We start from the raw sequence: 144,179 nt of genomic DNA, 5'->3' as shown, positions 1-144,179 counted from the left end.
CTCTCCAATCCTCCTTTGCTGCTTCTAAGCAACTCGAATCTAGATTTATTTGGTGAGAAATATGCCAAGACAGTGACTCCCTCTATCTCAAATTTGTCTCCTCAAAAACTATTATGCACCAACAATAATAACATCCCACCAGCTCCTCAGATCGAATATGCATTGCTCCTCCAACCCTGAAAACTGACTGAGCCTCTTAGGCTTTGTGCTAGCCCAGAGAGCTGGCATAGTCACTGCATGAGCTCCTCTTGGGTACTTCGTCACCCTCTACAGGCTCAAAATGCTGAGGCAGGCATTGCGTGAGCTTCTACATCACTCCTTCAGCTGCTCCTCTGCCTCAGAAACAACACTATCACTCAAGACAATTGCTTCTCTGTAACAAATTCATTGGATCTCCTTGCTGATTTCTTCTGTGTCCTATGATCTCCAATCCTTTGATACCATGTGAAAATTTCTGAATCTACACATAGAAATCCTACTGCAATCATTGATTTATCATCTCCTACTTATTACATTCAACAAGTTATTTAATTTATAAACAGTGATGAAAAAAACTACTACAGAATACATTGACATACATATCATAAACTAAAAATATATGAGACAAACATACAAGGGACACTGTTATTTTTGGACAACACGTCCTAAAAAAACCCAATGCATGAAAAACGATGCAACAAATAGAGGGTTTGTATTATTAAGAAAGCAAAATCTGAGTACAACAGGTTGCCTCTCACATTGGATAACCTTGCAGAGAAATCAAGGCAACAAGAAATACATATGAGGGGTTACCTTGTTCTCTAAGTCACAACTGATCCACTGAGTGGCCTGACTCTGGCAAACATTGTGAAATCCTAGCGCAATCACTGCTTGGGCCAACGTCTTACCTCTAGGAGACTGCGTCACCCATTATGCTAGATCGATTTGCTAGAAGAAGGTTGTTGTTCAACCCTCTCAGCTCAGAACCTCGCTTCTCCAGCAAAATCTTGAAATTTTGATGAATATCCTGCATTGCCACTGCAAGAGAACCTCTTGGCCCGCATGAGCCCCTTCCTGGGCTCCGTAGGCCTTTGCGCTACCTCTCTGATGACAATGTTGCCTCTTTGCTCGATACTCTTTGGATTAGAATTATTTCTGATCGAAATCTCTTCTTTTGCCCCTCTCATTGCAACTCAGATCACTAGTTCGATTTTCTCAGCAAACCACGCCCTAGAAAAATCGAACTGATTTGATCACTCAGTGTATCTCCAACTGACCCTCAACCTTCCTCTTATACTTTTCCTATTGATGAATCAACATCCAATATTAAGTCCCTAATCAATGACTAAGATTAAAACAGACTTGATCCTCACCTCTTAGAAGCTTCTCACCCATATTTTTATTAATACCCATTAATATTTTTATTTTCCTAAGTTTAGACTTAGGAACCCATTAAAAATATTAATTATTTTAATAACTCACAATTTGGAAGGAATTTCTCCAAACTATTTCTGGGTCTTGGATATCTTATGTATTCTAGCCCCTCCACAAAATTTCGAAGCTAGAGCACATCGAATGCTACCCAAAATCAACATATACAAGAGAATCTTCCAATTCAAAGGAAGAAATCAATGTTTATCATGAAGAAAATCCTAGAAGTTTTGTTGATGTCCTTAAAGGACCTCATCATTCTAACATTGTAGGAAACAATGTTCATCTAAGGAATGAGAAGCAATCCATTACTGAAATGAATATCTCATTAAGTTAAGTTTATCATAACAGATATCAAACTATTTTCCTTAGTCATTATTTCTTTTGTAAAAATTGGTCATCAGGCAAAACATTGCAAGGCTTCTGGGTGTAGTCATCAGAATAATATTGTAGAACTATTGACGGTGTCAGACACGACCAATAGTAGGGGGTCTCCATGGTATGAAGTCCCAATTAGACCTCACACCATTTGGAATAGGAGCCCCATCCAAAACAAAGGTCTGACTACCATTTATCCTCAGAGATTTTCCTTGGCTGCAATGTACAACATAAGAGAGTGTTAAAATTGGAAACTAGGGCTCAATTCCACTTTGGACAACTCATTTGATGGAGATAATTATTGTATTGAATTTCTCTTTTCGAGACTACGAAAATCGACTAAATATCACTAAATTTGAACAATGAAAAATATGTTTTTGAGGTGAAGCCCACATGTGTAAATTGTGAAGGTCGACCACACCATCATGTAGGCTCATAAAGCCCAAGAGACATGCCTTTTGACCCACACAGATTCATATACATAAGAGAGACCTCCATCCTCATTTGGCATCATCACAACTCAACATACCTCTCTCTATCTCTCTCTCCTCATTTAATTGGTTCGTACAACTCAAAGATTGTAGGCTTCTCTCACGCATGCAAAGGAGAAGGATGATGAAAATTACATGGCCAAAAATCTGAACCTATCTACAACTTTGACCAATGTTGAATTTGACTTTTTGGGCAGTTTTTGACCTCAATTTTTTGGGAAAATTTCTAATTGGGTAGGCCGATTTTTTGGGCACCAAAATTGAGCCAAAAGGAGAATTTTGACTTGCATTGACTGCAAGTCTGTTCAACTGCATAGTTGACTTTAGGTTGACCGAGTTTGACTGCTGTTTGGATGACTGTTTTGGGCTGATTTTGAATAGAAAGAGAGGTCGAGTTCCTCTCTCCTTTTTACCGAAATGTTTTGAAGAAGTTTGACCAGACTTTGACTGTTGGTGACTTTATGGTTAGGGCGGATTTGTGTGTTGTTGACTGAGGGCTGAATTGTAGATTTGACTAGGCTATTTTGGGACAATGTTTTTGATCATCTATTGGAAATTCAATTATGACTTTATTATATTCTTTCTCTCTATTGAAAGTTTGATATAATAATAAGAATAATTGATCCAAGGGTTTTCCCCATCTTGGGGTTTTTCCCTAGCATTAGCCAAATTATGGTGTTCTCTTATCTTGGCTTGTCTTATGCATTTATTGTTTATTTTCTATATACAATTACTTTCAATGTGATTAATGGTTAATGTGATTGCTATTGAAAATTAAGTGGAATGTGTCACTCGGTTGAGAAAAGGACATTGAAGTAATTGTTGTAAGCATAGAACATACCATTGTTATCTAAAATTAATAGAGAGCATGTATACACTTTTGAGATAAACAATTAAGTTAGCTTTGTGAAACACACAATTGTAATTTGTATAAAGTACTTTCACGGGAGGGAAAAGAAAGAGTGAGCCTTTAGAAGAACAATAATAATAAAGACACACATATATGCTTAGAAATAATCGTTAATTAATCCCATGATCATGAAAACAAGTAAGACACACCATTCAACAAGACATGTACTAAATATAACAAAATAGTTCATTGTTGTTAATACATGCGAACACAAATAGATACTGTAAACATTAAAATAATAGTCTTACAACATCCACAATACATGCATGAAAGTGCGCCAGCTCTGAGAGCTTCAAGATATTAAGTGAATTTTCCAAGATACATAATTACAATGATGCAACACTAGCCCCAATAGTGGAACATGAATCCACCACTTGCTTCTCCAAAGAATGATCTTCTGTTAGGTCCCTATACTACTAGTGTAATCCCTTATTGTTATTAGTGCAACCCCCTTATTATATCATTGTGCCCATGTAGTTTCCATATTGTTATTATTGTGCCCCATAGAAGCCCACTATTGTTATTATTGTGCCCTTACATTATTATTGTTATGTCAGTTCAGATTATATTATGACCCCTTAGACTACTATATATAGAAAGGAGGTCTTGCCATTTGTATCATCCAAGAATTGTTCATTTGTGTAATGTAAAGGAGGTTTCCCCCTCGAAGAGGCTGAATTCTAAGGCGTTGATCTATCTTTTCTATCTTTTTGTGAGCTCGTTTCATAACATTTGGTATCAGAGCTTTGGATTCTAGGGTTTTGCTGCTCCAAAATGGTCATTGTGGCATTTTCGCTATAAATTTTTTCTGCGACGTTTCAGAAGCTAACAAAAAAAATCCATTTGAGACGAAACCGCACTGAACCTCGGGTCCGAATTTCAGATATTGTATCGCTATATTTTTTGGAGATATGATATGAGGAAGTTAGGGTTTTTGCAAGCTCTATAATTTCATCTAAAACAGGTCATCGTGGAAGTTTTGCTATAACTTGTTCGCTACAAAGTTTTAGAAGCTACAAAAAAACCCATTTGAGAAGAAAGCGGTCTGAACCTTGGGTCCAAATTTCAGATCTTGTCTCACTATATTTTCGGATATATGATCTGAGGAAGTTAGGGTTTTTGAAGACTCTCGAATTACATCTTAAACAAGTGACCTTGGGAAAATCGTCATAACTTTCTCTATGAGCATCATATTGAAATTTCGTAAGAAGTTACAGAAAGAGAACGAACTATAGTTTCCTGTTTATATTTTCAGATCCAAAGGTCAAAACAGTGACATGTGGCATGTCATACAAGTTTTCTCTTCTGAAAAGGTATATAATTAGGTCATCTTGGGAGATTGTGCATAAGTCTTTCTTGGAGAATCCAATTTCGATCAGACTGGCATTGGAAAGAGGATGCATAGGGCTACTACAGGTCATGATTTCAGAATAGGAAAATCCGAAATTACAAAGTTACAATTGTTCCAAGATCAAGCTCCTAAAATCAAGAAAAGCCAATATGAGGAAGTTTGATGGCAATGATCTAGTAAATGGATATTATAGATGGAGCAATATTTTGATCTACATGAGGTGCAACTATTACAAAAGGTACGTATTGCATATTCATATTTAGAACTAGATCAATTTTTATGGTATAAAGGGCTATGTTCTCGTAAATCACTTATCACTTGGTCAATTTTCACGGAAGAAATGATAGCACATTATGAGGATACAAAAAGGAACACCTTCTTTAGCCAATTGATAAATCTCAAACAAAATGGTTCAATGGCAGAGAACATTGAGGATTTCAAAAAATTGAATATAAGGGTAAATTATATTCCAGAGAAGAAAAGGATTGATGTCTTCATAGGGACTTTAAAGGATAACATTCAACATGAGGTTCGTCTTTGGGAAATTGATTCATTGGAGAAGGCATTCAGGCTGGCAAGAAAAATTGAAAGCGGAATTATGGAAACAAGGAATCCTTCCACTCACAACTATAAATATGGAAGTGTTTTTTCTTCTAGCTTTCCATAACCTACAAGGTTTACACGACAACAATTGGAAGAAAAAAGAGAAAAAGGACTTTGTTACATTTGTGATAGAGAATACACTAAAGGTCATAAGTGTGCTGATAAGAAATTATTTTACATAGATTGTGAAGAGGAGGAAGAAAAGGATCAAGAAACATCAAAAGAAGAGTATATACACCAGGAACCAACCCCAGAGAAAGAAGAAATGAATCCGAACATATATTGTAAAGCATTGGAAAGAATTGCCACTCCTCAAACTCTTAAGATAGAAGGACATATCAAGAAGAAAAAGGTTCAAGAAGTGAAAGATCACATTGAGAAAGAAGAAATGAATCTGAACATATCTTGTAATGCATTGGCTAGAATTACCACTTCTTAAACTATCAATATAGAAGGACATATCAAGAAGAAAAAGGTAATAGTGTTGATTGATTCGGGTAGTACACATAATTTTATTCATTGTAAGATAGCCAATGAATTTAATTGCTTCTTATATCCAGCACCAGAGTGTCAAGTGATGGTTGCAAGTGGAGGAACCATAAATTTCTCTAGAAAGTGCCATAATATCAAGTTATCCATGGGAGAATATGTATTGAATAGCCCAATGCTTTCCATTCCAATGGGTGGTGTTGATGTTGTACTAGGAGTCCAATGGCTACAATCCCTCGCTACAATAGCTTTTAATTTTCAAGAACTTTTCATGAAATTTTCTTCGGAAGGAAAGGAAGTTGAATTAAGGGGTATCACCGGGAAACTGGGAAATATAATTATCTCTAACGCATTGACACAGCTTCTAAAGAAAGAAAAATGAAGCGTAATTGCACAGTTATGTTCGCTAGAGGTTCCCACATCGAAATCATATATTTCTCCAGATCTCCAAAAAGTCTTAGAAAATCATTCCAAGGTATTGGAGACTCCCAAAGGCCTCCCACCTATTTGTGATCATGATCATTCTATTCATTTCATTCCAGGAAGTGTTCCTCCAAACATCAAACCTTATAGATATCCCAATGCTCAAAGGAGTGAAATTGAACGTATGGTTGCAGAAATGCTAGAGGCTGGTATAATTCAACCTAATCAAAGTTCTTTCTTTGCTCTAGTAGTATTGATGCACAAGAAGGATGGGTCATGGCACATGTGTCCGAATTATAGGGTGCTCAACAAGCTCAATATTAAAGATAAATTTTCCATTCCTATCGTTGATGAATTATTGGATCAATTGCATGGATCAATTTACTTCAGCAAGTTGGATCTTCGTTTAGGATATCATCAAATCAGAATCAATACTGAAGACATTTTGAAAACAACATTTAGAACCCATGAGCATCATTATGAATTTTTGGTCATGCCTTTTGGCCTTACCAATGCACCTTCTACATTTCAAGGTTTGATGAATTCCATTTTCAAACCCTTCCTTAGAAAATTTGTGCTAGTATTTTTTGATGATATTAATCTACAACAAGTCTTGGAAGGATCATGTTCAACATGTTGACATGGTGCTCAAACTATTGGAGGAGAAACAATTATATGCAAAAAGCTCCAAATGTTTCTTTGGAGTAGAAGAGGTGGAATATCTGGGTCATATTGTATCTCATGAAGGTGTTAAGGTAGACCCTAGCAAAATTAAAGCCATTAAGGAATGGAAAATCCCCACATCCATAAAGCATCTGTGAGGATTTCTCAGGTTGACAAGGTATTATCGCAAATTTGTTAAGAATTATGGGAGAATAGCAACACATCTAACAACATTATTGAAGAAAGATGCATTTTCATGGACTTCGGAAGCAACAAAGGCCTTCGAACATCTTAAAGAGGCAATGTGCCAAGCACCGGTCTTAGCTACGTCGGACTTCACAAAAACCTTTATTGTGGAATGTGATGCTTCAGGAACTGGAATTGGTGTTGTTTTAATGCAAGATGAAAGACCCATTGCTTTCAAAAGTCATTTAATCAAAGGAAAGTATTTACACAAAGCTATTTATTAGAAGGAAAAGTTGGCAATACTACATGCACTTAAGAAATGGCAACCCTACCTAATGGGAAGACACTTCAAGGTAAAAACGATCATGATATTCTTAAATACTTTTTAGAAAAAAGATTATCCTTTGAAGAGAAACAAAAATGGGTCACAAAGATGTTGGATTATGACTTTGAAATCATCTACAAAAAAGGGAAGCAAAATGTTGTGGCAGATGCACTCTCAAGAAAGGATGAGGATGTGGAAGCATTGTTTTGTGCTATTTCTATTATCCAACCAGATTGGATAAATGAAGAAAGGGATGAATGAAAGAAGGAATAAGAAGTGTGGCCACTCATTCAAAAGTTGCAGAAGATCCCAGTTCAAACAATATTGCTAGAACTTGACCAGGAAGGAAAAATCATATTGGAGCCTGGAGCAGTCACAGAAACAAGAACCCGACAGCTACAAAATCGATCAATTTTCGAGTATCTCATCAAGTGGAAGAACTTACCCGCTGAAGATTCCACATGGGAGGACAAGAATTTATACAAAAGCATCAAGAACTACTCAAGCTTTGAGGACAACACTTTTGAAGGAGATAAGCATGTTAGGTCCCTGTACTACTAGTGTAACCCCTTATTGTTATTAGTACAACCCCCTTATTATATCGTTTTGCCCATGTAGTTCCCATATTGTTATTATTGTGCCCCATATAAGCCCACTATTGTTATTATTGTGCCCTTACATTATTATTGTTATGTCAGTTCTGATTATATTATAACCCCTTAGACTCCTATATATAGAAAGGAGGTCTTGTCATTTGTATCATCCAAGAATTGTTCATTTGTGTATTGTAAAGGAGGTTGCCCCCTCGAAGAGGCTGAATTCTAAGGTGTTGATATATATTTTCTATCTTTTTGTGAGCTGGTTTCATAACATCTTCTCTCCTATGCTATGCTCAAGAACAAGACTAAAATTCCTTTACTTGAGGCATGAGGGCCTATTTATAACAAGTGGGGTGACCTTTCACCCCCCATGTGACTCTTGACCTCCCTCATGACTCTTGAGTTTCCAATGAATTTTGGGCTCCTACATAACCTTTGGACTTCCTAGTGACTTTTCATATTCCATGTGTGACCCTTGGGCTTCCACACATTTTACATTTTCCAATTTTCGAAATTACATAATTACATTCCACCAATAATGTGGTGAAAATACATAGAACAAAATAACACTCTTGTGTTCACACTTTGAGAAGCTACAATTTGGCGACTGTGACATGAGACTTCATTGTAATGTATCGATGCCAAGTTCTTCTCTTTGCTGCTATGTCTTCAACTCTTCATGATTGATTTGAGATATGATTCATCTTCACCCTCCAAAGGGTCTGGATAAGTATTGGAACCTTCTAAGTCAACATGAGTTTCCATCTCTCTATCATGGTCCAAGATTCCTTTACTCCTGCATGATAGAATCTTTGTGTCTTATCTCCACAAGTGTCCTTTTGAAACCCCTTCTTGATGAATTCCTTGAACATCATCCGCCATGTTAAGATGATAGTACATATAAATGAAGTTCACTTATGGTTAGAAAATAGCAGTCCCAAAATCACCTATTCTATCTTTGTTTGCTCATGCAAGATGCCAGGTGTGATGGGACAGTGCGCTAGGATTAAGTGAGAGACCTTCGTAGGTGCATAGTGCAGTTCCAAGAGGTAAGAGGTGGAGGTATGGGCACTGGAAGTGTGCACTGCAAGCAAACAAGAGAGAGGGACAAGCTTGGGTGCGGAGAGCATGTATAAGACGGAAGCGTGATAGGCTTTCTCACTAGGAATGCACATTGTGCTTATGAAGGTAAGGCTTCCTGAGCCTTGAGCAGGGCACAGTTGTAGGAGGTAAGGGATGATGAATGTGACTTGGAGACGTATAATGCACTCATGAAGAGAGATGGTTTAAAGTTGAGCATAGTTTCAGGAGACAAGTGTCGAGGATTGTGCCTTAGGGATGCACAATGCACTTGTGAGGGGAAGGAGGCTTTGTGATGGGTGCATGGCGCAGGTGTAGGCTGCAAGATAGTGATGACTAGGTGATGGAAGTGTGTAATTCACTCATGAATTAAGATCAAGGTTAATCATGTTAAAATCTTGTGCAAGATGATCCAAAATTAAGCAGGAATGCAACAAATTACATATATAATCATAAACACAGAGATGCAACAAAAAAACACTTCATTTCATTAATAGAAAAATACTAAACTATGCTCAGAAACATAATGGAAATAAGATAACTCAGGCGATGGTAGCTTATCTTTGAGAAGAGATGTGGTGGCTACATGCCTCTCAACTATGTTACAATGAGGTTCAAGGGCCTATTTATTATTGGAAAACATGAGAAAACCCTAAACAACCAAAACCCTAATCCTAGGAGATGTAACACCAAGAGTTTGTGGGGTTAGTTCGGTAGCCAAGTTCCCAGCGTCGTAACTTGGTCATATTATCTCTGTTTGGCATGTACAATACCTTGTTGGAAAGGTCTCTTTGAGTACTATAGGTTTCACCACAGGCCACTATCTACTACAACGAGCTTGCTGCGGACCCTAAAAAAATGCCGTTTGGGGGTCAAAACTGTTTCTGAAGTTCAGGACTCGAAAAACTGCTAAAAATAGTAAATGCTGAAATGAACAAGGAAACATATGAAACTGACTGGGGGGTCTAGGTGGAAGAGGCGGGTGGCCACCAATATCCACCTGGATCACAAGATGTGAATACAAGGAAGAATCCCAGAATTGACTAAGTGTGAGATTAGTGGAACAAAGAAGAGAGAAAGATAATGTGTGACAGATCTCAAACATGATCACACAATATACAATCACTTCGATGACAAGAATATGCATAGTACCCAAAACCAACATGTATACACAGAAATGAAAACAAAATAAAACTTATCTCGAAGTGTAACAATTACGGCGTGAGTCTTTGCAACAAAAGTGTCAACTGCAATTACAAAGTGCGTTATGCCATGGAAGTGTGCTTAGTGCACGTTCTTGTGATAGGGAGGATTGACTAGTGTAGGAAAATGTGTTGGAGATACCTCTAGAAGGTGTGCCAAAGTACCTTTAACAAGACAAGAGGCATATGTGAGAGAAAAAGTGACACATACAAGAGTGAAGTGACACCTGCAAGAGTGAAGGAACACATGCAAGTTCCAAAACAAGCAAAAGCAACACATGAGAAAGCAAAAGGGAGGAAAAGTGATAGTTGTGAAACTTACCCAAAATATGGCACACTTGCAACCAAGAATAATAGAGTGATCCTTATGCTCCAAAAGTGCGCATAGCTCAAAAGGAAAAGATGATTGTGAGATGAGCTCTAGGATGGTCTCTTTACGTAGGGAGAGAAGACATGCAATTATGGTTAGGGTTTTTTAGTGCACTCAGTGCATGTTGGGAAACTACGAGTCAAGAGTGAGTTGAATGCCACTAAGAAGTGTGACAACATTGACTTGAAGAAGTGCGCTCTCATTGTCAACATGAAGTGCACATTGACTGTCAATAAGGAGTGTGCAGTCACTATCTCTAGGAACTGCATAATGATTGTCTCTAGGAGTTGCGTTGTGTCTATCAACAAGAAGTGTGCTTGCTTGAGTTCCAAGAGTGCGCACTGAATTTCAACAAGGAGTGTCCTAGGCTTGCTTAGAAGAAGTGCACTATGAAGGCATCATGAGCTAAGCATGTGAAATCAAGTAGCTTCGACACTTAGATTTACTAGGGGAAGACTTGAACACTTAGAAAACATGATTGAGCATGACATTAATGACTTGAAATGAAAGATGATATGATCATAAGGGGGCTCCAAAATTTGAATGTAGGAAAATTTTTGGAGGGTATTTTAGAAGCTACAACATGAACCAAAGAGGCAAGGCCGAATCAGGAATTATAACTCCTTTTCTCCTCTTTCAAAGTATATTTTGGAATGTTACAAATGCAATAATCCAGGTCATACATCAAAAAATTGTCCTCTAGAGCAAAGAGAGAAAGTTTGGATAAAAAAATTTGGAGTGTCTACCTTTGATAATTGTAGTCTAGCTTTATTTGCTTAGAAAAAGGAAAATCAACAGTTTGTAGATAGTGGATGTTGTAGGAATGATAGGTTACTAGAAAAAAATCATCTCAATAAGTAAAGAAAAGGATGGAACGTTAGAGAAATTTTGGAGGTAAAAAATGGGCCTCAAAACCAAAATCAACTTTATAAGAACCAAAAGGATGCAATATGATGATGTCAACCATGGGTGATTATTCACCATTTTTGGAGTAAAAAGGTAAAAAGATAAAAAAAAAAACTTTTAAAACTTGTATTTTCAACTTATCTCCCTACGATTTTACTCAAATTTTGAGTAGGAGCACTCGTTGGATGCAAAATTTAATTTTGCATCCAAGGAGTACCCATGTTGCATAGTTTCGATGGACCCTACTACAAAACAAATGTGAAATACATGAAAAATGTGATTTCAATCACGTTTTTAATGTATTTAACATTTTTGTGTCATAAAGTCCATCAAAAGTACGCAACTTGGGTACTCGGATGAAAATTAAATTCCGCATCCAACGAGTGCTCCTGCTTAAATTTGAATAAAATTGTAGGCAGATAAGTCGAAAATACGAGTTGAAAAAGTAGTTTTTTCTTTTTTTCCCTCTAAAACTTGATGAGGTAATCTAATCTCATTTTATTATTTCCACTATTATTTTATAATATTCCTTAGGAGGCCCATTTTAGATCTCAAAATTTCTCGAATGATGTGATCTTTGGAGATAATGGATTTGCTAAAATTCTTGTTAAAGTCACAATGAGTCTCATCAATGGCAAGGGAAAATCCCACAATGCACTATATGTTGAAGGACTCAAGAATAATATTCTAAGTGTCACCCAAATATGCGATCAAGGACATGATCTCATCTTCTGTTCCAAAGATTGTGAGATAAGGAGATCATCTTCAAGAAAGCTGGTAGGAAGAGGAGCAAGAACAACAAATAATGTATACATTCTCAGTGAAATTCAAGAAGAGATATGTTACATGAGTCAAGCAAATGAAAGCTAGTTGTGGCAAGGGATTTTGGGACATCTGAGATTTGATAACTTGGTGAATATCAAAAGAACTCAAGCAGTAAGATATATCCCCAAAATTTCAAAACCAACAAATGCTATTTATGCACCATGTCAACATGGAAATAAAACCAAGACCAACTTCAAATCAAAAGAATGTTCAACATCAAAGCCTCTGGAAACCATTCATGTCGATCTGTGCAGTCCAACCATAAATCCAACTATACAAGGAGAAAGATACTTTATTATATTTAAATATGATTATAATAGAATGATGTGGCCATTTCGTAAGATATAAGTCAAAAGCAGTAGATTATTTTAAAATTTTCAAAGCAATGATTGAAAATGAAAGTGATTTGAAGATAAAATGCTTAAGAATAGATAGAGGTGGGTAATTTACCTCAATAGAATTCAATGAATCCTGTGAAAAAATATGGAATCAAGAGGAAGTTTTTTGTTGCTAGGACTCCACAAAAAAATGAAGTAGTAGAAAGAAAGAAAATATATGTACAAGAGATTGTAAGAACGATGTTGCTGGAATTTGATTTATAGGAAATATTTTGGAGGGAGGTAGTTAGGGTAGCAGTCTATATCATGAACAAAGCTCAAATCCAGATAAATAGTGATAAAAAGTGATATGAACTATGGAAAGGAAGGCATGCCTCAGTGAAATAGTTAAAAATATTTGGAAGTAATTACTATATAAATATTAATGATGGCTCACTAGGAAAATTTGATTCACGTGTTGACGAAGGATTTTTTCTTGGATACTCATTAAGAAGCAAGGCATACAAATGCTACAACAATCAGTTGTGGAAGATAGTTGAAAGCATTGATGTAAAGATAGATGAAGATCTTCCTAAAAAAGGAATATTTCAAACTAATAAAGAAGACCCTATCCTTGTAGATCTAGAGAAAGGTGGTGCAAAGGAAAATGAGTCATACTATAAAAAGGAGGAACCATCTCAAACACCATCAAAGTTAAAGTTGGTACAAAAACATCACACATAAGATCAAATCATTGGAGATGTGGATGGAGGAGTAAAAACTCGAACAAATATGAAAAAAACACTAAGAAGGATTGGGATTTCCCTTCTATCCACAATAGAACAAGAAAATTTCACTTAAGCAAGAAAGGAACCTCATTGGATAAAAGCAATGGAAGGAGAGATGAACCAAAATGAAAAGAATGGAACATGGGAGCTAGTACCTCGTCCAAAATATAAGAAAGTCATACAAACCAAGTGGGAATATAAAAACAAAATGAATGAAGATGGACAAATCATCAGAAATAAGGGAAGATTGGTGTGCAAGGGATACACTCAAATTGAAGGAATTGACTTTGAAGTGACTTTCACTACTATTTCTAGACTAGAGGCCATAAGGATGTTTTTATAATTTTCTTCTTCAAAAGGCTTTAAAGTTTATAAAATGGATGTGAAGTCATCCTTGCTAAACAAAGATATAAAATAGGAAGTATACATGGAACAACTAGAAGGGTTTGACTTGTCTGAAAATAAAGACTTTGTATGCAAATTAAAAAAGGCCTTGTATGGATTAAAGCAAGCTCGAAGAGCTTGTTATGCTAGAATTGATCATTATATTCAATGACGAGATTCCAGAAAGGATTTTCACAAAAAAACATGAAGATGGAAAAAGAAAATATTCTATTCACATTAGTTGATCGAGGTGGCTCCAGAAAGGCTCAAAAATCAAAATTTTTGGATTTCCTTGAAGCTAAGACTAGAACATAGAGCTCATTCTCCTGATTCCATTGATGCAAATGACACTCAAATCTGAATTCATATGCTTTAGATATTCACAGTCAAGGGTTTGGTCAACTTGGCCCCACTAGCTAAATTTAGTAGGTTGCTAACTAAATTTGGAGCTCAGCTAAATGTAGCAGAACCGCCAAATTTGATGACCACTAACGAAGTGACAATTTTACACTACACGGTGGTTGGAACTAACAAAATTGTCACCTCTTTAATTTTCCAATGACCCTAAAAAATGTGGCGAGTGACTCTGCAACTTGGTTTATTTAAAAAAAAATAAAAAATAAGAAAATAATAATTATGGGTTGGTGGGCCACCAACCATATACGTATAGTTTGTTTGTTTGTTGTTCCTAAATTAAATCCAACCATATTTTTACATTCAAATTAAATATTTTAGAAAAAAATGGAGGCGTGCGAGTTTAATCCTAGGACCTCAACCTTATGCCAATGACTTAAGACAATCAATCCAACCAAGTTGGCTAACTAATTCATTGTAAATTCCAGCTAGGCATAATTTATATAAACTTACATTTCCCATTCACATGGAGAGAGAAAAACAACTCATGGCTTGTGGCAGAAACATGACATAGGAGCGGAATAAGGAGCAGGACTTTGCCTGGGCACAGATCCCGAGGCATGATTATTCTGCAATATATTCTTAGGGATAATTCCAGAAAGATTCTATGGCATCTTGAAGGTTCTCGAGAGGCCCAAATTTTGACAGTGTTAGAATTATGCCAAGATTATACTCAGATTAACCATAATTTTTCCAGGAGTTTGATGGCATGATCGGTTTTGTGATATGAGCAATAGATTTTCCAGAATTAGAATGTTGAGGGTGGAACCATGAAGGTGGAACCTTGACGCAAGAATCTAAAATATTCCCTAGAGGCCCAAAATTGACAGTTTCAGAACCAGGCTACCTTTATACTCATCTGAATCGATTTTTTGCAAGAAACGCGATGGCATGATCAATTTCTTCATATGAGAATATGAATTTTAGTCAACCCATAGAAGATAATATTAAGGAATCTTTAAGATTCCCAGGGAGCCTAGATTTGACCAAGATTGAAAGGGCTCAAGTTTAAAGTTAGATTTCATGGTGTGCAGCAAGGAACATGATGACTTAGGAAGTTCCTTCATCTGAGTAGCCAATTTTTAGGCTGTCCTCGGACTTGGACGTATAATATGCATTGTTGCCATGTATTAATTTGATTTTGTTGAGATGATGTTTTGATTCTATGATCCCTGTATGCCACTTTGTGAGAGGATACTTGTATTCCACTTTATGTGAGAGATTAAAGGAGAGATTTTAGGAGTGAGAGTTCTTATAGAAGAACATCTCATGCAGATACATGCCACTCTAGTAAAAGGGGTTAATCCTTGACAAAATAATACATCATGTACTCATCATCTTCTTGCAACACCTAATGAAGTGGCCTCCCCACTCTTGACACCGTGCCCAGAGACGTAGTCCACACTGGACGAACTTTGTTATATGGGTGTTCTTGATTATGGCTACTTATTGGTTTCCTATTTCCTGTTCAGTAAAAGAACCTGATGGGGATTTTTGTTTGAAATCACTCACAAAAATTTCCTGGATCAAGTGGTATCAAAGTGGTCTAACCTTTTTTCCAGGGGTTGTGAATTGAGCATGCAACAAGAAGGAAAATGGAGGATCACAAAGATCTCTACGAGGCCTTCTACAAGATGGCAAGCATGGTATATATAATGTATGCAAATTATGAGGAGAAAAATGTAAAAGAGGAACAAGATAAAGAGAGAGAAAAGGATGATGCTCCATCTCTATCTTCGAGTGAATATACTTCTTCATTTTCTTCCATCATTCAAATGAAGAGATCAACAAAAGACTTTAAGAGAAGAATGCTGAATTAAAAATACTTCTACAATAAGCAAAAGAGGAGAAGAAGTATTGCAGCTTCAATTACGAGCCAGGAAAGAGAACTTTGAAAATTTAAAGTGCAATGAAGGCTTAGCGAAATCATCATCACTTGCTTCAGAATCAACAATTGAGGTAAACAATGTTGACAGTTATTCAGTTTCATTTTCACATGATGTTATTTCTGTTGGAAGCATTAAAGTACCCATTTCAAGAACGACATGAGACTCCTTACCAAGATGGGGTATAGAAGAGGACTTGGTGTTAGTGGCCAAGGAATGACTCATCCATTGGAGGTTGTTTGGAGACCTTGATTTGCAAGATTGGGGTACATTAAAGGAGAGTGTTCAAAGGAAATAGAAGAAAGGGGTTATTCACACAAAGAATCCAAGCCATTGTTGAAACCATCAAGAAAAGAGGATGCTAAAAGCAAATAAAAACCTTCTTGTGACAATGAGCATTGCAGAAGAAGATCCAAGGCAAGTTCTGCTAATCAGGATTTCACTAGAGACAACCAAGCAAGGTATAAGAGGTCTCATTATGCTAATGTTCCTTTTGATTACAAGAAGAGTGTTAATGAAGAACGAAATTTATGACATAGAAGACAATGTAATTTTTGTGGCTTATATAACAATGTTATTTCCAAGTTTTGGAAAAGAAGGGTAACATGGAAGAGGAAAAGACATGAAAATCCTTCTCCACATCAGGGAAGGAAAAAGGTCAAGCAAGCCTGAAGGAAGAATAATTTTTGTAGTATTTGCAACAGGTGTGGACATCAGAGAGCCACATGTTGGAAGCTCCATCTAGAGAAACGATTGAAGGACCAAAAATAACCTAAAAAGGAACCAGTCAGTGAAGTAAATCAATGAGAAAACCAACTACAAGAAGATATACCGTCAACTTGGTTGGGTAAGATATGGGTATAATTTTTAAGTAATTGAGTTTGACCACATTTGTAAATCATATGTTGTGAAATGATTGTAAAAGTGATGAATCATTTTCCATCACTTATGAAAGAAACATGATGATGTTTTGGCCTTTTTATTGATAATTGGGGTATTGGTTTCTATTATGATTCTAATGTAAACTTGACAAAAGAGTGTGTTATAAACTCTTGGAAAATATGGGGTTTTCTTGGGTCATGTTAGGGAACATGTACTTTTCAGGATTGTGCTACAGGTTTGTATAGAATGCAAGTGTTGGTTCATCACTTATGGCTCTGAAGTACAAAGGTGAAGGAGAAGGAAGTGTGGCTTGTTAGGGAACTTATTGTGCAGATGAGGGATTGCAACATATTACAGATTGTGTTCATGCTTTTGGAAGACCAAACGCTGTTTAGTGGGGAGTAATGACCAAGGTGGTTCTAGAAAGTCTCACAAATCAAATTTTTGTATTTTGTCAAAACCAAGACTAGAACAGAGAGTTCTTCGTCCTAATTCCAACGACACAAATGACACTCAAATCTGACTTCATATGCTCAAGATATTTAGAGTCAAAGTTTTGGTCAACTTGGCCCCACTTGATAAATTTAGTAGATCGTTAACTAAACTTGGAGCCCATCTAAATCTGGTGGAACTGCCAAATTTTATGACCACTAATGGAGCAACAATTTTCCATTGCACGGTGGTTGGAACTGACCAAATTGTCACCTCTTTAATTTTTGAATGATCCTTAAAAATCTATTGGGTAACTCTGCAACTTGGTTTATTTAAAAAAATAAAAAATAAAAAAATAATAATTATGGATTGGAAAACCACCAACCATATACATATAGTTTTTTTGGTTACTGTTCCTAAATTAAATCCAACCATATTGTTACATTCAAAAGAAATATTTTACAAAAAAATGGAGGCCTACAAGTTTGACCCCGGGACCTCCACCTTATGCCAATGACTTCATACATTCATGCTAACCGGGTTGGCTAACTAATTCATTGTAAAGTCCACCTAGGAATAATTTATATAAGCTGACCTTTCCAATTTGTATGGAGAGAGCAGAGCAACACATGGCTTGTGGATAAACTAGGACACAGGTGCAAAATTAGGAGCAAGACTCTACCTGGGCATAGATACCGAGGCATAAATATTCTATAATATATTCTTAGGGAATATTTCAGAAAGATTCCATGATATGTTAAATATCTCTGGGAGGCCCAAATTTTGACGCTGTCATAATTATGGCAAATTTATACTCAGATTAACTAGAATTTTGCTAGGAGCCTAATGGTGTGATCGGTTTTCTGATACAAGTAGCATATTTTCTAGAAGAAGAATGTTGAGGGCAAAACCATTAAGGTGAAACCTTGTTGGAAGAATTTGCATGGAATCTGAAAGATTCCCTAGAGGCCCAAAATTAACAGTTTCAGAACCAGGCCAACTTTATACTCATTTGACTTGATATTTTGCAAGGAATGCGACAACATGATCAATTTCTTCATCTGAGCAGTTGGATTTTAGCCAACCAGCAGAAGATAATATTTGAGGAATCTTTAAGATTCCCAGGGAGCCTAGATTTAACCGAGACAGAAAGGGGTCGAGTTTACAGTCAAATTTCACGATTTTGTGCAAGGAATGCAATGACTCCTTCCTTCATTCGAGTAGCCAATTTTCAGGTCGTCCAGAGACTTGGAGGCATAATATGCATTGTTTCCATGTCTTCATTTTATTTTGTTGAGATGATGCTTTGATTGTGTGATCCATGTATGCCACTTTGTGAGAGGATACTTGTATGCCACTTTATGTGAGAGACTAAAGGAGAGATTTTATGAGAGGGAGTTCTTATAGAAGAATGTCTCATGGAGAGACATGCCACTCTAGTAAAAGGGGTTCATCCTTGTATTGAAAAAATAATACATCATGTACTCATCATCTTCTTGCAACACCTAATGAAGTGACCTCCCCACTCTTGACAAACTCCGTTATCATATCATCGAGTTATGGTTGTTTATGATTATAAGTTCTTATTGGTTTCTTGCTTCCTGTTGAAGATTTGCTAAAGTGTTGTTAGAATATGAATTACTCATGATTTCCAAAAGCAAGTGTAAGTGTCAGTAAAAGGTCCTGTATGATGGGGATTTTTGTTTGAAAGCACTCATGAAAATTTCCTGGATCATTAGTATATGTGGATGATCTAATTTTTGGGAGTAACAATGATGAAACGAGTCACAAATTTTCCCAAGATATGTCAAAATAATTTGAAATGTCAATGATTGGAGAGTTGTCTTACTTTTGGACTTCAAGTAACTCAAACCAAAGAATATATGTTCATATCACAAGAAAAATATCTTAGGATATGCTTAAGTGATTTGGGATGGAAGAATGTGCTAGTGTGAGCACACCTATGACTACAAGTTGCAAGCTAAGTAAGGACAATGAATCTCCTATGGTGGATGCAACCCTTTATAGATCAATTATATGAGGTCTTTTATATCTAAAAATTTCACGACCAAATATCATGCTGGTAGTAGGAATGGTGGAAAGGTTCCAATCATCCCCTAAGGAAGCTCATATGCTAGATATAAAGAGAATACTCAGATACCTAAAAGGCACTCATGATTTTGGAATATTGTACCTTAAGAGAAAAAATCTTACCTTGAGAACATATGTTGATGTAGATTGGGTAAGAGGCGTTGATGATCGAAAGAGTACCAATGGGAGTGCATTCTTCTTAGGAGATTGTCTTGTATCTTGGTTAAGCAAGAAACAATAACCTGTATCTCTCTCCACAATTGAAGCTGAGTACATAGCGACAACAGATTGTTGTACGCAATTCCTATGGATGAAGGAAGCCTTGCAGGATGTCAATATAGAAAAAATCAAGCTATCACCATATACTGTAACAATATTAGTGTAGTAAACCTCTCAAAGAATCTAGTCATGCATTCAAAGGCAAAACATATCCCAATCAAGTACCACTTTCTTCGAGAATAGGTTGTAGAGAAGAACATTAAAAATGAGTATGTCAACAATAAGGAAAAAATTGTAGATTTCTTCAAAAAATCCCTACCTTGAGAAGCATTTGAATATCTTCATCAAAATATGGGGGTCATCTCTTGCATCCAATTGGAGCTTCTCTTTGTTATTGATTTCAAAGGGGGAGAATGTGGCAGGGGGTGCAACAAAATGATAGGGGGAGAAACACGATGACATGGGGAGTAACATATGAGGATATTGTTGCCATCAATAACAAAGGGGGATATTGTTGAAGAAACAAATTGTTATTGATGTCAAAGGGTGTCTTGATGGAGAAAAAAATCTCATAGGATTAAAGAGACTTTAATCCATTTCCAACGAGTATTTACATGCCTCCTAACTCCTTCTCATTGAAGAGAAATTGATTTTTTTTTTTTTAAATCCACATATTTCACTCTTTGTCAAGTTGGCCTACAAAAGAATCAAGTTGCTCACTCCTCCAAAAGACATTTTAGTTCAATATAGGTTTGAACTAGTATAAATAGAAGCTATGCATCCTCCATTTCGGCCAAAAAATCAAATCAAGGAAGAGCATAAGAGATTCAAACCTATGGAGAAGGTTCATATCTCATGAATCATAGATCTGATTGAAGGAAGAAAACATGGTTTCTATTATGTTTTGGTTAAGGATTTCTTGGAAGTTTGACTGATCTATCTTTGGATCATTTTTGGAGAAAACTCTTGATCAAAACTTAGCCCTCAATCTCTATGAATTTTGACCTACATCAGTGGAATATCTCAGACATGAGGCAAGAGAATACTCAACTCTATAAAATTTATTTTCATACCCGTAGAAGGAATTGATCCAGATACTAACTTAGAGTGTGATTTCAATGCTCTATAAACTGTAACTTTGGCTCTCCTTGTGGTCTGTAATCTCAGCCTTGAGGTCAGAATTTTGGCCCTTCTTCTCTCAACCTGAGCTAAGAAGTTTGGATCTTTTTGAAGGAAAATATAGGTGTTGTTTGAAGACAAACCTTGGTTGTAATTAAAAAGAAGATTTATGCACTATTTAGGGCTTCCCTTATTGGACCTGAATTTTGAGCAGACTTTGATGAGTTTTGGATTAGTCTCTTGAGGAGACATTGATGAGTTTTGGATCAATATTTTGAGCATACATTGATGAGCGTTAGATCAGACCTTGAGTAGACTTTAATAAGCCTTGGAGCAAGCTTGTTGAAGCAAAATTGGATGCACCCCGTGAAGAAGACTTATAACATATATTTTGTGTAGACTTAAAGATGCATTTGAGTAGACCTTTGAGGACCTTATGAAACGTTTTGGAGCAGTTTGTGGAAATATTATTGTAGCAGGTTTGAATTTTTTTTAATGATGTTTTGAAGCAGTTGAATGTTGGAGTCTTGTAAAAAATCAGGTTGGAGCCTATATTTGTTGTGAGGATTGGATTCCTTATTCAAGGTTGGAACCTTTAAGAAGTTAAAGATATTTTTGTATAGGTTGGAGCCTGAATTTTGTTGTAAAAGAGGATTGGAGTCCTCATTATCTTATTAATAAAATAATCTTTTGTTCTAGTTTAATTTGTGATAAAAATATTAACTGGTATAATTTAACAATTGAAAGAAATATTGATTAACTCCCCCCTAGTATTTCCAACACAAAGTAGTTTTGGTGGCTGATATGAAAGCCTCAAATTCAGATGTAGGTTCTAACTTCGAATTAAATCTAGACAAGGGGAAGATGATCATTGACACCGAACCTAGTGCAACCATTGTTACCACCAAGGTCTATCCAAGTGAACTCAAAGAACTGGAGGAATTTGAGCACCTTCTTCACTCACAAATGTCGGTGAAGGGTTCTTCGTTGCACTTCATTGTTGATAGTGGAATTTAAAATATCCTCATCTTAGAAGAGGTTGTCAAGTGGTTGGACTTGTCGACAACACCAAACTTGCAGCGATACCCCATCTGGTGGCTATGATAAGGGTGAGATCTCCATGTCAACCAATAATGTCACCCGCCATATGGAATCAATCCTTACAAGGACGAGTTATTGTGTGATGTTTCCCCCCTTGTAGCTTGTGATGTTATTTTAGGCCAACCATACTTGTGAAAGTGTTATGTTGTATATGAGTCTATACGTAGCAATGTTATTATTACTTTGAGAAGACAACTATATAGGATATCAAAGGTAGCTCAACCTACCACCATTTCTTTGATCTTCACTAAACAATTTAAGAAGGTCATCTCCCAGACTAGGAAATTTATCCTCATCCTTATTCATTCTCAAAGTGAGAGAATTTCATGATCACATCCATGGAATCCACACAGGGCCACTTCACGCAGTAGAATCAAGTGGAAAAGGTCATGGAAGAATACAAAGACATCTTCTCCTCACTCATTAGGGTGCCTTTGCACTGTTAGTTCAAACATTCAATCGATCTAGCCCCTAAGGCACTTCTACCCATTGCGCAAATCTATCAACGCTCTCTTGAAATATCCCTTTTAATCAATTTATAATTTTCCTACCAAAAATTACTTCATAAATTGCCAAAAAATGTCATCAATTCGAAAAACAATTTGGGGAACCATAAATTAAAAAAACAATTGTAGAAAATTCCAAAGCCAAAATCCCAACTAAATTTTATTAAAAAAATTGAGGAATATTTACATGAATTTATTTTGGAAAAACCTGGTAGATTGGCCATTGGAAAATAATCTGGCCCACTCCTGGAATATTTTCTAGCTTGAAATCCTGCCACAATTTCTGATCCAGGTCCGAGTGTGAAGAAGGACCCTTCCAAGACCTTTTACTTTCGTGATGTGTTAAAATTACTTTTTAAAAGAACATAAAGGAATACATCTGCATGCAGAAAAAGAAGAGGAACATAATAATCATTAGCACATGTAAACATAAGCCATTGTTAACGGAGTTCGTCCACGAGGGACTACATCTCCGGGCCCTAATCAAGGTGGTGTAGGCCGCTGCATTATGTGCTGTCAATAAAAGTGATGTACACAGAGATGATGTCTCGATCATACAAGGAAGAATTCCCTCACATAGGAGTGGCTCTAAGAGATGTTCCACAACTAGAACTCTCAATAAAAACTCTTATCAATATGACACAAAACATGCATGGTGCGCATCCCGCCAACATGGCACAAAAAGGATGTCAAAACAAAACACATGCATGAAGACATGTAATAAACAAGAGTATCCCAGCAACATATAATAAGGGATCTCCAAAGCATAACATGAAGAGTTATGACAACAAGATTCCACATATGAAAGATTCCGCATAACACGAAGCAAGGAATCATGACAACAAGAAATAAAGAAGATATTGGATTTGAGACTTCTGCGATCTGCATTATGTGTGGTTATATCTTCCGGATCCATCGCATTTTGTTATTTTATGCATCGACGTTTCGAACCATCCTCTGTGGTTCATCATCAGGATAAAGAAGATCCTGCATCAAGATCAGTCAAGGATCTGTGCAGCATAATGCATAAAGAAGAAGTACATGAATACATCATATACCTCACAACCAAGGGCCATCTGAAGAAGTGAATGAATAAGTGGATAAAACAATCCACCGTGAACATTTGTTCACATTATCAATGTGCAGGCACATTCCGTTACCAATTTGTCATGGCCTCATTATGAATGGCCATATGAAGAAGTGGGGCATCTGAAGTAGCTGTTAATGAGTTGAATCTCACTGAAACATCGACCTCACAGCATTGATCATACAAGAAGAATCGATCAAGAGATGAATTGATCAAAAGAAACAACCAAAGAAGCATTAATTAAAAGATGAATCGATCATAAAGAGGAATTGATCACAGAAGAATAATCGATCATGAAGAGAAGAACTGCTTTGGCTCTCGGCTTTTATAGCTCTCAGCTATCTAGCTTCATAGTGTACTGGCTATGTAGTTGCCACCCTCTGCGGCTCTGCGACGCTCTAGCTATCTCTGTCTCTGCCTGGTCCTCTCGTTCTGCGGCTCTCCATCGGGCGCAACCTCCTCAATGAGGTCTCTGTCAGTTAGCACAGGCTCTCGGTCTCTCTCTCTCCATCTGGTACTCAGACTCTCTCTTTGGCATTTTTCTTCCTTTGGCATGCAGATTCCCGGGATTTTTGTCATACCACTGCTACATAGCCTTCCGTGCTCCCCCCCTTCCGGCTCTGTATCACCCATCGTGTTTTATACACATTTGGGACAAGGCCGCATACAAATCGGGGTCATTTTTGTTTATAATGGAAGCCGTTTGCAAAGAAGCATCGACTGTTGCAACAAAACCGTGAAAATAACCTTCGTTCTGTTTAAACAGAAAATACTCTAAAAACTAATAAATCCGACAAAACGCCTTTAAAGCCAGACTTCAAAACAGTTTAAATCGGCCCGACAAACCTTATCGGTCCACTTTAATCGCTTATCACATCGCATAACGGATTTGGTCAAAACTGGGAATACACTAAAAAGTCTGAATTCCTGGATCTCAAATTTTATAAAATCAGATCTATTATTCCGTCGGGTCTATGCCTAATCACAAGTCGGGATCACAGAGCGCTGATCACCAAGGCTGATCGTTCTGATCGCCAATTTAATCGTGGCCATTGATCTGCTTCCTGATCCGATGGCTGAGATTAAATCACATATCACTGTCACTGCGGCCCGGGTTCCTTCACTGATACATTGGCATATGCCGACGCTGATCGCCGATCGTCGACGCCAATTGTCGACTTGATCGCTGATCGTTGTTTTTTAATCTCTCCGACATCGCCGATTGCCTGCCCCCGACTCCGATATCAGAGATTGCTAATCGGGGGTCCTAAAGGCCCGCCTTAAGTCCACCCTTTGGACTATTCTGATTGCGATTTGCCTTTAGGGTCAAAAAACCCATTTTAATGAGAAAATGCCTCATTTTCTTAAGGAACAGAGCCACCTTCTTTTCGCGATAACTTCATCATCCGAATTCGGATTGACGAACCGTTCACACCTACACGATCTGGAAGATGAGCTCTTCGATCTAGTCCTAGTTCGACATCATTCTGATCACTTTTATTTTTGAGCATTCCCATGCCATGGCGTCTAAAGAAGATCCACCTAGATCAATTTCACTAGCAAACTCGAGTTGCTCATAATTAACTTTCTTGGATCAATGCTTGAATTTCCAGGTGCAATTTTGGTCTCCTTGATTCTTGAACTCCTTTGGTTGATTATAATACAATCAATCCTCCTTAATTCAACTTCCTCCAACCCAAAACAATTTAGCCTCTATTCAGAATAATTCGGCCCTCCTCAAAGATGTGGCTTATCCTGTAGAATTCAACCCTTCCTAGTGATGCAAGTTGTTGCAAATTTATTTCTCTGGACTCCTAGAAAGTACTACGATTTGATCCTCCTTTCTCCATTAAATGTCAATAGAGAACCTGAAATTATTCCCCGTTTAGACTAGCTAGGGTAGATGTTTCACCCTAAAAAATAATCGCCACCAACTAGGGTAGATAACTGCACCATTGAAACTGGGATCCGTACACAAGGGTTTCCCCTCATCAAGTGCTACTTGAACTCTAAATTCAATTTTCAAATCATCAACTCATATTTTCCTTGAGCTCCCTTATTTCTTTTTGAAATCATTTTCTCCTCTCAAAATACCACGGGTGGTTGGAAATACCATGGGTCACTTTATTTTTACCATCCTCCTATTTAATTATTTAGTATTATTAAAATAGTACTTTTAATTATAATTGCATGAAGAAATTAAACCAGTTGATCTCCTCCTCACTGACTATAGCCTACGAGAATAAAAATAGGATGCTAAGTTGCTCCCTTAAGCTATTATGGTTTGGGAAGGGATATTATAGTCCTCCTTTCCCAAAATTTCCTATCCTCAAGCAATTACAAGTTGTGATGTTGCTATACCTATTCTCCTTCCCAAGAAACATATTTTATTGGAAAGCCTTTCCAATGGACTATGTACTCATTGATGATTACACTCCTTAGTCTCTTTTCCCTAGTATCCAAAATTTACTCGATAGTTAAAATCAATTTCTCTTCCTCATCCAGTGGAAGTAATTCCGTGGAATTTGTGACCTGTTTCCCTAGCACCTTATTTAGGAACGATACATGAAACACATTGTGTATATTTCTCTCCTTAGGTAGTTCTACCCCATAAGCACCTCTCTAATCTTTTGTTTGACTCTATAGGGTCCATAAAAGAGAGGATTCAAATTTTCTACTCTGAGATAACTACCTATATGGCTACAAGCGCAGGTAAAATAAATTGTCATCCTAGAAACTACACCCAGTTCTATTTTTGTTTGTGTACATATTCTATCAATTTTGTGCATTTTGTAATTTTTATTTGGGGACTTTAAGAATGTCTTGGTTCTTCTGTAACCACTATTTTACCTTTGGTGCCCTGTTGTCCCCAATATCCATCTCAATGAATGAAGGAACATAATGCCCATATAGTTCCTGGAATGGTGTCATGCCAATGGACATGTTCTGAGTAGTGTTGTAGCAGTACTCCCCCAAGTGGAGCCACCATAAACTACCCCACCACATAATTATGCAAATAAAGTTCCACCCATTTGTTTACAATTTCTGTCTAGCCATTTGTGTGTGGATGATAAGTAGTTCTCTGGGTCAACTCTATCCTTGCCATTCTAAACAATCCTTGCTAGGAGGTGCTAAGAAATTGACTATCCCTATCACTAACAATATGTTTGGGCACTCCATGTAGCCTATATCTCCCCGAAAAAACAATTCTACTACTTGCCCCGATGTGTTTTACGATGGAATGGACATGAAGTGCACAAATGTAGTTAATCTGTCAACTACCACCAGGATGCATTCTTTGCCTTGTACCCTTGGAATCCCTATAAGGGATTCCATGGAAATACTCTACCATTTTTTTTTATTATCTAGGGTGGGGAATGGATGTAAAAATCCTGCCGAATGAGTATGCTTTGCCTTGTTTTGCTGGTAGGTAGTACACTTCTTCACATGCCTCTATACATCGTCTTTGATGTCCTTCTAAGAGAAATTTTACCTAACTTGTAGATATGTTTTGAAATATCCCTTATGACCTACTAGAGGTGAATCGTTGGTAGCCTTCATGATTTTTTCTTTGAGCCTTGATTCAAAGACTAAATAAATTCTACCATTTTAGAGAATGGTGTCATTTACTACCCTGTACCTATCATCCTAGATCATTCCATCCATCAAATTGCATGCAAATGTGATTTTGGAGTACCCTACTAGGAACAATTCCTTCCAATCGGTAGCAATCTCCATGTGTGAACAAGTTGTTGGTTTCCTCAAAAGGGAATCCTCTACCACATAATTTTCCCCATTGAAATATTCATTGTAAAACTCATAAGCTTGTATCTTATTAACGCATTTACGTTTCCTCTTTTTCATCTATTTTTTCTCTAAGTACCTAAAACTATTGTGGTCAGTTTTGAACATAAACTTTCCACCCACTAAATACTCTCTGAATTTGGCCAATGCATGCATGATGGCAAGCATTTCCTTATCATAAATGAAATAAAGTCTCTCTATCTCCCTTAGCTTCCAACTCTTGAAAACTATTGGGTTCTTATCTCACATTAACACACCTCCTATGTCTTCCCATGACGCATCACATTCTAGTACAAAGGGGTGAGAGAATTCAAGAAGAGCGAGGATTGGGCAAGTTCTCATCACCTCCTTGCACCTCTCAAAAGTCTGTTGTGCTTCCTTAGTCCATCTGAAAACTCCCTTTTTGGTTAAATTTGTTAGGGCTGCCACCATTTGTGAATATCCTCTAACAAATCTTCTATAGTAGTTGCATATACCTATAAATACCCATAGCTCTATGAGGGTTCTGAGAAATTTCCAATCAAATATACCCTAAATCTTTTCCTATTGCACCTGTACTCCTTGCACATTGATAATATGCCATAAATACATAATATAATTCATTCTAAACTCACATGTGCACTAAAAAAAAGCGATTGTTCCTACAATATGCTCAACATTTCATCTAAGTGTCCAAGGTTCTCCTCCCAAGTCTTGCTATATATGAGGAGATCATAGAAAAATACTAATACAAATTTCTTCAGCTGCTTTTTAAAAATATGGTTCATGCATGAAAGGAAGGTTGTAGGTGTGTTGGTTAAACCAAATGGCATGACTAGGAATTCATAATGCCCATAATGATATCTAAAAGCTGTCTTATTCCCATCCTACTTACGTACCTTGATATGGTTATATCTTGATCATAAATCAATCTTGGAGAAATAAATTTCCCTATGTATTTCATCTAATAGCTCATCAATTAGGGGTATTGGTGATTCAGGTGGATGTTGGTGGCCACCAATCTATCCCACTTGGACCCCCACAACTGTCTCTTTCAGTTTTTCAGTTTCGGTAATTGTAGCACAATTTACTATTTTAGCAATTTTTCGGGTCCTGAACTTTTGGAGCCGTTTTGAGGCCCTAAACGACGTTTTTTGGGAAATTGGGAGTAGCATGCGTCCATGGACTAATGTTTCTCTTCCCAAAGTTGTAGTGCTAGGATATATCTTTCTAACAAGCTATTGTACGAGTCAAACGAAGATCGGGTGCCAAAGTTATGACCCCGGGAAGTTGATGTACCAACTTACCCAAAACGGGGCCCACAATTTGGCATTTCACCTTCTAGGGTTATGTTTTGGGATGTTAAAGGTTTTCCATTGTTTCTCAACAATAAATAGGCATTCGAGCCTAATTGTAATATATTTCAGAGGCATGTAGCCGCCACATATCTTCTCAGAGATAAGCTACCATCGCCCTAGTTGGTTTATTTCCATTGCTATTTGTAAGCATATTTCAGTATTTTACATTAATGAAATGAAGTATTATTTCTGTTGCATCTCTGTGTTTATGGTTATCTCTGTAATTTATTGCGTTCCTGTTTAAATCTGGATCAATGGTATCAGAGTGGTATACTTTTTCTCTGTTTTTTTTTGCATGTCCCCAATGAGGTCGGGATATAAGGAGTTAGGGCTTGAACTGGTCGAACCTTTGCAAGACCAGCCCCGCAAATCCTGATAGCCTCCCATGGTTGATGAAAAGAAAGATGAGGGGGCAGGAGATCCTATCAAAATCTTGCTCGAAGAAGCCCTTGAGCGAGAAAGGAATGCGATGATGGACAACTTTTCCCAGATCCTTCAGCGACTACCCAGAGGCGATTCATCGGCTTCCAACAACTACTCTGGAAACGCCACACCCTTTAAGGTAAAAGTTAATTTTGAAATCCCCATCTTCGAGGGTTAGATAGACGCAGATGCTGTAGATAAATGATTAAATCTGCTAGAAGGGTATTTTTTTGTTCATGAATTTTCGAGTCGGGGAACGTTTGTTTTCGCTCTTCTCAAAGCAGCACCCCACATCAAGGACTGGTGGGAAACCTACTGCGAGTAGAAGGATGAAAGCACGGGCTCACTATTTTCAACCACACCCTCTTGGAGTTCATTTCGGGATGCCATCAACGAGTAATACTACCCTGTCAAAAGCTACGAGGACAAATACATAAAGTGGACCACGCTGCGGCAGGGAAGGGACCAAGATGTGCTAGAGTTCACAAAAATTTTTCATACCCTTCGCACACAGTTGGGTATCAAGGATTCTAAGCTACATTTGGTACTCAAATACCACGGCTACCTACACAGGTACATCCAGGAAGAGATGGAGTTCCTGAACATCTCCTTGCTCGGCACGACGTACCGATACACTGTCAAAATCGAGCAAAAGTTTAAACAGAAGAAGTGAGACTTTGGATCTGCGAATCCGAAGACCAAAGGACAAAGCCAAGGCGCGGTGACCCAAGGCAACCCGTCGAAGCCACAAGAAAAGAACAACACCACGAAGTTGAAGAAGGACACAGAAAAGTGTTGTGAGTTCCATAAGAGCCCCACTCATAACACAAGTGAGTGTTAGACCAAGCGGTTGCTGGTGGCCGAGTTGAAAGCTTCAGAATCAGATGCATGTTCTGACCCTGAGTCAGAACCAGACAAGGGAATGGCAAAGGGAAGCATATCATTGATGTAGAGCCTAGTACCACTGTTGCCACTTGCCAAGATCCATAAGAATGAACCCGAAGATCTAGAGGCGGGGGAGCATATTTTCCACTCATAGATGTGGGTGAAGGGCTCGCCGTTGCAATTCATTGTCGACAGTGGCAACCAAAAGAACCTCATTTCAGTAGAGGTCGTGAAGTGGTTGGGCCTATCGACTACACCACACCCACAAGCGTACAATATCAAGTGGCTTCACCAAGGACGAGATCTCCGAATTCACCAGTAGTGCTGCCTACCCTATAGCATCAAACCCTCCACAGACGAGGTATTGTGTGATGTTACACCTCTAGATGTTTTTGATGTATTATTAGCCCAACCATACTTGTGGAGGCGACATGCTGTGTATGAGTCAAGGCCTCGTACTGTCATTATTTCTTTGTGTAATTCATTATACAGGATACCGGAGGTAGCCCCACCTACCGCCACCTCTTTGATCACTACTAAGAAAGGCAACAAACTCATCTATAGACTAGGAAACTTATTTTCTGTTTGGTTCGCTCCCAAAGTAAGGGGAAGATCATCACCACATCCATGACCCCCGGGAAGGGTTCCTCCATGCAGCAACAACAAAAAAGGGATACGGTCATGACAAAAAATAGGAACAACTTCTCCTCACCCATAGGGGTACCACACAAGCTTCAGGTGGGCAACAAAGTTTGGTTGCATCTGCAGAAAGAATGCCTTACAAGAGCCCATCAAAAGCTCCGACCGCGCCGACATGGTCCTTACACCATTACCAAGGTTGTGGGAAATAATGCTTTGGAGCACAAAATTCTACCATTCCTTCGCTTGCACCAAGCGTTCAATGTGTACCGCCCTCAACCATACTTCCCACCATTACTGAACACATCCGAGATTGCAGAACAGCTCACCAGGGACCAAGTTCAACAGATGGAGGAAATCAACACAATGGGGACCATTGCTTCCTAATGGGGGAGGAATGATCCAAGTGGATGTTGGTGGCCACCCACCTATCCCACTTGGATCCCCACAACTATCTCTTTCAGTTTTTCAGTTTCCGTAATTGTAGCACAATTTACTATTTTTAGCAGTTTTTTGGGTCCTGAACTTCTGGAGCCGTTTTGAGGCCCTAAACGATGTTTTTTGGGAAATATGGGAGCAACATGGGTCCATGGACTAATGTCTTGTTCCCAAAGTTGTAGTGCTTGGATAGATTTTTCTAACGAGCTATTATACGCGTCAAACGAAGATTGGGTGCCAAAGTTACGACCCCAGGAAGTTGATGTACCAACTTACCCAAAATGGGGCCCACAGTTTGGCGTTTCATCTTCTAGGGTTAGGTTTTGGGATGTTAAGGGTTTTCCATTATTTCTCAACAATAAATAGGCCTTCGAGCCTCATTGTAATACAGTTCAGAGGCATGTTGCCACCACATCTCTTCTCAAAGATAAGCTACCATCGCCCCAACTGGTTTATTTCTGTTGCTGTTTGTAAGCACAATTTAGTATTTTACATTAATGAAATGAAGTATTATTTCTACTGCATCTCTGTGTTTATGGTTATCTCTGTAATTTGTTGCATCCCTGTTTAAATCTGGATCAATGGTATCAGAGCGGTCTGTTTTTTCTCTGTTTTTCTTTGCATGTCCCCAACGAGGTCAGGATATAAGGAGTTAGGGCTTGAACTAGTCGAACCTTTGCAAGACCAGCCTTGCAAATCCTGACGACCTCCCATGGCGGATGAAAATAAATATGAGGGGGCAGGAGATTCTATCAAAATCTTGCTCGAGGAAGCCCTCGAGCAAGAAAGGAATGCGATGATGGACAACTTTACCCAAATCCTCCAGTGACTACCCAGAGGCGATGCATCGGCTTCCAACAGCTACTCTAGAAATGCCATGCCCTTTAAGGTACACACGTTAATTTTGAAATCCCCATCTTCGAGGGTTAGATAGACGCAGATGCCGTAGATAAATGGTTAAATCTGCTAGAAGGGTGTTTTTCTGTTCATGAATTTTCGAGTCGGGAAAAGATTGTTTTCGCTCTTCTCAAAGTAGCCCCCCACGTCAAGGACTGGGGGAAACCTACTACGACCAGAAGGATGAAAGCACGACTCACTATTTTCAGCCACACCCACTTGGAATTCATTTCGGGATTCCATCAAGGAGCAATATTACGCTGTCAAAAGCTATGAGGACAAATACATAAAGTGGACCATGCTGCGGCAGGTAAGGGAGCAAGATGTGCCAGAGTTCACAAACATTTTTCATATCCTTCGCACAGAGTTGGGTATCAAGGATTCTGAGCTACATTTGGTACTCAAATACCGCGGCTACCTACATAGGTACATCTAGGAAGAGATGGAGTTCCTAAACATCTCTTTGCTCAGCATGACGTACCGATACGCTGTCAAAATCAAGAAAAAGTTCAAACAGAAGAAGCGAGACTTTGGATCTGCGAATCCGAAGACCAAAGGACAAAGCCAAGGCAAGGTGACCCAAGACAACTCATCGAAGCCATAAGAAAAGAACAACACCAAGAAGTCGAAGAAGGACACGAGAAGGTGGTGTGAGTTCCATAAGAGCCCCACTCATAACACAACTGAGTTTTGGACCAAGCAGTCGCTGGTGGTCGAGTTGAAAGCTTCAAAATCAAATGCATGTTCTGACCATGAGTCAGAACCCGACAAGGGGAATGGCAAAGGGAAGTAGATCATTGATGCGGAGCCCAATGCCACTGTTGCCACCGCCAAGATCCATGAGAATGAGCCCGAAGATCTAGAGGAGGGGGAGTGCCTTTTCCACTCACAGATGTGGGTGAAGGGCTCGCTGCTACAATTCATTGTCAAAAGTGGCAGCCAAAAGAACCTCATTTCAGCAGAGGCCATGAAGCGGTTGGGCCTACCGACTACACCACACTCGAAACTATACAATATCGGGTGGCCTCACCAAGGACGAGATCTCTAAGTTCACCAGCAGTTCTGCTTGCCCTACAACACCAAATCCTTCACAGACAAGGTATTGTGTGATGTTACACCTCTGGATGTTTGTGATGTATTATTAGGCCAGCCATACTTGTGGAGGCGACATACTGTGTATGATTCAAGGCCTCGTGATGTCATTATTTCTTTGTGTAATTCATTATACAGGATACCGAAGGTAGCCCCACCTACCGCCACCTCTTTGATCATTACTAAGAAAGGCAACAAACTCATCTCACAGACTAGGAAATTTATTTTCTGTCTGGTTTGATCCCAAAGTAAGGGGAAGATCGTCACCACATCCATGACCCCCGTGAAGGGTTCCTCCACACAGCAGCAGCAGCAAAGGGATACGGTCATGACAGAACACAGGAACAACTTCTCCTCACCCACAGGGGTACCACACAAGCTTCAGGTGGGTAACAAATTCTAGTAGCATCTGCAGAAAGAACGCCTTACAAGAGCCCATCAGAAGCTCCGACCACGTGGACATGGTCCTTACACCATTACTAAGGCTGTGGGAAATAATGCTTTGGAGCACATCATTCCTCCATTCCTTCACCTGCACCAAATGTCCAATGTGTACCGCCCTCAACCATACTTCCCTCCATTACTGGACACATCCGAGATTGCAGAACAGCTCACCAGGGACCAGGTTCAGCAGATGGAGGAACTCAACGCAATGGGGACCATTGCTTCCTAAGGGGGGAGGTATTATCCTGGTGGATGTTAGTGTCCACCCACCTATCCCACTTGGACCCCCACAACTATCTCTTTTAGTTTTTTAGTTTCCATAATTGTAGCACAATTTACTATTTTCAGCAGTTTCTCGGGTCCTGAACTTCCGGAGCCGTTTTGAGGACCTAAACAACGTTTTTTGGGAAATCTAGGAGCAACATAGGTCCATGGACAGATGTTGTTCTTCCAAAAATTGTAGTGCTCAGATAGATCTTTCTAACGAGCTATTGTACATGTCAAACGAAAATCGGGTGCCAAAGTTAGACCCCGGGATATTGATGTACCAACTTACCCAAAACAGGGCCCAAAATTTGGTGTTTCATCTTCTAGGGTTAGGTTTTGGGATGTTAAGGGTTTTCCATTATTTCTCAACAATAAATAGGCCTCCGAGCCTCATTGTAATATGGTTCAGAGGCATGTAGCCGTCACATCACTTCTCAGAGATAAACTACCATCGCACTAGCTGGTTTATTTCCATTGTTGTTTGTAAGCATATTTCAGTGTTTTACATTAATGAAATGAAGTATTATTTCCGCTGCATCTCTGTGTTTATGGCTATCTCTGTAATTTGTTGCATTCCTGTTTAAATCAGGATCAGTGGTATCAGAGCGGTCTACTTTTTCTCTGTTTTTCTTTGCATGTCCCCAACGAGGTCGGGATATAAGGAGTTAGGGCTTAAACTGGTCGAACCTTTGCAAGACCAGCCTTGCAAATCTCGACGACCTCTCATGGCAGATGAAAAGAAAGACAAGGGGGCAGGAGATCCTATCAAAATCTTGCTCGAAGAAGCCCTTGAGCGACAAAGGAACGCGATGATGGATAGCTTTGCCTAGATCCTTCATCGACTACCCAGAGGCGACACATCGTCTTCCAACAGCTACTCTGGAAATGCCACACCCTTTAAGGCACAAGTTAATTTTGAAATCCCCATATTCGAGGGTCAGATAGACGCATATGTTGTAGATAAATGGTTAAATCTGCTAGAAGGGTATTTTTTTTTGTTCATGAATTTTCGAGTTGAGAAAAGATTATCTTCGCTCTTCTCAAAGTAGGCCCCCACGTCAAGGACTGGTGCGAAATCTACTGCGAGTAGAAGGATGAAAGCACAGGCTCACTATTTTCAGCCGCACCCACTTGGAATTCATTCCGGGATGCCATCAAGGAGCAATAGTACCCTGTCAAAAGCTACGAGGACAAATACATAAAGTGGACCATGCTGCAGCAGGGAAGGGACCAAGATGTGCCAGAGTTCACAAATATTTTTCATACCCTTCGCACATAGTTGGGTATCAAGGATTCTGGGCTACATTTGGTACTCAAATACAGCGGCTTCCTACACATGTACATCCAGGAAGAGATGGAGTTCCTAAACATCTCCTCGCTCAGCATGGCGTACCGATACGCTATCAAAATAGAGCAAAAGTTCAAACAGAAGAAGCAAGACTTTGGATCTGCGAATTCGAAAACCAAAGGACAAAGCCAAGGCAGGGTGACCCAAGATAACTTGTCGAAGCCACAAGAAAAGAACAACACCACGAAGTCGAAGAAGGACATGGGAAAGTGGTGTGAGTTCCATAAGAGCCCCACTCATAACACAAGTGAGTGTCGGGCCAAGAAGTCACTGGTGGCTGAGTTGAAAGCTTCAGAATCAAATGCATGTTCCGACCCTGAGTCAGAACCCGACAAGGGGAATGGCAAAGGGAAGCAGATCATTGATGCAGAGCCTAGCGCAACTGTTGCCACTGCCAAGATCCATACGAATGAGCCCGAAGATCCAAAGGAGTCAGAGCATATTTTCCACTAACAGATGTGGGTGAAGGGTTCGCCGCTGCAATTCATTGTCAACATTGGTAGGCAAAAGAACCTCATTTCAGCAAAGGCCGTGAAGCGGTTGGGCCTAATGACTACACCACACCCGAAACTGTACAGTATCAAGTTTTTTCACCAAGAACGATATTTCTGAGTGTGCCAGTAGTGCCTCTTGCCCTACAACATCAAACCCTTCACAGATGAGGTAGTGTGTGATGTTACACCTCTGGATGTTTATGATGTATTATTAGGCTAGCCATACTTGTGGAGGCAACATGCTATGTATAAGTCAAGGCATCGTGCTGCCATTATTTGTTTGTGTAATTCATTATATAAGATACCGGAGGTAGCCCCACCTACCGCCACCTCTTTGATCACTGCTAAGAAAGGCAGCAAGCTCATCTCACAGACTAGAAATTTATTTTCTATTTGGTTCGCTCCCAAAGTAAGGGGAAGATCGTCGCCACATCCATGAACCCCATGAAGGGTTCCTCTACGCAGCAACAATAGCAAAGGGGTACCACACAAGCTTCAGGTGGGCAACAAAGTCTGGTTGCATCTGCAGAAAGAACGCCTTACAAGAGCCCATTAGAAGCTCCGACTGTGCCGACATGGTCCTTACACCATTACCAAGGTTGTGGGAAATAATGATTTGGAGCACAACATTCCGCCATTGCTTTTCCTACACCAATTTTTCAATGTGTACTGCCCTCAACCATAATTCCCACCATTACTGGACACATCCGTGATTGTAGAACAGCTCACCAGGGACCAAGTTCAGCAGATGGAGGAACTCAACGCAATGGGGAACATTGCTTCCTAAGGGGGAAGGAATGATCCAGGTGGATGTTGGAGGCCACCCACCTATCCCACTTGGACTCCCACAACAGTCTCTTTCAGTTTTTTAGTTTCTATAATTGTAGCACAATTTACTATTTTTAGTAGTTTTTTAGGTCCTCAACTTCCAGAGTCGTTTTGAGGCCCTAAAAAACGTTTTTTTGGGAAATCTGGGAGCAACATGGGTCCATGTACCGACTTTTCTCATCCCAAAGTTGTAGTGCTCGGATAGATCTTTCTAATGAGCTATTGTACGCATCAAACAAAGATCGGGTGCCAAAGTTACGACCCCGGGAAGTTGATGTACCAACTTACCCAAAACGGGGCCCACAATTTGGTGTTTCATCTTCTAGGGTTAGGTTTTGGGATGTTAAGGGTTTTCCATTGTTTCTCAACAATAAATAGGCCTTCGAGCCTCATTTTAATATTGTTCAGAGGCATGTAGCCACCACATCTCTTCTCAGAGATAAGCTACCATCGCCCTAGCTGGTTTATTTCCATTGCTGTTTGTAAGCATATTTCAGTATTTTACATTAATGAAATGAAGTATTATTTCCACTGCATCTCTGTGTTTATGGTTATCTCTGTAATTTTTTTCATTCCTGTTTAAATCCGAATTAGTGGTATCAGAGCAGTCTATTTTTTCTCTGTTTTTATTTGCATGTCCCCAACGAGGTTGGGATATAAGGAGTTAGGGCTTGAATTGGTCGAACCTTTGCAAGACCAGCCTCATAAATCCAGACGACCTCCCATGGAGGATGAAAAGAAAGACGAGGGGGTAGGAGATCATATCAAAATCTTGCTCGAAGAAACCCTTGAGCGAGAAAGGAACGCAATGATGGACAACTTTGCCCAGATCCTTCATGGTTACCCAGAGGTGACGCATCGGCTTCCAAAAGCTAGTCTGGAAACGCCGCACCATTTACGGTACAAGTTAATTTTGAAATCCCCATCTTCGAGGGTCAAATAGATGCAGATGCTGTAGATAAATGGTTAAATTTTCTAGAAGGGTATTTTTTTGTTCATGAATTTTCAAGTTGGGAAAAGATTGTTTTTGCTCTTCTCAATGCAGCCCCCCATGTCAAGGACTGGTGGGAAAACTACTGCGAGCAGAAGGATGAAAGCACGGGCTCACTATTTTTAGCCGCACCCACTTGGAATTCATTTTGGGATGCCATTAAGGAGAAATACTGTGTTGTCAAAATCTATGAGGACAAATACATAAAGTGGACCACGCTGCGGCAGGGAAGGGACCAAGATGTGCCAGAGTTCACAAACAATTTTCATACCCTTTGCACACAGTTGGGTATCAAGGATTCTGAGCTACATTTAGTACTCAAATACCATGGCTACCTACATAGTACATCCAAGAAGAGATGGATTTCCTGAACATCTCCTCGCTCGGCACGACGTACCGATACGTTGTCAAAATTGAGCAAAAGTTCAAACAGAAGAAGTGAGACTTTGGATCTACGAATCTGAAGACCAAAGGACAAAGCTAAGGCGGGGTGACCCAAGAAAACCCGTTGAAGCCACAAGAAAAGAACAACACCATGAAGTCGAAGAAGGACACAAGAAAGTGGTGTGAGTTCCATAAGAGCCCCACTCATAACACAAGTGAGTGTCGGACCAAGCATTCGCTGCTCGCTGAGTTGAAAGCTTCAAAATCAGATGCATGTTCCGACCCTAAGTCAGAACTCGATAAGGGGAATGGCAAAGGGAAGCAGATCATTGATGCGGAGCCCAGTGCCACCGTTTCCACCGCTAGGATCTATAAGAATGAGCCCGAAGATATAGTGGAGGGGGAGCGTCTTTTCCACTCAAAGATGTGGGTGAAGAGTTCACCACTGCGATTCATTGTCGACAGTGGTAGCCAAAAGAACCTCATTTCAGCAGAGGTCGTGAAGCGGTTGGGCCTACTGACTAGACCACACCTGCAACCGTAGAGTATCGGGTGGCTTCACCAAGGACGAGATCTTTGAGTTTTCCATCAGTGCCGCCTGCCCTACACCTTTGGATGTTTGTGATGTATTATTAGGCCAGCCATACTTGTGGAGGCGACATGCTATGTATGAGTCAAGGCCTCATGCTGTCATTATTTATTTGTGTAATTCATTATACAAGATATCGGAGGTAGCCCCACCTACCACCACCTCTATGATTGCTGCTAAGAAAGGCAAAAAATTCATCTCACAGACTAGGAAATTTATTTTCTGTTTGATTCGCTCCCAAAGTAAGGGGAAGATGGTCACCACATTCATGACCCCCATGATGGGTTCCTCCACACAGCAACAACAGCAAAGGGATATGGTCATGACAGAACACAGGAACAACTTCTCCTCACCCACAGGGGTACCACAAAAGCTTCAGGTGGGCAACAAAGTCTGGTTGCATCTGAAGAAAGAACGCCTTATAAAAGCCCATCAGAAGCTCCGACATAGTCCTTACACCATTACCAAGGCTGTGGGAAATAATTATTTGGAGCACAGCATTCCACCATTCCTTCGCCTGCACCAAGTGTTCAATGTGTATCGCCCTCAACCATACTTCCCACCATTACTAGACACATCCGAGATTGCAGTACAACTCACTAGGGACCAAGTTCAACAGATGGAGGAACTCAACGCAATGGGAACCATTGCTTCCTAAGGGGGGAGGAATGATCCAGGTGGATGTTGGTGGCCACACACCTATCCCACTTGGACCCCCACAACTATCTCTTTCAGTTTTTCAGTTTTTGTAATTGTGGCACTATTTACTATTTTTAGCAGTTTTTCGGGTCTTGAACTTTTGGAGCCATTTTGAGGCCCTAAACGATGTTTTTTGGGAAATCTGGGAGCAACATGAGTCCATAGACTGATGTTGCTCTTCCCAAATTTGTAGTGCTTGGATAGATATTTGTACGTGTCAAACGAAGATCAGGTGCCAAAGTTACGACCCCGGGAAGTTGATGTACCAACTTACCCAAAACGGGGCCTACAATTTGGCGTTTCATCTTCTAGGGTTAGGTTTTGGATGTTAAGGGTTTTCCATTGTTTCTCAACAATAAATAGGCCTTCGAGCCTCATTGTAATACAGTTCAGAGGCATGTAGCCACCACATCTCTTCTTAGAGATAAGCTACCATCACCCTAGCTGGTTTATTTCAATTGCTATTTGTAAGCATATTTCAGTATTTTACATTAATGAAATGAAGTATTATTTCTGTTGCGTCTCTGTGTTTATGGTTATCTCTATAATTTTTTGTGTTCTTGTTTAAATCCGGATCAATTGGGTACCTATTCTTGATTGTCCTCTTATTTAGGGCCCTGTAGTCGATGCACATCCTTAGGGACCCACCTTCTTGTTTACCAACATGACTGAAGAGGGAAATGGGCTCGAGATAGGTCTCATGTGATCGATATCCACTAGCTCCTTTATATTCTTTTAAATATCTTCCTTAAATCTCTTGGGATGCTTGTAAGGATTTGTTATAACCAACTTTACCCCTTCCTTTAGTTATATAGTGTTATAAAATTCCATGTCTGGAGGTATTCTTGGTTCAGTCTCTCCAAATACCTTCTAATGCTTTCTCAATAATGTAGAAAATATGTGATAGGTTAACCCGATAATGCAATATAAATCAAAACAAAATACTATAACCTACTTCTACTATCAATTTGCAGAAGCTTAAAGATCGAGCTGAACAATATAACCAGAAGAAGAAGAATCGATGGCACAATACACATGAAAATACTTTGGGGGAAGCCTCAGCTAAAAACCCCACACTATTGTATTATCATACATGGTGGAAATACATAGGAATTATACAAAGCCTTAGCTCTCACAGCTAGCTATCTCTCAGTACAATCTTCACAGACACTCACAACAAATCTTAGCTTCTCTCCAGCCTTCCTCTCTGCCCTCCATGCTCCTATTTCCTTGCGTTGTTCCTTGTGGATGATTCACCCATTACCAAGTGGAAAACCTCCAAAACTGCGCAATCCTCAAGGATAAATCCTTGACTTCATGCATTAGTTTTCTCCATGAGAAAACACATGCAACTGATAGTGCACCGTCCTTGAACATTTATCTCAACTGGGTCTTTCTCAGAATAGACATGCATGAGTTTCTGATGAGGGAATCCTCAGTTAACTGGAGTAGCACTAGTTGAGTGCATTAATGCATCAACTGACTGTTAACTCACTATTAGTTCTGTAAACAGTTTGGAACTAATTTAACTGGACTTAACTCAGTAAACAGAGTTAACCAATTACAACTCAAATATAACTCAATCTTATCTCCTTAATTTAAGGGATAACTCTTGCATGAATTTAGAAAGACTTCTAACTTGAATTTCTCCAACTAATTAATTTAAAATAAATAAATAAATTATTTCCAAGTAGCTGTTAAGACTAAATTCGATTTTAATTCACAATTTAATTCAAGGACAAATTAAATTGGAATATTATTGTAGCCATATTTCAACACTCCCTCTCAACAAGAAAGGGATTATCTGCCACACCGATCCTGTCTCTATGGAACTCGAATTTACACTTTGACTATGCCTTTATCAAAATGTCAGCATCTTTCTCCTCTGTCGAAATATACTGCAGCAACATGATCCTCTCGACCTGTGAAAATCCATGGGCAACAAATCTTGCCTTATGCTTCTCCACACTACCATCAATAGCTTGCTTTACCTTTTAAAACCAACGGGAATTAACAACTGCCTTGTTCTCCGGTCTCGGAACCACGTCCCAAACACTGTTACGAACTATGGAGTCATACTCCTCCACCATAGCATCACCCCAAATCGGCTGTTGCACTGCTTCCTCAAAGGAAGATGGCTCGTTCTCAACACATTCCCTAGCAAGGGCCATGTATCTAGTGTACCTCTCAGGTGATCTCCTCTGTCTACGATGAGAAGATGGTGCTCCCACATTCTCTCTCGCATCCTCCAATAATCTGTTAGCTTCTCTGGTGCATTTCTATCCATCTCTGGAAGACTCTGCTTGAGTGGATGTCTCCACTCCTAGAACCTCTGCATACATCTACTTCGCATCAGTCTGAGGCTCCTCCTCCTTAGGAACCAACAATTCCTCCACAGCCTGCAGTTGGAGCTCCCTCTCAAGGGAAACTTGCATGCCCTTCTGCTCATCAAAATTGAGATCTCTACAAATCACTGTCCTTCGAATGGTAGGCAAGTACACCCAATAGTTTTGAGGTGTATCAATGTACCCCACAAATATCCCCAACTCTACTGTCGGCTCAAGCTTCTTCTGTGCATCCTTTGTCACATGGAAATATACTGATGAGCCAAAGATCTTGAAGTGACCCACATCTGGTCTCTTACTGGAGAAGGCTTCCTCTGGTGTCTTCATCCCAAGTATATGATGCGGGCTTCTATTATGCAAATAGACCGTTGTGTTTCATGCCTCAGCCCACAAGTGAAGTGGTAGGCCTTGGTCATGTGGCATTGCCCGTGCTGCCCCTACAATAGTTATGTTCTTCCTCTCGGCAGGTGCCGTCAACTCTCGTTTAATTCCTTCCACTGCACAAAAGTCCTTAAACTCTTGAGAGACATATTCTCTGCCATTGTTGCTTCTCAAGGCCTTGATCTGCTTCCCTGACTCTTTCTCGACCAAATATTTGAACTCACAAAACTTTGTGAAGGTTTGGTCCTTCTTCTGCATGAAATAAATCCAACATTTATGAGAATAGTCATCAATGAAAATCACATAATACCTTTGCTTCGCTGTGGATGCTGTTGAGAATGGTCCACACAAATCAGTATGAACTCACTCTAAGATAGCCTCTGCTCGATTGTCTCGATCATGAAAAGAAGACTTGGTGTACTTTCCCAAGGTACAACCTTTGCATGTGTCAACTTGCTCAAGTTTACCTTTGGGAAGTTCTATAGATATCTGCTACATTATCTTCAAAGCCCCATGATGCAAATGGCCCAACTGCTTGTGCCACAACTCGCCAATGTCTTGGATTTGCACCAGTTCTGCTTTCGTACTCAATGCTTCACAATCATCTACCTATAGTTTATAGAGATTCTTCACTTGAATCCCTATCCTCTTGGTCTAACTCGTGTCTATGTGTCTTAGGAATGTCTTTTCTTTACTGAAGACAACATCGTAGCCTTTATCCTCCAACATCGCAACCGATACCAAGTTCTTCTTCAGTCCAGGCACATACATCACATCTGTCAAGGTGAGAGGAGCTCCATGCTCCCTCTGAAAATCAACCGTGCCCACTCCTGAAACACTACACCTTCCGTCGTCACCCATCTCTATGCACATCTTGAGGTCTTTCTCCTCCAAGGCACTAAATAAATTTTATCACCGTCATGTGGAATGAGGCTCCACTATCAAGATACCAAACACAACCCATCATCGATGACACCATGCATGTGATGAGGGTAAAGTTCATTTTGAACTGAGAGGCTAATGCCTCACCTTCAAATCCTTCTGAGGATCCCTTCTTGGACTTCTTCGATGGGAAATTAGTCACAATGTCCCATCTTGTGACAATTAAAGCATATTACTTTAGACATTTCACCCTTCTTCCCTCCATGAGAAGAATTTGATTTGAAATGGGAAGCCTTCCCCTTCCCTTTCCTTGCCTTACTTGCTAAGGCTAGATTTTCTTCATCATCATTCTTGGATGAAGAACCTTCTCATGTGCTCCTCCTGATCTCCTCTTGCATAATATCCAACCATAGTCGTTCCCAATCCGACAGTTTCTCCCTTTCATTCACAGAGTCCTGGTAGTTATTACAACTCTTTAGAAGGCCACGAAGAGTGAGGCTCACCATATAATCATTGGCAGTAGTTATTCCCACACTGCCAAGCTCATCTCTGCAGGTGGTGAGCTTGTTCAGATACATGGAAATAATATCGCCCTTCTCCATCTTGATTCTTTGAAGCTTATCCTTGAGCGCCAATTTCCTCTGGATGCTATTGTTCTGGTAGAGGTCCTTCAATGTCTTCCACATTGAAAATGGAGTATCCTTCCCATGGAGACTCGAGACAATATGGTCTTGAACTCCCTCAAGGATGATCTGTCTCGCCTTCGCCACACACTTCTTCCACTCATCCAACTCTTGTGCATTAGTTGAAGTTGGCTTTGGGATTTCTTGATCAATGAATTCCTTCAAGCCATTGTCTTCTAATACAACCTCCATTCTATCTTTCCATGCTATGTAATTCAAGCTACCTTCCAAGGCATACTTGAGTCTCAAGCCATAGAACGCCATTGGCCAACCTTGAAGTCTGATATGAATTCTATTTGCACCTGCAACCCCTAACTTCAAACTTCGAATTCTCTTCTCATTATAGTGTTCACAACTTTGATACCATGTAGAAAATCTATGATAGGTTAACCCGATAATGCAATATAAATCAAAGCAGAATACTATAACCTACTTCTACTATCAATTTGTGGAAGCTTAAAGATCGATCTGAACAATATAACCAGAAGAAGAAGAATCAATGGCACAATACACATGAAAAATTTGGGGAAAGCCTTAGCTAAAAACCCCACACTATTGTATTATCATACATGGTGGAAATACATAGGAATTATACAAAGCCTTAGCTCTCATAGCTAGCCAGCTCTCAGTACAATCCTCACAGATACTCACAAGAAATATTGGCTTCTCTCTAGCCTTCCTCTCTGCCCTCCAAGCTCCTATTTCCTTGCATTGTTCCTTGTGGATGATTCACCTATTACCAAGTGGAAAACCTCCTTCAAAACTACACAATCCTCAAGGATAAATCCTTGACTGCATGCATGAATTTTCTCCATGAGAAAACACATGCAACTGATAGTACATTGTCCTTGAACATTTATATCAACTGGTTCTTTCTCAAAATATACATGCATGAGTTTCTGATGAAATTTGGCTTTTTGGACTGTGTGCCTAGGTATTTTAGGGTTCCGTCAAGAATTCGTTGGTTTTGGGTTGCTTGTCCTTTCAAGTTTTTGAACTACATCCACAATAGCCTTGTTGATTTGTTTGAATTTGTTCTCTTGCTACTTGCCCATTTTCTTGGTTGATTCGTAGTGATTGGTCATCAAACTAGCTTGTTGTGTTGATTTGATTTCCATTCGTTATTGAAGTATAGATTACATTTGCCTTTTGATCAGTCAAGCTGTGCATTAGCTTGTTTGTTATTTATTCCAAAAATAAAAAATAATTGCACTCATATAGTATACGAAAATTAAAGCATGTTTGCATTAGTAGATTCTCTATGATTAGGAATTGAAAAGAGAAATTCAAATCTTTCATTTTTTGTTATAGTAGTTGCGAGATAAGTGGAAATCAATGCATTGTGTTTCCTATTGATTGGATTATTTGCTTGCACTGTTGTTCTTGCATTTGCTTGTTATTGTCTTTGTTCACTTGGAAATGAACTCCTTACCCTCATTTAGGTAGTCGTTCATCGAAAGGAATGGTTTTTTGCTCATCTATCTGCATTCTAGGAGTGTTTAAGATACATTCGATAAGGCCTTGAAATCGAGACTTAATTCAAGATTAACTATTAAAATATATTGAATGAACTTAAAAACACATTGGAACCTAACACTCACATATCTAGAGGTCTAGGCTAGAGACGTGTTCTGAAGTCGTTAAAACTAGTTCCTATTGTTCTCAGTAAGGTTGGGTGATTCCTCCTTTTGTGATGCAATAGATGCTAGTATGGATTTGTGCTCCTTGTACCATCGCGTATATATTGGGAGACCCCACTAGGTTATAATCCTATTATCCATAGGAAGTCGAGTCTACCGCCTTATGAGTCGTAATGCACTAGACATAGCATTCAGGAAGATTGACTGCCGTATGGAAAGTCCTTGGTCATTTCTCTTTCATTTTATTACCAAGGTGTATATGCAGTTTTACGATTTATCAGGTAAACCTCTTGCCTAGAATTCTAGAGCAGTCACTTTCGTTCCTTTTCGACTCTTTAAAAGTAAAAAGATCATTTGAGCACTTGTCCTTTCAGGCTCATTAAACTTCGAAGGCGACTAGAGTCATATTTAGCCTTTTTGTCGACTCTTTAAACATGAAAAGCCAAATTTTCGTTCCAGCGTCATAAAATTTATTTGTCATGATAACTTTTACCTATTAATCTTGGCCACATTGCAATAACATCTTGAAAGATTTTCTGCAACCTTATTGATTATATCTTTTCTCCTAGACCTTTGAGCTAGGCCATCCGGCCAGACTCACCGATCCCATCCTCTTTACCAAGCGACGGAGACCCTGCATCTCTTGTCTCTTCTGAGGTATCGACTGTTGGTGGTACCCTTCCTATTGTTCCAAGTGTTTAGCCTCTTGACTCTCGAGCTCCGGGAGAGGAGCCTTTTGATATCAATTGGAATCCTCTCTGGGAGTATTTAGATGAGGACCTCCCATCTACTCCTCCTGGTGTTTCGATTGCAATGTCTTCTTCCGACATGGATGAGATGAGTCCCATTAGTGGTGAAGAGAACCTTGTGTCAAGCGGAGAACTTCCTTTTCCTTGGAAGGTTTCCCTTTTAACACTACTCTTGGTGTGTCATTACCATTGCGCTATCGTGCCTTGTCTAACATCATTGGTTCCACATCTCTAAATCGGAGCTCTGTGTGGTCTCGTACTGCAACCCTAACTTCAGGGCCTTTCATGGCTTTGACTTCCACACCTCAGACTCAGGTCACATCAGTCACATCTGTTCCATCAATGCCCATTGTTTGTGTGGCCTCTACAGCTCCTTCCATTAGTGCAGTTACTACGTCCTCGGTGGTTACTACTGTTACTGGGCCCTCTTTTCAACCCGCTAATGGTGGTCCTTCATCCTTGACATTCAGAGTTATTCACCCTACAGGTAATATACTACTTTCTTCCGGTTCCATTCTGACGGGATGGTCATATGAGCAATACATGTTTGCTCTTAAAAACCCGAATCATAACCCTCTGGGCTCCCAACCGCCTTCCTATCCGCATAACCCGTTGCACTATTATGATCCTCGAGGGGCTCATATTTATCACACTGGGTCCCTCCCTCCAGAGCCCACAGTTGAAATTTCTGTTCCGCTGTCAGTTGCCTGGAATCACACCACTTATCATGGCCCGCAAGGCCAACCTTTACAAGGGTAGCCTTCTAGTTTGCAAGGGAAACTGTTTCAAGGGCAACCTTCAGGCCTACAAGGACAACCCTTTCAGGGACAACCTTTGGCCTCCATAGGTGCCTCTTTTGTTTATTTAGGGCAACCTTCTGGTCAACCAGGTCAGCCTCAATTCCAGCCAGGCCAACCTGTTGCCCAGCAAGGTCAGCCTTCTGGGCAGCTAGGTCAGCCTTTGTTTCAACCAGGCCAACCTGTTGCCCAACAAGGTCAACCCTCTAGTCAAGTAGGACAACCTCAGTTCCAGCAAGGCCAACCTGCTATCTAGCCAGGTCAACCCTCTAGTCAAATGGGCCAACCTCAATTTCAGCAAGGTTAACCTATTACCCAGTAAGCTCAACCTTTTGGACAAATAGGTCAACCTTAGTACCAACAAGGCTAGCCTTCTAGCCAGTTGAGTCAACTGCAGTTTCAACAAGGACATCAGTTCAGTCAAATCAATCCACCTCTTAGTCAACCAGGCATTCAGAAGCTAGCTGGTTCTCAAGCCCCACCTGGTTTCCAAACTCAGACTGTACTCCAAGCTCAACCCGGTCTCCAAACCCAAGTTGGATTTCAAGCCCAACCTATTTATCAAATGCAGCCTGGGCCTCAGGCACAATTCGGACCTCAGCCACAATACAATCTCCAAGTACCTCAACAACCCCAAGGGCAACCTCAGGGTGCTTTGTATCAAAATTATTAGCAACCACAAGTCAATCCTTATCAAAATTTTCAACAGCCATATGCTGCCCCTGTTGGTCAAGCTGGTAACCAATGGTTTTCTGGCGGTCAAAATCCGGGACAACAACTAGGTTATGGCATTAACCCACCCAACTATAACCCTTATGGACAAAATCCTTATGGAAAAAATCCATGGGGGCAACAAGGCTCTGGTTGGAACCCTAATGCTGGCCCTTATCAGAGGCCTATGATGTCCTTTAACCCTCAATTACCTTTTCTTGCAACTTTGGAACTGCCCGATGTGTCCAAGCTGATGAACGACCCTATCCTTCATAATCTGTATTGGCCACCAGTGCTGACCAAAATTCCTGGTGCTTGCCCTAAATTCAACAGTAAATCTGGAGAGGATCCCTGAGCACATGTTATGACCTATCACCTCTGGTGCTTATCTAACTCATGGCTTGATGATTCTATCTACCTCCGTATTTTTCAAAGGACTCTTACTGGTTCCACTGCAAAATGGTATATTGACCTTACCCGTGGAACTTTCCAAGACTTCAATTCGCTCGCGATGGAATTTATTACCCATTTTCAGTTACCAATTTGTTATGAAATGGGAACACATCTCCTTCTCCGAAACAAGACACAGCTACCCACATCTCCGATAATATTGATGAATGGAGAAGGCGACGCCATTTGATTAAGTTCTGGATCCCTGATCAGCTTTTGACTGACTAGTTTACTACCCCTTTTGTCAGTCCAATAACCCGAGATATTGCTATGGGGGCATGTGTTACTGAAGAGCAAGTTATCTTGTGTGCTCAGTATCTCGATTTGGTTTATTCCCAATCTGGAACGCTTTATGATGTCTTGCCTGATGCTCTGCGACCTGGAACTTCTAAAGCTTTGTTGATACCTTCTGTTGACGGTGTTATTGGTTCTGTTGCTTCATCTTCCTAAAAGTCTTCCACGACTCCTGCGAAGCAAAAAATGATCACTCCTAGTGAAAATTGTTCTCAGTCCACATCTAATACTAGCAAAACCTCCGAAGTCAATGCCGTTTAGTCCACCGTGGCAGATAAAAATTTGAAAGGTAATAAGAAGGGGAAAGGTAAAAATAAAATCGATCCACCGAAGCAAGATCCTCCTAAGCCTCTGGCCGATGATGGTTCTAAACGTAAACCTAAGTATCCTTGTCTTATCTATGACGAGGATCACTACACTAAAGACTGTCCTAGATTGCCTAAATTTAGTCGTTTGCTTAAGGGGACTTCAGGAACTCCTGTTGTACTTAAAGAGCCTTTTCCCTCCCAGCAAACTCAAATGGTGGTTGATCAACCTCAGTCCTCTTTTACTTTTGGCTCCCAAGTTTTTATGGCTGGGACTATCCCTATTCATGTGAATACTCGAGCGAAAGAATATCCTCTATCTGCTGGCAAGGAACCTGAAGTCCCTTCGAACGTTCCTTTGTCTAGTTTTGGCCTTTTCATATTGAACGACCCTGTGCCGATCTGTCATTCAACCTCCTAGTAAGGGATTTCTCTGGAAATTTTCTTATAACCCCAACGCTTGTGCCGCGCATCACTATAGTATTGTTGAAGACTTAGCCCAAGCTTCTTCGGCTATGTCTGCCTTGAAAGTTCTCTAGAGTTGTCCCCCCCCAACGAAGTCTCTACTATCAGCCATTGGTGGCATTGAATCGGTCGATTTGGAATTAATTACATTTGATCTTGAGAACCATGTACCACGATTGCCTCATCAAATTTCTTTTCTCATTCAAGTCATTATTAACTTGAAGAATATTCATCGTATTGTTATTGATGAGGGCACCACCACTTGCATCATGTCTGTTGCTTGTTGGAAGGCCATCAGCTCCCTATCTTTGAGTCAATCTCCTAATACTTTGGAAGCCTTTGATGGAAGAGATTCTCATCCATTTGGTATTCTCCCACGCTTGCCTATCAGCCTAGAAGGGAAGATAGTTGATTTCAAAGTCAAATTTGTTGACACTAATTTGACTTACAACCTTTTGTTGGGGCGAAGCTGGATGTATGCTATGCGTGCCGTGGCTTTGTTGTTATTTTGTGTACTTAATTTTCCTCATCAGGGGAAATTGTCACGGTCGATCAGTTGTCTTTCTTTGCTTCCTCTTCCTCGGATGACAATGTTCCATTTGTGGAGCATACCAGTATTCCATATGAGAGTGTGGGTGCTGGACTTTTTAAAGATCCTACCCTTATGGGTTTTTTTTTCACTCCCACCTCCCAATGTCGCCTCTATTAATATGATTTCTCTCAATCGATTCCCCTGTCGATCAAGTAGATTCATGGGGTGAAGTTATGTCATTGAGCCTTGCTGAGCTCAACTACGTTGAAATCCTTTTAGCTTCGGTTTCATCTTCTGACTCTGCTCCTTTGAGAAGATCTCTCAACACATATGTGCAATCCCCTTGGCTTGGAGACACTGTTTCTCCGGATCCATTACAAGAGACATTTCCTTTCAATGAAGCAATTCTTGAGACTATGTCTTTTGAGGATCCTCCTTGGTTCGATCATCACCATCGTTCCTCGTTTCTCCCAAGCCATGGGGCCATGACTGCCTGTCTAGGTAAGTTTGCTTCCTGTATTCCTTCTCAGCTGCTTCAGATGCCTATCCTGACTCATGAGGTTTTCTCTGAAGGAAATATGGGGAATATTACGCAAACCATGCCCATTGACATCTCTGTTAAACTAGGGATTGTTGAAAATATTCACATTGGAGTTACTTGTTCTCCAGAGGAGATCTAGCTTTACACTGACCTTTTCTGCGAGTTCCGTGACGTGTTCACATGGTCATATGAAGAAATGCCTAGTATTGATCCAAGTATTATGGTACACGAGATACCTACGTACCCTGGTGCAAAGCCAGTTCGACAATGTTTACGCCCCGTGCACTTGAGAAAAGCCGTGACCATTAAAGGAGAAGTTGAAAAACTTCTCAAGGCATGGTTTCTTTATCCTATCCCACTGATAGACTGGGGATCTAACATTGTCCCTGTGACCAAAAATCAGGGCACTATTAGGGTTTGTGTTGATTATCGCGACATCAATCGTGCATGTCCAAAAGATAACTATCCTACTCCCTTCATTGACCAACTTATTGACGATTGTGCTGGGAGTGAGATATTCTCTTTTATGGATGGCTTTTTTGGTTACAACCAGATCAACATTTCACCTGCTGATCAACACAAAACCACCTTCATTTGCTCGTGGGGTACTTTTGCTTACAAAAAGCTCCCTTTCGGCCTGAAAAATGCCAGTGCCACTTTCCAGTGAGCAGTGTCCTATGATTTTCATGACATCCGTCACATTGTTCAGTCGCATCTGGATTATGTTCCGGTTCATTCAGCTAAACACTCTGACCATTTGAACCACCTCTGCCAGATTTTTCTTCACTGTAGACATTACCGTATTTGTCTCAATCCACATAATTGTGTCTTCTGCATCGAATCCGGCAGACTCCTTGGGTTTGTTGTTTCTAAAGAGGGCATTCATCTCGATCCCCTCAAGGTCGAAGCTATACTGAATCTCCTGCCTCTTGCTTCTTTGCATCAGTTGCAGAGTCTGCAGGGAAAGGCAAATTTCCTACGTTGTTTTATCCCTAACTATGTCGAGATTGTTAAAGGTTACACGCGTCTCCTTAAGAGTGACACTCCCTGTATCTGGGATGACATCGCCCAAAGGTCATTCGAGCAACTCAAGACACTTCTTGTTTCTTCTCCTTTGTTACGTCCACCAAACTATCATCGTGACTATTCACTTTATCTAGTTGCCATTGATAGCACTATTCGTATGGTTTTGATTCAAGATGACGACGATGGTTCCGAGCACGTTATCTATTATCTTAGCCACAACCTTCTTGACACCGAGACTCATTATGCGAAAAGCTCACCTTGGAAGCTATCCAAACTGTCCAATGCTTTCGTCATTATATTTTGTTGCATACAACGACCGTGATTTCAGATTGCAACCCGATGACATACATTTTGTCACATCAATTGTTGGGGGGCAAGTACTTGAAATTGATTGCTATCCTTCAAGAGTTCAATTTGGAGTTTACTACTACCAAGTCTAAAAAGTCACTGGTCTTCGCTAAGTTGATTTTCTCATTACCGTCTTCTTCCGCTCCCTCTCGGATAGAGGACCACATTTCAGATGACACACTTTTCTTGATCAGTACCCTCGATCCCTAGTATGGTGACATTGTTGTCTACCTACAGATGTCTTCCTTCCATCCTTATTTGTCTAAGGATGCTCAGCGACGCATTTGTCACCATTCTCAGCCTTATTGTATTGTGGGAGACACTTTATACCGTCTCGGTGTTTATTCAGTTCTCTGTCATTGTCTGACTTTCGAGGAAGCTAAAAGAGTCTTGAATGACTACCACTCTAGTGCGTGTGGCAGTCATATGTCTGGTTATGCTACTACCCAAAAAATCCTTCGTGGTGGTTACTTTTTTCCCTCCATTTTTAAGGATTGAATTCTTGCTATTCGTTCCTGTCACGCATGCCAAATTTACCAGTGGAAGCTGCGCGCGCCACCTTCTCTTTTGCATCCTGTCATTACCGTAGGCCCTTTTGTTAAATGGGGCATTGATTTTATGACCTGTAATCCTCGCTTGGTCAGGCGGCATGGGTATATCATCATTTCTATCGATTATTTTATGAAATGAGCCGAAGCGATGCCTACATTGTCTAACAACGGTAAGACAACTGTGTAATTCCTATTAAATCATGTGATTACCCAGTTCGGAGTCCCTCAGGCTATAGTCACTGATCATGGTTCCCATTTCCGTGGTTATATGATGACTGAGTTGACAACCCAGTTAGGCTTGTGTCACGATAGTTCGACGCCTTATTACCCTCAGGCCAATGGCCGAGTCGAAGCCGTCAACATGGTGTTGGTTACTATGCTTCAACATACCATTGGAATGCACAAGTCCAACTGGCATTTAATGTTGTTTTCCATCCTATGGGCCTACCATACCTCAGTTAAGGATGCAACCAGATTCACACCATTTCAACTTGTTTATGGTTTGGAAGCTACCCTTCCGATTGAATGCGAAATCCCTTCTCTCAAATTAGCTGTCGAATTTCTCTCGAATACTACTCCGGTGGAAGAACGCCTTCTTTATCTAGAATGGCTTGACGAGACTCATCGACTTGCTTCTTTAGTTATTGAAGCACAAAAGAAGAGAGTCAAAACTCACTTTGATCAGACAGTCAACCCACATTCCTTCACAGAGGGAGATTTAGTCCTACTGTATGATCAAGCTAATGACAAGCTGGGGGCAGGAAAATTCGAACCCATGTGGCATGGGCCCTATATCGTCAAACGAGTGTTGCAAAAAGGGGCTTATGAGCTAGTTGATTACGAAGGTAACCCTTTAGATAAGCCCCGGAATGGGCTTTATCTTAAGAAATACTATGCATGAGTCTTTCGTGCATTGCTGTGTACATAAGTGTGTTTTTCATTTTGTACATGTTTGGCTTGGTGTGTAAGCATTTTCCGCTTATTGTGTCCTTTTTACTTCTTATGCAGATGTCTATCACACCTTATATCGGTTTCGCTGATGGTGCCTGTCGCAGTACCCGGAATCTTTCCTCCGTGGCATGGGTTATCTACGATCCTCACAATATATTCAAGGTGTTTTTCTAAGGTGCACCACAAACAATGTCTCTGAATATAGCACCGTCATCAAATTACTGGCTGAGGCTGTTGTCATCAATATTCGCGCATTGATTGTGAGTCTAGACTCCCAACTTATTGTTCTTCAACTTAACGGGTGTTATTCCATTAGAAATCCCCAAATTTTAAGGTTGTATTATTGTGTTTGCTTACTGGAAAGGAATTTTGATTATATCACATGTCGACACATTCCTAGAAGGCTAAATACACTAACTGATGCATTAGTGAACCAAGTATTAGATAGGCATTTGCGTAATTTATAAAAATCATAAGCAAGCATTCAGACACAATAAGTAGATACAATAAAACATAGATAGGTATATATCATGTGTTGCATACCGTGGTGCCCAAAAAATATATATATGTCCAAAAATAATTGTGTGTTAAGTTACATGGTGAGACACATGTCTCTCAAACCTTGCGCAAAAAGAAACCTATAAGTCTATTATGCATTATGCTCTCTGTAGCATACTACTACCTGGACCATGCGTCTAAGTAGCTGATGCATCCTATTCGACACCCTCGTGGTATGTCATTGGTACTGCTTGGGAATCTCCTTGAATCCTGCATAGTCTGGGATTCCCTCAGTTAAGCCCTCTAGGTTACAGGCTATCTCGTCCTCGGCCTCCCCACTCGGAGGCGGTAAGTCAATCTACCTATCAACCCTCTAGGCAATAGGAGATAGACCTATAGGTCTTTCACGTCCAACATCTACAAAGATTGAACATAATAATTAGGACATATATATTTAAAAACCCAAAAAATTACAAAATCTTTGTCGGTAAAACTGAGTATCTTACCTCTCTTGTCCCACTATTCGCCAGGAGGAATAAACATGTCTGGATCGCCCCTGAAGTCCTTCCTAGCATATGGCCAATCCTCAACTATAACTTTTTGGCGGTTCATCCACTCAACAAATTCTGGAACCCATGATACAGGCTGGCCGCTGCCTCCTCGCAGCATCACGAGAGTCTAATGAGTAATCCATGTCTATCGTGGTCCTAGCCATCCTACTGTTACGTCCTGTCTCTATAGGATTGGTACTCGTTCCAGCATGAACGGTACTAAGATTGACCCGTAGCCGAACTGTTTCATCTCAACCCGATGGTACTTGGTCAGTTATCTCTTCATATTGAGAGACACAACCTCTATCCAACTAAACATTGTAGGATTCAAATAGTCTTGGGCTAACCATAATTGAGTCTTGGTCGCCTCATGTTAGGCTTGGGAGCCAGTTGCTCTCGTAATGTTGAACAACAATACCCGTAGTGACAAATCATTAATAGTGGCAATCTGTAGCTTTCCACTTGTTGATGACTTCTATGCTCCTGGGGGGCACATTCTTGAAATAAGTGTGTCCATAGAGTCTCCAGTAACCCGAGTTCCCACCATGCGAGGCATCTCCCCTCTCCTTGACAACCTAGTCAAAAAGTAGATATCCGTGGCATCAAACTCAATTTCTTGCCCGCGGATTATGAATTTGCCTTTTGTTAAATTCCATGCTCGGATCAAGTACTCTAAGAGATCCAATTGTGCTCTCAGAAGTGGTGTTAGGAAGAATTTTAACAACCCACAGTTTCATAGGATGTTCAAACAATGAGGATCTGCCATTCCCATTACGTCATCATTTTCATGAGTACAATCTTGCCATGTGAAAGCCATTTCTTGTCCCTGCATGCACAAACATACCTTTTTCAGATGCCATTCATCCATTTTCATCCTTTGAAACTGCTTATAAATGATTTTTTTTTTGGTTCTGACGCTCGTCGTAGCTATTTTGAAAACAGTTGCGACGAGATGATTTTCACAGTGTAAAAAAATTCGGGTCGTCGTAGGTGTACATTAATCTCTTGTGACGATCCCGTTTTTGCACAGTGTAAATTTCTTGGTCGTCACAATCCCGAGAGGGAAACTTGCGATGACTGAGGCGTATTTTTAATCCAAAAAATTGCTCTAAACCATGGTTCAAAACATGAAATTTCATCCTATTTTGGCATGAAAACACAAGAAAGGCTATGGAATTTACCTGGAAGTAGTGTGAAGAGAAATGGATCCCTGAGTCTGCTGGAATCGATTGCCAAATTTCGCAAGGTATGTAATAGTAGAAGTTTTTACCATAGTAAAAACACAAGTAAATATATTTTTCACCCAAGTGTTCCTTTTATAACCTTTTTTTCAAACTTATGGTTTTCATTGGGGTTTTGAATTAGGTTTTTTATCTATATTTGCATATTTTTGTGAGACAGATCTTATGATTGAGTTTTCTTGTGCAGCGACAGGTGTTTCGAGCACTGGTGATGATCTATATATGAATTATGTACTCAGTAAATACCAAAAAGTCCTTTCCAAGTCAAATTTAAGCTCTTTTCTGACTCTTGAAATGTGAAAATATTGTTGAGCCCTTCTCGTTTCCAGCTCTTTAATGGTTGTGAAACTTCGTGTATCCAGTAAGTTTTTTGCTTTTTCGGACTGGAGGCACTATTTGCGAAAGGTACTCCTTGAATGAAATAGTCAAGCGGTTCTCTCAAGTATCATTTTCTACCTTTTCAAGCTCGAGAGACACAAACATACGAAAAGGGCCCCTTTGGAGTTTTCTTTTTCGTGTTTTTTTCAAACTCTCTAAATATGAAAAAGACTCCGAGTTTTACCTATGTCGGACTCGTTAAACTCTGATGACATTGGACTCGTTGCCATGATGAGACCTGAGCTTCTCCTCCCTAGGGCTCGTTAAAATTTCAATGGGTTGGATTTGTTCGAAGGACAAACTTATATTGCAAGCATATGCTATCCCCTTCAAGCTTGTGTTTCAGAAATAATTGGGGTACTCGCCAGTAATGGTGAGGGAAAATTTGGAAATATTCCGTTGATTGCCTACAACAGCTTGTCACTCTTGAACATCGACACTTTTTACTTCTCGTTGGGTTTGGGATATCCTCATTTCGTCAATGGCCTTCTGGGATTTGGGTTCTTCATTTTGCCTCATTCCATTCGATCCCTGCTGTCTCCGCATGACCTTCGATCCCTTGGTACCAAAATCCTACTGCATTCTAGAGTCGTGTCGCCGATATGTTCAAGAGCTTAATCCTTCTGTAGTTTGCACCCTTACATCCTCATCTGATTCTCTATTTCATCCATCTTCATCGTGTTCCTTTGTCTCACATCGTTGATGTGGGAAACATTTGGCCCTCTAGCAATGGATCACTTCCTGTCAACATCAACTCATTATCCAGGAAGTTGATCTAGAGACTCCTTTCGGGTACCTTGGAGCTTGCATGCCTCAATGGCAAGTTCTTTGCATTCAACGACAGACTTGCATCATTGGTCGTCAATCGGGTGATTTCACAAGTGTTTGACTCCAGATCATTCTTCACACTTTGTGAATTGTACTAGCAGTACCTTGAGAACCATTGGCATTACTGGTGGTCTCTCTTGTGCTTGTTAACGATTCACATCATTGGCTAGTAATCAAGCGATTTTTTGGTATGCTTGACTTCAACACATTTATTCGCATATTAAAATTGTACGATGGATAGGTCGGGATTCAAGACCCTGGGCTTAGATTACACAAGTCCAGGTTGCCTGGATTATTTATACATGACTCTTTTGATTGGATGGTTGTGACCATACCTGTGTTTTCATATGGTCTTTTCGACTGGATGGCTGCGTCCACACCACACCGGTTCTATTTGTCTTTTGTATGGCTACGCCCATACCTTGACTACATGTACTTCTTTCACTATCAGAGATATCAATTGTACTTGCGTTTGCAGGTTCTCTGCGATGGTGTTCCGGTTCAATTATGGTTTCGTAAAGCATTTCACCCCTCCCACTCTCTCGGCCTTCATGCTTTAGGGGGCATCTGTTACATAGTACCTTTTCACCGACCCCACATCCCCTGATCCTGGATAGAGTCGGTCCTTGAATGACATCTGCTCTTTGTCATATACCAAAATATGTCTCCAAATCTTCCATATTACTCAAAAAGATTGCCTAAGCTCATCACTCCTAAAGTTGACCCCTTACTCATGTTTTAAGATCGTCGCAGGTCATTAGTATCCTGCCTACGATGATAGCCCAGAATGCATTAACGCCTCCCAATTTCGTCTCTGAGTCTCAGTGTTTGACCTGTGACGACTCAGATATGGCGAATTAGTTCAAACAGAATACTTCTGGGTGGTTTTGGAGCTGGTTGTTGGGTTTAATAAGTTCTCCTCTCCCCATTTGAGATGGTGGTTCCACCTTTTGAGTAACCTCCCTTGAAGATAAGCTTCCTCTCCCCTCATTTATGGAGGCTCCTCCTCTTATAAAAGCATCCTCCATGACTATGATCAGCTAGTTTTTGGAGTGCTAGTTCTTAGTTAGCTAGTTCTTGGTTTGTTGGATTGATAGCTTATAGTTTGGATTGCTGATAGCCTAGAAATAGCTTGTGAGGTATGAGAATAGCCTTTCATGTTGTGGATTGATAGTGTGAAATGGTTTTGTAAGAAGGAAGCCTTGTTGTGATTGCCTTAGTTTCATACTTGTGCTTTTGGGTGAGAGAGAGTCATCAGTCTTTCTGGGAGACCTTTGAGAGTGAATGCTTATGGAGACATACTGATCGGACCCTTCAAGGAAGCTTGCGACGTCAAGGCATGGTTGTAAGCTTTACTGTTGTTTATATTAATACAATCAATGGTTATTTCCTATATCATGTATGAAATGTATGTTGATAGCTTATGGTTCCTTGACTCTATAAGTAGATAGTTCGTTGTTGTGCTCTATTATGTGTTTTGTCTTTTTCATATGTTGTTTCAGGTGAATCATTCATTAAGGAGAAGAAAGTGATAGCTGAAGCAACGTGATGACAACTTCATCAAACACTTGTATATGGTAGGCCTCTTCAACGATAGCTATTTAAGGAATTAGCTATTGTCTTTGTCTTGTTGTGACTAGACCCACTCTAGGGCTAGAGGAGTTGTCTCTGTCCGCAGAGGGAACATACCTGTATCACAGCAGGGTAATGATTATGTCTTCATGGTTGTTGATCGTTTTTTTAAGACATCTATTCTGACAGTCTGCAAGACGAATATCACAACAAAGGTCACTACCAAACTCTTCTTCAAATGAGTTTAGGTACATTTTGGGATAACACATACCATCATATTAAATTTGGACAATAGGTTCCTAAGCACATTTTGGTCGAGCCTTTGCTCAATGCTAGACACTAAGCTCACAAAATTCACTACCTTTCACCCCCAAACTAGTGGCTAGACAAAGGTTGTCAAACAAGATGATCATGTATATATTGAACATGTACAAATCCAAGAATTCACACACGTGGGATGAAAGTCTTCGCTATGTTTGACACAAATACATAAAAACCTTCAATAGCTCGATAGGCCATAGCCATTTTTAGGTGGTTTTGAGATTTCATCCATTAGTTCCTATTGATGTAGAAATACCCTTTTGTCCACACAGGAAAAATATTCCCATGCTCACTTTGAGGCTAACAAAGCCACCAAATTCATTGAAAAATTCAACATATCTATCACTATGTCCATGATATTTTACAAAAATCAAATACTAAGTACAAGAAACACCATGATCAACATTGGGTGCAACTAAAATTTTAGGTGGAAGACAAGGTTTGGTTACATTTGCAGAAAGAGTGCTTTACATGATTGTTTTGGAGAATTTGGTATCTACGGATAAATAATAATTCCCTAGATAAGTATCCATATCTAGAACAACAGTTTAAAGCACTTGAGAATTTTCCTATAAGCAATACATAAGACAAAGAGGATTAGGAGACCTACTTGTAGTTTTTCTTTCCTCTTGTCTCCTTTGTATCAGTCCCATCGCTCCTTCCTGTACTTAACGCATTTGTTAAGTACATGTAAACATCAAGAGAAGACAAAGAACCAATCAAAGCAAAAGATCTATTGACTACAAGTAAATGGAATTAGATACATTCACACATATAAGCATCATATAACAAGATAAGCATATGGAAAAAGGTTCAAATACTTTATTGAATAGAAGGAAGAATTACAACCATGAAGTCTGATTCGAAGTCACTCCTCTAGCTTTGATCCCATCCACATCACATCAAAAGCATGACACTCCAGTAGCATAACAATACTTGTCTCAAAGTCAATTCTCATAGCAACATTATCTCCTTACAATTCATCAAAGTCCAGCCCTTGATCACTTAGATGAGTGCTCAATTTATAGGAAGATGGAGGAGGTTATGTCATAAATGGGGGTATTGAATGGCCTTCCATACTTAGAATTAGTTCCATGGAGGAAGGGATGAGAGGATAGGATGCATCTTAATTCATTCCTCATCCATTTTCGAGCTCATATGAGTTGATAAGTGAGAGAAACTTCTAGAAGACTCCAAGAGATAAGAATATTCCCCAAAACCTATGTGAATTTCTCTCAATCTCGCCCAGCGCAGGTCAAAGAAGGCCTAAGTGCTCTGCAAAGCACCCTTGTCTTAGGGACAGTGCTCTGAAGCACACTATCTCCCATTTAGGGCTGCGCTGATCCTCCTAGGGTTAGTTTCCCACCTTTGGATTGAGTTTTTTGCCAAATTTCTTTTGTTTGATTGCTTGTTGAATGATCAATGAATGTCATGTATCTGAAATGAACATTGTATCTCCTTTGCTAGACCTACTTTGAATTGATTTATTAATGTTTCTTAAATGATTTCTTTGTCATTATCGTTCATTGTCAAAGTTACATTATAGTCGATTAATCTTTGTTTGAAAGAAAGTTTCGTAAAAGTCTTCTTTTCCTTCGAAATAGAACTATCGTAAAGTATTTGTTCTTGTTAAAGATTGATTGATTGTATGTGCATTAGTTTCCTTTTTGTTCATCATAACATTAAGGGAATCGAAAATAAAAAATTGCATCGTGCATTGAAAAAGTTTGTGTGTGCTCATAGGAATAGTTTAGGGAAATTGCATTAGATTGTGCTCTTTTCTCTTTGATCGAAATAAATTCGATTGATCTATCCCTATTAGCTAAGATTCTCATTGTTAAATTGAATGAAAAATAATGCTTATCATATTAGTTTCATTCTAGGAATTGAAAATACATCACGTGGTGAACCTTGAAATGCAAATTCTTAAGCAATATCAACTTAAAATTAACATCAATTAACCTAATTGAGCATTGTCACCTAACGCAAAACATTTAGAGGTTCTAGGCTAGATACGTGTTCTGACATCGTAAAACATAGCAGTTGTCGCTAACTTCTCTGCAATACATCCCGAGTGTGATATCTCATTCCACGTATGTGAGTATATCGTAGCTCGTCCACGTACCCGGGTATATAGGGTGGTGTTACAGTACGTAAAGTATATGGGAATGCTCTCACTGTGTGGTTTTGCATTAGACAACGCTAATTCGGATTGGGCCTCCACGTATTTTCAGGTATATATGGGAGGAAAACACTAGGTTGCTATCCATCCTTAGGTAACTGAGTCGACTGCCTTGTACACTGTGATACACCGAACACAACATTTGGGGATATTTCCTGCTCGTACTTCTCGGTTCACCAGGAGGTATCCCGTAGTTCACAGTTTCTTAGTAAACCTTTTGCCTAGATTATCCCTCTTTTGTTTTGTTATATTACTTTGATTAAAATAAAATTAATAGACCGTGGATAAAATCCTCCACGCTCACTCCTTAGTTGGTCTTAGGTTGAAACTTATGGCAACAAATCTGGAGTCCACCAATCAAGGAATTCCTTTTGATGGGAATCCTAGTCCTTTTACTCCTTTTGGAAATATTGGTGCTCCTTATATGGCTACATTATCCCTTCTAGGATTTACCATTGGCTTTCCAGTATGGTTGTTTTCAACCTCCTTGGTTCAAAATGTTGTGATTCCTCCACAATCGAGTACTCCTCCAACTGGACAAAAGCAACCTCCAGTTGATCCTAAAGTTGACCCTTTTCCTTCTTCCTCGGTTGTTTCTTCCTCCCCTTCTTCCTCTTCGCCTAGTGAAAGTATTGGTACTAGTAACCAGTTGGCTCAGAAGAAGAAGAAAGGGAAGAAGAAGAAGAAGAAGCCAATTCAGCAGAGGGGAAACCAAGCAACCATTGCTTTGAATGCATCATATGATGAGAAACCATCCGTCAAGCATCACAAAGTTCGATATCAAGGCAAACTTTGTGCGGCAAACCATCTTCTTCGAAATTGTTCTAGTATTCCTCAGATCTTAGAAGAATGGTCTTCCTGTTCACATCATCATGTGTCATCAACTTCTGGAGATCATGCCGGGGACACACCATCAACTAGTGGTAGTAAAGTTCATGGAAGGAAGGGTAAATTTAAGTTTCCTTGTAGGTTATGTGAAGGGAATCACCCCATTCACCTTTGTCCCTTTCTGGATGAAGCCAAAAAAGTGTTGGATAACTATCCTACTTCACTGCAATGACCTCCATCTGGTTACAGGAGACTATCCCATAATCCTTCACTAGTTGATAAAGTGACTGACCCAAATCAACCGTCGGTCAAACCCACTCTCCCTGAATGTGAATCCCATGAGTCTATACCTGACCAATCACAGGTCAAGGAAACAATTGATCCGATTTCACCTTCACTTAATCATACCTTTCCCGAAGAGAGTGAATATGATACCACTTAGGTTCTTTTCATTTCTTCAGATTCCAATGAGCTTGGGGGAAATCCTCCTATTCCATCAAGACAAGAGGAAAATCCTCCTACTCTCGTAACTCAAGGGGTTAATTCTCCCATTTCGAAGGTACCCCCTCCAAGTAATGTGGTCACTTCCTTTGACTGGAATCGACTGGCAGGATGCCGTCTTTCTTCTTATGTGCCTTTCCAGATCATAGTACAGGTTTATAATATGATTGTATATGGCACTATTATAGATGAAGGTGCATCTGTGAGTATCCTTTTCTCCACTACTTGGTAGGCGCTTGGCTCACCGCCACTTGTGCCTGTTACCCAGAATTTGTTGGCTTTTTACAGAGGAACCAATCAACCATTAGGGATCCTTCCTCAGTTGCCTATTACTTTGGGAGGAAAAATTGTTTATCTCAATGTGATAGTACTCCCAGGCCCTTTAGATTACAATTTACTTCCTGGGCATGACTATGTTTATGACATGGGAGCTATTGCTTCAACACTCTTTCGAGTGACGTGTTTCCCGCATGAAGGTAGAATTGTCACCGTTGACCAACTTTCGTTTCCCGGTCCAAATATGGCTTCCAGTCAACCATCTTCCCTAAATGGTCCTTTTGTCCCAATGGTATCTTCCCCACCACGGGTCAATTATGTGGCAACCCGTTCCATGCCTACATCAACTGACGATCAATTCCGTGATGTTGGACATTATGTACTGGGGGCATTGGAACCATATCTCTCCTTGCAGAGCATTGTTCTTCCATCTGATGAGAACCTCTTGGAAGTCATGACCTCTTATGGGTCGTGATCAAAGGGTATGAACATAGTTGTCTTGTGTCAAGCTCGTTAAAAAATGAAACAAGGAATATGAGGATAGTTCCTTGTCTTGTGTCAACCTTGTTAAAAAATGAAATGAAGGAAAATGAGGAGAGTTCCTTGTCTTGTGTCAAACTCGTTAAAAAATAAAACAAGGAATATGAGGATAGTTCCTAGTCTTGCGTCAACCTTGTTAAAAAATGAAACAAAGGAGTATGAGCATAGTTCCTTGTCTTGTGTCAGGCTCATTAAAAAATGAAACAAGGAATATGAGTAGAGTTCCTTGTCTTGTGTCAAGCTCATTAAAAAATGAAGCAAGGTCTCCTGGAGCAAAGTTCCAAGTCAAGTCTTTGAGTAGATCTCATAAAATCCCAGTCGAGTCTTTCACTTGATCTCGTAATTGAACCTTCATTCCATCCACTTGATAGCCACGAGTAATCTAATTAGGTGAATGTAATGAAGCTTGGGGGGCATGCACCTAGAATTGAGTCATCATGCTGGGAGCATGTAAACCAATCTCAAGCATAGTTTTTCATGATTCAAGCTTGTGTAAAAATGAAACTGAATTCAAGCATAGTTCTTCGTTTCAAGCTTGTCTAAAAATGAAACTGAATCCAAGAATAGTTTTTCGTTTCAAGCTTGTGTAAACATGAAACTGAATCCAAGCATAGTTCTCAATGGCTCAAGCTTGTGTAAAAATGAGCCCATCTCCATTATAACCCTTGTGATTGCCATTCTATCAACCTCTTTCGTTAGATGAGCCTTTTTTTTCTTTTCTTTCCATCGTCACTATTTTCTTGGTCGATCATACGCTTTCACTTGGTTGTTTTACCATTTTTTAGGAAAATTTGCAATGAGTGGTCTTATTAGCCAGCCTCTTCACATAAATCAACATGTTTTGAGAAGTTCCAATATCACTAGAACCAATTGCTATCCTAGACACCACTCGTTCCTCAAAGTGGAGTTCTCTTTAAGCTCTTTTCAGACTCTCGAAATATGAAAAGATTGCCGAGCGCTTGTCCTTTTCAAATCGTTAACGGATTGGAAATGACATCTACTTAGTATAATTTTAACCCTTTTTCGGACTGAGATAGATTACTTATGAAAAAGGAATACGTTCATCGAACATGGTCAATAGGTTCTCTCTTGTGTTTTACACTTTTTTCAGAATTGAGAGACAAATCTATGAAGAATAACTTGTGGAGTTTTCTTTTTGTCCCTTTTCAAACTCTCTAAAAATGAAAAGGATCGAGTTCTCATTGTCATTAAAATTGTTAAAACATCAAATAGCGACAAATTTGTCGATCACGACAAGACCGAGTTTCACCTTCGCTAGACTCGTTAAAACATCACATAGCGATGGATTCACCCAAAGGGTGGAATTATAACACAAGCATATGTTATCCTCCTCAAGCTTGATAAAAAATAAAGAGGTACTCGTCAGCAATGACTGGGGAAAATGGAAAAAGGGGTAAACCACTTTATGGTAGCAGGTCGCTTTTGAACATGACACTTTCACTTCATCACTATGAATACATGGGTTGGGTTATAAGCTTGATGGTTATCATACCGTTGGTCTATCATACCATCCATCACTTTGTTTTTGGTCAATGCTACCAATTCATTTAAGTTTTCCCGACATGTTCAAGAGAAACATATGCTAAGGGAACTCACCAACAAAGGATCAAGCTTTATCAAGTTTAAAGCAGCAACTCCTACACCAACGCAAGTAACTCACCCAAGGCTAAGTTTAGTATAATTTTTCTCATTTGATGGGGGAACTCAATGCAATGGAGACCATTTCTTCCTAAGGGGAGAGGAATGATCCAGGTCGATATCATTGGCCACCCACCAATTCCATTAGCTCAAATGATAGTTCTCCATCTTAGTAGTTTTTTTTTTACATTTTTTGAGGTCCTGAACTTCTAGGGTCATTTTGAGGTCCTAAATGACATTTTTTTAACGTGGCAAGGGCCAAAGAGAGATAGTAATAGGCTCTTTCTTGGGCCCCATTGAAATGTGCATTTCTCAATCAGAACTTTCCAATGGGATATTGAGTGTGCCAAACAAATATTGTATGAAAAAATTATGACCTAGGGAAGTTGATGTACCAATTAACCCCATAAGGACCGCAAACCTTTTGACATTTCATCTCCTAGGGTTAAGTTTTTGGATGTTCAAGGTTTCCTCATTGCTAATTTATGTTAAAAGGGCCTTTTGACCTCTTCGCAATGTGATTTTCTGAATGATCATAGCCATCACATATCTTCTCAAAGATAAGCTACCATCATTCGAGTGAGTTTGTTTCAATCCACATTTTTTAAAGTTTTAGCACATTCCATTTATAGATAGAAGTCAAGTTTTATTGTATCTCTATGTTTATGTTATAAATTTGTATTTCGTTTTGTTCCCTTCATAAATCCAAATCATGTAATACCTAAGTGATGCATTCTCCCACATCATGGGCATATGGGTTTCAACCAATGCACTTAGATGCTATACTTTTGGTTTCTTATTTGTCCAATATTTTTAAATGTCATTCCTCACTACGATTTTTTTTTTAATTTTTCTATGAGTAGAAAGGTAATTTTTCACTCTAGACCCAAGTTGGTTGAAGTACATGTTTACAAAAATTCCTTAAGCTATAAGATATGGTCAAATTTTCCATCCCATATATAACTGGTCTTGGCTTATAAAAATTACCACCATTTAACACTAGATTGAACATAAGAGAGGGAATTGAGATTGCTAGAGTCTTATTTGTTTTATACTATTTGACAACAAAATGTTGATATATTTTTTGATATCGACTAAATTCAAGCACAATTACATACACAAAGGAATATTGTAAAATACTATTTAAAATAACCATTAGAAATTTTAATAAGAAACTTACAACCACAAATGATGAAGTTAAGCATTAGGCCCAATGATCCTCTACGTGACTATGATTTCAAATAATTTCATACATAATCATGTCTAGATTAGTCTCCAATGAGTGGGTGACCTTCTCAATTAGATATTAATTCCACTAAGCACCTTTATAACAATCCATAATTGGCATCCTTTATTTTGATTCCTATTCTTTCCATCTCATTTGAAATCCCCTTCAAACTTGACTTATTATGCTTCTCTTTCTCTTCAAGGATAATGCCCTAATCCATAAGGGATTGCTGAACCTATTATTTCATGGAAATTTTAACAACATAAATGTTTAAATGGGGTCTTTACCACCCAGTGTCCTAAGCTTCCATATGAAATTCCTCTCAAATTATCATTCTACATGGAAATTGAATGCATTTATGGAACCATTTTTAGGACGTCTATCTCCACTTGGCTTCCAAGTAAATCCTTGCCTTCTTATTTATTCTAAAATTAAGTTAGACAAACCACCCTTTTACTTCCCCATTTCTTCTTTCCATCTCTCTCAATGAACTCCTCTCCCTTGATGTCTTTCAAGAGTCAAGATAACCCAACCACATTGTAGGACAATTTTTATCATTGTTTCTTTCCTTCTAATGGTTGTAAACTCACTTTTAGCCTCCGTCCTCTATTGTTAGTTAATATTTTCTATTTTGTAATTCTTGTTGATAAGATCTCTCCAAATTTGTAATGTCCAAGTGCAATATCCTTGTTTTAATTCCATAAAGTATAATACAATTGTATATTGTTTTTATAATCTGGGTTATGTAACAAGAATCAAGCCATGTGGGATGAATTATAATGATCACTTGTTAAAATGTGGAAGTCATTGTAAATAATTCTAAGTGTAGAGTTCAAGGCCAAAGCCTGACTAGTGAATGCATATGAATCCTAGTAATGGGATGAGATTATGGTGTGGTTGTTATTTTATCCAATATATGCTTATGTATGAAAAACACATATAAAAATGAAATGTAGTAATAATGTATTAAGCACTAAAAGGTTTGCTTGAGGAAGTAATAACAAGGCTATGATATCACGAGTGGAAGAGAAAAGGGGGTACATGGTGTTGAGAAATATAGGGAAACATTATAAGGGTTTATTATATAATTTGATTTCTATATTAGTTAACATTTTCTTGTGATTAGTTATTTCTTCTTCTTCTTCTTTGTTATTACATTATTATCATCAAGACAATTTCCAAAACACAAAAACATAAGAGAACACAAGATATAGGCGCTCAACTAGGGAAAAACCCCTATGAAGGGAAAACCTAGTCAAAACTCTTCCTTCAGTATATTCAAATCAAATTGAGAAATTCCTAACCTTAGGCCAAAGAAATTCCATCCACCAAGCCATCCCTTACCACAAAACGTCCAACATATTATTGTCTTTTTCTTCTCTTCAACTTTCAATCTCGGCCCCTATAATCTGCTTCAAGATCACATGTGCAAAATTACATTTTCGATTCCATAACTAGACAAACATCTTCATTCTTCTTTTCTTGAGTTGTCTCTCCTTTCTTATATATTTGCATCATTTTTCTATTCTCTATACTTAACTTCAGACATGTCTACTTTTTCTTCTGTAATGGGTCAAATACACTCCTATATATAGTTGTTGGAGTTTCCTTTAATAGGTCGACATGAGCAGTTTGTGGAAGCCGACTTGTCAAATTTTTTGAAGCCTTATTATTCACCTTTTCTTAATCATTTGAAGGCTGACTTGAAGGATAGGTGGCTGTTATTATACGGGAAGGAGCTGACTTGGTGGAGGAGATCCTTTGACACAAACACATTTTATTTTATTTTGACTTTGACTTAATAATAAGATTCCTAAAGCACACATTGGGTGCTATGACCTATGAACCATTGACCCAAGCATGAAACCCATGTTTTAATAAGTCAATTTAAATAATAATAATAATAATAATAATAAATATCTTTTGACAAATATATTACATCATGGCTCAAGTACAATTACGAAGGCCGACACTAGTTACATTCTTCAACACTTGCTCTTAAACAGGGAGGTATTCATAATTACAAACATATAAAGATACATGGAATATCTCAAAATTAAGTGAAGTACGAAGAGTTCTATCACACTCAGTGTTGTGGAGTAGATACCTAACCAAGGTAATCTATCTGGGTGGGACTAAAATGGACTCAATCTTTCAACCACTCTAGGTACCATCAAGCTTACTTGCTAATCATCAACCCAGGAATCTAGGTGTGTATCCAAGGTCAGAGCTCCATGAACAATGCCACCCTCCCTCTTTGAGATCTAGACATCAACACATAGGATGACTAGATGTCCTCCCAAGCATCCACCATTAGATTCTTCATCTCTCCCTATTAAACTAAACCATATTTATCCATTTGTCAAAGCATGCTTCCAAAGTGTTCAAACTTGTTATGGAGAGATTTACCTGTACAAACACAAACCCCAATCAACAATAAACTTTCAAATATAAGTAAACACAAGCCTTTAGGGTCCTCAATCATTCTAATGCTACTGTCATCATCAAGTTACTATTTTTCGGAAGCTTTCTTCTTCTTTCATTTATTCAGCAACACCAAATACAACCTTGGTACTTCTTCAAGTCTTGTATTTGCAACTTTACGGTTATTCATCTGTAGTACTTTAGTTCATTTGGTTTTATTCTTGCTTCAAGGAATTCACTGTCATAAAATGCCCTCCCTCTTAACTAGAGAGATATAACCTTGATTCTATCTAGGCTCCCTCTCAACTTAAGGAGATCAACCACTTCTTTCTTTTATAACATCGAAGAACCTCTTATGTCTCTATTCCTTCTTATGACATCTTGATCATCATTATTCATATAACATCCTTCACCCTTCTTATAATTATCATGTGGACGTCTTCATAATCTTGAAGATTATGTACCTGCAACATTTTTAACATCAAGTACAAATACAAACATACAAAAGCATGAAGTTAACTATATCAAAATAATATTACTATAATTGTAACCATTTTGACTTTAGACATTGAAATACCCAAACCTAGTTAGGTTCATAATCAATAAGAGACTTATCCTTTTATATACTAGACTATAACTTCTTGCTAGGGTTTTCGTCATAAACCCTAGACTTCAATTACAATATACTTTCAAGATAGACTTTGCTAGGGTTTTTGTTATAAACCCTAGATACATTGATAATTAAGTTATATTACTAGAATTTCATTTCTAGGGTTTCAATGGGGAAAATTTTAAGAACCACGCTAAATTTATATGTATAATAAATGGGTGAATCCCCATGATACATAGGAAAAATGGGAGGCAATTTTATCTATAATATAATATGTATATATAATTTTTTTGGCGAATCTCTCACCGGATTATATTATCTTGTAAAGTTATGGCGAATCTATCACTGAATTATAAAATCTTGTAAGATTTTGGCAAATCTTTCACTAAATAATAAAAAGTGAAGTCTTGTGAATGTTTTGTTAAAGTATGAAACCATATATGATAATAGGAAAACATATTCATTAAATTGTAATATACTAACATACATGTTTTGAAAAAAGAAACATAATTTTCTCTTCCTATAAACAATGTTGCATGTTTCAGTGGCCATGTTTGTCAAGGTTTTCATTGTACACTCTTTCATATCCTTCTATTAGTTTTGATAATATTCCACAACAAAGTTCTTGCAGGTGTTGATCTTGACCACCAGTTCTGTCAAGGTAGGAGAGATTAATCTTTTCTCTACCACTTTTGTCAAGCTATCAAATTTCTTTCTTATTCCATAGAGTCCAACTAAGAGATAAAAAAAAACATATTTCGTACCACTTTTGTCAAGCTATCAAATTTCTTTCTTATTCCATAGACTCCAATTGTGAGATAAAAAAGAAAACACATTTTGTTTACCCCAACATGCCAACAAGTAGCAAGCCCCAACTATATAATATAAGAAAGTAGTAGGTATCCCAAAGGCCTGAAGGGGATCTAATGGAAAGAAGTGACCGTTTTCAGAAGCCTTCCAATCAATATATTAACATATACATATAGATTTATTATTATTTTATTTGAAAATCTTCAATTAAATAATAAAATTTAATTACGTCTCTCCCAATCTAAATTTCTTATTAGCATAATTCACTACCTTCATACGTCTTGAATTTTTTAACAATGTTGTAACATGTGGATTAATTTCCTTTTTGGTGCAAAATCTCCGCCTTTTAGGACAATATGGTGTACTAGACCAACCCCATATGGTGCACTGGCCCAACCCCTACAGATCATTACGACAAATTAAGAAAAACAGAGAATATGAAAGGTTGTACAAACCAACATATTTTTCAAGCACTGACCCAACCCCTACAAATCATTACAACAAATTAAGAATAACAGAGAAGATGAAAGGTTGTATAAACCAACATATTTTTCAAACAATTAATCCAACATCAGTGCCTTAAATTTTTCATGAAGATATCATATTGAGAACGTTTGAAAAATGGTGGGAAATCTGGGCACTGACTATCTCTCTTCTGTGAGGGTGATGTAGAAAGAGTGATAAGATTTCACTGTTTTGATTTTTTTTTTTGTTAAATCAGAAAAACCAATATTAATGGAGATATTGGTAACTTTTACTAAATTTTGTGAAGTGACTAAATGTAGCTTTAACCATTCACCTTAAGATGTTTTTTATAATATAATTTCCTAAGTCTATTTAATATCTTCATTATCATAAAAACCAACTTATATCCATCTTAACTCCACTTCTACCACTCTTCGAGGGATGAAATATATTTATCCCTCTCAGCACTTGGTAGACCCAGAATTAAGATGGATCTAAGCTGATAGAATTTCCCCTTTAAATAGTCTATGATCACATGAATACCATGATATTACCATGGGTCAATACCATGGGTTATCATAAACTTGGAGTTTAAAAACTACTATTAGTAATTTAAAAAAAATTAATAAAATTAATAATTGATTTTTATTTTGTTTTTTTATTTTAACCAAATTAAAATGTTTAAGTGACATTAAATTACAAGATCCATTTTTACCCTTGATCTACCAAGCTTGAGGATCAAATATTTTTTCACTCTATGCTAGTTTGCATATCACGATATTTGATCCCTCTCTGGGCTTAGTAGATCCAGAGTAAAGATGGATCTATGCTGGTTTAATTCCCCCCTTTAAATAGCTTACATTCCACGTGAATACCATGGGTCAATACCATGTGCCATCTTTTTTTTATTAATACTAATATTAGGGTTAATAATGGCTTATTAATGTTTTTTTGCATGGTATTAAAATAATTTGGCCCATGGTATTTGGCCCATAGGCTTCACCTAAATATAACACATTTTTTTTAGTGTTCTTAAATATAATGTGACTTCTCGAGTAAATATAAAAAAATGTTTTATTTATTTACCATACCTCTAGTTTATTTATATTTTTATAGGTTTTATTTATTTACCATACTCCACTTTATTTATATTTTTATTTATGTACACGTAAATATAGGTGACTTATGGAGTAAATATAAAAAAAATGTTTTCCATTATTCTTTATATGATTAGGACTAAACATATGCAAACTTGGAATATGGCAAGAGCATTATTCAATATTTAAATAAACATGAAAATAAGAGACTTGAATTTTTAAATAAAATGAATTATTCTTTTGTGACCATTTGTTCCAAAAAATAAGGTCATTTTCTCGAAATTAACCCCAATACCATGAAATACAGGAAAATGAAAGAAAAAAAACCTTTTTTACACCAAATGTGGAGGGTGAAATAACTATCATAAATACCTATTCTTGAAAATTAGGGCGAATGGAAGGTTGTAACTCCTAATTTCAAGGGCTAAATTTACTTTTTTTACTCTCTCCCTTAAAATAAGGTGGGCTAACCTCCATACCTAATTTTTTTATAAAATAAATTTGAGGTGATTTGTAACAATGTACCGTGATACAAAATATTCGCTGAATAAAAATATAAAACCCCTTAATTCCGCCCAAGGGCGAAAATTCCCCTAAAATTTTCCATAATTGAAACTTATATCAATACTTAGGTAAACCCTAGAAACAAAGATCAATAGATACACAACAATCTCAATCAAGCTATGGTTTCGATTGAGAGAAAGAATACATTTATGATTTCATTCCAAGGGTCTTGCTTATAAACCCTAATTCACCAAACCTTAATCATCTAAGGTTTTGGTTTAAGGACAACAACAAAAAACCATAAAATTCTATGACTTTGTTATAACAATACCAAAACCCTGAACATTACAAGAAATGGTTCTTTACTAACAACGCTAAGTGGACATTATTGTTAACATATCTTAAGGAAGGGTCTCATCATACGAACCCTAAGTAGACTAGGGTTTCATCAACATATCCTTAGGTTAGGGTTTTACAATGAACCTTAAAAGTTAGGGTTTCATAAACAAACTAGCAAAATATAATATGATGAGGGTAGATTCAATCTAATGATTAATCACCCTAACAAGGATCATTATGATCCAAAAATCCTAGACATGAAAGAGTTAGTAACAAATTTTAAAATGACCCCAACTTGTAATATGAAGAAGAATTATAAATCTTTATACATACCTTGAGTTACACTTTATACAAACCTAGTAGGTTTTCCTTAACAAAAAAGGGCTCCCTCTTAAATATGATAGCATCTTCATTTGTCAAATTGTGCTTTCAAGTCATCATTCTTGATATGTCCCTGCAATATTTCTTATCAAGTACGACCAAAATATGCAAGTACAATAGTGCGATGATTATCTAGAATCTGAAGAGAGTTTCTAAGGTTTTGAGTTACAAAATCTTGACACCTTTACTATTGCCAAGAATCGTTATAGATCATGAACTGTCTATAAACCTTAGACAAATGTGAAATAGAGTTTTTAAACAAACGAATGAGGATTTCATATATATACTAACTATGTTTTACAATCCTAGATATTAACAACTTTTTAATACAATGAGTATTTGCCAACATATGCAACTAAACATTTCATACCTTAAGATTACATACCTTCATCCTTGAAGTTCTATTGAGCTTGATGCCTTTTCTTGCAAACTTGAAAAACATATATTAAATGACTAAAAACACAAAGAGTAATATCAATACTTACTTGATTTAGATGAGGACTTCAAGTTGTTCCAAAATGCTGGATGTTTTTCTTGACTATAGTAGAGGCTTCCAAAAATGAGCTACTACAGTTCTTCAAATATACTCCTCTTCACACTAACATGGACTACTTTCTTTTGCTTGCTCAATGACATACTATGCTCAAAGATCTTCATTCACTTTGCTAGATACCAATTCCAATAAATATGTAGACCTTTTACAAATTGCAAGATTGACTATATCTTATTGAATCAAACTTCATATGTGATCCTTCCAGGTCAGCTCTTTTTGTTACTGTAAGGGCTCAAACTCCTTATATATATTTGCAGGACTGTGACCTTTTTCACAAGAGTTTCAACTTCTTCCATAGTGACTGATACTTCACAACAGGTCATACATATAGGTCTTTAAAACTTTATATAGCTTAGTTCTGGTTGTTATCTTCAATTAGGCTATTTTCTAGTTGTAAGAACTATCTTTAATCCGTAAGTAGTATAATTTGGTCACCCTCATGTTACAAAGTACTATAACTTCAGATTTCAAGAAAAAAGAATGATTTTAGATATTAAGCTTTATGCCTAGACTCGATTTATTGTGCAATGAAATTGGACTTGTCTAGGCTAGGTTCCCAACCTTTCGATCATCAAAAACAATTCCTCTAGGCTCCTTTCTTCAAGTTTTTATCTGCGGCCCAAAACACCCAGGTCTGCGACCTAGTTGCAGAGGTATAGATTCATATTTTATGCCCAAAATGTGTTGAAATAGTTCAGTTCATCCTTTTTGAATGGCTTGGCCTTTTTCAGTCCTCCAAACAAAACATTTTTATGCCTTCACTCTTTCTGTAGCCATATTATAGTGGTTAGGGCTAGTTTATAGTCCCCAGAATTTTTGATTCACTTCTTTTAGTTGACCAGACTTCTTTGCCATGACTTGTAGCCTTTGTGATCTCTTTCTTGCCCTTATGCAAATGAACCAAGCTTTGATACCATGTTGAGAAATTTAAGGCAACATTATAAGGGCTTCTTATATAAATTGATTTCTCTATTACTTGACAATTTCTTGTGATTAGGTATTTATTATTATTCTTTGTTATTACATTATTATCATCAAGACAATTGCCAAAACACAAAAACACAAGAGAACACAAGATATAGGTGCTCAACCAGGGAAAAACCCCTATGAAGGGAAAGCCCAATCAAAACTCTTCCTTCAATAGATTCAAATCATATTGAGACATTCCTGACCTTAGAACAGAGACATTCCATCCACCAAGCCAACCCTTACCATAAATCCTCAAGCATACTCTTGTATTTTTCTTCTCTGCAATTTCTGCAACTTTCAATATTGTCCCCTATAATTTGCTTCAAGATTACATGTGCAACATTAAGATTTCAGTTCCATAACTAGATACAATTCTTCATCCTTCTTTTCTTAAGTTGACTCTCCTTTCTGAGATCTTTATATCATTTTTCTGTTCTCTGTATTTAACTTCGAATCTATCTGTTTTTTCTTCTGTAATGGGTTGAATACACTTCTATGTATAGTTGACGGAGTTTCGTTTAATAGGCTGACATGAGAAGTTCGTGGAAGCCGACTTGTCAACTATTTTGAGGCCAACTTATTCACCTTTTGTCAATCATTTGAAGGCATAATTGAAGGATAGGTGGATGTAGTTGTATGAGAAGGAGTTGAATTGGTGGAAGGTGTTTGACACAAAAAAAAAAAATATTTTCTTTTGACTTTGAATTAATAATAAGAATCCTAAAGCACACAATGGGTGCTATGACATATGAACCATTGACCCAAGCATGAAACCCATGATTTAATAAGTCAATTTAAATAATAATAATAATAATAATAATAATAATATATTTTAACTAATATATTACGTCATGACTCAAGTACAATTATGGACCGATGCTAGTTACATTCTTCAACACATGGGTGATTTGACTTGACACCTATCCTTTAAAGGTATTACATTTTGGCCCATGCTTCCTTACAAATATTTCTCATCAATATTTAACTTTAGTTTTCCTTTTGACATTTTTCCCATGTTTTTTGGCAAGGGTGTGCACCCCATGTGAAGAAATAATGTCTTATGCAATTTATCCACCATTTTTCACTACTATTGAAAGATCATTCTTCCATTCTCCTATTATCATTGTCCTCTCCTTGTTCATGGATGAACATGTGTAAAACCATGGTTGTTGCAAGTAAAAATGGTAAGACAATCCCATGGAATTGTGGCTGGTAAGATCCTATTGAAGTTGGGGACTTGTTACAAACAATATGAGAGAAAATAGGATGGTTTTGAGGGGAAATTACACCATTGGAATATACACAATGATTGAGTAAACACCATTAAATATGCACCTTGATCTTTCTTCTCATGGAAAATTTTAGCATGGTATTTCTCCTCTATGTTATTCCTTAGACTCTTTCTAGTTGCACTGAAAAGCACTAGAGGGTAAGGAGATCCCTAAGTGATCATTAAGTAAAGAAAAGGTAGATATCTCGTGTCTTGTAGGAAAGTGGAAGAGAGTGCCATGGTTAATTGATGGCTGGATGAGAGACCAGAGTACTCACTGAATGAGGCGATTGGCTATATCATGGGAATAATGATTTGTAATGGGGAATATTACTACCATGTAGGAGTTTTATTCCACTTTTTGGTATCATTGTTTCGCTTAGAGGTGGAATCCATTGTTAATTCCTCGGTTTTGTGGGTGAATCACTTCTCAACAACTGCTTTGGTGGGCTTCCATTAATTACAAATAATTATTTATATTTGTCTTTATATGGAATTATTTTTGTTTGTAATTTGCTTGATGATTCCATGAGTTCGGTGGGTGAAGCATGAATTTTAAATATGCAATGTTATTTATGTTGTGTATTTATATTGTGTATGAATTCTATATTATAGTGTTGTCAGAGTTCGAATTTATCCAAACAATTAGTTAATGGAAAAAGGAACTTTTGCACTAAGTGCCTTGATGGCCAATACATGCATTTAGGTACATTAAAATTAGTATTACAACACTATGAAAGTATTGTAGGTTTTAACCCTATACAGAAATTACCTGCATATGAATTCTAAAAACAGAAAATAAACAATGGAAAGAGCATAAAACATAAAACAGATATACACAGAGATTTTCCCCTAGATCCCAAAACTAGGACTACCAGATTGATTTTTTCATTATATTCCTTTCAATATTACAATACATATATATACATGCCGAAGCATCCATAAACCCCAATCCATTAAACCTAGATTAGAACATAACCATAGTTCCCTTGATTGGATCTACAAAATACCATGGAAAAAAACCATCATGCCCAAAACCATGTGCGAAATCCATGCCCAAAACCATGTGTGAAATCCACGCACAAAACCATATGTAGGTCTGGCCACCTAATATGGGTCCATTTTTTTTTCTCGGGGCGCTGCTCTGGACCTTGTGTAGGGGGGCTACCACCCCTTGTTACCTCTCGATAGGGGGCATAGCCACCCTCCCTTGACCCCCCGATAGTGCCCCACGCAACATACAGGGGTTGCTACCACCCCCCCCCCCGCACGTGGGGTAGTCGTGGAAAGAATATAACACAACCCAACATTCTCCCACTTTTTGTTTTCTTTCCATAGGGTAGTTTAGTCATTGATCTAGCCCAAAAACGCCCATTGTTTCCCTACACCAAGAGAACTTCTCAGTGCTCACATACTTTGTCAATGCATCTGTAGTTTTCTTCAAAGTGTCCACCTTTACTAGCAACACCTTTTCGTCCTCAACCACATCCCTCACAAAGTGATACTGAACATCAATGTGCTTTGTCTTTGAATGATAATTAGTGTTATTTGCAAATAAAATTTCACTTTGGCTGTCACAGTCTAGCCTTATAGCTTGATGTACAAACCCCATACTTGAACACAATATCTACAACCAAACTACTTCCTTGCTTGCATGAGTGCCTGCCATGTATTCTCCCTCTGTAGTTGAAAGTGCCCCTACATATTGTCTCTTACTCATCCAACTGATTGCACCTCAAAATAGGTTAAACACATACCCACCTGTAGATCTTCTCTAATCCAGATCTCTAGCCTAGTCTGCATCAACAAAGCCATGGATGTCCAAAAATCTGTCCAATCCTGGTCTTCCTTGGTAGCACAAACCATAATCACTAGTGCCACTCAAATACCTGAAAACCCGCTTCACTACTGTCCAATGCTCCTTCCCTGGTTTTGACATAAACCTGTGAAATACTCCCACTTCATGTGCAATGTGTGGTCTAGTAAAAACCATTGCATACATCAGGCTACCGAATACACTTGCATATGGAACATGGGACATGTCCTCTTCCTCATCTTGTATCTTGGGACATTGTTTAGCAGATAAATTTACACCTACAAGAATAGGAACCTTCACCGGTTTACTATCCTGCATATTAAACCTCTACAATATTGTCTCGACATACTTCCTCTAGTTTAACCAGAGCTTCCTCTTTGCCCAATCTCATTTAATTTCCATGCCCAAAATATAGTTTGTAGCACCAAGATCTTTCATGTCGAATTTGGAGGACAATTGGGTCTTCAAATCCTAGATAATTTCTTTGTCATTTCCAACCAGCAACATATCATTCACATACAAGACCATATAAATAACACGGTCACTAATTAATTGAATATACACACAGTGATCTGCTTTGCTTCTGGTGAAGCCAAGTCCCCATATAAATGTATCAATTTTTTGATACCACATCCTTGGTGACTGTTTTAACCCATACATATATTTTTTTAACTTGCATACCAATTCTTTCTTACCCTTCATCGCAAATCCTTCATGTTGCTTCATGTATATATCTTCTTCCAGATCTTTGTGAAGAAATGTTGTCTTCACATCCATCTATTCTACCTCAAAATCAAAAGCAGCAACAACAGATAAAATTAATCTAATAAACTTGGCAGCAGGAGAAAAAATATCACCAAAATCAATTCCCGACACCCGGGAATAACCTTTTTCTACCAACCGAGCTTTGTATTTCTCCACCTTTCCTTCTGCATTCATCTTCTTCTTGAACACCCATTTGCTTCCAATGGGTTTCCTTCCAACCAGCAACTCCACCAGATCCAAAGCCTCATTTTTGTGCAAAGATGACATTTCATCAACCAAGGCCTCTTTCCATAGTTTTCCATCCTCTGAATCTACCGCTTCCCTCACATTTCTAGGATCATCATCAGTAATAGATAAAGAAAATTTGAATAGAAAGCATATGGATTATACCTTTCTGGCTGCCTTCTTTCTCGAACTGATCTTCTCACAGCTAGAGTTTGTGGCTCTTCATCTTCTGATTCCTCTTCTGATGTAGAGTTCGATTCTTCCTCCTTTAGATCAAACTCTATCTTGCCGAGTTCCTTTGGTAGGACTTCATGTTTAATAACATATTTCACCTCTCTAAACACCACATCTCAGCTGTACAAACCTTCCTTTTTTCTAGGTTCCAAAGCTTATAACCTTTAAAACCATCCTTATACCGGCCAATAAAGATGCATTTTTCAGATTTACTATCCAACTTTGTTCTTTTTTCCTTTGGAACATGTACATATGCATCATATTCAAATACCCTCAGATGTGAAAGAGAAGGTTTTTTACTAGTCCATACCTCTTGTGGAGACTTATCCTCCAATGTTGATGAAGGTGATATGTTGACTAGGTAACATGTAGTCTCCACTGCCTCTGCCCAGAATTCCTGTCCTAACCCGACGCCACTGAGCATGCTTCTTGCCCTTTCCATCAATGTCTTTTTTAATCATTCTACAACTCCATTTTTCTCAGGTGTGTATGGAGTAGTCTTCTGTCGTGCTATACCACACCTTTTACAGAACTCTTCAAATTCCTTATTGCAAAAAATTCCATCATTATCTATCCTCAACACCTTTATCTTCTTCTCTGTCTGGTTTTCCACTAGAGCCTTAAATTCTTTAAACTTGTCAAAGACTTTAGATTTCTTCCTGAGGAAATATATCCATGTATTCCTTGAGAAATTATCTATAAATGATACATAGTACACAGACTTTCCCAGTGATGGAACCGACACAGGTCCAAACACATCACTGTGCACAAGATCTAATATCTGTTTCACCCTCTTACCACCAAAGGAGAAACTCACCTGATTCTGCTTCCCATATACACAATTTTCACAAAAATCAAAATATAGAGAGATATTAGACATACCTTCTATCATACCTTTACCGTGAAGTATTCGAAGGCCCTTCTCTCCAATATGTCCAAGCCTTGTATGCCATAGCATGGTATTTTCTCTAGAGACCACTAGATTTTTTGCTCGACTTTCAAGAACCACAAAACTGTTGCACCCATCAATAACATTGCTACCTTGAAGCTTTTACAAAGTTCCAATTCGAACTCCCCGCATCAATACCAATGCTCCCTGAACCATCTTGTAGGTATCTTTCTCGAAAACCATCTTTACACCTGCATCATCCAACTTGCTTACAGAAATCAGATTTCTGGCCAATGTAGGAATATTCAGAACACTCGGAAGTGTTCTAATCCTTCCACCTTGCAACTTCAACTTGAATTTTTGCGACCAATGATTCTATCCTTCTTGTCATCCCCTAAGAAGACATCATTGCCATCATATTTCTCATACTCGAAAAGCCACTCTCTATGGGGAGTGAAGTGAAAGGATGCACCTAAGTCAATCAACCATGTCTCATGATCTACATGTGTACTTGAAGAAGAAGGAAAGTACACATCCCCACCTTCATCTAAGGTAATTTGTGCCTCCACGGAAGGAGAATCATCAGATCCCTTTCCTTTCTCACGAGATTTAGATTTATAGTCCCTTTTGTAGTGCCCTTCCTTTCCGCATTTCTAGCACACCTTTACAGGTTTTCATAGAGATTTAGATCTCCCACTCGAGGACTTAATTTTGTTTCTGTTCTAGGAATGTCTTCGTACAGACAAGGCATCACCATTCTGGCCCTCCATATTTTTCCATCACATCCCCTATGACAACAAGGATGAGACTATTTCATCAAACTATAAGGCAGTTGCATTGCTACCTATTGCAACAACCAGACTATCCCCATGAATCTAGTAGAGAACACAACAAACTGATGCACTTATCTTCATTTGAATTTTTAATAGCAACAGAAAATAACTGGCTTACAATAGTATTAAAGGCATTCAAATGCTCTGTCACTGAGTCTCCATCTTTCATCCTCAGGTTATACAACTTTTTTCCCTAGGAATAGATTATTCACCAGAGACTTAGATTGGTACAAAGTCCCTAACATGTCCCACTAAGCCTTCGCCGAATCTTCCCTTGATAAATTCAACAATACTGAATCTGAGGCACATAATTGTATTGTGCTCTTTTCCTTCCGATCCAACTTCACCCAGTCTTCAGCTGATATTTCTATTGGTTTAGAATCCGGATCTACCATGATACACTGATTTTTATCCACTAACAGATCCTCCATATTGAGTGACCATTAAATTTCTTTCCACTATTCGCCATCCATTATTTCATCACAAGAATCAATCCCGCAGATCTCCCACTGAACAAGGTCTACCACAGGCCCGAGCAAAGCCCTTGAGTAGAAAAGGCATCCCCTTGAAGCCAAAACAATTCTAATACCAAATGTAGGTATTAGAGTTGTTTTGGCTTCAAGGGGACGCCTTTGTTGCTGAGGGGTTGCTCGGGCTTGTGGGCTTGTGGTAGACCCTGTTCAGTGGGAGATCTGCGAGATCGATTCTGGTGGTGAAAGAAGATGGTGAGCAGTGGAAAGATAGAGATCGAGAAATTTAATGGTCAGAGTTTTGAGTTGTGGAAACTCAAGATGGAGGATCTGTTGGTGGATAAAGATTAGTGGATCGCAGTAGATCCGGATACTAAACCAATAGGAGTGTTCGATGAAGAATGGAAGAAGTTGGATCGGAAGGCAAAGAGCACAATACGATTGTGTGTCTCAGATTCAGTGTTACTGAATGTATTAGGGGAAGCTATGACAAAGGCTTTGTGGGACAAGTTAGGGACTTTGTACCAATCTAAGTCTCTGGTGAATAAACTGTTCCTGCGGAAAAAGCTGTATAACTTGAGGATGAAAGATGGAGACTCGATGATAGAGCATCTGAATGCATTTACTACTATGGTAAGTTAGTTAGCATCTATTGATGTTAAAATTTTAGATGAAGATAAGTGCATCATTTTGTTGTGTTCTCTACCAGATTCGTGGGATAGTCTGGTTATTGCAATAGGTAGCAATGCAACTGCCTTGCAGTTTGATGAAATAGTGTCATCCTTATTGGCGGAGGAGATGAGATGAAAAAATATGGAGAGCCAGAATGGTGATGCCTTGTCTATACGAGGACGGTCCCAGAATAGAAACAAAAATAAGTCATTGAGTGGGAGATCTAAATCTAGAGGGAGATCTAAATCTCCAGGAAAACCTGTAAAGGTGGTGTGATGGAAATGCAAAAAGGAAGGGCACTATAAAAGGGACTGTAAATCTAAACCTCCTGATAAACGAAAGGGATCTGATGATGCTCCTTCTACAAAGGCGAAAACCATCTCAGATGAAGGTGGGGATGTGTACATGGCTTCTTCAAGTACACATGTAGATCATGAGGCTTGATTGACTCAGGTGCATCCTTTCACTTCACTCCCCATAGAGAGTGGTTCTGTGAGTATAAGAAATACGATGGTGGTGATGTCTGCTTAGGGGATGATAGGAAGGCTAGAATCGATGGTCGTGGAAAAGTGAAGTTGAAGTTACAAGGTGGAAGGGTTAGAACACTTCCGAGTGTTCTACACATTCCTGCATTGGCCAGAAATCTGATTTTTGTAAGCAAGTTGGATGATGCAGGTGTAAAAACAGTGTTCGAGAAGGATACCTACAAGATGGTTTGGAGAGCACTGGTATTGATGCGGGGAGTTTGGATTGGAACTCTATACAAGATGCAAGGTAGCATGGTTGCTGATGGGTGCAACAGTTCTGTGGTTCGTTAAAGTGGAGTAGAAAATTCAGTGGTCTTTGGAGAGAATACCATGCTGTGGCATCAAAGGCTTGGACATATTGGAGAGAAGGGCCTTCGAATACTTCAAGGTAAAGGTATGGTAGAAGGTATGAGTAATAGCTCTCTAGATTTTGATTTCTATGAAAATTGTGTATATGGGAAGCAGAATCGGGTGAGTTTCCCCTCTGGTGGTAAGAGGGCAAAACATATATTAGAGCTTGTGCATAGTGATGTGTTTGGACCTGTGAAGATTCCATCACTGGGTAAGTCTGTGTACTATGTATCATTTATAGATGACTTCTCAAGGAATACATGGATATATTTCCTTAAGAAGAAATTTGAAGACTTTGACAGGTTTAAAGAATTCAAGGCTCTAGTGGAAAACAGTGGAGAGTTTTGTAGTAAGGAATTTGAAGAATTATGTAAGAAGTGTGATATAGCATGGCAGAAGACTACTCCATATACACCTCAGCAAAATGGAGTTGCAGAAAGAATGAACAAGATGTTGATGGAAAGGGCAAGAAGCATGCTCAGTGGTGCCAGGGTAGGACAGGAATTCTGGGTAGAGGCGGTGGATACAACATGTTACCTAGTCAACAGATCACCTTCATCAGCGTTGGAGGATAAAACTCTACAAGAGGTATGGACTGGTAAGAAACCCTCTCTTTCACATCTAAGGGTATTTGGATGTGATGCATATGTATATGTTCCAAAGGAGAAACAAACCAAGTTGGATAGTAAATCTGAAAAGTGCATCTTTATTGGGTATAAGGATGGTTTAAAGGGTTATAAGCTTTGGAACCAAGTAACAAGGAAGGTTGTGTACAGTCGATATGTGGTGTTCAGAGAGGTGAAAGATGTTATTAAACATGAAGTCCAACCAAAGGAACTTGAGAAGATAGAGTTTGAGCTAAAGGAGGAAGAATCAGACTCTACAACGGAGGAGGAATCAGAAGATGAAGAGCCACAAAATCTGGGTGTGAGAAGATCAGTTCGAGAAAGAAGGCAGCCAGAAAGGTATAGTCCGTCTGCTTTCTGTTCAAATTTTGCTTTATCTATTACTGATGATGATCCCAGAGTTGTGAAGGAAGCATTAGATTAAGAGGATGGAAAACTCTAGAAAGAGGCCATGGTTGATGAATGACATCTTTGCACAAAAATGAGGCTTGGGATCTGGTGGAGTTACCGGCTAGAAGGAAACCCATTGGCAACAAATGGTTGTTCAAGAGGAAGACATATGCAAAAGGAAAAGTGGAGAAATACAATGCTCGGTTGGTAGCAAAAGGTTATTCACAGGTGCGTGGAATTGATTTTGGTGATATTTTTTCTTTTGTTGCCAAGGTAACTTCTATTAGATTACTTTTATCTGTTGCTGCTACTTTTGATTTTGATGTAGAACAGATGGATTTGAAGACAACATTTCTTCACGGGGATCTGGAAGAGGAAATCTACATGAAGCAACTTGAAGGCTTTGCGGTGAAGGGTAAAAAAGAATTGGTATGAAAGTTAAAGAAGTCTCTGTATGGGTTAAAACAATCACCAAGGATGTGGTATCAGAAATTTGATACATTTATACGGGGACTTGGCTTCACCAAAAGAAAAGCAGATCACTATGTGTAATTTAAATTAATTGGTGACCGTGTTATTTATTTGGTCTTGTACGTGGATGATATGTTGTTGGTTGGAATTGGCAATGAAATTATCTAGGATTTGAAGACCCAATTGTCCTCCAAATTCGATATGAAATATCTTGGTGCTGCAAACTATATTTTGGGCATGGAAATTAAAAGAGATCAGGCAAAGAGGAAGCTCTGGTTAAACTAGAGGAAGTATTTTGAGACAATATTGCAGATATTTAATATGCAGGATAGTAAACTAGTGAAGGTTCCTATTCTTGTAGGTGTAAAGTTATCTGCTGAATAGTGTCCCAAGACACAAGAAGAGGAAGAAGACATGTCCCGTGTTCCATATGCAAGTGTAGTCGGTAGCCTGAAGTATGCAATCGTTTGTACTAGACCAGACATTGCACATGCAGTGGGAGTATTGAGCAAGTTTATGTCAAAACCAAGAAAGGAGCATTGGACAGTAGTGAAGCAAGTTTTCAAGTATTTGCGTGGCACTAGTGATTATGGTTTGTGCTACTAAGGAAGACCAGGATTGGACAGAGTGTTGGATATTCGTGGCTTTGTTGATGTAGATTGGGCTAGAGATCTAGATCAGAGAAGATCTACAAGTGGGTATGTGTTTAACCTATTTGGAGGTGCAGTCAGTTGGATGAGTAAGAAACAATCTGTAGTGGCACTATCAATGACAGAGGCGGAATACATGGCAGCCACTCATGTAAGCAAGGAAGTAGTTTGGTTGCAGAGATTGTGTTCAAGCATGGGGTTAGTACAGGGAGCTATAAGGATAGACTATTATAGCCAAAGTGCAATTTTCTTGGAAAAGAAACCTGCATATCATTCAAAGACAAAACACATTGATGTTTAGAATCACTTTGTGAGGGATATGATAGAAGACAAAAAGGTGTTGCTGGTAAAGGTGGACACTTTGAAGAATACTGCAGATGCATTGACAAAATCTGTGAGCTCTGAGAAGTTCTCTTGGTGTAGAGAAACAATGGGCATTGCAAGGACGGATAAATGACTAAGCTCTCTTATGGCCCCCTGTGGAAAGAAAAAAGCAAGTGGGTGAATGTCGAGTTGTGTTATATTCTTTCCACGACTAGCCCAGTAGTTAACCGAGGGGTACAGGGGGGGCGAAGCCCCCCCTTCGTTGTGCCGATTGCATAGCGGGGGCGTCACAGGGGGTTTGAGGGGTGCAGGTAACCCCACTCTATGGGGTAGGGGTAGCACCCCTAAATTTTTTGGTTTTGGAACCTATGTTAGGTTGGGCGGACCCACCTATGGTTTTGTGCATGATTTTCGCACATGTTTTTGGACGCGATGGTTTTCGGTCTATGGTATTGGATGCTTCAACATGCATAAATATGTATTATAACATTGAAAGGAATATAATGAAAATTCAAGCTGGTAGTCCTGGTTTTGGGATCCAGGGGAAAATCTCTGTGTATATGTGTTTTATGTGTTATGCTCTCACATTTTTTATTTTATGTGTTTTAGAATTCGTATGCAGGTAATTTCTGTACGGGGTTAAAACCTACACCCCCCTATGCGTGGGGTAGTCGTGGAAAGAATATAACACAACCCAACAATTATGACCCATTTTTGTGATTTTTATAAAAATATTGTAATTGCATACCAAATATTTGACATAATGCTTAAGTGAAAATGTTTTAATTATGTCAATTGAATGCTCATGATGAGGAGACAATGACGGGGATTCACAAGCTTGGTCATATTTTAGGCATATCGATTTGCTAATGAAGTGAATATAGTTTTAATTCATGAGGTTCATGGTTCAAACACCATGAATGGGCATACATTATATTATTGACATTATTATTGGTTGGAAATGAGCACTATGTGAAGGAACAGCTGGTTCAACAAGTTCGTTGGCGATCCAACGGCCCCTGAACACCCATATCCTAGGGCCTGTTCCGCGCATAACAACATTCTAAGTCATGGGAAACATTGAATCCTTTAGGAAGCTACAAATTAAACATGTGAAAATCTAGTTTAATTAGTTTGATATCTATTCTTGACATGGTCAGGGATCAACTATAACCTTGGAGTAAGAACTTTAGGGCCTTTCCCCCTATAAGTTTTGAAGTGGTTGGCTAGGCACTAATTTGAAGTGACCCACTGGACATTGTTTGAAAACCAGTTGCTGTTGAAAAATTCCTAATGAAAATTCCAAAGTGGAAAGAGTAACAACATTCAAAACTATATTCATTGAATTCAAAGACTTCAAGGATGATTTTCCCCATTCAAAAAGAGGTTGATACCTTGAGGTCTTAGAATCCCAAAAGAGGATGAGTTGGAAATAAAATAGAAATTAGGTAATATACATTATTGTATATTTGCATGGAGTAATGAGATAACCTTGGATAAAAAAAGTTGTGAGATGATTTTTGGTTAGCCATGGAATTGCACCAAGAATGTTGCAACTCCCAAGGGCTCCTCAACTCAAATTATCAACTCGGGGTTCGTACAAAATTAGAGGTGACAATGCTATACACACAATAGGTTGGATTCTACTCATGCCACCCTCATTCATGACATTAGATCAAAGTGCTCAGAGACCATTCCTCCTACTGAACTATAACGAAAGCTTGCTGATGAAAGTACAATTAAAAACTAATCCTAGCTATGAAAGTGGAAATGCCATTTGCTCAACTTGTAGATGCTAATTAATCATTTCAATAAAGGAAAAGGGCTAATCTACTTGTAGAAAGAAAGCCACTCTATCTTGGATAATTCATCAAAATAGCAACATAATTGCATGTATCATCTACCTATTTCACACTTGCTTGAAACTCATAAACCTAACTTGCATCATACTTGTGATTAAAAAACTAATTCTACTCTATTTTGTAGTGAGTAAAAGGAATGGTTGGAGTGGTATAGGAGCTTCCCTTGATCATCAAAACAGAACTTGGGGTCATTATTCATCTTTATTAAGCTAAGGTTGAAGTGGGGATCAAAATTGGTGAAGAAAAGTGGTGCTACAAGCCTACTATAGGTGTTGCTACAAGAGGTCTTGTATTGCTACAAGAGGGCCTTTAATGCTACATGAGGAGTTTTGAGAGGCTTTTTAGGGTGAAAATGATGGCTTGAGGACATGAAGAGGTGGATGGAGGTTAGAGAGAGTGAATTAAGGTTTGGTTTCTCCCCCTAGCCAAGCCTAGGACCTCTTAGAGGTCTGTCTTGCACCAAGAGGAATGCTCACGGTGTCCTAAGTTTACTAGGTAAAATGACTGTGGAAATAGAGTTTTGGGACAAAATTGAGGGGTGGAGAGAGAAGATGGAAGAGTCAAAGATGGAGGTGGAAGAGGTGCCCTCCCTGTAGATCAACACAACCCTGCAACTAGCCACATGTAGAATTTCTTGTAGATTCACAAGCTCATGCAATTTACTAAAGAAAAGGACAAGAATATACTTCTACTTTCAACTAGTAGAAGCAAATAGATCAATGAAAACAATATGAACAATAAGAAGGCAAATCAATGGAACATAACACAATAAGTTTTCCTGGGGAAATCCATAGTTCAAAACTGCGCCTATCTGTATTGCATTAAATTAGAAATATGAGTGAAGATAAAAAGCTTGTTCTTACAAGAACAATTCCACACAAGTAAGCTCAACTCTCTACCTCACAAGCCCATTATTAGCCAACACTTATCCAATTTTCACTGCCTACCAAGACCCTATTCTCTTGCGCAATTAATGGGATGAATAGCTTGTATTTAAAGGGAATTCATGCTTCCAAAACTACGCAATCCAAACAGAGGTCATTCTTTGATTGCATGCATGATATTTACAACTCAGTAAATCATACCACTGAGAGTACATTGTCCCTACACTCTAGTCTCAATTGAGTCTTTCTTTGAACTGACATGCATGAGTTCCTCATGAGGGAATCTTTAGTTAATTGGAGTAACACTTGTGGATGCACCAGTTCACCAACTGACTATTAGCCCTCTATTAGTTACAAAAACAATTAGAACTAATTTAACTGACCATAACTCAGTAAACTGAGTTAATCTAATTACAACTCAAATAAACTCATCCTGGACCCCTAAAACTTAGGGAGAACATATACATGACTACAGAAATACTTCCAACTAAAAATTCCTAAGATAATTAAACTTAATTAACTATTTAGAAGTTGCTATGAGAATAAAATTTGATTTTAATTCACAGTTTAATTTAAGGAAAAATTAAACTGGAATTTCTTGTTTCCATCTCTCAACACTCCCTCTCAACAAGAAAGGGATTATCTGCTACCCTAATCCTGTCTCTGTGAAACTTGAATTTACATCTTGACAATGCCTTTGTCAAAATGTCAAAATCTTTCTCCTCCATGGGAATGTACTTTAACAACATGATCAACCTTAATACATAATCTCTAAGATGATGATATCATATGTCAATGTGCTTGGACCTATCATGAAAAAATGGATTTTTAGGGAGTTTGATACAACTCTGATTATCGTAGTAAATGATTGTCGGATCCATCTGCTAACCAAATAGACCAACCAGGATCTTCCTCATCCAAATGGCATAACATGATACCTAACTTGCAGCCATGTACTCTTCCTTTATCGAACTGAGTGCAACTGATCTCTGTTTCCTACTATACCAAGAAACTGTTGCTGACCCAATACTGAAGATCCCTCCTGATGTGCTTTTCCTGTCAGATGGACTCCCCACCCAATCTACATCCATGAAGCCTTGAAGCTTCACTCCCTCTTTCCACCTGTACCACAGCCCATACTGATAAGTGCCCCTAAGGCAGCTCAATACATGCTTTGCCACTTTCCAATACATCTTGGTAGGCCTAACCATCGCTTGACTAAGGTGGTTAATTGCATAACGTAAATCCGATTGTGTGTTCACCAAGTACATGAGTGAATCCACAAGTTTCCTGTAAACAATAGCTTCCACTACCTCTCCCGAAGTAGCATCCTCCTTCGTCCATTTACCAGTTAGAGGAGTCTCCATAGGCTTGCATCTCTCCATGTGGAACCTCCTGAGTATTGAATTGGCATACTTGTCTTGAGACACAAACAACTCCTCATCACCCTACCATACTTCCATGCCCATAAAGTAATGCATGAGCCCCAAGTCCATTTCAAACTCTCTTGCAATGTCCTCCTTGTAAGATTTGATCAACTGATCATCACCTATCAACATGAGATCATCAACATAAAGTACAATGATAAATAGTTTACCTTCCACCACTATGTGGTATAGTTTCAAATCCAATTCACTCTTCGTGAAGCCCAACCTGGTGAAGTAGTTATCTATCCTAGTGTACCAAGCACGAGGTGCTTGCTTCAGCCCATAAAATTCTCTCTTGAGCTGACACACATGCGACCCACGGTTGAAAATTTCAAAACCTTCAGACTTCTCTATGTGCACCTCTTCTTCAATCATGCCATTAAGGAAGGCTCTCTTTACATCCATATTATGTATCTTCCACCCCATCTATGTTGATAGTGCCAATATAGATATGATCGACAAGTACCTTGCAACAGGAGCAAAGGTCTCATCATAATCAATCCCCTCTACTTGTGAAAAGCCACAAGCTACACATATAGCCTTATGCTTATCCACACTACCATTTTCAGCTTTCTTTACCTTGTAAAGCCAATGGGAGCTCACCATAGACTTATCCTCCAGTCTCGGGACCACATCCCAAACACCATAGTCCTCCACTAGGGCATCAAACCAAATCAACTGCTGCACTGTTTCCTCAAAGGAAGATGGCTCTGTCACAACAAATCCACTCATAAGATCCATGTATCTAGTGTACCCGTCAGGTTTCCTCCTCTATTTGCACTGTGATGTGGGTGCTCCCACATTCTCCCTAGCATCTGACAACAATATTTCTGCCTCTCTGGTGCGCTTTATCTCATCTTTGGAAGACTCTGCTTGAGTGGATGTCTCCACTCTTGGACCCTCTGCATGTAGCTGCTCCACATCAATTTGATTCTCCTTAACCTTAGGATCTAAAATATCCTCAACTGTATGTAGCTGAAGCTCCATCTCAAGGGAACTCACATGGCCCTCTCCTCATCAAATCTGACATCCTTGCAAACCATAGTCATGCTGCTAGTCGACAAGTACACCAATAGTTGTGAGGTGTATCAGTGTACCCCACAAATATCCCCAACTCTACTATCAGCTCAAGCTTCTTCCGTGCATCTTTGGTCACATGGAAATATACCAATGACCCAAAAATCTTGAAGTGACCAACATCTAACCTCTTACCGGAATAAGCCTCCTCCGATGTCTTCATCCCAAGTATTTGGCATAGGGTATGGTTCTGAAGATAAACCGTTGTGTTGCATGCCTCAACCCACAAGTGTAGTGGTAGGTCCTGATCATGCAAAATTGCCCTCCCTGTCCCTACTATGCTTCTATTCTTCCTCTCGGACACCCCATTATGCCGAGGGTTATGGGTTGCCGTCAACTCCCATTTAATCCCTTCCGCGGCACATAAGTTCTTAAACTCGTTGGAGACATACTCACCACCGTTATCACTATGTACATCTTTAACCTTATTGCTTGACTCTTTCTTAACCAATTCTTTAAATTCACAAAACTTTGTGAAAGTTTGATCTTTCTTCTGCATGAAAAATATCCAACATTTACGAGAAAAGTCATCAACAAATATAACATAATACCTATGTTTGGCCATGGATGCTGTTGAGAATGTTCCACTCACATCTGAATGGACTCACTCTAGAATAGCCTCTGCTTGACTATCTCCATCGTGAAAGGAGAACTTGGTGTATTTACCCAAAGTACACCCCTTTCATGTATCAAATTTCTCTAGTGTACCTTTGGGCAAATCGGTGGAGATTTGTTGCATGGTCTTCAAAGCCCCATGATGCAAGTGACCCAATTGCCTGTGCCACAACTCGCCAATGTGTCGACTCTGCACCATATCTGATTTCATTCTCAAAGAAACATAATCCTCTACCTCCATCTTGTAAAGATTCTTCACCTGAATCCCTATCTTCTTTACTTTACCTGTGGCTATGTGTCGAAGGAACGCCATTTCTTTCGAAAATATCACATCACAGCCTCTATCCTGAAGCATGGAAACGAATACCAGGTTCTTTTTCAACCCGAGAACATACATAAAATTCTTCAAGGTGAGTGGAGCCCCATGCTCCCTCTAAAAATTAACTGTTCCCAATCCAGTAGCACTATACCTCCCATCGTCACCCATCTCAATATGCATTTGGAGATATTTCTCCTCCAGGTCACTGAATAAAAATCCTTGTGGCTAGTCATGTGGAATGAAGCTCCACTATCTAAGTACCATACACTTCCCATCATTGATGACACCATACATGCAATGAGGGAGAATTCCAAATCGAATTGAGAGGCCAAAGTCTCACTCATCGCTCCTCTTGAGGACTTCTTCTTAGACTTCTTGAGTGGACAATTTGTAGAAAAATGGCCCAGCTCATGACAATGAAAGCATTTCACTTTCATCATGTCTTTCTTCTTACCTCCATGGAAAGAATTTTATTTGGAATGGGAAGCTTTCCCTTTCCCATTATTTTCCTTAATCAATAAGGCACAATTCTCTTCATCATCAGTCTTTGATGAAGAACCATCCATGGTGTTCCTCCTGATCTCCTCCTGCATCAAATCCGACCATATTCGTTCCCAATTTGGCAGATTCTCCCGACCATTGAAAATTTACTAATAACTATACCAACTCTTTGGGAGTCCCAGAAGTAAAAGACTCACCATATCATCCTCGACAACCACGATTCCAACACTCCAAGTTCATCACAACATTGAGTGAACTTGGTCAAGTATTTTGGAATAGTCTTACCTTTCTCCATTTTGATTTTTTGAAGTTTGTCCTTCAATGCCAATTTCCTTTGGTGACTACTATTCTGATACAATTCCATCAATTCTTTACACATAGCATATGAATTTTCCTTGCCATGGAGACTCGAGACAATGTTCTCTCGAACTCCCTCGAGGATTATCTGCCTTGCCTTCACCACACACTTCTTCTATTCGGTCAGATTTTGTGCATCCGATGTTGTTAGATTAGGAATGTCTTGATCAATGAATTCCTTCGAGCCATTATCCTCTGGCACAACCTCCATTCTGTCCCTCCAATTTATATAGTTTGAGTTTCCTTCCAAGGCATACTTGAGCCACAAATTGTATAACGCCATCTGTTGATCCTCAAGTAGGTATTGCAAATTCGAGTTTCACCTGTAACCCAAAACTCAAAAATTTGAAATCTCCTCTAGTATATTGAATTCAACTCTGATACCATGTAGATTTTATTTGGATTCACAAGCTCATATAATTTATTAAAGTACATGACAATAATCTACTTCTACTTTCAACAAGCAGAGGCCAGTAGATCGATGAAAACAATATGAACAAGAAGAAGACAAATCAATGGCACATATCAAAATAAGTTTTCCTAGGGAAAGCCACAACTCAAAACCCCACCTTCATGTATTGCATTAAATTGGAGATATGAGTGAAGATACAAAGCTTTTTATCACAATAACAATTCCACACAAGTATGCTCAACTCTCTACCTCACAAGCCCACTATTAGCCAACACTTAGCCAATTTCCATTGCCTGCCAAGCCCCTGTTCTCTTACGCAATTCCTAGGATGAATAACTTGTATTTAAAGGGAATTCATGCTTATAAAACTGTGTAATCCAAACATAGTTCCTTCTCTAATTGCATGCATGATATTTACAACTCAATAAATCATACAACTGATAGTACACTGTCCCTGCACTCTACTCTCAACTGGGTCTTTCCTTGAACTAACATGCATGAGTTTCTCATGAGGGAATCTTCAATTAACTGGAGTAACATTTGTGGATGTACCGGTGCACCAACTGATGGTTAGTCCTCTATTATTTCCACAAATAGTTAGAACTAATTTAACTGACCATAACTCAGTAAAATGAGTTAATCTAATTACAACTGAAATAAACTCATCCCGAACCCCTAAAACTTAGGGAGAACATATACATGACTACAGAAAGACTTCCAACTCGAAATTCATAAGATAATTAAGTTAATTGAACTTAATTAACTATTTACAAGTTGGTATGAGAATATAATTTGATTTTAATTCACAGTTTAATTCAAGGACAAATTAAACTGGAATTTCTTGTTGCCATTTCTCAACACCACATTCATACATCCATTGATCATTAACAAATGTGATATATACTATGATGTAAAATATGAGTTGAATTTAAATAACATCTATTTTATGCCATAACACTACTTTAATAACTAATATGACTTCTAAGCTACAAAAATAAAATGTGAAGAAGAACAAATAACATTCATATATTTCCAAGAAATCATAAACACAATATTTTTGGATTGAGATTGTGAATCCTTCCAACCATTCTCCCACAAGAGAGGTGATGTATAATCTTGCAATCACAAGTTTTTATAGATTAACCTCTACTGAAATGAAAGAAACTATGAAATGTTTGGAATTAAGAACAAAACACAAGTACAAAAGAGGGACCAAAGCCTCTGGTTTGGGCCCAAAAAAAAGGGTATCATGCCTCTGAAACTAACTCAGATGCAACTTAATAACCAACTTCTCATTATCATAAAGTAAGGTTCTCATACATTACATAAAAGTTCAGAATGAAAATGTCAAGTTTTAAGCTCAATAGCTACAACTAGCTGAATCAAAACTTTGAATCCTAATGAGATTTTCATCTTGTTTATTTATAAAAAAGGGTAGATTATAGCATCTCCCTTGAAAATAGGAGTGATTCCCTCCTTGATCTCAGAAATGGTGGATCTAGTCCCTCTTGAGCTTCACTTGTACTAGGAGTTACTCAGCTGCCAATGAATTCGAATTGGTGAGAGAGGATGTTGTGATCCCAAGCCGCGTTAGGGAGTTAAGGAGGTGGAAAAACCCCCGATATTATCTCTTGGTTGTCTCCATAGAGGCCCTACATAGTAATTTCCTAAAATATTCTTATTTTCCTTGCAATTAAACCAAATTAGGCCACATACTATGACAAACACCTTTTACTCTTCTTTTTTTCTCGGTAAAATCTAATTCTATTAAGAGAAAGTATAATACAGCAAGAAGATACAGCTAGGAGAAGCAAGAACATAGGCAGCCAGAAAGGATAGGATTTCCACCTCGGTTCCTAGAAGAAGAGAGAAGAGAGTAGAGCTGAGCAGGAAGAAACTAGAAGAACAGGGGAGCAAAAACAAAGCATAGGATTCTACCCAACATGGGAAGAGTCAACTATGCGGCATTTTTTCCCTTTCTTTTTACCAACTTTGTCCCATTCAGGAGGGCACTGCTGAGTTGGAAAGATTTGCAAACTGAGCTGGGCTGACTGAGAGGTATCCTTGTCAAAATCTGAGGCAGAGGATTCATGATTTCTTTTCTGAGAGATAGGCTGGACAGACAAATTTTCAGGCTCAGCCGAGGGCGGATCTTGTGCCATCTTTGCTGCCTCTTCTTCCTCACTCCCCTCCTCTTCATCCGAGCTAAAATCAAAATCGTCCATGGGGGGAGGGTCATGAGGCTTCCAACTTTTTGATTTCTACTTAGGATTGGCCTTCTTCTTTTGGGAAGGCATCGAGGGACAAGAGCTTTGAAGGTGCCCTGTGTGATGGCAGTTGCGGCAACGAAAGGCTGTGTTCTCGTAATCCAGGTTCTGAGTCCAATGGAAGTCTCCAATTTTGAGATTGATCTTGTCAGGGAGACCTTTGCTCATGTCTATTTCTGCACAGATTCTGGCAAAGGTGTATAGGCCCTTTTCCCCTCTAGAAATGTCTGTGTCTAGAAAGCGGCCTAGAGAGTTTCCGATCCCTTGGAATACTCCAAAGTGCCATAGATGCACCGGGAGATTAGGAATTCTGACCCAGATTGGGAGCTTGGTGATGATTGCGGTAGATGGATCGAAGTCTGGGAACCAGGGGGTGAGGAATAAACCTGCTGAGCCCCAAAACCATGGCCTTGCTTTTAAAACTTTTTGGTAGTCCTCTTCAAAAGTAAACATTGTAATGAAAAAGCCCTTTGAGCATAACAGAACCTGACAATTGTTGGTCTAGTTAGAGTGAATCCACTGGTAGAGGTCTGTTGTGCGTGGCCATAGCCCATTGAACCTACAAATAATTCCATGCTCTGCATACTTTTGGGTTTGATCATCCAGCGTTGGATGCACTATTTCAATGGAGGGGATTTCCTCCAGTTTGTACACCAGAAAAGGTTTAGGAGCCTGAACTGGTGGAACTGTTTTCTCCTGCTTCTGTGCATGGACAACATCTTTGTATGAAAATGCCTTGGCTGAGGATGATTGTCCTACAGCTCCCCCTCTCAAATGAAGGGCAACAATAATGGAGGCATTTCTCTTAACATTGTAGAAAGAAAGGGGGTAGAGATCCTCAAGTTGTTTACCTTCGTGGAGAAGTCGTTGTGCTGCAGAGGGTATCCCCAGCTTGAGTTCTAGAGCATGTTTGAGGTTCTACACTAGATCCAATGAGCTCACCCACTGCAGCAGGGTTTTGCCAGAGATGAGCCTGATTTGGATTTGAAATGAGGCAGAGAAATTAGAGATCTGCTTTCCTCTGCAGATTTGAGACGAGAGGAGGTAGGGGCTTTGAGGGGTTGTCTTTCCTTGAACTTGCCGTAGGGGCTTGTGAGGAGATAATGGGAGCATCCTGGCATCATTGAGTTTGTTATTGCTTTCCACCTCAAAGAGCTTCCAGTTGCTCCATCCAGGCGGATCCAGGTTGCGGAAGGAGTTTTGATGTTTAAAAGCAGAGCATTCTTTCAGAATAAAATAAGTCCTTCCAAGAACCACCGCTTGAGGAGAACCAGGAAAAAAGTCTGCATGTTCACCCTTGGCCGTTGCATCTACAATCTGAAGGGGGCGGCAGGAGCGGGAAACAGCTTCCGAGGGCGGGGAACTGGCAGCCCCAAAGTCCTGAGCTTGGCATAAAGGAGTGCAGGGGGCGCTCAGAGGAGATTGGAAAGCAAGTTGTTCAATATTGACGGAAAAAACCTGCATTCCATGACTAAAACATACATCACCAACATCCACAAGGCCGAGCAGGAGCCCGAATGCGGCCAAAGGACGGGAGGTAGCGGCATGTCTGCTAGGGTTCATCGTCGGAGCTCTCAGGTTTCTTTGGTATCCACCACCTTTTACTCTTCTTACTAAGCATAATATAACAAAAAATGTGAACTAATGTGAGAAAAGGATAGTTTTAAGGCTGGAGGATGGCATGATGATCTTCAAAATATATCTATTGTGGGACTCATCATCACCCCCTTGCTGAAGGTGTTGCTCATCCTTTGAGAAACTTAGTCATCCATGTGAATCTCTTTCATGGCCTTAGTGGCCTCTTTGACATCCCAAGGCTCCTCAAATGGTGTATCCTCTTGTGGGTAAAAACCTGCATTTGTTTCTATCTTAGTCCACTCTCTCTTCTCTTTTGTTTCATCTCTTCCTTCTTGTAATCCTACTAGCAAAGGGTGGACCGAGTTTGAGTCTTATCCACCTTATTTTCATCCCCTGCATGATTCTCTTGTGCAATGGTGTTCTCTCCAAGGCATTCCTAGGCCTTTCAGGAGGGTGATATTCTTTGAATTGTAGAGTGTGGGGTAAGGCATTCCATATTCTTTGGAAAGCTTGCAAACTCTGTTCTCTCAAAATTCTAAAGTTGTCTTCAAAGTGAAAAATCGAGTTCTCTTGGGTAGCAATGTATTTGGGTGCTAAATTAGCATCACTGGAGATGAGGTTATGATTATTGTTGACAGCCTTAGGGCTCACTATCTCTGCTTTGATATACAAGGGTTCCTTCTCCTCCTTTGTAATTACATTTTTCACCTCCTCATCCCTTGTCTCCTCATGATTCAACCAAGACGCTAAATCCATTAGATGAATGTCTCCTAATATTGAATTGGGATCCCAAAAATTCGGATCTGTCAAAGTGAAATCATGCGTGTAGAATTCAACTAACTTTTCCCTATCTTCCATACTAGTATGGTTGCTAAACTCAATAAACTACCTGTAGTCCTGAAAAGGAAGAGAGCCATATTGTGCTAGATTTTTTATTTGGAACTGCAACCACCATTATTTAAGGAAGATAACATAAGATTTTGATGGCTTCCTGCATTGCAGGGCTTCCATAGAGAGACTTTCCATGGTGGCAAGTTGTGTTTCTTTCTCATGCAACCTCTCTCTCAACCTTGTGTTTTCTGCCTATAGCTTCTCCTTCATAATAGACTCCCTTAGTCTCAAATCACTTAATTCCTTACCCATTTCAATGAATTTCTCCTCCATGAGGCCCACATCTTCCACATTCTTGGATTTGGAAATTTTCATCCACTTGTGGGTTCTTCCTCTCTTTATATCCAACTCATAGAGGAGTGGGACTGCAAATTTTCAGGGATAATCCTTCTTCCTTCAATAAATTTGTAGTAGGACCCCAATTTAGGCTGTGGATCAAGATCTTGGAGCTCTTATAGGTCCTTTCCAACTGAATTTTAGGTGGTTGCTTCGTTTTGTAGCTCTTTTTTGCGCTCCTGTAGCTTCCCTGTTCCTCATGTAGAAGACTTCACCTCTCTTGTGGCAAACCATGTCTCTCCTATAGCAAACCCTGTGTCTCCTACAAATTCTCTTCTTCTGCTTTCTTAAAGGTAGCTTGTGTCCTTGTCTTCTTGAAGGTCACTGATCCAGTGGTGGGCCTACCCATAGATGCTACAAGTGACTTGGTTTTGGTTTTATAAGGAGTGACCTCCTCAATGTTTCCTTCATTGGGTCCTACTTCTTCCTTTTTAATTTGTGATTCATCAATAATGATAGGGACCTTTGTGGGAGTTTGTGGTTTCCCCTATTTAATTATGGTTCTCTTCCTAGTTCTGAAATATGGGGGACCTTATCTTGATTGCCTCCTCTTGAGCTTGACAATAGTGCCCAATGTAGCCAATGTTGCAGCTACTTCCTGCTAAGTATCCCTTGGAGATAGAATTATTTTATGTGGTTGTTTCTCTACTTCTTGGGGTTTAGAAGTCTCCTCATGTCTTAATATTTCTTATAATTTCTTCCCCCCTCTTGTCCTTTAATTTCTGCTTCTCCTTCCTTTGTCTCTGCTGCCTATTTTTACTCTGTTTCTGTTGCCTATTCCTCCTCTATTTTTGCTCCTTATTCTTCTTCTTATTCTTCTGTTTTTCCTTATTTACCTCCAATTCTAGAGGATGTTGTTTCTCCAGGCGTGATGGATTTTGTTTCTATGAAAGTCTCCCTATCCATGTCCACAAATTTAGTCCATAGGATAGGGATCCTTAAGTGGCTCAAAGCATCCATAACTATTAACTTGATGAGGAAATGGTGAGATAAGTGTTGTTGCTTTCCTTCCCTCACCTTCTAACTTATCTCCATGATTGAATGTAGGAGGAAATGAGAAACACTAAGTACTTGAGGGAGAGGAAATTATGTCTTGAAACTCAGCTCATGGAGCAACCTGAAGTGGTAAGCATAAACCACACTCAATATCTCTTCATAATATATATATTTGAGGATATGGTAAGCTACCTCATCCCAAGGGTAAGGTAGGCTTTCTCTTATTAATCCATTCTTATCTGTTACAAGCTTCTATTTTGAATTGAAGAAGTTTTTTCCTAGTTGTGACACTCATTGCCTTGTCTTCTTTGCTCCACCTAATTCCTAGGGGTAATGTGGTCACTCTGTTTATGGTTTCAGGACTTAGAGAGATGACCGACCCTCTAACAATAGTAGTGGCATAATATTCCTCTTGAGAATGTAATTCCAAGGAAAATTCATAAGCAAGATCATCATCATACCCCTTTAAGAACTCAAAGAAACCCAACCATTGGTGTCTTCTGAAGATGTCCACTACAGGAGGGTGTTGGTGAATCCTCTTGGTGTCTGAGGGTTCTCTTCTGTTAAATCCTCCCCCCATTTCTTCTATTGTTCCTCCTTGGTGCTATTTAGGTGTGGAATTCATTTTTTTTTAAACAATCTCAGTGGTGAAACAATGTTAAGTTTCTTGGTAACAATGAGGGAGAAGGGTGCTAGAATTGATATCAACCAAACTACTTTCATTTTATTCTAACCAAAAGAATTTCCAAAGAGACATCCTACTACCTAATTGATTATTCTAGGTTATCAATTTCAAGCAGACTTCTCATGGAAGTGGATGTAAAAAAAAGGAAGGAGGGTGTCACTTACTTCTTGTCAAAACAATTATGTGTGTGCATGATGGTTTTGAGAAAATTTCAAGCCACTGTGGCTCCTTTTTCACCTTCCAATCTCTTCTATAGCTCCTTATTGAACCTTCTGTAGCACTTGTAAGTCTTCCTGTAGCTTCCTCATGTAGCACTTGCAAGTATTCCTATAGCTTCCTCCTGTAGCACTTGTAGACAATGTTCGAAACTTCATGGTGGAACCCTAGGTGGTATGATACAATAGCTCATCCCTCCTCTACTTGTTTTTGGAATGAGTGATGGTGAAAATGAAGTGGATCCATGTACATAATATTATCTTTGGGGTAAAATATTGGAGCGCTCTAGTGACATGGAATTAACACAAGTTTCCTTTTGTGGACCGTTGTCCCCAATCCTTGTAATCATTTCTCTCCTCATGATTATAACCCCACTCTTCAAGGACACCACCTCACTTTGAGTTGACATCTCTACGTTTCATGGGTGAGTTAACACAAACTTAAGTTTACTAGCCAAGGGTGCCAAAGTTCATTAGCCACCTCTAGCCTATTAAAACACCTCTCTTGACAATTACACATTTTAGTCATTTTATCCATAGGGAAGAGGTGAGGGTTTCCATACCTGAGCCTACATGTGGATCAAATTTCTGGAGATAGTTGCATGTTAGAGCTGGGCCATATAACATCATGATCAATGGAGTTGATTGTTTTACTTGTTTCCTATGCATGTCTTCATAACTTGATGATACCTTGACTTTTGACTTTGCTCTATGTGTGGAGGTGCCTCTCTAATGTCCAAGATACTGCTACTGGTGGGAATCCTTCCTAAGGATGATGTGTCCCTTCCTAGTTGTAGAAAAGGCTCCATCATGCCTTCTGTGGGTGGAAAAAAAAAAGATATCAGGGATTTCTGTTGTGACTACACATGCTGCCATAGGAGGAGTTTTCTTTTTGTAGTAGTCTTTTGATCCTCCCTTGAAGTCTTCAGTTTGAATTATGGTGTTGAGGGAGATAATGATAATCCATGAGGATAGGGTTAGGGTCATGATGATGTAGTGCAAACATTGGAGAAATAGAAAACATTGGCTTTAATGTTTTTTTAGAGGTAGGACAAAGTGGAAAATTTGAGCAAGTTTTGGTGAAATGGAGTGGATGGGTGATGGATGGATGGTGATTAAATCATTGGAGGACCACCTTTATCATTTCCTAGAGGCATCATGGTAGTTTGGGTTGTTCTTCTCATTGGATCCCCTCCTGTAGCTTAACAGGCTGCTCTTGTAGCAATACAGGTAGTTCCTGTAACATCAAAGTGAGGAGGTGAAATTCAAATTTCTTGTTGCTTGGATGGTGGAGAGAGATGGTTATATGAGGTGTATGGATGAAAGGATGGATGTGATCTTGTAGGTTTTATCCTGTAGCCATAAAATCCACCAACTGTGTGTAGTCTTACAAAATAAGAGAAAGGTTAGCAGACCTGGTGTACGCTTCTTCCTTGTGTTCCTATTTTCACTTTTTGTTTTTTTTTTTCTTAGACAAGCAAGATGGCTCTATGGAGGTTTTCAACCTGCATGCCCGCCCTAGGTGCCTCAGAGGAGGTTTTCACCTAGGGATATTTATTTATTTATTTTTTCTCTTGGTCTACCTTAGAGAGGTTTTCAACCCTCGAGTTGGTGTCAAATGCCTCATAGAGGATTTCATCTAGGTCTTCTTATTATTATTTTTTTATTTTTTCCAAATTTCTAGGAATGTTGTGGATTGGAAGCTATGAAATTCCTAATCACATTTAATTATCTACTGACTGAATTGATAAATTCTTCCTTGGATAAAGGTATTCTATATAGCTTCAAACTATAACCATTTACAAGTAAGGGAATACCTTACTCATCAATGGTTCTAATCTGGATAGATCCATTTTTATGAAACTTTTCTACTAGGTATGGACCCAACCATCTTGTCAATAGATTCCCTTTGAAATATTTGAACCTAAAATCATACAACAGGGCCCAATCTCCTTCTTGAAAAGTATTTTCCTTGATATTCTTGACATGCCAGACCTTTCTTTGCAGTTGTATGAATTCAATGTGTAGGAGAGCTTGCATCTTGAACTCATCTAAGCCATTACGTTGGAGCAAGCTTTCTTGCTATGCTGTGTTGAAGTCTAATTTCAACTGAGCTTCCATCCTCAAAGTTTTATATTCAAACTCAATAGAAAGAAAAGCCTTCTTCCCATAAACCAAGTCATATGGAGTGAACCTAGTGGTGGTTTTCCAAGTGGTGTGTAGGCCCAAGTGGCCTCTACTAGTCTTTCTGCCCAATATTTCCTGGTGTTGCTAAGAACCTTGGTGAGGGTGTTCTCCAATTCTCTATTTGTGACCTCTACTTGCCCATTTTCTTGAGGGTGATAGGCAGTGGATGTCTTGTGGTTGATATGGTGTTGCCTCATGAGATCTTCAATAAAATTTGATGTGAATTGTGCTCCTTGATTGACAACTACCTCCCTTAGATACCGAGACTTGTAAAAGATGTTTTCTCTTAAAAAATCTGCCACTTTCTACTTAGTTGCTTCTTTTAATGCCTTTGTCTCAACCCACTTTGTCAAGTAATCAGTGCACACAATGATGTACCTCTTTTGTCCTGATCGTGGATCAATTGGCCCAATGAAATCCATGATTCACTTGTCAAATGGCTCTAAGTACACTTTAGGTTGTAGGGGCATCTGATCCTTGGGTGTGGGTTTTCCCATCCTTTGGCATTGATCACATCTAGTGGTGTATCTCCTTGCATCTTGATGTAAAGTGGGCCCATAGTAACCAACCTGTAAAACTTTAAATGTTGTCCTCTTACCAATGAAATGACGCCCACAAGGTATCGTCATGACATGCTGAGAGGATGTCAAAGACCTCTTCTTCTCTTACACATCTCCTCAAGATCTGATATGGTCCTAATATGAAAAGACTGCCCCCAATCCAAGTGAAAGGAGAGCTTTTCCTTACAATCTTACTTTTCTCTCTGGATGATAGATCAGGAGGGAACCTCCCAACAACCAAATAGTTGGCTATGTCATCAAACCAAGGAGAAAGCATCGACATTCCAAAGAGGATTTCATCTGGAAGTTGATCATCTGCCATCTCCTCATTACTTGTAGGTAAGGTTAGTGTGGACAAGAAATCTGTAACCACATTTTCCTTTCCTGGTTTGTCAATAATAGTCAAATCAAACTGTTGTAACAATAACAACCATCTAATTATCCTGGAATTGACATCATGATTATTCATTAAATATTTAATGGCTGTGTTAGACTCCGTCTCATGTCAGAGACTGATTCTTCTTCAAAACCCTGTTTTGAAGAAGAAATCATTAATGTGTTGTTTAAATTTGTGTAATTTATTCTCTAGCTCTTCAAAAGGCAGCAGCAAACTTCAAAGCACCTAGCCCTGCACAAACACAAAGAAAACAAAGCATCATCAGCAATCAAAGTCTGGCAATTTAATAATCAAATCAACAATTCCCCTCCTTCATCCATTATTCGTACATGACTAGCCTTGAATCTTTCCAAGATCAGTCTACTTCAAACAAAGATGACGAATCTAAAGTAAATCAAAATCCAGTTTTTCATGTAGCAGAGGCTGCCTTGAATGAGCAACCAAAAATCTCCAAGGGTGTTGGATGAAGTTAGAGAGGGATCGCGCGGGAAAGAAAATTCTTCTGGAAAATTGATGCTGGAAAATTAATGTTGCAGGTCCAGATCTTGATCAAATATTCATAGCCTCATATACCCTAGAAGAAGAGCACAAGGTTTAATTTATGGGCAATTCAGTCAACCAGAAGGCCTTCTACTCGTACTCGGGCAAGTGTTATCGTTGGTGTTAAGAATGAATCCTCCTCCTCCTCTGCAGCTGCTACCATGGAGCCTATGCAACATCCCTCTGCTCGTCCTCTGCGGATATTTATCAGCACAGGTGATGTTATGGGAGATATGCATGGGGCCTATTTAACTGAAGAGATTTTAAAACAGGCAGAATTGGATGGGAGTAATATTGTGGTTTATGCTCTTGGTGGTCACCAAATGAAAACGGCAGGAGCTGTTTTGATTGGAGATAACAGTGGGTTGAGCTCCATTGGATTTTTTGAAGCATTGCCATTTGTGTTTCCTTCACTATATCTACAGATGGTAGTGCGGCGTTTCCTTCAGAAGCATCCTCCAGATATTGTGGTCTTAATAGATCATCCAGGAGTGAATATACCATTCGGGCAATATATCAAGCAACATTTTTACTGTAAGGAGCAACTGTGGCGAACATAGGCCATCCATTGGTTGACAATTTTTTTCAGATGTCTCATAAAGAGGCAAGAGCAAAGCTTGGTGTTGAGGAAGATGAATTTGTCGTGGCCTTGATACCAGCTTCACGAGAACAAGAAGTAAGGCATGTATGACCGTTGATCGCCTCAGCTGCCAAATATCTGGTTGATATTTGTGAAACCCATAGAAGGTCAATTAGATTCTTTGTTCCAGTGAAGCTACGAAATCAAGTCAAAGCGTTTAATGTGCTGCTAGAAAAATATGGCTTGCTAAAACATGTGCAACTATGGCTTGAAGATTCGTGTATAGTCATGGCAGCGGCAGATATTACTATCACAAAATCTGGTAGCGTAAATGTGGAATTGGCATTGCACAATGTACCTCAAGTTGTTGTGTATAGAATTGATGGAATATCTGCCTGGATTAGTAGAAACATGTTTTCCTTCTCTGTGAAGTTTGTCTCTCTTGTGAATGTCATCCTTGGGTATCAGTTGGTCCCAGAGTTTATACAAGAAAGGCAAGTTCAGAGAAGATAACAGAGGAAGCAATGAAGCTATTACCATTACCAGGAAGTGACAATTTGGAACGTAAAAAGGGTTGTGTTTAGATCCTGAGCATAGTGAGCTGAAGAAAGAGTTTTTCGAACTTAAGAATATTTTGAAAAAATTTAAGAGTGCTGAAGAAAATCTGGAGAAAAGGGAAGTTACGTATGGCAGCTGAGGATTTCAAAGCAGCTCTACAGTCATGATTTCAAGATAAATAAGCTAGAATTTACAGATCTTTGTGATGCCATCTCCTTCAGGTTTGAGAAAGAGGTTGAGCCTTCGTGGTTTGAGATATGTCCAAACTTTTACCATTCAGCACCGTGAAGAGCAAGGCTTGTATATGGTTTAGATTACAAGGGAAAAGTCGTGCAAACAATACATGGGAGTCTCCGCGAGGCTGTCTTATGTTCTCTTTTACCTTACAAATGGATAATGGTCGCATTTTACCCCTTCTGCAATATGTTGTCTCTCTTGCAGCAATTTGTGAGGCCATTGAAGAAATTGGTGTTATTATTATGCATATCGAAATTCAATATCGCCAAAGGGAAGATCAACCGTTTGCATATGAATTACAGATACATGAACGTGGCAGTGGTTGCAATATTTAAGGCAGAAAATCTGGACCGAGACCATTAATAGCATTGCAGTGACATGGTAGTGCTCATCATCCGGATTCTCTTGAGGAAGAAGACGCTGAAGAGGCATTCAACATCATGATTTGGCTAAATAAATACTTAACTCAAAACAGAATTTTCCCATTTATTTTTAGATCGTATTTTTAATACGTGAATTGTTTTTGCCCCCAAGCTCAACTGTATCATCGCGTTTTAAAGACATCTGTCACAGCAGAAGACGGGTCAATGCGCCTACTTCTATCCTCAGTCCCGATTCAAAAGGGCCAGCGCTCCATATGTCAAGCCTTCAGAGGATTTTTTCTATTATTGAAAATGGCAGTTCAAACAGCGCGCTGAATTTGGGAGACCGATTCATTTTTTCCTTTACAGATTTCTTTTAATGTATAAAAAACAAAATCATTTGTAAGGTGGAGGGAGGAGAGTTTTTTCTGAGCGCTGGGAGCTGCTAGAGAAGCAGAGAGCTTTTTATTGTACAGTTTTGTGACAGAGATTTTTAATGAAATTATGCAGCTCTGACTTCTGAGATTCTTGTGGTACGAAACTTAGCATGAGTTTTTCCTTTGTTACATATGTAAACCGTTATGTTTCATTTCATTTCATGATCATTTCTAGCGGAACAAATGAAGTGCTTAGGCAAGAATTCATAGTATTATATGCTCCTCCTATAAGTTTGTTCATGTTAAATGTTTTTCTTCTGTTTGGCAAGGATTCATCTCCTATGCCCTTGTCAGCTCCTCACCGGTCTTGCCATCTCATTTGAAACCAGATTTGGTGTTAAATTTCATGCCTACCTTGCCTCAGTCGATAACCTGTATTTGTTCATTATATTTCTCTGTTTCAAGCTGTGATTTTGCCCATGCAGCCCAGAAAAGCCCCGTCATTCCATTAAAAAAAAACCCAAATCAACTTTATAATCAGTTTACTAGCCTAACATTAGAGTTACATTGTTGGTCAGCTCATCCTATTGAAAGATTTACCGAATCTGACCCGAGAGAGCCTTCTCATACCTCGTAGGGCTAGCTACGAGGTGAAATGGTTTGATGTTGCCTTGAAGGTTTACCTTCCTCAGCCTAGGGTGAAATCTCAAGCGCTAACATAGTGGCGACCATACTGGGGAGAACAAACTTGTTTGTGGGTTGATGTGTTTGTTTCATAAGTCTTAGACGGAGCCTGAAGTTATGCCAGGAGCCTTCGAAAACGCTCTTGTTTTACATCAGCGTTAGTAGATAAACGCTGCTTCAGTCAATCTCCGTGAGCTTGTGAATACGACCACTTCGATTGCATTTTACCCCAGTACATGTATCAAATTCAGATCTGATGCTGATGGTGGACAGCAGTCAGACACTTATGCAGGCTGAACCATTCACCTGGCGACTCCAACTCGATCCAGACATTCCAGTGCCTATTGATCTGTTCATGCAATGGTAGGGTATGTGGCAAACCCTGCACTGTGTGAAGCTCTAAACGAATTTAGAGAATGCTTAGTGGATGTTGAAATTAATGAAGAAGTTTTAAGTTTTTTCCTTCAATGTTTGAAATCTCCGAATTATCATCCTAGCGTCTGTGAGTTACTTGTTGAAAGAATCGAGAAGGAGATTCAATGGTTAGATGAGCAGATTCAGTCTTATGATTTCCAAGACCCTAAAAAGTTCTTGGAAATCCTTCTTCCTTCACAACAAGCAATAACAGACTTGCCTATAGAGGTATACATTGACAATGTGCAGCTGGAAGTATGCATTGCAGAGTTGGGGCAGCCAACAGAGTCCGGTGTCCGTGATCCTATTGCGGCATACATGGGCACATTTTTCAGTTTGATTGATAAATCAGGCTGTATTTTCCGTGACCAGGGTCATTATGAGCATGAAGGGCTGCCAGCATCTGCATCTGTGACTTCGTGGCAGCATTCTCAAGCGGCTTCATTGTCAGGTTTACTCGAATGGTTAATATGGCATTTTAGCATTACCTGATCTCTTGTTTATACAGCAGATTAGAGTAGATGTTGTAAATAAATAAGCAGCCATAAAGGCAGCATCTTGTTTTAGTTTGCTTCAAGATCGTTAAGTTATTTTCAGTTTGAGTTCAGTTTCAGTTGTGTTGATGATGACTCCATTGCCCAATGGTGGAGGCACTGTCTGCTCTCCCAAAGTTCTGCGGTTCTTGGCACCTCCAGGAAGCTGCAGCTGCCATCCCAAATGGAGCCAATGTTAGACTCCGTCTCATGTCAGAGACTGATTCTTCTTCAAAACCCTGTTTTGAAGAAGAAATAATTAATGTGTTGTTTAAATTTGTGTAATTTATTCTCTAGCTCTTCAAAAGGCAGCAGCAAACTTCAAAGCACCTAGCCCTGCACAAACACAAAGAAAACAAAGCATCATCAGCAATCAAAGTCTGGCAATTTAATAATCAAATCAACAATTCCCCTCCTTCATCCATTATTCGTACATGACTAGCCTTGAATCTTTCCAAGATCAGTCTACTTCAAACAAAGATGACGAATCTAAATTAAATCAAAATCCAGTTTTTCATGTAGCAGAGGCTGCCTTGAATGAGCAACCAAAAATCTCCAAGGGTGTTGGATGAAGTTAGAGAGGGATCGCGCGGGAAAGAGAATTCTTCTGGAAAATTGATGCTGGAAAATTAATGTTGCAGGTCCAGATCTTGATCAAATATTCATAGCCTCATATACCCTAGAAGAAGAGCACAAGGTTTAATTTATGGGCAATTCAGTCAACCAGAAGGCCTTCTACTCGTACTCGGGCAAGTGTTATCGTTGGTGTTAAGAATGAATCCTCCTCCTCCTCTGCAGCTGCTGCCATGGAGCCTATGCAACATCCCTCTGCTCGTCCTCTGCGGATATTTATCAGCACATGTGATGTTATGGGAGATATGCATGGGGCCTATTTAACTGAAGAGATTTTAAAACAGGCAGAATTGGATGGGAGTAATATTGTGGTTTATGCTCTTGGTGGTCACCAAATGAAAACGGCAGGAGCTGTTTTGATTGGAGATAACAGTGGGTTGAGCTCCATTGGATTTTTTGAAGCATTGCCATTTGTGTTTCCTTCACTATATCTACAGATGGTAGTGCGGCGTTTCCTTCAGAAGCATCCTCCAGATATTGTGGTCTTAATAGATCATCCAGGAGTGAATATACCATTCGGGCAATATATCAAGCAACATTTTTACTGTAAGGAGCAACTGTGGCGAACATAGGCCATCCATTGGTTGACAATTTTTTTCAGATGTCTCATAAAGAGGCAAGAGCAAAGCTTGGTGTTGAGGAAGATGAATTTGTCGTGGCCTTGATACCAGCTTCACGAGAACAAGAAGTAAGGCATGTATGACCATTGATCGCCTCAACTGCCAAATATCTGGTTGATATTTGTGAAACCCATAGAAGGTCAATTAGATTCTTTGTTCCAGTGAAGCTACGAAATCAAGTCAAAGCGTTTAATGTGCTGCTAGAAAAATATGGCTTGCTAAAACATGTGCAACTATGGCTTGAATATTCGTGTATAGTCATGGCAGCGGCAGATATTACTATCACAAAATCTGGTAGCGTAAATGTGGAATTGGCATTGCACAATGTACCTCAAGTTGTTGTGTATAGAATTGATGGAATATCTGCCTGGATTAGCAGAAACATGTTTTCCTTCTCTGTGAAGTTTGTCTCTCTTGTGAATGTCATCCTTGGGTATCAGTTGGTCCCAGAGTTTATACAAGAAAGGCAAGTTCAGAGAAGATAGCAGAGGAAGCAATGAAGCTATTACCATTACCCGGAAGTGACAATTTGGAACATAAAAAGGGTTATGTTTAGATCCTGAGCACAGTGAGCTGAAGAAAGAGTTTTTCAAACTTAAGAATATTTTGAAAAAATTTAAGAGTGCTGAAGAAAATCTGGAGAAAAGGGAAGTTACGTATGGCAGCTGAGGATTTCAAAGCAGCTCTACAGTCATGATTTCAAGATAAATAAGCTAGAATTTACAGATCTTTGTGATGCCATCTCCTTCAGGTTTGAGAAAGAGGTTGAGCCTTCGTGGTTTGAGATATGTCCAAACTTTTACCATTCAGCACCGTGAAGAGCAAGGCTTGTATATGGTTTAGATTACAAGGGAAAAGTCGTGCAAACAATACATGGGAGTCTCCGCGAGGCTGTCTTATGTTCTCTTTTACCTTACAGATGGATAATGGTCGCATTTTACCCCTTCTGCAATATGTTGTCTCTCTTGCAGCAATTTGTGAGGCCATTGAAGAAATTGGTGTTATTATTATGCATATCGAAATTCAATATCGCCAAAGGGAAGATCAACCGTTTGCATATGAATTACAGATACATGAACGTGGCAGTGGTTGCAATATTTAAGGCAGAAAATATGGACCGAGACCATTAATAGCATTGCAGTGACATGGTAGTGCTCATCATCCGGATTCTCTTGAGGAAGAAGACGCTGAAGAGGCATTCAACATCATGATTTGGCTAAATAAATACTTAACTCAAAACATAATTTTCCCATTTATTTTTAGATCGTATTTTTAATAAGTGAATTGTTTTTTCCCCCAAGCTCAACTGTATCATCGCGTTTTAAAGACATCTGTCACAGCAGAAGACGGGTCAATGCGCCTACTTCTATCCTCAGTCCCGATTCAAAAGGGCCAGCGCTCCATATGTCAAGCCTTCAGAGGATTTTTTCTATTATTGAAAATTGCAGTTCAAACAGCGCGCTGAATTTGGGAGACCGATTCATTTTTTCCTTTACAGATTTCTTTTAATGTATAAAAAACAAAATCATTTGTAAGGTGGAGGGAGGAGAGTTTTTTCTGAGCGCTGGGAGCTGCTGGAGAAGCAGAGAGCTTTTTATTGTACAGTTTTGTGACAGAGATTTTTAATGAAATTATGCAGCTCTGACTTCTGAGATTCTTGTGGTACGAAACTTAGCATGAGTTTTTCCTTTGTTACATATGTAAACCGTTATGTTTCATTTCATTTCATGATCATTTCTAGCGGAACAAATGAAGTGCTTAGGCAGGAATTCATAGTATTATATGCTCCTCCTATAAGTTTGTTCATGTTAAATGTTTTTCTTCTGTTTGGCAAGGATTCATCTCCTATGCCCTTGTCAGCTCCTCACCGGTCTTGCCATCTCATTTGAAACCAGATTTGGTGTTAAATTTCATGCCTACCTTGCCTCAGTCGATAACCTGTATTTGTTCATTATATTTCTCTGTTTCAAGCTGTGATTTTGCCCATGCAGCCCAGAAAAGCCCCGTCATTCCATTAAAAAAAAACCCAAATCAACTTTATAATCAGTTTACTAGCCTAACATTAGAGTTACATTGTTGGTCAGCTCATCCTATTGAAAGATTTACCGAATCTGACCCGAGAGAGCCTTCTCATACCTCGTAGGGCTAGCTACGAGGTGAAATGGTTTGATGTTGCCTTGAAGGTTTACCTTCCTCAGCCTAGGGTGAAATCTCAAGCGCTAACAGGCTGCATGATAAATATGAACAAAAGTTTGATGCCCAGTGATATAGTGCTTGAATTTGTGTAAAGAATGTAATACAACTAAGAGTTCTTTTTTAGTGACAATGTAATTCAACTCAAATCTAGACAAATTATTACTAATGAAATAGATAGCATAAGGAAATTTATCTTCTACTTGTCCTAAGGCTTCCCCCACAACTTTATCTGATGCATCAATACAGATATGGAAAGGCAACGCCTAGATGGGACCCCTAAGGATGGATGTAATGGTCAACTTTTCTTTCAACACTTCAAGGACCTCTTGACAATTGCTTGTCCATCAAAAATATGAATCCTTAACCAATAATCCAAACAAAGGTGAAGCCGCTTTACTAAAGTCTTCGATGAATCTCCTATAATACTCAGCTAATCCCAAGAAACTCCTGACATCTCTTTTATTTTGAGGGGTAGGGACCCTTTTGATGATGGCAATCTTATTAGGGTCAACCTATATCCCTTCCTTGGATATGAATGGCCAAGGAAAGTCCCTTCATTCATTAAGAATTCACATTTATCAGGGCTCAATGAGAGATTCATTTCAATAAATTTCTTCAATACCTTACATAGATTGGAGAGAGCTTCGTGGAAGTCACATCCATAAGGAGTGAATTCATCAATGTATATTTCAACAGAGTCATGAAGAAGTTCAACAAAAATACTCTGAACTTCCCTCTTGAAAGTAGTAGGGGCATTGCACAGATTGAATGGAAGAAATCTATAGGAAAAGATACCCCAAGGACATGTATATGTGGTCTTATCTTGGTCTTCAAGGATGATATGGATTTGATTGTATCCACTAAATCCATCTAGGAAGGAGAAGAATTTCTTCCCTGCAAGGCCATCTAATATTTGGTCAATGGAGGGTAAAGAAAAATGGTTCTTCTTTGTAGACTTGTTAAGTTGCCAGTAATCAACATAGATTCTCCACGTTCCATTCTTCTTGGGAAATAAAACAAGAGGTGACACCCACTCACTATTTGAAATGGGGTATATGAACCCTACATCCAATATCTTTTGTAGTTCTTCTTTCATAATGTCCTTAAGATTTGGGTTGATCCTTCTCTAGGGTTGGCACACAATATTTCATCCCTCCTTGATGTAAATATGATGAGTACAAACTGAGGTATGCACACCTTTCATTTCCTTATAATCCTAGGCAAAAGAATCCAGGTGTTTCCTCATCACGTTGCACAACTATTCTACCTACTTGGCCAAGAGAGAAGGGTTGATATATAAAGTTTTAGATGTGCCAAAATCTAGAATCTTGACTTGTTCTGGACTTGAGTCAACATGGCATAAGTCAGTCCAAGTACTACTCCCAGATTCTTTCATCAAATCATCAATTGGTATGTGAGTGCGAGGTTGGTTCTAAAATATATGGTTAATGAGGTCATGTTCATCAGGTTCCCCCCCTCCTGTAATAGTATCTAGAGTGCAGATTGGGTAGGGGGTTGTGTGATACAATTGATCCTCTTCATCCTCTTCTATCCATAAGGGTAAGTCATGTTCAATAGAAGGTAATAAGAGGATACAATACCAGTTGTTTTGATAAATGTGCATTCTTAATAGTCATGTTACCAACCCTAAAACTAATGTAGGAATCAGTAGTGTCAACCCAAGGTCTTCCTAAGATGAGAGGATAGCCATTAAATAGGTTTTGGATAGGAGAACCAAGAAATCAGTAGGATACTCCCAAGAGTTAATGGAGACCATAACATCTTCAACAATTCCCTCAAGATCTATTGTGGATTTGTCTGCATGCTACAACGCTATGGTGGTATTCCTCAAAGCCCCTTGGAGATTTAGCTTTAGCATGGTTTCCTTAGTCATCACATTGGTTGCAGCCTCAAGATTAATCAGGCTATTAGGGACTATAAGACCGTCACTGTGCACATCCACTATTGGGCTTCCAAGGTCTAGATATTTTGGGAAGATCACCCTCCCAAGAATCAAATTAGATAGTTTCCCAACAACATTAACAATGGGGGTGTCTCTTTTTCTTCTCTCAGGATTTTTGAAACATTTTTCCTTGATAATCTTATTATAAAGGGGAACATCTTTAATGGCCTGGAGAAGGGGTATCTTAACACAAAATTTCTTCAATTCTCACATAAGTTCAATCACTTTTGGGGTGTGTTGGCTAGGGTGGATCAATGTCTCAGGAAAGGGAGGTGGATTGACTTGAGGAGAAATCTATTCCTTCTCTTCTTCAAGCTCTTCAAGTGGAGAATGTGGGTGATTATCCGGGAGCAATCTCCCAGACCGAAGGTTGATCTCCTGGATTTCCACAACATAAGAAAGATAGGATATCTCTCCACTATAGACCTACTGTGCTTTCTTTTTATTCGAGTTCAGATTGGGTTGATAAGGCATTTGAGGTTGCTTAGGTGGAGTAGGATGAGTGATTTATGGTGAGGTTGGGGTGGAGGAAGTAAAGCAAGAGGTTGGTTGTCTTGAGGTCTCCACCCTTCTGATGGGTTGCCTCATTGAGAAGATTTAGGTGGATATGGATGAAAAGGATGGTCAAAAGGTTGAGGAGGATATAGAGGAGCATAAGGACAAGAAGGAGGTGTGGACCATGATGGATGAGTGGAAGAGGACCAAGGTTTCAAAGGTGCATTTTGATTTGGATTGTAATAAGATTAATGTGCACCTTTCATGCCCTATTGATATGGTTGAGGTCCTTGAGGTCTTTTTTGATTAATGAAGAAAATTTTCTCTGACCCACCTTCTACTCTTGGTATACAAATTTTATTCCTGGAAAAGAGGGGAATTTTTTCGTTACATGATTTTCTTCACAGACTAGGAAAAATTCTATGACATTTAATGGGAATTCATTCCTATGATGTCTTTTAGTACATCTAGGGTAGAAAATTGCTAGTGCCCTCTCTACTTCCTCCTAATTTATTTTGATTTGCATGGTATCCATTTTCGATGCAAAGGTATGCAAAATTGCACTCTTGAAATCCTCCAACATGTTCCCTATCTCATTCTTGATGGATGTTGGGGAGGGAGAGGAACTAACCAAGCATTGACTAGCCCTACCCTTTTTCCTGGTAGCCTTAGAGTGATTCTTGAATACAATTTTGATGTCATCATAGGAAAATTGATAGATATATCCTCAAGACGACATGTTGAGGGTTTCCAACATATCCTCCCATATCCCTTGAAGAAGGAATAGCTTGAGTGACTTAGGATCAAGGGTATAGTTGTCCCTCCTATAACTGAGTTGAAATCTGTCCTCATAGTCCTCTAGGGATTCATAAAGTCCAAGAGTCATCCTATATATTTCTTCCCTCATTTCTTTGGACCTACAATAGTACTTATACTTGATATTGAAGGTCTGTTGGATCTGGGCCCAAGTAGTGATGCTAACCCTAGGCACATCAATAAACCAATACAAGGCTACATATTTAATGGTAGAGGGGAATAACTTTAGCTTCTGCTCATCAACATCATAGTCATAGGTCCTACAAGCAACAACAAATCCAAACATGAAGGTGTCATGATCCTCATAGGTTAAGCCATGGAAGTGTGGAAGAGAAATATGGCTTATATTCTTCATTCTAACCTCTCCATTGGTCTCTCTGATGGGGAAAACCTCATTGTCCTTATTTTCAGCCATAGTTTTGGCAGGTGAAGTGGGTTATTCTTCTTCCCCAATAGTTTCTTCAAAAATTTCAGGTTGCTCACCTAGAGGGTCTTCTAACTCCCATGTAGTCAGAGAGGGAAGTTCACAATCACCGAAGAAGAGTGAAGGTTGACTGCTTGAGGGTGTGGGGGTTTTTGGTAAGAATTTTCCTTGATTATCCCTACTCCTACAAGGCATGAAAGATTTTTGTTTTTGATTTTTCACTTTTCCAAAAATTGTATACAAAACAAAAAACAATGCTCCAGTGGAAACAACATCTACGAAGACAGCTCCCCAACAACAAAACCAAAACGTGGTGAGCCTTGGTGTTGCACTAAGAATGTTGGAACTCCCAAGGGCTCCTCAACTCAAATTATCAACTCAAGGTTCATACAAACTTAGAGGTGACAATTCTATATGCACAGTAGGTTGGATTCTACTCATTCCACCCTCAATCATGACATTAGATCAAAGTGCTTAGAGACCATTCTTGCAATTGAACTTTAGTGAAAAATTGTTAATGAAAGTACAAATGAAAACTAATTTTAGCTATGAAAGTGGAACTTCAATTTGCTCAACTTGTAGATGCTAATTAATCATTTCATGAAAGGAAAAGGGATAATCTACTTGTAGAAAGAAATCTAGTATAGCTTGCATGATTCATCAAACTAAAAACATAATAGCATGTATCATATACCTATTTCAGACTTGTTTGAAAATTAGAAACCTAACTTGCATCATATTTGTGATTAAAAAAACTAGTTCTACTATGTTTTGCAGTGAGTAGAAGGAATAGTCATAGTGGTTTAGGAGCTTCCCTTAATCATCAAATCACAACTTGGGGTCATTATTCATCTTTACTGAGCTAATGTTGAAGTGGGGATCAAAACGGGTGAAGAAAAGTGGTGCTATAGGCCTGCTACAGGTGCTACTACAAGAGGTCATGTATTGCTACAGGAGGGCCTGTAATGCTACAAGAGGGGTTCCGAGAGGCTTTTTAGGGTGGAAATGATGTCTTAAGGGCATGAAGAGGTGGATGGAGGTTATAGAGAGTGAAGGAAGGTTGGGTTGAGCCCCCTAGCCAAGCCTAGGACCTCTCAAAGGTTTGTCTTGCACTAGGATGAATGCTCATAGTGTCCTAAGTTTACTAGGCAAAGTGACTATGGAAACAAAGTTTTGGGACAAAATTGAGGGATGGAGAGAGAAGATGGAGGAGTCCAAGATGGAGGTGGAAGAGGTTCCCTCCCCTGCAGATCAACACAACCCTGCAACCAACCACATGCATACATCCATTGATCATTAACAAAGTGATATAAACTATGATGGAAAATATGAGTTGAATTTAAATAACATATATTTTATGCCATAACACTACTTTAATCATTAAACTGACTTCTTAGCTACATAAATAAAATGTGAATGTTAGGTCCATATACTACTAGTGTAACCCCTTATTGTTATTAGTGCAACCCCCTTATTGTATTATTGTGCCCATATAGTCCCCATGTTTTTATTATTATTCCCCATAGAAGCCCACTAATATTGTTATTGTTGTGCCCCTACAATATTATTGTTATGTAGGCTCTAACTGTATTGGGACCCCTTAGAATCCTATATATAGAAAGGAGGTCTTGTCTTTTGTATCATCCAAGAATTGTTCATTTGTATAATGTAAAGGAGGTTTCCCCATCTGAAGAAGCTGATTTTTAAGTCGTTGATCTATCTTTTCTATCTTTTTGTGAGCTAGTTTCATAACATTTGGTATCAGAGCTTTGGATTCTAGGGTTTCACTACTCCAAACAGGTCATCATGGAATTTTCGCTATAACTTTTTCTCTACGAATTTTCAGAAGCTAAAAACAAAAACCCATTTGAGATGAAATCTTTCTGAACCTTGAGTCCGAATTTCAGATCTTGTTTTGCTATATTTTCGGAGATATGATCTTAGGAAGTTAGAGTTTTTGCAAACTCCAGAATTCCATCTCAAACAAGTCATCATGGAATTTTCGCTATCATTGTTTTTCTATGAGGGTTTAGACTCTGAAAGTAAAACCCATTTGAGCCGAAGTTGTGGTGAAGCTTGGACACAAATTTCAGTTCTTTTTTCATTACATTTTTGGAGATATGGTCCAAGAAATGTAGGGTTTCTGCAGGATCCCGAATTACATCCCAAACATGTGACATTGGTAAAATCGTCATAACCATCTCTATGAGCATCATATTGAAATTTAATATAAGTTACAAAAAGAGTACAGACTATACTTTTCTGTATATTGTTTTCAGGTCCAAAGCTCGAAACAATGACACGTGGCACTTTGTACAAGTTCTCTCTACTGAAAAAGTATATAATCAGGTCATCTTGGGAGATTGGGCATAACTCTTTCTTGGAGAATCCAATTTCAATTAGACTGGTGGCATTGGAAATAGGACACAGAGGGATACCACAGGTCACAATTTCAAACCTTGGAGATCTGAACTTTCAGAGATATAACAGATTCAAGATAGAGATCCTAAAAGAAAGAAAAAGAATGACTCGAATCAAGAAAATAGAAACACCTAGTAATCAAAATTGGATGGATGATTTGAAGAATTCAATCAAAGCTAAGATAAATATTTCTATCTATGTCATGGAAACTAATATCGATGGTATGGAAGAATATTGGAAGAAAGGCATGGAATATTTGAAGAAATACATGGAAGGTTTGAAGGAAGGTGGGACAAAGTTGCTACAAGAGAGGCCTCCTAATGGCGAAAAGGTAGTAGAGGAAACTCATAATAAGAACAAAAGTAATGTTAATCATGATTTCGTAGAATCTAACATTGTATTGAAGACCCAACATATTCCAAAGATAAATATGATGAAGTTTGATGGCAAGGATCCTGTAACATGGATACTACAGATGGAGAAATACTTTGATCTACATAATGTGCAAAACACAAAAAAGGTACATATTGCATCTTTATATTTAGAACTGAATTAGTTTGTATGGGATAGAGAGATTTGTTCTCATAAAAAACTTCTCACATGGTCAATTTTCACGGAGGAAATGATATCACATTATGAGGATACAAAGAGCAACACCTTCTTTAGCTAATTGATAAATCTCAAACAAAAGGGTTCAATGGAAGAGAAAATTGAGGAATTCCAAAAATTGAATATAAGGGTAAATGATATTCCAGAGAAGCATAGGATTGAAGTATTCATTTAAAAGATAACATCCAACATGAGGTTATCCTTTGGGAACGTAATTCATTGGAGAAGGCATACAGGTTGGAAAGAAAAATTGAAAGCAAAATTATGGCAACAAGGAAGCCTACCACTCATAACTATAAAGATGGAATTTTTGTTTCTCCTAGCCTTTCACCACCTAGAAGGTTGACACCAAAACAATTGGAAGAAAAAAGAGCAAAAGAGCTTTGTTACAATTGTGATAGAAAATACACTAAAGGTCATAAGTGTGTTGAGAAGAAATTAATTTACATATATGGGGAAGAGGAGAAAGAAAAGGAACAAGAAATGCTAAAAGAGGAGGATATACACCAGGAACCAATCCCAAAGAAAGAAGAAATTAATCTGACCATATCTTGTAATGCATTGACAGGAATTACCACTCCTCAAACTCTCAATATAAAAGGGCATATCAATAAGAAAAAAGTAATAGTGTTCATTGATTCGGGTAGTATCCATAATTTTATTCATTGTAAGATAGCCAAGGAATTGAATTTATTCCTATATCCAGCACCAGAGTGTCAAGTAATGGATGCAAATGGAGGAACCATAAGTTTCTCTAGAAACTGCCATAATATCAAGTTATCGATGGTAGAATATGTCTTGAATATTCCAATGTTTCCATTCCAATGGGTGGTGCAGATGTTGTACTAGGAGTCCAATGGCTACAAAATTTGGGTACAATAGATTTTAATTTTCAAGAACTTTTCTTGAATTTTTTTTGGGAATGAAAGGAAGTTGAATTAAGGGGTATCAAAAGGAAACTCAGAAAGATAAGAAGCTCTAACAACATGAAAAATATTCTAAAGAAATAACAATAAGGAGTAATTGCCGAATTATGTTCACTAGAGGTTCCCACATCAAAATCATCTATTTCTACAAATCTCCAAACATTTTTGGACAATCATTCCAAGGTATTTGAGACTCCCAAAGGCCTCCCACCTATTCATGATCATGATCATGCTATTCATTTGATTCCAGGAAGTGTTCCCCCAAACATCAGGCCTTACAGATATCCATATGCCCAAAAGAGTGAAATTGAACGTATGGTTGCAGAAATGCTAAAGGTTGGTATAATTCAACCTAGTCAAAGTTCTTTCTCTGCTCCAGTAGTATTGATACAAAATAAGGATGGATCAAGGCGCATGTGTCCAGATTATAGGGAGCTCAACAAGCTTACTATTAAAGATAAATTTCCCATTCCTGTCATTAATGAGTTATTGGATGAACTACATGGAGAAATTTACTTTTCCAAGTCAGATCTTCGTTTAGGATATTATTAAATCAGAATGAAGACTGAAGACATTCCAAAAAAAACATTTAGAACTCATGAGGGTCATTATGAATTTTTGGTCATGCCTTTTGGCCTTACCAATGCACCTTCTACATTTCAAGATTTGATGAATTCCATTTTCAAACCCTTAGAAAATTTGTGTTAGTATTTTTTGATGATATACTAATCTACAACAAGTCTTGGAAGGATCATGTTCACCATGTTAACAGGGTGCTCAAACTATTGGAGGAGAAACAATTATATGAAAAAAGCTCCAAATGTTTCTTTGGAGTACAAGAGGTGGAATATTTGGGTACTCAGTTAGCTCATAGCTCATCTTATCATCCTCAATTTGATGGGCAACTGAGATAGTGAACAGATTCTTGGAAGGATATCTTCGTTGCTTTGTATTTGATAAAAAACACAATGGGTCAAGTGGTTGCCTCTGGCTGAATGGTGGTATAACACTTCCTTCCATATTGCAGTAAAAATGACCCCATTTATGGAACTTTATGGATATCATCCACTGTCCATCACATCATCTTTAAAAGAAAACTCTAAGGTTGAAGTAGTGGAAGATCACATCGAGCATCAACAACAAGTTCTCAAACTCTTAAAGGATAACCGCACTTTGGCGCAAAATAGAATGAAACAAAAGGCAGATCAACATCGCAGCAAAAAAAGTTTTGATGTAGGTGACTGGGTTTTTCTACGACTACAACCATATAAACAAATGTCCCTCAAGCAAGCTAAGAAGGATAATAAATTATCACCAAAGTATTATGGTCCATAAAAGGTGTTACAAAAAATTGGTACTATGGCACACAAATTGGAGCTTCCTGCATCTTCCCGAGTGCACCTAATTTTCCATGTTCCATGATTAAAGAAGGTTATAGGTGAGAATATCCCAGTTCAAACAATATTTCCAAAACTTGAAGAGGAAGGAAAAATCATATTGGAATCAGAAGCAATAAAAAAAACAAGAAATCGACAGCTACAAAATCAATCAATTTTAGAGTATCTCATCAAGTGGAAGAACTTACCTACTGAAGATTCCACATGGAAGCATGAGAATTTTATACAGAATCATCCAGAACTACTCAAGTGTTGAGGGCAACACTTTTTGAAGGAAAGGGGCATGTTAGGTCCTAATACTACTGGTGTAACCCCTTATTGTTATTAGTGCAACCCCCTTATTGTATTATTGTGCCCATATAGTCCCCATGTTTTTATTATTATGCCCCATAGAAGCTCACTATTGTTGATCCAGGTGGCTCTAGAGACACACACGAGACAAAGAGGGCTTATGAAAGCTCAAAAATCAAAGTGTTTGGATTATGCTCCAACCAGGACCAAAGCGTAGACCTCGTCGTCCTGATCGCGGTGGTGTGAATAGTTCGTCAAACCGAGTCTGTCTGCGAAAGTTAGAAGCAATCAAAGTGCAGGTTGACTTTCGTGACTGGGCAGGCTTAAGGAGGCTGCAATTTGGACCAAATCCAGCCACCGGATTCTAGCCAGCTTGGGCCAGATTCTGGGTGAATTTGCAGCCTAATTAGTTTGTCTCCTTCGACCTAAAATCCAAATTTTTGAAAATGCATTATTATTAAACATTAAAAATAAAAATAAATAAATAAATATATATATATATATATATATATATATATATATATATATATATATATATATATATATATATATATATATATATATATAGATATATATAAAGGAGGTGGTGGGCCACCACCCCCACCACCCCACACCTCATATAACATACATATTAATTGAGGGCTGATGGGAGTTGAACCCACGACCGGCGGGAGGGTCGGCCCCACCCACGTGGCGGCCCCATGTGCCATAAGTACAACGTACCGTGTATTGAACCAATGGTCAACCCAAATATTCATACGCCCATTAAAGGTGCTTACGAGAGTTATGGGGGCGGGCCGCCCAATGCGGATCCGACCGCCCCCCCCCCCCCAAAATGCATTTTGGTTTCAACATAACTGTAATGTAATAAAAATGAGGGGTGGGATTTGATCCCCGACCCCTCCTCAACTATTCTCCTTACTTACCATTGTGCGAAACTAACTTATTGTTAAGTCTGCCCAACAAATTTATATAAACCCAGTTTTTTCAGTGCACCCGGGAGGCAGATGGAGGAACCAGGAGTAGGCACGGATTTCAAGATAGAGGAGGTAGAACCTTGACATGCATTTTGAGGTAGAATATTCTTTGATGCCTGAAGATTCTCCAGGGAGGTAAAAATTATTTTTGTCAGAATATAACCAAGTTTATAGTCAATTTTCTTAGATTTTCGCAAGGAACGCTATGGCCAAGTTGGATTCACCTTTTCAGCAGCAAATTTGCAGATTCCCAGCGGAAGAGAATATTTGAGGAATCTTGAGGGAATCTTCCAGATTCCTTGGAGGCTGAAATTCGCCAGAGTCAGAATGCAGCCAACTTCATACTCATTTTTCTCAGAATTCCGTAAGGAACCCAATGGCCTAGTTAGTTTTGTAATCTAAGCAATAGATTTGCAGAAGGACCTGGAGGAGGGAATCATTGAGGAATATAGGGGGAATCTAAAAGATTCCTTGAGCCCCAGATTCTCACTTTCTCAGAATTCAAAAATTTGACAGTCGATATTGCACTATTTGACACAAAAAATCTGATGGTGTGTCCAGATTTTCCATTTTCTCATTTCATTTATCACTTTTCTAAGTGGAGTACATGTGTCAGCATTCATGTGCAAGCAGCCATTTCCATGAGATTCAACATCACGAGATTCGACATGTGACTAGCTTCAGCAGTTTGACATCCTCTTCTTCAGATAGGCCCTGGATGTGAGGTATATGCAGTGTGTTCATGTAATTCTTTTGCTATGCATTGTGTTGCATAGATCCCTGTTTGATGCTTGATGTGGGATCTTGTTTCTTACTTGTTTTCATGATTCCTGCTTGATGTGACATGGAATCGTTTGTGTGATGTACTTGTTGTCATGATTCGTCATGTTTTACTTGAGATCCCTTTATTTTCATGTTGATGGGATACTCATGTTGTCGCCATGTATGTTTGCATTGAGATCCCTTTTATGCTGTGTTGACGAGATGATCATCATGCATGAGTTTTGTTTCATATTGATAGGAGTCTTTTGACTGAGAGTTCCTGTAGTTGAACATCTCTTAGCGACACTCTTGCGTGAGGGCATTTTCCGTGTATGATAGCGACATCATCTCTTATGTACATCATCACTATTGACAACACTTAATGCAGCGGCCTACACCATCTTGACACTGGGGCCCGGAGATGTAGTCCCTCCTGGACAAACTCTGTTATCAACAGCTTATGTTTTCATGTGTTGATGATTGTCATGTTCCTCTTCTTTATAGCATGTAGATGGTATTCATTTATGTTCTTTTAAAAATTAAATTTAACACATGACGAAAATAAAAGGTCTTGGAAGGGTCCTTTGTCACACCCGGACCTGGATCAAGTGGTATCAAAGCGGTCTTTGAATGGATGTGAATTGCAGCGTGAACAATGGAACGTGTAGCGACAGGGGATGAAAAAGCAATGTACGATACCATGCTCAAAATTTCCAAAAGGGTAGAGATAATGTATGAAACTCTACAGAAAGAGACAGAGGAAAAGGAGTGATTGCAGCTTCAATTGGAAGCCACGGAAGAGGCCCTAGAAGAATTGAAGCACAACAACCAAATTCTTCAAATAGATAACATTGAATTGAAGACGCTTCTACATGAAGAGAAATAGGAGAAACATAGTTTGCTATGACAGCTGCAAGCAAAGGATGAGGCCTTGGAAAAGTTGTTGCATGACCCATGTGAGGTAAAATGTAATTCTCTGAATTCATGTATGTGTCTTGATGATGATTTCATTGTTTTTGAAAATCATACCATAGGAATTGGCTCCAAACTATTGAAGAGAATGGGGTATGAAGGAAAAGGCTTGGGTGTTAATGGCAAAGGCATTGTCAACCCCATCAAAGTAAAGGAATTACAGTGTCGAACAAAACTTGGGTATGTCAGAAAGGAAGTTGGGGTATGCGACGAGACAACTAGCAAACCACCAACAATAGATGATGAGCAGCCCTCATCAGTTCTTTCCAAATCAACAAAGGAGGTAAAAGATGTTAATTTCCTTTCGGTTTAATCTTCACATAGTATGGTTTCTATTGGAGATGTGGAGATCCCAGTTACAGGGACAAACATAAGGCTCCTTACAAGGACAAGGCATGAGGAGGAAAAAGAACTTGGTGTTAATAACCAAGGCATAACTCAACCATTGGAGGTTGTGAAGAGACCTCAATTTGCAGGCTCCAGATACACCAAAGGAGAATGCTCAAAGGTGTCAGATGCTTCTGAGATGATGAAAATGAGATTAACTCAGACAAATTACAGAAAAACCACACATAAAAACCCAGACACAAAATATTGACGGAAAAAGGCTGAAGCCTCATGCTTCTCTCACTCTCATTCTTACTTCAAAATAATTGAAATAGTGTTACAAATAAATAGATGAGAGATATTGGTCTCAAGATAGTGCGTGCTATCTTGGACACCTTTGGTTGAGATAATTTCTCCTTTGGTTGAGATAATTTCTCACCAGACACACCAATATAGGAGTTACCTAAACTAACTCCTATCTTAGAGGAACAACCCAAGAGTTAGGCACAAATTCCTAACTTGGAATATTTAATTAATTAATTTATGTTTGGATTTATTATTGTTTTATGAGAGAGTCTAACATTCCCCCCCTCAATGATAAATCCAAAAACGAGAACCATCTTCCAAGTTCTCATGTTGATCCTCAAAAACATTGCCTGAAAAAACCGCCAAATTTGGATGCTGGAAAAACTCAAATCTGAAGAGAACATGAATCAGCTGCATGCTTGATTCATCTCTGAAGGACGCTTGACAACTCCATCATGTGCCAAGCTGCAAAAGGATCCAACTGTCCTTTGCTTGAAAACAGCATCTGGTGTCCACTGACACAATTTGATGATGATTGCCCACTGGCTGAAGATGTCGAAAAACAACTCAATGTTGCTTTTGCTATGATGAAAGCTGCTCACTGCTGCTTTGGTTATCGATCGCCCACTGGCGAATTTGCTGATGCTCACTGCTGATGACAAATGCCCACTAGCTGATGAAGATGCGCACTAGCTACTTCGCTGATGTTGTCGAGACTTTCAGTCTGACAACCACTTGTCAATTTCATTGACATTGTTCCCCCCTTTGTCAGCTGAAAGGAGAGACAATCGGCTCCAAAATATATTTGAACTCCCCCCCTTCAGGTGTAGGAGAGTTTCACTGTTGTACTCCCTCATTCAACTGCATGAGAGTACCATCATCTGTTCACTGCTGGCTGCACTATGTAAGATTGGAGTCGGTTGTAGAACTGAGACAACCATTTGACTGTGGATGACCATTCCCAAGGATCAATCCATTCATAATGTATCTTCAATCTGCCAGATTTTTGTTGGTTGCGACATTTTGCGGAGGAATGATTGGGCTTGCCACAATGGCAACACGGATGGAGATCAAAACACTGATCTTCCATATGACCAGTTCTTTGACAATGAGAACACTTTGGTTGGACATCAACTTCACGTTGCGTGCAATTCTGTTTGTCTACAACTTTCTCAGAACCTGCTGAGGTGAGTGGTTCAAGAAATCCTGCACTCACAAACTTAATTGGCTTGGAATAATCTGGGATTTGTAAATTGATGTCATCAGGAACATATCCTAAGCCTCGTCTATTCTTGTTATTTTGAATTTCTTCCCAGGGCTTGATGATGGGTTTGGAAGAAATTTGACTTTGATCATGAACAACTTCGACACTTGAAGTTGTTGGGATGAATGACTTATCATCTGGATGGTTCAAAGACTTGAAAGTATCACTCTTTTCTTGCAATTCATTCCTTTGAAGTTGGGACTCAAGTTCAAGAAACTCAATGGTTTCATGCGTTTGCTGTAGATGCCGTGAAATATTAGCAAGAGGTTCTTTGCTGACGTGCACCATGTCTTCATCACTGGAGATGATCAAACTGTGAAGAATGTTTAATAACTGAATATGCTGCGCCATCTGAACTTGCTCACTTGAAGTCAGGCTCTCTTGTTGTAGATGTCGTGCTTTGAACTGTTTCACTTTACTTGAATGACAGGCTCGCTTGCTATGGAACTTGAATGGCACGCTCGCTTGATTTGTGGCTTATTGTACTTGCTGAGAACACTTGTTAGAACTTTCTGTATTAAACTTCGGCTGCTCTTTGTAAACAGGGTCCCATAGCGAAGAAAAAAACAAAAATCTGACTCAGCTCCGGATCTAATCGGTGAATTGAACTTCAAGTCAGCACCAGGCTTTTCAATCACGCAATCTCCACGTACAACATGTAGAAATACAGTGACTTCCTCCAGAAGAGAATATCACTGATCGACAGAGGGCATGATCTCTTGAATTTTGATTTTTCTCCAACACGAGCTCCTCTTTGCAACTATCAAATGTGTCAGAGTTTCTAATATTCTCCGAATATGTGCCAAGATATCAACGAAACATGAAATTATCAAACAAAATAACCTCTGAAGAATTGAAACATCACTTCCCCATAAATACCAGAGATTTTACTCACCCTTATTCATAGCCATGAAAAAAGATATGCCGCTGTATAATTGAACTCAAAATCTGACTGCAATTCTATACGACTCCGGTCAACAGAATTTGTTTGTGAGGGCTAGAGTTTGTATAATGACGACAACCTCAATCTCTTCGGATTTCTATTCGATTCCCAGCTCAAGCTCAATCCCATGCCAGTCTGTGAATGGTGGGAAGGTAAGCTCTTCCTCATGGTTACATGTGGTCCGGGGCCAACCCTCGTCTGCTGCCGCCGCCAGTTCTGCCAATTCCGAAGAAATAGAAGGCCGAGTCCAGCAATCTGGGGAATCTGGTCCTTCAGGCAGTGGTGATAACGATCACAGCAAGCCAGAGGATTTGGTGCAAGTCATAGGAGGAGAAGACTGCTGGCCTGCACTTCAGGATGCTCGGAATTCCCCCAAAACGTCATTGCCACAGAGATCGTCCACACAGGTTGTGCCGCCTGCAGTACCTTTTAAAAAAGCAGCTGACAACACTAGTCCTAGACTTTCAAAGAACCCCGTTTTCAGTAATCACCATAAATTAGCTGGCAGACGTGGGAGTCCTAATGGGATCATGCCGCCATTTGGTTCTCCTTCGTTGCACACAGAATTTTTAACACTCAAGCTTTGTCACAGGGTCCCAACAATCAGAAGCTCTGATACCACATGATGAAAATGAGATTAACTCAGACAAATTACAGAAAAACCACACATAAAAACCCAGACACAAAATATTGACGGAAAAAGGCTGAAGCCTCATGCTTCTCTCACTCTCATTCTTACTTCAAAATAATTGAAATAGTGTTACAAATAAATAGATGAGAGATATTGGTCTCAAGATAGTGCGTGCTATCTTGGACACCTTTGGTTGAGATAATTTCTCCTTTGGTTGAGATAATTTCTCACCAGACACACCAATATAGGAGTTACCTAAACTAACTCCTATCTTAGAGGAACAACCCAAGAGTTAGGCACAAATTCCTAACTTGGAATATTTAATTAATTAATTTATGTTTGGATTTATTATTGTTTTATGAGAGAGTCTAACACGAGACATTGTCGAAATCGTCGAGGAAAGAGAATGATGGAAAACATCCACATCATTCCATGATAGTTTCCATTGCAGGGAAAGAGCTGAGACAAGCTATCATCCCCATACTTACACCAGAGACGACAAGGAAAGGTATAACCGCACTCGACATTCAAATGTTCATTTCAATTATAATCATGTTGTTAAATATGAACGTGAATCATGGAATCGAAAGACATGTATCTTTTGTGGATTACATAACCATACATTTTCTAAGTGTTGGAAAAGGATGGCAGCACATAAAAGGGTGAGGCATGAAAGACCCTCTCAATAGTAGGTAAAGAAACATGTTAAGCAGATCTAGAGGAAGAAAACATATTGCAATCATTAAGATAGAAGTGACCATCAAAGAGCCACTTGTTGGAGGCTCCATCCAAAGCAGCGCCTTAAAGACAAAGTGTCGGTGCATGAACCAGATGAAACATTTGTTCGACAAGCGAATGCACCACAAGGAGGCAACCCATTCACATTGAAAAGTGAAAAATGGTTTCTAGATATGTTAGCATTTCATGGTTGTGCTTTTGTAAATCATTTGTTTCATTTTAAAATGTAAAAGTGATGATGTGTTTTCCATTACTTGTTCAGCAACAATGATGTCTAGTCTTATTATGAGTTGCATTTTACACTCTGAAAGTGATGTTGTGTTTCCATCACTTGTCAAACAAAATAGTGTTTGGCCTTATTTTTGTAAATCATGTGTTGCAGTGATGATGTGTTTTCCATCACTTGTCGAAGCAACAATGATATTTCAGCGTTGTTGTCGTAGATGGGGTATTGTGTCCATCTTGATGTAAACATGACCACCGAGTATGTGTTATAAACTCGTGGCAAGTGTGGGACGCTTGGGTCATTAGTTGTTCATGAAAGTCAAGCATGTAATTTGCAAAACAATTTACTACAGGTTTCAGAGGTGGAAGGTGTCAGTTCATTGCTTAAGGCTCCGAAGAACAAAGGTGAATGAGATGGAAGCGAGACCTTTCAGGACGCTTGTGATGCAGACAAGGTACAAAAATGTTGCAGATTATTTTTCATGCTTTTGGAGGACCAAAAGCTCCTCAGTGGGGAGGATTGATCCAAGTGGCTCTAGAGACACACATAGGACAAAGAGGGCTTATGAAATCTCAAAAATAAAATTGTTTGGATTATGTTCAAACTAGGACCAAAACGTAGATCTCATTGTCCTGATCGCGTGGTGTGAACGGTTCGTCAAACCAAGTCCATATGCGAAAGTTAGAAGCAGTCAAAGTTCAGGTTGACTTTGGTGACTGAGCAGGCTTAAGGAGGCTGCAATTTTGACCAAATCCGGCCATCGGATTCCAGCCAACCTGGGCCAGATTTTGGGCAAATTTGCGACCTGATTAGTTTGTCTCCTTCGGCCTAAAATCCAAATTTTTGAACATGCCTCATTATTATTAAACATTAAAAAAGATATATATAAAAGGGAGGTGGTGGGCCACCACCCCTACCACCCCACACCTCATATAACATACGTATTAATTGAGGAGCTAGTGGGAGTTGAACCCATGACCGGCGGGAGCACCGGCCGCACCTACGTGGTGGCCCCATGTGCCATAAATACAACGTACTGTGTACCAAACCAATGGTCAACCCAAATATTCATACGCCCATTAAATGTAGTTATGGGAGTTATGGGGGCAGGCCGCCCAATGAGGACCCGACCCCCTTCTCCCCCAAAATGAATTTTGGTTTCAACATAACTATAATGTAATAAAAATAGGGAGGGGTCGGATTTGATCCCTAACCCCTCCTCAACTATTCTCCTTACTTACCATTGTGTCAAACTGACTTATTGTTAAGTCTGCCCAGCAAATTTATATAAACCCATTTTTTCAGTGCACCTAGCAGGTAGATGGAGGAACCAGGAGCGGGTATGGATTTCAAGACAGAGGAGGTAGAACCTTGACACACATTTTGAGGCAGAATATTCTTTGATGCCCAAAGATTCTCCAAGGAGGTAAAAATTATTTTTGTCAGAATATAACCAAGCTTATAGTCAATTTTCTTAGATTTTCGCAGGGAATGCTATGGCCAAGTTAGATTCACCTTTTGAGCAGCAAATTTTCAGATTCCCAGCAGAAGAGAATCTTTGAGGAATCTTGAGGGAATCTTCCAGATTCCTTGGAGGCTGAAATTCACTAGAGTCAGAATGCAGCCAACTTCATACTCATTTTTCTCAGAATTCTGCAAGGAACCTGATGGCATAGTCAGTTTCCTGACCTGAGCAGTAGATTTTCTTAAGGACCCGGAGGAGGGAACCTTTTAGGAATCTAAGGGGAATCTAAAAGATTCCTTGAGCCCCAGATTCTCACTTTCTTAGAATTCAGAAATTTGACAGTCGATTTTGCACTATTCGATGCCACAAATTTGATGGTGTGTTCAAATTTTCCATTTTCTCAGTTCATTTCTTGGCCACTTTTCTAAGTGGAGTACATGTGTCAGCATTCATGTGCAAGCAGCCATTTCCATGAGATTTGATGTCGCGAGATTCGACACGTGACCAGCTTCAGCAGTTTGACATCCTCTTCTTCAGATAGGCCCTAGATGTGAGGTATATGTAGTGTGTTCATGTACTTCTTTTGCTATGGATTGTGTTGCACAGATCGTTGTTTGATGCTTGATGTGGGATCTTGTTTCTTACTTGTTTTCATGGTTCCTACTTGATGTGACGTGGAATAGTTTGTGTGATGTACTTTTTGTCATGATTCATCATGTTTTACTTGAGATCCCTTTGTCGTCATGTTTATGGGATACTCATGTTGTCGCCATGTATGTTTGCATTGAGATCCCTTTTATGCTGTGTTAGCGGGATGATTAACATGCATGAGTTTTGTGTCATACTGATAGGAGTCTTTTGACTGAGAGTTCCTGTAGCGGAACATCTCTTGGTGCCACTTCTGCGTGAGGGAATTTTCCTTGTATGATAGCGACATCATATCTTATGTACATCATCACTATTGACAACACTTAATGCAATGGCCTACACCATCTTGACACCGGGGCCTGGAGACATAGTCCCTTCTGGATGAACTCCGTTATCAACGACTTATGTTTTCATGTGTTGATGATTGTCATGTTCCTTTTCTTTACAGCATGCAAATGTATTCATTTATGTTCTTTTAAAATGAAATTTAACACATCACGAAAGTAAAAGGTCTTGGAAGGGTCCTTTGTCACACCCGGACCTGGATCGATTGTTATTGTTGTGCCCCTACAATATTATTGTTATGTAGGCTCTGATTGTATTGGGACCCCTTAGACTTCCATATATAGAAAGGAGGTATTGTCATTTGTATCATCCAAGAATTTTTCATTTGTGTAATGTAAAGGAGGTTTCCCCCTCGAAGAAGCTGATTTTTAAGTCGTTGATCTATCTTTTCTATCTTCTTGTGAGTTGGTTTCAAGAAAAACTAGCATTCATCTATTTCCAAGAAATCATAAACACAATATTTTTGGACTAATATTGTGAATCCTTCCAACCATTCTCCCATAAGATAGGTGATGTAGAAGCTTGCAATCATAGGTTTTTATAGCTTAACCTCTACTGAAATGAAAGAAACTATGAAATGTTTGGAATCAAGAACAAAACACAAGTACAGAAGAGTGAACAAAGGCTCTAGGTTGGACCCAAACCAAAGGTATTAACCCTCAGAATCTAACTCAGATGCAATTTAATAACCAACTTCTCATTATCAGAAAGTAAAGGTCTCATACATCACATAAAAGTTCAAAATGACAATTTCAAGCTCTAAGCCCAATAGCTACATCTAGATGAATCAAAACTTTGAATCCTAATGAGCTTTTCACATTCTTTATTTATACAAAAGGGTAGCTGATAGCAGCTCCCTTGAAAATATGAATGATTCCCTCCTTGATCTCAAAAATGGTGGATCCGGTCCCTCTTGAGCTTCACTTGTACTAGGAGTTACTTAGCTTCCAATGAATTTGAACTAGTGAGAGATGATGCTGTGGTCCCAAGCCGAGTTAGGGAGTTAAGGAGGTGGAAAACCCCCTAGATTCTCTCCTGGTTGTCTCCATCAAGACCCTGCATAATAATTGCCTAAAAAATGCTTCTTTTCCCTACAATTAAACCACATTAGGCCACATAATATGACAAACATATTTTACTCTTCTTACTAAGTATAATATAACAAAAAATGTGAATTAATATGAGAAAAGAATAGATTTAAGGTTGGAGGATGGCATGATGATCTTCAAAATATACCTATTGATGAGACCCATTAATTTATTGAAAATTTTTTAACGAAGTAACATGTATTTTTTATCTTTGGATGCATATGCGAGCAAATTCAAACTCATGATAAATTAAAAAAATTTTATCCCATTCTGATATTGGAATCTCAATTGAATGGTGAATGGATGTCATAAGAATATTTAATTGAGTTGAATTTAATTAGTGGGTAGTTTGATTAAAAAAGTAATGAGATGTGTGAAAGTAATAGTAACACGTTTTTTTATTATTATTATAAAATTGTAATAATGAATATAAAAAGAAAGATAAATTAAAAAAAAAAATATCACATTCTCATATTGGAATCTCAATTGAATGGTGAATGGATGTCATAAGAATATTTAATTGAGTTGAATTTAATTAGTGGGTAGTTTGATTAAAAAAGTAATGATATGTGTGAAAGTAATAGTAGCAAGTTTTTTTATTATTATTATAAAATTGTAATAATGAATATAAAAAGAAATTCATGCTTAATTAAGCTAAAGTTAAAACCTTGTTTGAAGCTTTATTGAAATATGGTTAAATAAAGTACAACATATTTATGTAAATTAAGCGAAGCATTTTTTGGATTTGTAAATAATTGTTTTATAGATACTTTTGAATGTTGTCATATCATTTTTATCATATTTGAATTTATTAATATGGATCGAAAGTATTGAGTTTTCATGAATCTTTACATGTAAAGGGCTGTGAGATTATTCTTTTTTATTTTGTAAGTTTTGATGTAAGTATTTTCAATTGGATTTTTAAGTAGTTGTGGGATGGAGCATTATTTTTTATTTAGCATTGTGTTCTAATTTTTTTTGAATTTACTATGGATATCATTTTCAAAATGAAGAGAAATGTTCAAGAGTTTTTCGTAAGATCTGCGAAAAATAAATATATAAAAGGTTTTAATGGAATTATGAAGAATGCATGGAGAAACAAATGAACATGACTAGATGATTGTGTGAACTGATTTCCAAAATGATTAAAAATATTTTTTTTTATCTTATACTTAAGACTTGTGAATCAAAGTAAAGGAGAAAGAAACTTGCTATTTTATGACAAATATTTAAAGGAGATAAAATCAACTAAGATTGTGTATATTAATCAAGTGAACAACCAAATTTGTTCACCCAAAAAGACAATAGAAGAAAATTGAGTAGAATGAAAAATTTAAGTTAATTTTGGAAAATAAAACCTTTGGTATCAAACCTCTCAATGTAATGTAATTTTTCAAAGTACAAAAAGACAAATAAGGGAGATGAGAAATTGAAAACTACAAGTAAAGTCAAGAGTTATGAAAAGTTATTTTCATCCAAAATTTAAAGAAAAGATAAGACATGCTCTAACCTCCTTAGAGAATTTACCCAACACAAAAGTGATCTAGGTGGCTCCAAGATCAAAGGTGACTTTGGAAATACTTAAAAATAAAATTCCTTGGATATTAGTGAAGCCAAGTATAGATCAAAGAGCTCGTCGCTATCTTTCCAACGACGCAAATGACACTTCAATCTGAGTTCGTATGCAAAAGTTATGGCCAGTCAAAGTTTTGGTCAACTTGGCCCCACTAGCTAAATTTAGTGGAGCGCTAGCTAAATTTGGAGCCCAGCTAAAATTGGCGAACATGATAAAATTGGCGGTTGATAACCAGGCGGACCCGTCGACCCCTCTTTGACATGATATATATATATATATATATATATATATATATATATATATATATAACCCATGTTCGTTACAACTAAGCGACAACATATATAATAATGGGGCCAACGAGAATCGAACCCGCTTGACTGCATAGGCTGGATCGCCCCACGAGCGACCCCTTATCCAAACAAAAAAACAAACACACATTTATAATGGGGGAGGCTTGTGGGCTTGACCCCGAGACCTCCGGCCAAAAAACTTGACTACTTGCAAACGCGCCATGTGGTGTTTCATTGATATGTTTGCCAATCTTTATTATTTAAACTACCAAATTTTTCCGTTCGGCCGATGAGAAATAGAGGGAACAACAAGAATTAGAGCCGAGGTTTGGAACCCTGATGTGTCAAAACCATGACCAGGGTGGAACTGTGATAGCATGAATTTCGAGACAAGAATATTCTTTGTAGGTTTAGGTTTAGTTTTAGAGAATGAGGCGGCTTTTTGTTTCTTGTTTTTGAGCATTAGGTATTTATTTGTTCTTGTTGGTAAGCTCCTCTTTCAATCTATCACTTATGTCCTGAAGATGGATCCACATTGGGATTTGAAACGTCGACAACAAGAGGCACACAATACTGTGGATGATCCAAATCAAAAATCCCTATCTTTAGATTCCATTAGCACTGATTTTTCATAGTGTTAGATATATGCCAAGTTTATACTTAAATGAACCAGAGTTTCGCTAGGAGTCTAATGGCTTGATCAATTTTTTGATCTAAGCAGCAGATTTTTTAGAAACAAAATGTTGAGGGCAAAACCATGAAGGTGGAACCTTGATGCAGGATTCTGCATGGAATCTGAAAGATTCCTTAGAGGCTCGAAATGATAGTTTCAGAACCAGTCTGACTTGATACTTATTTTTCTCAAACTTTCACTAGGAACATGATGGTGTGATCAATTTCTTTGCTTGAGCAGCCAAATTTCAGTCAACCTGCAAAAAATAATCTTTGTGTAGATCATCTTCCGGATTCATCACATTAGGTTTCTTGTTTTGATCGGCATTTCGAACCAGCAACGGTGGTTCATCTTCAAGATGTGAAAGATTAGTGGAAAACTAGTCTTATTATTCAGTTTAATAAATAGATGTATGAGATGCATTGTCGACAGATATTAGGAATTATTAATTTATTATCGAATTATAATTTATTAGGGTCATAGTTGTTTTAATTTATATTCTATTATTTTAATTATATTTTATTTTGATTGTTTTGCTTTATATTTTGTTATTTTAATTATATTTCATTTTAATGGTATATTTCAATTATTTTATAGTTTTGAAATTTATGTGATTCAAATATCTTATTATATAGTTAATTTGAGGTTTGTTTAAAGATTTTTATTTTTAATGTTCAATTTTTGTTATTTTTAAATTCTAAATTCTTGTTAAATTATATTTTTATTATGGTCATAAATTTTTTTTTAATTATAATGGATTAAACTATTTTTATTTGTTAATTATTATTAAATTATTAATTTATTATTATTAATAAATTAATAATAATTAAAAATATAATTATTGTTAATTTATTAATTTATTATTGAATTATAATTTATTAGGGTCATAGTTGTTTTAATTTATATTTTATTATTTTAATTATATTTTATTCTTTTAATTATATTTCATTTTAATTGTATATTTCAATTATTTCATAGTTTTGAAATTTATATGATTCAGATATCTTATTATATAGTTAATTTGAGTTTTGTTTAAAGTTTTTTATTGTTCATTTTAAATTATTGTTAATTTTAAATTCTAAATTCTTGTTAAATTATATTTTATTATGGTCATAATTTATTTTAATTATAATATTTGTTCTTGGTTAATTAGAGGAGAATTATAGTTAGGGAGGGGTAAGATTGGATGATAGGATTGGAATCCATTTTTCACTTATGGTCCATCCATCATCTCTATTGAGGTTATCAGGGTGCTTGCTAATTTCTATGGCTTCTCTGAATTTCCTTATGAAGTAGTGATCACTTCATAATCTTTGAGGAATCTTTGAGATTCCCAAGGAGCCCAAATTTGATCGAGACAAAAAAGGGTCGAGTTTATGCTCAGATAACTCAATTTTTCACAAGGAACATGATGGCACATGTTGTTTCTTCATTTGAGTAGATGATTTTTAAGGACATCCCCAAACTTGGAAGAGAGATTTTATGAGTGAGATTTATTATAGCAAAACATCTTGTGGAGAGACATGCCACTCTAGTTAAGCGGGTTCATCCTTGTATTGAAAAATAACACATCATGTATTCACCATCATCTTGTAAAAATTAATGAAGCGACCTTCCCACTCTTGACATCAAGCCCGGAGGCGTAACCCACACTAGGTGAACTCCGTTATCAACTTATTTGTGCCTTTGTTTTCTCATGTTTGCTTTTGAATTATGCTTCTTTTGTGTGTATGCATCACATGGTTACATGATCTTTTAAATGCAATTATGCATCATTGAAGTGAAAAGATTCATATCAAGTATGGTATCAAAGTGGTCTTCTTGCTGATGTGAATTGCGAGTGTGAATAATAACTAAACATTGAACATGCAACAAGGAAATAAAATGGAGTATCACAAAGATATCTACAATGCCTTCTACATGATGACAAGCATGGTAGCTATAATGTATGCAGGTTATGATGAGAAAATGGAAAAAGAGGAACAAGAGAAAGAGAGAGAAGAGGGCGATGCTCCATATCCATCTTCCAGTGAATATACTTATTCTTGAACTTCTTCTCATCATTTGAATGAAGAGATCAATGAAAGCCTTCAAGCAGAGAATAAGTAGAAGAGGAGAAGCAAATATTGCAGCTTCAATTACGAGCCATAAAATAGGCCTTGGAAAATTTGAAGCATAACGAAGTCTTAGTGATGCCATCATCACTTGCTTCAGAATCAACAATTGAGGTAAATAGTGTTGATAGTTCTTCAATTTCATTTTCACATTATGTTATTTCTATCGGAAGTATAGAGGTACCCGTTTCAGGAACTGGCATGAGAATCCTTCCCAAGATGGGGTATAAAGGGGGAGGACTCAATGTTAATGGCCAAGGGGTGACTCAACCATTGGAGGTTTTACAAATACCTCGATTTGCAGGTTTGGGGTACACTAAAGTAGAGTGTTCTAAGGCAAAAGAAACTTCAAATCCATTTCCGAAACCATTGAGGAAAGAGGATGCTGAAAACACTTCACCATCTTCCCATGACAGTGAAAATTGTAAAAGAAGAGTTGAGGCAATCCCTTATAACTAGGATCACACTAGAGGCAACCAAGCAAGGTGGTATCATTATTCTAATGTTCATTTTGATTATAAAAATATTTATAATTGTGAATGAAACTTGTGGCATAAAAGACCATGCACATTTTGTGGCTTGTATAACCATGTTGTTGTCAAGTGTTGGAAGAGAATGGAAAAAAGAAAAAGAACATGACATGTAGATCCTTCTCCACATCAAGGTAGGAAGAAGGTCAAACAAGTTTGGAGGAAGAATATTTTTTGCAGTCATTGAAACAAGCGTGGACATTAGAGAGCCACATGTCGGGAGCTCCATCTAGATCAATGACCAAAGGACCAAAAAGTGTAGAAAATCCTTGTAGATTCAAATGCTTATTTAATTTTCTAAAACAAAAGGCTTGAATCTACTCTACTCATCAGCGGAAAAAATTAATTGATCGAGAAATCATGAAGCATGAAAGAGAAATAATTCAATAAACACATTACACAATGATTTCCTAGGGAAAGCCACAGCTAAAAACCCCTGCTATCTGTATATTTCATCAGTCAGAAAATATGAGAAGAGTACAATGCTTTTCTTAAGCCCAAACAACCTATGCACTATCTCTATCTGTCTCAATGCTTCCTAGACTGACTCTAGAAAACACTTAGCTAATTCCCTAGCCTTCCAAGCTCCTACTTCCTTGCGATGTTTCCTTGGGAATTAGCCCCCTATTAATAGGAAATTCCTTATCAATAACTACACAATCCTTATAGGCCCTTCTGTGATTACATGACCCCCTTGCACAACTTAGAAAATTATACAACTGATAGTACACTGCCCTTGAACTCCAATCCCAACTAGGTAAATCTCAGATCTGACATGCATGAGTTATTTATGAGTGAGTCATCAGTTAACTGGTTGAACACATGAAGCAACACCCCACTGTTTGACCTCCTACTAGTTCCTTCATTAGTTGGAACTAGTTTAACTAACTTTTACTCAATTAAACTGAATTACTTAATTACAACTCAAAATAAACTCAACCAGGGCTCCTATAATGTAGGAGACACTCTACATGACTCAATCTAGACCTAAGGGAGTTTTGAGGTCTAAAATGGGATTCCTAAGTAAATTATAAAATAATAGTGGAAATAATAAAATAAGATTAGATTACATCATCAAATTTTAGAGGGAAAAAAGGAAAAACTATTTTTTCAACTCATATTATTAAACTTATCTCCATATTGGTTTACTCAAATCTCGAGAGGAAACACTCATTGGATGTATAATTTGATTCATCGTCCAAGGAGTACCTATGTTGCATACTTTCGATGGACCCTACTACATGAAAAATGAGAAATACATGAAAAATGTGATTGCAATCACATGTTTTCATGTATTTCTCATTTTTCATGTAGTAGGTGGTGAGCTCCAGTATTGTAGCAATAATGCTACAACTCCTGGGGCTTCCTATCTCTTAATTTTATCAACCCGGTAGTTCGTACAAACTTGGAAGCGACGGTGCTGTATGCACAAGTACTAGCTCTTGTCGCAGCTGTCACTTGGTCAGCTGGCACAAGTCCGCTAGGGCTCAAGCCAACTTCTATAGGTTCACAGAAGAAGCTATATCAATGATGGACGAAAGCTAGCTCAAAGAAGACTAATCTACTTGGCAAAAATGAACTGAAAGCAAATCAAAACATGGAAACCCTAGGAAACCCTAATTTAACTAGTCTAACCTCTATGATGCAAAGAATGTGAAGGAAACTTCTACCAATAATGCCATTACTTCTAACAAGTGAAAAGGCATGAATCTAATCTACTTGCATCTTAAAAGACATGTTTTTGTATTTTTTTCTTTAAGTGGATGGAGTGATTGTGATTTTGTGCTTATTAGGGTTTGGTTGTGCAGATGTGATGCGGAAGGAAGGAAAGCTTGGGAAAGGTTGGGGAGGCTAGGAGAGGTTCCCAGAGATCCTTAGCATCAGTCCACAGAGGTTCCTCACGTTCAGAGGCTCAGCAACCAAGTGAGTGGCCTCCTACAGGATGTCTGCAGGGGATTCTACAGGAAACGCAGGGGTTTCTACAGGAAGTCTACAATTTGCTACAGGATGACCTACCGTGGGTGTTTGAAGTGATGGTGGAGTGATGGAATGGTAGGGGGAGATGTGCAAGGTAGAAATAAAGCTGGTGATGGCTCAGGAGTGGAGAAGTAGGATGGAGAACAAGTGTATGAAGTGGGTTGATGGATGGAAGGTTATAACAACGAAATGTCTAAAGAATGAAGTTACGTGAAGAGTGGAGGAGTTTGGGAGATAACAGAGCGGAGCAGAGGTCAAGGGTGTGGTTGTATGCGTGATCAAGACGAAGAAGGAGTTAATAGAACGATGAAAAGCAGTGTAAATAAAACAAATGGCTTATGACTGTCACCAAGATGAAAATTCATTAACCTAAGCTACCTGTGCTAAGAACTCAATGAACAGCAATATAAAGCGTGTAGAGGAAGGTGCATGAAGCGGTGATGAAGGTGTATGGTGCAAGAGTGAAGTGCATGGAAAGATCTATCATAAACGAGACTATGTTGCAGCGTATATAAAGTGAAGAACTGCGTATTTTTGTGGCTGGTATAGGCTGCACTCCAATCTCCAAACAGAGATGGCAGTGGAGACTTCCTCAACCTTTTTGCTGGAGCTCCAAGAGATTATATCTATCCTCCTATCAAACTTAAGCAACTGAAAGCAAATCACCATAAACTAGTCCTGCCTATGCTCATGAAAAACGACTAAATTACCAAACTGTGAATTCGAATTGCATGTGAAAATAAACAAACTCAAAGTGCTGGAACGAAATGCAAACACATTACAACACTGAGGAGATCTATTGCTCTCAGGTTGGGCCCTAACCTGAGAGCTATAGCTCCTTGAGAAAACTCAGAACTAGATCAAAATCTGCCTTCTTTATTCATAATCTGATGTCATGCCAAACTTGGCTTACAAAAAGAACTACACCGAGCTGTGCTCAAAAATTACAATAGTAATGCGAAAGTTTCAACAACCTATCAAAGGCTACGGCCTCCATACTTATGCAAAAACGATCATCCAACAGGTGTCCTTGATTTTAGGAGCTCGGCTGTCCAACTGAAGTTTAACTTGCTGATCCTGTAGGACAGTCATAATTGCTGTTCCTGTAGAACAGTTATAACTGTTGTTCCTGTAGAACAGCTGGCTGCTTCTAAGCTTGGTGGGGAGATGGATTGGAGCTCGGAGCTATGGTGGGAATCACGAGGAGGGTCCCAAGACTGTGGACATCCTCTCCTAAAAACCAGCAGTGCCACCTCATTGTCTCCTTGTCTCCTTTTCACGTGGTCTTTTCTCCCTTTTAATGCAAAAACCTGAGATCATAATGCATTAGTCACGTAGATAAAATGTCTACCCTTCTTCCTACAAACAACACGAATAAACTAAGAAATGCATGCATAAGCAGTAAAAAGTGAATGGTTTGAGCAAAGCAAGTAGGCCAAATGAGCCCAAATTATACCAAAACTTGGGGCTCATCATCACCCCCCAGCTAAACTATTTGCTCATCCTTGAGCAACTTTGCCCTGGCTCCTCGTCTTTGGCCGAGAACTAGAGCCCAGAACATGCTTTTCCTCCCCTGATTTTGGTGGTTCTACCTTTTCTGCCGAGGGTGGCGCTTCTTCCTTTCCCGTTTTTGGCGGCCCTGCCTTTGCTGCCCCTGGTGGTGACGAAGGTGATACTTCCTTCCCCTTTCCTATTTCCTTGAGCCGGGCTTCGGAGGGCGACTGGCCTATTTTTCGTGTCCAGGAAGTTATTTTTGGGCTCCCCTTTTCGGGGGTGGCTGATGTTTTAGAGGGGGTTCTTGCACTGGGTGAAGTAGGGACGTCCCCTGAAGTGGTTTGGCTGCTGGGTGGAGGCTGTGGCTTGCCCGTGGTCATCCTCTTGCTTCTCCTGGCTTCAGATGGTAGAGGGGTCTCCCTCTCCCTTTTCTCCCTCGGTTTTGGAGGTGTACTGAGGGCAGCCAGTGCCGCTGCTTCCTCCTTTTCGAGAATGCCAGCCTTCTCTTTCTTGCGTTTTGCTCTCTCAGAGCTCCTTGTAGAGGGCCCCTCCTTTTCAGATTTCGGGCTTCCTGTGGAAGACCCTGCTTTGCCCACTTTGTTGGAAATAATACTGAGAGGGGGGGTGAATCAGTATTATCTAGCAATTTAATAAATCTTCCTTATTTGATCTTTGAATTATTTTAGCATGTCAGTACCATAAAATAATGAGCATGAAAAACAGATAGTCACACCAAAGAACACAAGATGTAAGGTGGAAACCCAATGTGGGTGAAAACCACCTGCTACAATATGTCTCTATCTTCTTTCAATTTAGAAACTTCTTTTACAATGATTTTGTACTGGTGCAGTCCTTTACCAGTACGCAGGCTGCAACCTGCAGAGAGCTACAACTCTCTCTCTCTCTCATTTTCCAGTTTACTCCTGGAAGGGAGCTACAACCCCCTACTTCTTTTCATAAAGCATCAGATGATCAACAAGTACATAACAGATATAGATCACTACAGATATCAGATCAGCAACAACAGAACTAACCCAGAACACCTTATCAATAGAGAAATTCAATCAACAGAACATCTTAAAACAGAGACGCAGTGTTTCTTTCTGTGGCCTGCGACCAGACGCCGTTAACCTTCTGCTACTCTCCGTCCACCCGCAGATATCCTTCTGCTCCGCTGCGTGCCCACGCACTGTTCCTTTGACTGCTCTGCGTTCTGTTGCTTCAGGGACGCACCCAAAGATACTATCGCGCCGCGTCCTTCGCTACAGAGACGCACCTGAAAACACTATCGCGCCGCGTCCTTCTGCTTCAGAGACGCACCTGAACCTTGATCGCCCTGCGTCCCCACGCAGGTCTCTCTCTACTGTGCTGCGTCTCGGCGCACTTGCCCTTTACAGTACCTGCGTCCCGGCGCACTTTCCCTTCACTGAACCTGCGACCCTTTAGATATAAATGATATGAAGGCTTCAGGACAAACCCAAACAGTCAGATCTACAGATCTGATCATGCGCCATAGAGATCACAGTCCATTAGAAGATTCGCCCTCTTAGATCTGGACTAGATCTCACCAAATAAGATATTCAACCCAAGACAATTGCTCAATCCAAATGAACTCCTTTGCTTTATATAGGCAAGCTCCTCCCCAAAACATGGAACAATACCACGAGCCGACACCATAGAAACATAAAACCGTCGGCTAGATACCACACAAGAAACCCCCACGTGCTTTTCTCTGCCTTGAAATGTGTGCACTGGGTAGACGCACCCCCTGAACGGCTGGCCGGCGTCCCTGGACGCGGGTTCTGCATGGTATACCTGCGGGGACGTACTTTCTGAACCGATTGCCTGCGTCCTTCTTAATTTTTCAACAAACTGAGAGCCTTACCACTGGAGTTGCCATCAAGTACAACATCTGTAACATACAGTCATACCAGATAACATAATGCCAACAATCTCCCCCTTTGGACTTGATGGCAACCTCAACCTGGCAACCTCAACCTTACAAGCTTCAGCTTCATTCTCCCCCTTTGACATCAAGGGCAAAGGGTATGCTCCCCCTTAGCTCATGCTCCTCCAGATCTGCAACAAATAACCAGAAATCCACCATGAAAGAGATAGAGACATATTGCAGCTATTTCCAAGATCTCCTTCTCCATAATGCCAACAATGCATTATGTGCTCCCCCTGAGCCTTGTACCACCAATAAGAAGATGTTCAACAATAAGATGATGCATCAACAACCCCCAGCTTTTGCCTGAGGTATTCAAATGTGTCCCTGGGCAATGGTTTGGTGAGAATATCAGCAACTTGTTCCTTGGAAGGAACATACTCCAACTTGACTTTCTGTTCAAGCACTTGTTCCTGGAGAAAATGGTACTTGATTGGTATGTGCTTGGTTTTTGAATGCATAACAGGGTTCTTTGAGATGCTGATTGCACTTGTATTATCACATAAGATGGGGATTGGTGGAGTACAAGTGATTTGAAAATCCTGCAAAGTCTGCATCATCCAAAGGAGTTGGGTGCAACAAGATGCAGCAGCAACATATTCTGCTTCAGCTGTAGATAAGGCAATGGAACTCTGTTTCTTGCTGAACCAAGATACCAGTCTGGAACCCATAAAGAACGCACCACCACTTGTGCTTTTCCTGTCATCCACGCTTCCGGCCCAATCTGCATCTGTATAAGCATGAAGAGTAAGATCTGTATCTCTAGGATACCATAAGCCATAATTTTGAGTCCCTTGAAGATATTTGAAAATTCTCTTTACTGCCTGAAGATGAGTCTCCTTCGGATTTGCCTGAAATCTTCCAACTATTCCAACTGCATGCATGATGTCCGGTCGGGTACCTGTCAAATATAGTAAACTTCCAATCATAGATCTGTAGGTTGGTTGATGTACTGCTGCAGATTCATCATTTGCACTGAGACTACATCCTGTGACCATGGGTGTACATACTGGTTTTGCATCTTCCATGCCATATTTCTTCAAAATCTGCTTGAGATACTTGGTTTGAGATAAAAATATTCCTCCTTCCTTTTGTTGGATTTGCAAACCAAGGAAATATGTCAGTTCTCCTAGCAAGGACATTTCAAATTCTTTCTGCATGACCGAGGCAAAGCTTTGACTCATAGCTTCTTCATTGCTGCCAAAAATAATGTCATCTACATACACAACAAGTATTAGCAATTTGTCATTTTCAACTTTTATATACAGATTGCTATCTGCTGAACCTTTTGAGAAACCTTGTTGATGAAGATATTTGTCCAACCGGTAGTACCAAGCCCTTGGAGCTTGTTTGAGACCATAGAGAGCCTTTTTCAATCGGCATACAAGATTTGGATCATTTCCAAGAATGAACCCATCTGGCTGTTCAATGTACACTTCTTCTTCCAAGTCTCCATTCAGAAAGGCTGATTTCACGTCCATTTGAAATACTTTGAAGTTTTGAAAACTTGAGAGAGCAAGGAACATTCGGATGGCCTCAAGTCTTGCAACAGGAGCAAAAGTTTCTTCAAAGTCTATTCCTTCTTGCTGCGCATACCCTTTACAAACAAGTCTGGCTTTGTTTCTAATTACTTCTCCATTTTCATTCAATTTATTTTTGAAGACCCATTTTGTTCCGATAACATTCTTATCCTTTGGTCTAGGAACCAGCTCCCAAGTGTTGTTCTTTTCGATTTGCTCAAGTTCTTCATCCATTGCTTTCACCCAACATTCATCTTTGCATGCTTCTTTCACATTTTGTGGTTCAGTAGAGGAGAGTAATGCCAAATAGCTTGAGGCTTCTGCAACTGTTCTTCTTGTTTGTACACCTGCTTCTTTCTGCCCCACAATCTGAGATTCTGGATGATTCTTCTGAACATATCTGGATGGAGTTTTCTCTTCTATTCTTGTCTGCTCCTCTGGTTCTTCTTGAGGTTCTCCTTGGGGTTCTTCTTCTTCATTATTCTGTCTTTGAGGGTAGCCTTCATCTTCTTCTATATCTTCATGATGTACTTGCCTAGGAATATATCCCTTCTCATCAACCACTACATCAATGCTGTCAACAATTCTGCCAAGTCTTTTATTGTAGCATTTGTATGCTTTGCTATGTGGAGAATAGCCAAGAAGAATGCCTTCATCTGCTCTAGGTTCAAGTTTGCCAAGCTGCTCATCAGTATTCTTGATATAGCATTTGCTCCCAAAGATTTTGAAGTGCTTTACCGAAGGAGTCCTGCCACTCCAAAGCTCATGAGGAGTTTGAGTGCTGTTCACCCGGACATTTGTTTTGTTGAGAATAACAACCGCAGCATGTGCAGCTTCACCCCAGAAAGTTGCGGGAGTTCCTGATTCATCAAGCATAGCACGAGCCATTTGTTGGATTGTTCTGTTCATTCTTTCAACAACTCCATTTTGCTGAGGAGTTCTAGCTGTAGAGAATTCTCTCCTTATCCCATGTTCATCACAGAAATCGAAAAATTCATTTGAAGTAAATTCCCCACCTCTGTCGGATCTGAGGCACTTAATTTTGTGACCTGATTCATTTTCAACCAAGGCTTTGAAGGATTTGAATTTTTCGAATGCTTCATCTTTGTGCTTCATAAGTCCTAACCAGACAAACCTGGAGAAATCGTCAATAAATAATATCAAGTATTCCTCTCCTCTAGGTGTTCTTTTCCTGAATGGACCACATGTATCTGTATGTACTAGCTCAAGAGGCATGCTAGCTGATCCTTCTTTCTCTGGAAAGTTAGTCCTGGTTTGTTTTCCAAACTGACATGATCTGCATATGGTGTTGTCAGGAATTTTGATATCTGGAAGATCGCGAACTGCCTGATATTTGCATGCTTTCCTTATTTGTGAGAAGCTTAGATGTCCCAACCTTCGATGCCATAACCAGTGCTCTTCATCCTTGCTTAGATAGCATTGTTGTTGTCCTTCTTCAAATATGTACAGATTATTTGGAGTTCTTTTGCCTTTGAGTACTGTTTTACCTGTATCAAGATCACGAACAAGACATCCATTCGATCTGAAAATAACCTCGGTTCTTTGATCACACATCTGGCTGACACTTAGAAGATTATGCTTCAATCCATCAACATACAAAACATTTCCAGCTTTGACCTTTCCTTTTAACTGAGCAATGCCTTTTCCTTTTATAGTTGCAGGAGTATCGTTTCCAAAAGAGACTTTCTTTCCTTTTTCTAGAACAGAATAAGATTCAAGTTTTTCTTTATCACCTGTCATATGCTTCGAACATCCACTGTCAATGTACCATAGATTTTCCTGTCCCTCTGCATAAAATGCTATTCCACATCTTTCTGTTTGAGGTTCCTTTATTCTCCATGTTTTGGTGCTTGAGGCTTGCTCCTTTTTCTGCTGAAACCTGCTCCTGCATTCAGATTCTTCATGACCAAAGTTATTGCAAATAGAACATTCGACTTCATTTTCAAGAACCGAAAAGTTGTTATAGGTCCTTTTTGTCATCCCTGTCATACTTCTTTGTTTTTGAGCTTCCCTAGTCATGATTGTTTTATATGCAACACATTGAGCTGCTTTGTGACCAAAATTATGGCAAGAAAAGCATTGTCCATTGAAGAAGCTTCTGCGGTTATTGAATCTACCTGCCAACTGATTGTAATTTCTATTTTCATCTATTCTTGAACCAAACTGAGAAGATTTTACCTGTGGCTGGTTGTAGCTTTTGTTCACCCTTAAGATGGATTGCCCCTGATAGTTTCTGTTTGTATTTTGTCCCTGCTTTACCTGATTATCTTCATTGTTCTTCTGCTCATTTCTTCTTGCCGCATCAAGATAACTTTTTGAGGTGGATGCTTGAGAGGTTTCTCCATTGTAACCCAAACCTGTCTTGTTTAGAGGAGACCGCTGCACATTGATAATCTCATCCAAAGTTTCAGATCCTTTGACAAACTTAAGATTAATAGCTTTTGTTTTCTCAATTTCTTTTCTGAGACCAACAATTTCACCTTCTATTTTTTCAAGATGTTTTTCTTTTTCATCAATTTGAAATTGTAGAGTATCAATGATCACATTCTTTTCTTCTATACATCTCTTGAGTCTAGTAATTTCATCATAGAGGTTATTCACATCTACAGCATCCTCATAATCATCATCTTCAAATGCCATTAACAACTTATATTTATTACCTTGTTCATCTTCATCACTGTTTGATAAACCATCACTATCTTCATGGGTGTAGTAGCTTTTCTTATTTGCACTTTGTTTCTTGTTCCATCTAGCAGGTTCCTTTCCTTTATCCTTATAAGGACATTT

The sequence above is a fragment of the Pinus tabuliformis genome, chromosome J (assembly GCF_031772625.1).
Source record: "Pinus tabuliformis cultivar Carrire ecotype Pingquan chromosome J, CPIR1, whole genome shotgun sequence".
Classification (NCBI taxonomy): domain Eukaryota; kingdom Viridiplantae; phylum Streptophyta; class Pinopsida; order Pinales; family Pinaceae; genus Pinus; species Pinus tabuliformis.
This window is presented reverse-complemented; position numbering follows the sequence as displayed.